Genomic DNA, 121896 nt, shown 5'->3' with positions numbered 1-121896 from the left:
GAGAAATCTTGTCTATGTTGTTTACTCCTATATCCACAGCACTTAGTAACAAGCACGTGGAAGGTAGAATTTCTTGAATTTGCTGAATGAAAGTAGCCCTTTTATCTATCTGTGCCTATAGGCTTGAGACCACCCACCATTCCAAGGTAACTGCTTGCCTAGATGCCCATGCAAACCATTGCATCTCTGTCTCCTTTCCTTTACAACCAAACATCTCAAAAGCAGTCTGCGTTCAAGTTTGAATGTTTTCATGTCGCATTCATTTTTCAGTGAGTTACAGTCTGTCTTTTCTAATACCTTTCTAAAATTGTCTTCCCAAATGCTGCCAATGACTTCTTAATTGTTGAATCCAGTGGATTCTACTCAATTCTAATTCTGTGAGATTTGTTTTCAACTACACTGACCTGTTGCTTCCTTGCCTTTTGAGAAATGTGCCCTTCCTTAGCTTCCAAGATGGCCCACTCTTAAGTCTCTCTCCTACTTTCTTAGACATACACCATTTCATCTTCACTAGTTTCATTTTTTCGGACAATCAAATGTGCACATTCCTTACAAAGTGTCACCTTCCCCCAAAACTCTTATGCATTCCCATAACTCTTATCAATTTTAGGTGACTAATTTTTAATCCTGTTTACTCATCTGATTTCCAAGCTTGCATGTCTGGGTATTTGCAAGTTATTTCACAATGATCTCCTATCTGCAATATAAAACTGTAGAGCTGGTCCAGTTTGAGCCTGTGGTCCAATTCCCATGCACCTCCTTTTCAGCTTCCTATCTCTCTCCATTTGCCTCCTCCCCGATCATCCATACTCAAAGCTGAGAGATGTGTTTGATTTCTTCCTTTTTCACTCTTTGTATCTAATGAAGTTCCTCATGTACTTTAAGTTTTGTCTACTCTAAAATGTCTCTAAAATCTAATTCTCTTCTTTCTAGCCTTCAATTTAGGTCTAGTTTCTCAATTGCTCCTGCTGTTTCACTTACATTACAAACGACTAATTAGAATCGCTATATCCCCACTTAGACACCTTGAATGATTCTCCAGTGCTTACCAATTGAAGTCCAGATGCCACAGATATTGAAGACCCGTCATGGGATTGTTTTAACTTTTCTCTACTGCCTTCTCATTACACCCTAATTTAACCACAGTCTGGCCTTGTTACTCAATTATTGCTCCTGAGCACGAATAAAATGTTTATTTTCATCCTGTTTAGGTATTATTCCCCTACATGAAATATTCTTCTCTTTTTTCTTTCTCACTAATTTCTACCTATTCTCTAAGATTCATCTCAAATGCTTTCTATTCCACAAGACTTTCTTCTAATACTCCACTTTTATTGAGCTTCCACCTGTGCTATATTATTCAACAATTATTTTGTCATATGCACTAGGACATTATACTATTATTTAGTTCTTCTGGGCTGACTTATATCACTGGTTATCTCGTAACATTATTTGTATGGAGATTTGTTTCACACACCTAAAATTTACTCTTTTAACTTTTTAAAGAGGGTTTTGAAGAACCCCCCATGCTGTTTTCCACAGTGGCTGTCCCCATTTACATTCCGCAACAGTGAACAACTGTCTCCTGCTCTCTACATCCTCTCCAGCATTTATTTTCTTTTCTTGATAACAGCTATTTTAGCTGGAGTGAGATTATATCTCATTGTAGTTTTCATTTGCATTTCTCTGATGACTAGTGATATTGAATATTTTTTCATATACCTGTTGCCATTTGTATGTCTTCTTTTGAGAAATGTCATTTTGCCCATTTTTAAATCAGATTTTTTTTTGTATTGAGTTGAGTTCCTTATACATTCTATTAATTAATCCTCTGTTGGTTGAATGGTTAGCAAATACTGTCTCCCATTGTGTAGGTCTCTTTATTTTTTTTATTAATTATTTTCTTTACTATCGAAAGCTTTAAATCAGCAATCTGACTGCTGGGTATATATCCAAAAGAAAGGAACTCAGAATATCGAAAAGAGATCTGCTCTCTCATGTTTATTGCAGCACTATTCATAATAACCAAGAGTTAGTATCAACTCAAGTGTCCATGAACAGATGAATGGATAAACAAAATGGAAAACAGAATATATATATATATATATATATATATATATATATATATATATAGAGAGAGAGAGAGAGAGAGAGAGGGGGAGAGAGAGAGAGAGAGAGAGAGAGAAATATTATTCCACCATAAAAATTAATAAAATCATGTCATTTGCTACAATAGGGATGGAACTGAAGGACTTTATGTTAAATGGAATAACCCATACACAGAAAGACAAATGTAACATGTTCTCACTCATATGAGGAAGCTAAAAAAAGGATCTTATGGAAGTGGTGAATAGAATGGTGGTCAACAGAGATTGGGAAGGGTAGTGAGGAGGGAGAGATAAAGAGGAGCCAGTCAGTGGGTACAAAAATAGAGTCACATAGAAGAAATAAGTGCTAGTGTTCAGGAGCACAATAGAGTGACGAGAACTAACTCATATAGTAACTTTATATTTAGCTTTTTGACTAATTGGGAAACAATTTTTCAAAGCAACTATACTATTTTACATCCCCACCAGCAAAGTATGAGGGCTCTAATTCTCTAAATCCTCACCAATACTTGTTACTTTCTTTTTGATGATAGCCATCTTTGTGAATGTAAGTAGTGTCTCACTGTGGTAGTGATTTGCATTTCCCTAGTTTCTAATCACATTGAACATCTTTCCAGATGCCTGTTGTACACATACATATTGGCCACATGTATATTTTCTTTGGAGAAATATATATGCAAATCCTCTGCCAAATTTTAATTGGATTATCTTTTTATTGTTGATTTGAAAGCTTTCTTATGTATTCTAAATACTAAAGCCTTATCAGACATATGATTTGCAAATATTTCTCCCCTTCTGTGGGTATTTGCATTTTCTTTACAGTATCCTTTGATGCCCAAAAGTTTTAAACAGAAGAAATAAAATTTAAAAATCCTTTTGAGGAGTTAATTCAATAAACAAGGTAGTTGGTGACAGAAGAGATGCAATGAATTAAAGAGGGTATGATTAAAATCTTACAGAAATTGGAGAGGCAATATTGAACATTCTATAGCATTATCTAGGAAGAAGGCATTTTCCATAATAGGTAAAAATGAGAGTTGCTCAGAGAAGGCCTTTGACAAAATTCAACAGCTCTTTATGCTAAAAGCCCTCAATAAGCTAGGTATTAAAGGAACATATCTCAAAATAATAAAAGCTATTTATGACAAACCAACAGCCAATATCATACTGAATGGGCAAAAACTGGAAGCATTCCCCTTGAAATCTGGCACTAGACAAGGATGCCCTCTCTCACCACTCCTATTCAATATAGTAATGGAAGTTCTAGCCAGAGCAATCAGGCAAGAAAAAGAAATAAAGGGTATTGAAATAGGAAAGGAGGAAGTCAATTTGTCTCTATTTGCAGACGACATGATTGTATATCTAGAAGACCCCATCGTCTCAGCCCCAAATCTCCTGAAACTGATAAGCAATTTCAGCAAAGTCTCAGGATACAAAATCAATGTGCAAAAATCACATGCATTCCTATACACCAATAACAGACTTAAAGAGAGCCAAATAAAGAATGAACTGCCATTCACAATTGCCACAAAGGGAATAAAATACCTAGGAATACAACTAACAAAGAATGTAAAGGACTTCTTGAAGGAGAACTACAAACCACTGCTCAACGAAATAAGAGAGGACACAAACAGATGGAGAAACATTCCATGTTCATGGTTAGGAAGAATCAATATCGTGAAAATGGCCATACTGCCCAAAGTAATTTACAGATTCAATGCTATCCCCATCAAGCTACCAATGACCTTCTTCACAGAACTGGAAAAAAGCACCTTAAACTTCATATGGAACCAAAAGAGAACCCGCATAGCCAAGTCAATTCTAAGCAAAAAGAACAAAGCAGGAGGCATCACACTACCGGACTTCAAACTATACTACAAGGCTACAGTAATCAAAACAGCATGGTACTGGTACCAAAACAGAGATATAGACCAATGGAACAGAACAGAGGTCTCGAAGGCAACACAACGTATCTACAACCATCTGATCTTTGACAAACCAGACAAAAACAAGCAATGGGGAAAGGATTCCCTGTTCAATAAATGGTGTTGGGAAAACTTGCTAGCCATGTGCAGAAAGCAGAAACTGGACCCCTTCCTGACAATTTACACTAAAATTAACTCCAGATGGATTAAAGACTTAAACATAAGACCTAACACCATAAAAACCCTAGAAGAAAATCTAGGCAAAACCATTCAGGACATAGGCATAGGCAAGGACTTCATGACCAAAACACCAAAAGCATTGACAACAAAAGCCAAAATAGACAAATGGGACCTAATCAAACTCCACAGCTTCTGCACAGCAAAAGAAACAGTCATTAGAGTGAGTCAGCAACCAACAGAATGGGAAAAAATTTTTGCAGTTTACCCATCTGACAAAGGGCTGATATCCAGAATTTACAAAGAACTAAAACAGATTTACAAGAAAAAAACAAAAAAGCCCATTCAAAAGTGGGCAAAGGATATGAACAGTACTTTACAAAAAAAGACATACATGAGCCCAACAAACATGAAAAAATGCTCATCATCACTGGTCATCAGAGAAATGCAAATCAAAGCTACATTGAGATACCATCTCACACCAGTTAGAGTGGCAATCATTAAAAAATCTGGAGACAACAGATGCTGGAGAGGATGTGGAGAAATAGGAACACTTTTACACTTTTGGTGGGAGTGTAAATTAGTTCAACCTTTGTGGAAGACGGTGTGGCGATTCCTTAAGGACCTAGAAATAGAGATTCCATTTGACCCAGCAATCCCATTACTGGGTATATATCCAAAGGATTATAAATCATTCTACTATAAGGACACGTGCACACGAATATTCATTGCAGCACTGTTTACAATAGCAAAGACCTGGAACCAACCCAAATGCCCATTGATGATAGGCTCGACAGGGAAAATGTGGCACATATACACCATGGAATATTATGCAGCCATCAAAAACAATGAGTTTATGTCCTTTGTAGGGACATGGATGAACCTGGAAGCCATCACTCTCAGCAAACTGACAGAAGAGCAGAAGATCAAACACCGTATGTTCTCACTCATAGGCGGGTGTTGAACAATGAGAACACATGGACACAGGAAGGGGAGCACTACACACTGGGGTCAGTTGGGATGAAATAGGGGAGGGACGGTGGGGGGTGGGGAGTTGGGGAGAGATAGCAAGGGGAGAGATGCCAGATGTAGGTGATGGGGAGGAAGGCAGCAAATCACACTGCCACGTGTGTACCTATGCAACAATTTTGCATGTTCTTCACATGTACCCCAAAACCTAAAATGCAATAAAATAAATAAATGGAAAAAAAATTAGAGTTGCTCCTTTTGATGATCATATACAACTATTCAACAAGCAGAGAATATTTGTGTCTATGTTCAAAGCAATACAGGGAATTAATCATTGAATTCTACATTTCAACCAGCAAGACAGAAAGGAGGACAAAGTAAGGAGACAGAGATGGCAAGAAAGAACAATGCTCTACTATGACTAAGACTCCTCTTCATGAGGCATCTCAATTTAGAACTATGCCTATACTTTAGAGGATTGGAACAGGAGGAACTTGACTTAAATTAATACAAGAATAATATTGGTTTAAAATAAGGAGAAGAAAAACTAATTTTTTAAAATGTACAACATGGGATAGGGATTAGGGTAGAAGCATTACATCCAGTAAATCATTTATTCCTCACCTCAACCCAATGAAGGTGGGTATAATCCCATTTTACAGACGAAGAAATAGAGTTTAAAGAAATGTCACTTCCCAAGGTCACGCAACAGAGGAACTGGAATTCAAACTTCAGCCAATATTCAAACAATAAAATATTTATTGTTTCTCCAATTATCTTAAGTCTAAAAAGGAAATTCTATCTTCCATCTAAAGACATACCATACCATATTAACTCTTTACTTTTTTTCCTACTGTGTAACATCTTTGAAATCTTACAGTATTATAGGTTAAGTGGCAGAATTTTCTTTCTTTGTGTTATATAAAATAATGGCACATCTTAACAGTTATGTGATAGATTCAGTGAACTACTCAGCTATATTACTGACTCTTGATGGAAATTCTGGCAGAGAGATTTAAAGAATAATATTAATAAAATAGTTTAAATTTGAATATTCACTCTCAGATGGAAAGCAGAGTCCTGGAATAGAACATCTCTAAGAGGCAGCTTCTTTGTTTAGCTCTATGTTCTTCACACTTAGATGATGGTGCTTCATTCTGAAATATCCTATTTCCAACCCTTAGCAAACATCATTGTTTACAGATCTTTTTGTTTGCTTTTCTGAAAAACAAAAACATTTTATGACAGTACCCATCAACAGGACCTTCCATTAATAATGCAAAAGCTAAGGTGTGTTTAGGGATATCCAGTAAAATCAGAGAAGGATCAGGAAAGAGCAAACTTGGCCCCCAAGAGGCTAGGCCCAGACTGCACCTCCTTCACCTTTTACTCCAGAAAGCAGAAACTCATGATGGGAAGAGGAAGTGAACAGGATGTCCATCTGATGATGGAGATCAGGGCTTGCCAGTCCTGTGTTCCCCAAACCCCCTCCCCTCTGCTCCCTAATGTGGGGATGGAGGAGCTCCATTTCTTTGCCCTATCCTCTCAACTCCAGGGAACGCGATGAAAGGTGAAGTGACCATTAAATAAAAGACCAGGACTCTCACCCTTTCCAATGGATGGGAGTTTCCAGATCTCAGGAAGAGTCTATGAGTGAGTATGATGGGACCACAATTAGCCAGCAATATTAGCCAAAATTAAATTATCATGCTGCTACTTTTAAACCAAAGATTGATTACTTCTTAGCCTCAGAAACCCGGCAGACCCTCCCATTACAGAGAAAGAATTGCTCAAAGGCAGGTTCAGGATGACCTCTGCAAAGCCTTTCCTCGCCAACCACTTTAAATTCTTGTCTCACAGCCTGATTGGATTTCATAATAACTGTGTATTTCACTGAGTCTGACTCTGTCATTAGGATATAAGCTTCTTGAAGGTAATGATCATTTTTACTCACCTCAGCATCCCCCATCCCTGCTCATTCAATTATCTTTGAATAACTGTATTAGACTTTGTTCTTTAAGAACCTAGTGAAATCATCAACACAATTTCCATTAGCACTACCTCTGTAAAGCACTCAAATTAAAACAAAAGTAAATACCTGCCTTATCTTCTACACAACTTTACTTTCCTTCAAATGATTAGTATATGTGGTGATGGATGTGTTCATTAGCTGGATTTAATCATTCCACAAGATGTACATTTATCAAAACATCATGTTGTACACCATAAATATACAGAAATTTTCAATTTTCAGTATTCCAGAGATCCTCACACTCACTTTAACCTAAGTATTGATGCTTCTTTCTCCACATTGCTAACAAAAAAAATGACATGTTTTGGAGTCCTCCCTATGTATCAAACGTTAATAAATGTGTTCTGTACACATATCTCACTTCAGCTTCACAATAACCCTTCAGCATAGATACTGCTATTTCCCAAATTCAAAGACAAGCTGACTAAAGCACAGAGAGGTTAAGTAATTTGCTTGAAGTCACAACTAGAAAGAAGGAGAACAGACATGTGAACGCAGGGTGTCTGTATGAGATTCTGTCATATTCTCAACCTCCATGGGTTTTACCTTCCCCGTTTGTGTTTTCAGACACTATCTTTAATCCTTACTACATTGGCAACTTCAACATAGGCTGGTTATTGTTGATTTCTTTTGTTTTTACTTTTTATTTTGAAATAATTTTACATTCACATACAACTTGCTAAAATACTACAAGGAGCTCCTAGGTATCCTTCTGCCAGCTTCCCTCACGTGCATATTGGATGTAACCACCGTACAACTGCCGAAACCAGGAAACTGACATTTGTATAACACCACTGACTGAACCTCAGAACTTATTTGGATGTCACTAGTTTTTAAACGCACTATGTTTTGTGTGTGTATATATAGTTTATTCATCACATGTAGAGATTTATTTAACCACCACAATTGGAATTTTGAACAGTTCCTCCATCCCCTAAACACTTGAGACTGTAGAAAGTTTCCATCTAATTAGAAAAGGGTCTGATATCAATACCACTGATTGCTCTGTAGAGTAGGTTTTATGATTAGAGTGCCAGTCCATCTCCACTCCTAATTAAAGTGGAAGCAACATAGGTTTCTATTATAGCTTAATGCAACTAAAAGGCAATCAATACTACACCATCTACGTGGAAGTATGTGAACTACAGATATTGTGGCACTAGTCCTAACCCTCAGATACTCAGTTTATTCATCACATGTAGAGATTTATATAACCACCACCATAAATCCCTTGATTTATGGTGGAAAAAGAAACTCCTTCGTGTTACGCCTTTACAGTCCAACCCCATCCCTAATCCCTGGCAACCACTGGTCTGTTCATTCACATATACTCTGTCATCTTTTTTTTCATATTTATTTATTTTATTGCATTTTAGGTTTTGGGGTACATGTGAAGAACATGCAAAATTGTTGCATAGGAACACACGTGGCAGTGTGATTTGCTGCCTTCCTCCCCATCACCTACATCTGGCATTTCTCCCCTTGCTATCTCTCCCCAGCTCCCCACCCCGCTCCGTCCCTCCCCTATTTCCCCCCAACTGACCCCAGTGTGTAGTGCTCCCCTCCCTGTGTCCATGTGTTCTGTCACCTTAAGAATATTCTGTAGATAGAATCATGGAGTTTGTAATCTTTTGAGGTCAGCTTCTTTTTTCACTTAACACAATGCCCTTGAGATCCTTCAGTTCCTGTATCAATGGTTTATTACTTTTGTTTCTGAGTGGTCCATTTAGTGGGCATAGAGTTGGCTTAGCTACCACCTTTCATTTTCTTCTAGCCTCCTACAGTACTTCTACCAGAATAATCCAGTGATTCCCAAAACTCAGAGGGAGGCCTTCCTTCAACTGGGCATGAATGTTAAAAAGCAGAATTCTGGATCCCATTTGAGGTCCACTGAATCTGAACACCTGAGGGTTAGGACTAGTGCTACAATATCTGTAGCCTACCTACTTCCATGTAGATGGTGTAATATTGATTAATTACTTTTTCATTGCATTAAGCTATAATAGAAACCTAGGTTCCTTCCACTTTAATTAGGAGTGGCAATGAAATGGCACTCTAATCACAAAACTCACCCTTCAAAGGCAATCAGTGGTATTGATATCAGACCCTTTTCTAATTAGCATAAGACATGCCCAAGTTTTAAAAATACGAGTGGCTTATGACATAGTATTATTAGAAATGGATTCTCATCTGTGAAATTAAAGGCATTAATATTTCAGAGACATCGTATATCCTAGCATGAACAAGATATAAGAATCTAGCAATGTCTGCAGCCTTTACCCTTCCACCCTAAATTCATGCCAGATTTTTGAACCACCCATGAACTTGGAAGACTCTGATGACAGGAGTCTATTCTTAGGAAACCTAGCTGATACACCCAACTGAAACTTGCAGGTAGATTAGTAATAGACTACCTACAGGATACAAAATCTAGAATTATAATAAGCATTTTCTACCATATTCACTTATCAGAGCCTGGAATAGTGCCTGGCACAGAGCTGGCCCTCAGTAAGTATCTGGTGAATTTCAAAACGTGCTCTGTTCTTTTATTGCTTTCTAATTTAAATCAGAGTCACAGAACCAATTCATCCCTAACTAGTGAAATTCAAGGTCTTTAGTAGATAAATACTTTCTCTAGATTCAAAATACTTGACTAAAGTGGGCATACTGTAACAAGTATTGTAAGATTCTCAACCACTTGTCATTTTTTAGGCTTGCACAGTGTTAGGGGAGAAGCAGAGAAATGTATTTTCTTGCCTTTCCAAGGTTCTGAGTCAACTTCTTTTTAAATCAGAAAAACAAAAATAAAAGAATAGCTGTTCAATAGAAGCAAGATGTTTTTAAAGCAAAGATTAACCATGAAGGACACCTGGTGGTGAAATCTGTCACCATCGTGTCACAATTCCTCCTCTGAACTGTACCACACGTGTCACTGGAGGCCACTACTGAGGATCAGATACTACATACATATGGAGTTTCAAGCTTTGTGAAAAGTCATGCTGTGGAAGCCCCATGCATTCATGAATGAATGCACTCTGCCTCCATCTCAATCCACTCTTTTTTTTTTCCCCATTTATTTATTTTATTGCATTTTAGGTTTTGGGGTACATGTGAAGAACATGCAAAATTGTTGCATAGGAACACACGTGGCAGTGTGATTTGCTGCCTTCCTCCCCATCACCTACATCTGGCATTTCTCCCCTTGCTATCTCTCCCCAGCTTCCCACCCCCCACCATCCCTCCCCTATTTCTCCCCAACTGACCCCAGTGTGTAGTGCTCCCCTCCCTGCATCTCACTCCACTCTTGCTGATTGACTCAAGTTTACCTAGAGACTCAGTCAGACTCCCAGTCACTGAAGGTGCCCTGTTTAGTAGAAAACTATAGTTTTGACTCAGATACCCCTGGACAGACCATCTACGACTTTCCAACTACCTGATCCTAATCATATTGCTCACCATGCTGCAACTTAGTTTCCTGAGTGTAAAATGGCAGTTAAATTTAATAGGCATTGTTGGAAGAACTAAATAAAGGTTTATGCAAGCCAACAGTATCCATTAAATTGCATGTGATATTATTTCTAAATCAATCCTAACCTGATATTGAATGTACTGCCGTCCTTCACCCACTACTGATTGAGATTTAGAATTTATTTCTATACTTTTTCTAGGACCCCTAAGCATGCTACCTCTCCTCTTCCTGTATTTATTCTGACCCAGTTTACACTACTGGGCTGTGGTTTCTTTACTGACCCTTTCAGCCTGAGTGACCTTGCTCTCACCATTCCCCTTCTCAGAAGACTAGACCTGACTCCCTGTACCTCTAGCTGCAGGATAGAACCTGTCTGGCAAACATGGAGTCATAACAGTTGACAGGTTTGTGTTATTCAAACCATAGACCACAGACCAGTGCTGGAATCAATCCTTCCTTCCTTCTTTCTTTCCTTCCTTCCTTCCTTCCTTCCTTCCTTCCTTCCTTCCTTCCTTCCTTCCTTCCTTCCTTCCTTCCTTCCCTCCTTCCTTCCTTCCTTCCTTCCCTCCCTCCCCGCTCCCTCCCTTCCTCCCTCCCTTCTCCCCTTCTTCCTTTTCTCCCTCCCTCCCTTCCTTCTTTCCTTCTTGCCTTGCTATTTCATGAAGGCGTTAATACAGAAAATGAAAATAAAGCATATACAGCTTCTCAACTTTTTCGCTAAGATCAAGCGTGGAGAGTAGTATGTAGTATCATGTAGTGACTTCCATCTCATTGAACAGGGTATAAACCATTATGCATGTGGCTTATATAACAAGTTGTATGTGGTGTGAGCTTAATATTGGTCATGCTCTATAGGACCACATTACAACATGTAATATGTTAAGTTGGTTTGTCAACTCTAACTCAAGAAAATATATTTAAAAATTGAGAAAATTGAAACATTCTTTTTTTTAATTGTAATGTTCTGGGGTACATGTGCAGATCATGCAGTATTGTTGCATAGGTACATACCTGGCAAGGTGGTTTGCTGCCTTCATCCCCCCATCACCTATATCTGGTATTTTTCCACTCATTATCCCTCCCCACCCTCACCACCCCCACTGTCCCTCCCCTAGCACACCCCTACTGACCAAAGTGTGTGATGCTCCCCTCCCTGTGTCCACGTGTTCTAATTGTTCAACACCCACCTATGAGTGATAACATATGGTGTTTGGTTTTCTGTTCTTGTGTCAGTTTGCTGAGAATGATGGTTTCCAGATTCATCCATGTCCCTATGAATGACACAAACTCAATGTTTTTTATGGCTGCATAGTATTCCATGGTGTATATGTGCCACATTTTCTTTATTCAGTCTACGAATGATGGAAATTTGGGTTGGTTCCAGGTCTTTGCTATTGTAAACAGTGTCACAGTGAACATACGTGTGCATGTGTCTTTATAATAGAAAAATTTATAATTCTTTGGGTATATATCCAGTAATGGTATTGCTGGGTCAAATGGTATTTCTATTTCTAGGTCCTTGAAGAATCATCACACTATCTTCCACAATGGTTGAACTAATTTACACTCCCACCAACAGTGTAAAAATGTTCCTATTTCTCCACATCCTCTCCAGCATCTGTTGTCTCCAGATTTTTTAATGATCACCATTCTAACTGGTGTGAGATGGTATCTCAATGTGGTTTTGATTTGCATTTCTCTGATGACCAGTGATGATGAGAAGGGGAGGAAAGGTGGGGGGCGGGGAGTTGGGGAGAGATAGCAAGGGGAGAGATGCCAGATGTAGGTGATGGGGAGGAAGGCAGCAAATCACACTGCCACGTGTGTACCTACACAACAATCTTGTATGTTCTTCATATGTACCCCAAAACCTAAAATGCAATAAAATAAATTTTTAAAAAAAGACTGCATATGTTTGTTGGCCTCATTGATATCTTCTTTTGTAAAGTGTCTGTTCATATCCTTTGCCCACTTTTGAATGGGTTTGTTTGTTTGTTTCTTGTAAATCTGTTTTAGTTCTTTGTAGATTCTGGATCTTAGCCCTTTGTCAGATGGGTAGATTGCAAAAATTTTTTCCCATTCTGTTGGCTGCCAGTTAGCTCTAATGAGTGTTTCCTCTGCTGTACAGAAGCTCTTAAGTTTAATTAGGTCCCATTTTTCTATTTTGGCTTTTGTTGCCATTGCTTTTGGTGTTTTAATCATGAAGTCCTTGCCTATGCCTATGTCCTGAATGGTTTTGCCTAGGTTTTCTTCTAGGGTTTTTATGGTGTTAGGTCTTATGTTTAGATCTTTAATCCATCTGAAGTTAATTTTAGTGTAAGGTGTCAGGAAGGGGTCCAGTTTCTGCTTTCTGCACATTGCTAGCCAGTTTTCCCAACACCATTTATTAAACAGGGAATTCTTTCCTCATTGCTTGTTTTTCTCAGGTTTGTCAAAGATCAGATGATTGCAGATGTGTGGTATTGATTCTGAGGCCTCTATTCTGTTCCGCTGGTCTATGCCTCTGTTTTGGTACCAGTACCATGCTGTTTTGATTACTGTGGCCTTGTAGTATAGTTTGAAGTCAGGCAGCGTGATGCCTCCAGCTTTGTTCTTTTTGATTAGGATTGTTTTGGCTGTGTGGGCTCTCTTTTGGTTCCATATGAAGTTTGAAGTGTTTTTTTCCAGTTTTGTGAAGAAGGTCATTGGTAGCTAGATGGGGATAGCATTTAATCTATAAATTACTTTGGGCAGTATGGCCATTTTCATGATGTTGATTCTTCCCAACCATGAGCATGGGATGTTTTTCAATCTATTTGTGTCTTCTCTTATTTCATTGAGCAGTGGTTTGTAGTTCTGTTCAACATACGCCAGTCTATAAATGTAATCATCACATAAACAAAACCAAAGATAAAAAACCACGATTATCTCAATAGACGCAGAAAAAACACTTGACAGAGTTCAACAGCCCTTTATGCTAAAAACCCTCAATAAACTAGGTATCGAAGGAACGTATCACAAAATAATAAAAGCTATTTACGACAAACCCACAGCCAATATCATACTGAACGGGCAAAAACTGGAATCATTCCCTTTGAAATCTAGCACAGACAAGATGCCCTCTCTCACCACTCCTATTCAATATAGTATTGGAAGTTCTAGCCAGAGCAATCAGGCAAGAAAAAGAAATAAAGGGTATTCAATTAGGAAAAGAGGAAGCCAAATTGTCTCTATTTGCAGATGACATGACTGTATATTTAGAAGACTCCATCGTCTCAGCCAAATCTCCTGAAACTGATAAGCAACTTCAGCAAAGTCTCAGGATACAAAATCAATGTGAAGAAATCACAAGCATTTCTATAAACCAATAACACACAGAGAGCCAAATCAAAAGTGAACTCCCATTCACAATTGCTACAAAGAGAATAAAATACCTAGGAATACAACTAACAAAGGATGTAAAGGTCCTTTTCAAGAAACATTCTTTATAACCAATTGTTCCATTGGAAAAGCTCTGTTGAAAATACTTGACATAGGTAGTAAACTGTTTGCGTTTCATCAAGACAGGAAGCCAGTTTAATCTCAAATTTTCAAAGATATGCCTATGGCCAGAATCACTTATTTATATGATATCTTTAATAATTTAATGATTATGATAATTCTATGCAAAGAAAAACTGCAACATGTTTTACAATGGCAGGTAAGATTAAAAGGCAAAAACAAACATTAAAAGCTTAGAAAAAAAGTATTTACAGATAGTGATGGTACATAATTTAACAACTACAAGAAAATGGTTGATGTTGTTGATATTCCACATCTGCAACAAGTCGTTACCAATTTCACCTCATAAATTTTTTTTTCCCATTTATTTTATTGCATTTTAGGTTTTGGGGTACATGTGAAGAACATGCAAAATTGTTGCATAGGAACACACGTGGCAGTGTGATTTGCTGCCTTCCTCCCCATCACCTACATCTGGCATTTCTCCCCTTGCTATCTCTCCCCAGCTTCCCACCCCCCACCGTCCCTCCCCTATTTCCCCCCAACTGACCCCAGTGTGTAGTGCTCCCCTCCCTCTGTCCATGTGTTCTCATTGTTCAACACCCGCCTATGAGTGAGAACATGCGGTGTTTGATCTTCTGCTCTTCTGTCAGTTTGCTGAGAATGATGGTTTCCAGGTTCATCCATGTCCCTACAAAGGACCCAAACTCATTGTTTTTGATGGCTGCATATTCCTTCTGAGGGAATATAAAATTCAGAAGTCCAAACATTGAAAATTGATCTTTCTGGAATACATTTTTTCTTTTTTATAAATATATTTTATTGTATTCACTTAAATATACAGCGTGATGTTATGAGATACATATAAATAGCAAAAAGCCTCTGTAGTGAAGCAAATTAACATACCCATCATCTCATGTAGTTACCCAATCTTTTTGTTTTTGTGGCAAGAGAACCAAAATCTACTCATTTCACATGAATCCCATATATATTACAATTGTATTACTTATAGTCCTCCCAGTGTACCTTAGCTCTCTAGACTTGTTCATCCCTCATATCTGCTACTTTGTATCCTCTTATCTACATCTCCCATTTCCTCCAGCAGCTACCCTGCTAACCAACATTTTGTTCTCTATATCTGTATATATGAAATTTTTTAGCAAACATGATATCGAAACAGAAGAACCAAGTCGGAGGACTGACACTACCCAACTTCAAGACTTACTATAAAGCTCCACTAGTGAAGACAGGGTGGCATTGGTGAAAGAATAGACAAACAGGTCAGTAGGTGAAATCAGTGAGATACAGAATGAAAAATATCACATTATCTCAGAATCCATTTTTTTATCAAAAGGAAAAAAATTATAGACAGGATAAATTGTTGGAAGTGACTACTGATGGATTGAATATGTATTTTAAAAATATGTTATCACTTGTTTTAAATAAGAATTTCAAATAAATATTGTGCATTTCTGAAAATATTCCAAAATTTCTTCTGTTCCTGTCAACATACCTCTGTGAGACTGATTTTTCTACTACGGGTACTGTAAAATGAAACATAGAAACAGTTTAGAAATGCATTATCCTCTGCAAGTAGCACTACCATCAATCCAAGTTAGAGTAAACAAATTAATAAGCAAGAAGCAAGTTTATTTAAATAGTGGAAATTTAAAGAGTGATGTGTACAATGTTCATTTCAAATGAGTATTATAAACTTATAAGGCAGGGAATCATTATTTCCTTTGTAATTTTTGTTTAGCTACAGTTTTGGAAGAGCCAAAAGCTATGTGTAATAGTGATTATGTTAGTTGTGGATTATTGTCAGATTTTGTACCTGAGATATAACTTAAATAACTGGAATGTGATAGTACACTTCCAAAAAATAAAATAGCATGCCACTATTAAGAATTATTATTATTTTTATTGATATTAAAAGCTATTTATAGGACATTAAGCTACTTGATTTTACTAAATCACATATGTATAAAATACATACATGTGCATACAAAAGTTTATAAATCAAAATGAAAATACTATTATTAATTATGTCTGTGTAGTGAGATTGAGTGCTTTTACTCTTCTTTTTTTATTATCTGCATTTTCCAATTTTGTTCATCTAATTTAATAGGCATTAAAATGCAATATGATATTGCAATGATAACGTATCAGAAAGCTGGAGAAAATAAATACAAAAGTGTTTGGGAAGGTCAGAATAGGATTCCCCATAAAAATGAGAGAAAGAGTCTTTTGCTTAGCAAGATGGCCGTTTAGGAACAGCTCAGGATTGCAGCTCCCAGTGAAAGCGCAGAGGGTGAGTGGACGCCGCATTTTTATTGCCCACAGACAAGGAAATTCCCGGGCAGAGGTGCTCCATGGTCGCCAGCGCGGCTGTTTCGGCCAGCGCTGCTGTGCCGGCCAGCGCCGGCCGGTGCCGACCAGCGCCGCTGCTCTGCCCCGCGCGGCTGCTTTGTCGGCGCCCCGGAGCCGCGGTTCTCCATACAAAATACACCGGTCCGGGTGCCCTTTTGGCTGGCGATTGGAGCCACGGGAAGTCGCCCATATGCTGGTTCAAAAAGGGGACTGAGCAGAGAACCAGGACAGTAGATTCCAGGGCAAAAAAAAAAAAAGAAAAAAAAAGCGCCGCAAACCTCAGTGCCGCTGTTTAAGCCAGCGCAGTGAGTGGCCGCAGGGGAAAACAAACAGACCCCGGCGCCTCTTCAACAGGCAACTGGAACACCAACTTAAAAAAGGCTCTGAGGCAGGGAGCCAGGCGATCAGACTCGGCTGGCCCCACCCCCACAAAAGAACAGCAACCAGAAACTCTGGATTGAGAATTTCACAGCAAGCGCAGCTGAACCCGGGACAGTCCAGCTCTGTGGGGGAGGGGCGTCCGCCATTACCGAGGCAGCCCGCCGTTGCCAAGGCAACACGCCACAGCAGAGACTCCACCCCAACAGAGGCGGGCCACCATCGCCAAAGCAGTTCTAACTAAACCCATATAAACAGGACTGCAGGGAAGTTCACTCGGCAGCGGTGCGCAGCCCACAGCAGCTCAGCAAAGCTGCTATAGGCCGACAGTGACTAGGCTGCCTCCATGCTGGGCTGGGCAGGTCTGAAGAAAAAAAGAAAAAAAAAAAAAAAGAAGGCAGCAGCATAACGGAAACTCATAAATAAAGCCCTAAATCCCTGGGACAGAGCACCTGGGAACAAAAAGCAGTTTATGAGTTCTGCTGCAGCAGACCTAAAAGTACCTGCCCAGCAGCTCTGAATGAACAACAGAGCTCACAGCTCACCATTTGAGCTCCTATAAAGAAAAGACCGTCTCCTCAAGCAGCTCCCTGACCCCTATATATCCAAAAAGACACCTCATAGAGGAGAGATCAGATTGACACTAGGCGGGTATCCTTCTGGGACAAAGATAGAAGAAGAAGAAAACGGGTAACAACCCTTGCTGTTCAACAGCTGCTGCAGGTGAACCCCAGGCAAGCAGGGCCTGGAGTGAACCTCAGCAGACCTACAGCAGAGGGGCCAGACTGTCAGAAGGAAAACCAAGAAGCAGAAATAACCTCATCATCAACAAACAGAACGTCAATCTGAAAGATTTGAGACCCAATCTGAAAGCCAGCAACTACAAAGTCGACAGGTGGATAAATCCTTAAGGATGGGAAGAAACCGGCGCAAAAAGGATGAAAACACCCAAAACCAGAACACCTCTCCTCCTAAAAGGGATCACAACTCCTCGCCAGCAAGGGAACAAGGTTGGATGGAGAATGAGTGTGATGAAATGACAGAATCAGAATTCAGAAGATGGGTAGTAAGAAACTTCTGTGAACTTAAAGAACATGTTCTAACCAAATGCAAAGAAACTAAGAACCTTGAAAAAAGATTTGACGAAATGCTAACAAGAATGGACAAAATAGAAAGGAATATAAGTGAATTGATGGAGCTGAAAACTGCAACACGAGAACTTCGTGAAGCATGCACAAGTATCAACAGCCGAATTGACCAAGCAGAAGAAAGGATATATAGAGGTCGAAGATCAACTCAATGAAATAAAACGGGAAGGCAAGACTGGAGAAAAAAGGGTAAAAAAGAATGAACAAAGTCTCCAAGAAATGTGGGACTATGTGAAAAGACCTAATCTACGTTTGATAGGCGTACCCGAATGCGACGAAGAGAATGAATCCAAGCTGGAAAATACTCTGCAGGATATTATCCAGGAAAACTTCCCCAACCTAGCAAGGCAGGCAAACATTCAAGTCCAGGAAATACAGAGAACACCACAAAGATATTCGTCAAGAAGAGCAACCCCAAGGCACATAATCGTCAGATTCACCAGGGTCGAAATGAAGGAGAAAATACTAAGGGCAGCCAGAGAGAAAGGTCGGGTTACCCACAAAGGGAAGCCCATCAGACTCACAGCAGATCTCTCAGCAGAAACCCTACAAGCCAGAAGAGAATGGGGGACAATATTCAACATCCTTAAAGAAAAGAACTTTCAACCCAGAATCTCCTATCCAGCCAAACTAAGCTTCATAAGTGAAGGAAAAATAAAATCCTTTGGGAACATGCAAGTACTCAGAGATTTCGTCACCACCAGGCCAGCTCTACAAGAGCTCCTGAAAGAGGCTCTACACATATAAAGGAACAACAAGTACCAGCTCAACTAAAGGGCAAAACACCCAGCTAGCACCAAAATGGCAGTATCAAATTCACACATAACAATATTAACCCTAAATGTAAATGGACTAAATGCCCCAATCAAAAGACACAGACTGACAAATTGGATAAAAAGACAAAACCCATCGGTGTGCTGTATCCAGGAAACCCATCTCACATGCAAGGATACACAAAGGCTCAAAATAAAGGGATGGAGGAAGATTTACCAAGCAAATGGAGAGCAAAAAAAAGCAGGAGTTGCAATTCTCATCTCTGATAAATTAGACTTTAAAGCAACAAAGATCATAAGAGACAAAGAGGGACATTACATAATGGTAAAAGGATCAATGCAACAAGAAGAGCTAACGATCCTAAATATATACGCACCCAATACAGGAGCACCCAGATACATAAGGCAAGTTCTTAATGACTTACAAAGGGACTTAGACTCCCACACAATAATAGTGGGAGACTTTAACACCCCATTGTCAACATTAGACAGATCAACCAGACAGAAAATTAACAAGGATATCCAGGACTTGAACTCAGACCTGGACCAAGCAAACCTAATAGACATTTACAGAACTCTCCACCCAAAATCCACAGAATATACATTCTTCTCAGCACCACATCACACCTACTCTAAAATTGACCACATAATTGGGAGTAAATCACTCCTCAGCAAATGCAAAAGAACGGAAATCGTAACAAACAGTCTCTCAGACCACAGTGCAATCAAGTTAGAACTCAGAATTCAAAAACTAACTCAGAACCGCACAGCTTCATGGAAACTGAACAACTTGCTCTTGAATGTTGACTGGATAAACAATGAAATGAAGGCAGAAATAAAGATGTTCTTCGAAACCAACGAGAATGAAGACACAACATACCAAAATCTCTGGGACACATTTAAAGCAGTCTCTAGAGGAAAATATATAGCAATAAGTGCCCACATGAGAAGCAAGGAGAGATCAAAAATTGACGCCCTATCGTCAAAGCTGAAAGAGCTAGAGGAGCAAGATCAAAAAAACTCAAAGTCTAGCAGAAGACAAGAAATAGCTAAGATCAGAGCAGAACTGAAGGAGATAGAGACACAAAAAACCCTTCAAAAAATCAATAAATCCAGGAGCTGGTTTTTTGAAAAGATCAACAAAATAGACAGACCACTAGCCAGATTAATAAAAAAGAAAAGAGAGAATAACCAAATTGATGCAATAAAAAACGATAAAGGGGATATCACCACAGATTCCACAGAAATTCAAACCATCATCAGAGATTATTACAAACAACTCTATGCACACAAACTAATAAACCTGGAAGAAATGGATAAATTCCTGGACACTTGCCTCCTGCCAAGCCTAAACCAGGAAGAAGCTGAAACCCTGAACAGACCCATAACAAGGTCTGAAGTTGAGGCAGCAATTAAGAGCTTACCACCCAAAAAAAGCCCAGGTCCAGATGGGTTCACAGCTGAATTCTACCAGACATACAAAGAGGAGCTGGTACCATTTCTTCTGAAACTATTCCAAACAATACAAAAAGAGGGAATTCTTCCCAAATCATTTTATGAGACCAACATCATCCTGATTCCAAAACCCGGCAGAGACTCAACAAGAAAAGAAAACTTCAGGCCAATATCCATGATGAACATAGATGCAAAAATCTTCAATAAAATACTGACAAGCCGATTGCAACAGCACATCAAAAAGCTTATCCACCATGATCAAGTAGACTTCATCCCGGGGATGCAAGGCTGGTTCAACATACGCAAGTCTATAAACGTAATTCACCACATAAACAGAACCAAAGACAAAAACCACATGATTATCTCAATTGATGCAGAGAAGGCCTTTGACAAAATTCAACAGCCCTTTATGCTAAAAACACTCAGTAAGCTAGGTATCAATGGAACGTATCTCAAAATAATAAAAGCTATTTATGACAAACCAACAGCCAATATCATACTGAATGGGCAAAAACTGGAAGCATTCCCCTTGAAATGTGGCACCAGACAAGGATGCCCGCTCTCACCACTGCTATTCAATATAGTATTAGAAGTTCTAGCCAGAGCAATCAGGCAAGAAAAAGAAATAAAGGGCATTCAAATAGGAAAGGAGGAAGTCAAATTGTCTCTATTTGCAGACGACATGATTGTATATCTAGAAGACCCCATCGTCTCAGCCCCAAACCTCCTGAAACTGATAAGCAAGTTCAGCAAAGTCTCAGGATACAAAATCAATGTGCAAAAATCACATGCATTCCTATACACCAGTAACAGACTTAAAGAGAGCCAAATCAAGAACAAACTTCCATTCACAATTGCCACAAAGAGAATAAAATACCTAGGAATACAACTAACAAGGAATGTAAAGGACCTCTTCAAGGAGAACTACAAGCCACTGCTCAACGAAATAAGAGAGGACACAAACAGATGGAGAAACATCCCATGTTCATGGTTAGGAAGAATCAATATCGTGAAAATGGCCATACTGCCCAAAGTAATTTACAGATTCAATGCTATCCCCATCAAGCTACCAATGACCTTCTTTGCAGAACTGGAAAAAACCACCTTAAACTTCATATGGAACCAAAAGAGAGCCCGCATAGCCAAGTCAATTCTAAGCAAAAAGAACAAAGCGGGGGGCATCACACTACCAGACTTCAAACTATACTACAAGGCTACAGTAATCAAAACAGCATGGTACTGGTACCAAAACAGAGATACAGACCAATGGAACAGAACAGAGGTCTCAGAGGCAACACAACATATCTACAACCATCTGATCTTTGACAAACCAGTCAAAAACAAGCAATGGGGAAAGGATTCCCTGTTCAATAAATGGTGTTGGGAAAGCTGGCTAGCCATGTGCAGAAAGCAGAAACTGGACCCCTTCCTGACACCTTACACTAAAATTAACTCCAGATGGATTAAAGACTTAAACATAAGACCTAACACCATAAAAACCCTAGAAGAAAATCTAGGCAAAACCATTCAGGACGTAGGTGTAGGCAAGGACTTCATGACCAAAACGCCAAACGCATTGACAACAAAAGCCAAAATAGACAAATGGGACCTAATCAAACTCCACAGCTTCTGCACAGCAAAAGAAACAATCATTAGAGTGAATCGGCAACCAACAGATTGGGAAAAAATTTTTGCAGTTTACCCATCTGACAAAGGGCTGATATCCGTAATTTACAAAGAACTAAAGCAGATTTACAAGAAAAAAACTAACAAGCCCATTCAAAAGTGGGCAAAGGATATGAACAGACACTTCTCAAAAGAAGACATACGTGAGGCCAACAAACATATGAAAAAATGCTCATCATCACTGGTCATCAGAGAAATGCAAATCAAAACTACACTGAGATACCATCTCACGCCGGTTAGAATGGCGATCATTAAAAAATCTGGAGACAACAGATGCTGGAGAGGATGTGGAGAAACAGGAACACTTTTGCACTGTTGGTGGGAGTGTAAATTAGTGCAACCATTGTGGAAGACAGTGTGGCGATTCCTCAAGGACCTAGAAATAGAAATTCCATTTGACCCAGCAATCCCATTACTGGGTATATATCCAAAGGATTACAAATCGTTCTACTATAAGGACACATGTACACGAATGTTCATTGCAGCACTGTTTACAATAGCAAAGACCTGGAACCAACCCGAATGCCCATCGACGATAGACTGGATAGGGAAAATGTGGCACATATACACCATGGAATATTATGCAGCCATCAGAAACGATGAGTTTGGGTCCTTTGTAGGGACATGGATGAACCTGGAAACCATCATTCTCAGCAAACTGACAGAAGAGCAGAAGATCAAACACTGCATGTTCTCACTCATAGGCGGGTGTTGAACAATAAGAACACATGGACACAGGGAGGGGAGCACTACACACTGGGGTCAGTTGGGGGGAAATAGGGGAGGGACGGAGCGGGGTGGGGAGCTGGGGAGAGATAGCAAGGGGAGAAATGCCAGATGTAGGTGATGGGGAGGAAGGCAGCAAATCACACTGCCACGTGTGTTCCTATGCAACAATTTTGCATGTTCTTCACATGTACCCCAAAATGTAAAATGCAATAAAATAAATAAATGGGAAAAAATAAATAAATAAAAAACCTCTTTTGCTTTATAAAAAAAAAAAAAGAGAGAGAGAAAGATGTAAAACAGCATATTATAAAATTTACAAATTCACCTACATCACTTGAGGTGAAAGAGAAACAGCCACAAAAGGACTTTGGAACTACAAAAAGATACAAGACAAATTGATTTGAAGCACGGACATAAAAGCTACCTATAAAATCCAGGTAAATATCCGGTACTGGCAACACAGGTTGGAGCAGAGAAAGAGAAAACACAGAGGTGCCAAAGGAACAAAGTAAGTCCAATGAAAACTCTTTGCCTATCTCTCCCCGAAATCAGTGGGCACAAAGTGGGGCTGATCTACCTGTGTGGGTTCCATTTTCTCAATTGGAGAGATGAAGACAATTTCTCGACTCTATGTTGAGGCCAATTGAAAAATGAGGGAAAATAAAACCATTAATGAAACAAGAAAGAAACAAAACAGGAGAGGAATGAAAAAGTAAGTTGATCGCTATAAAAGAACTAAAAGGGACTGCAAAATGGAAAAAAAAAAAAAAAGAAAGCTAATGCTGGCTGAGAATGGTGGCTCATGCCTGTAATCCTAGCACTGTGGGAGGCCGAGGCAGGAGGATCACCTGAGGTCAGGAGTTCGAGACCAGTCTGGCCAACATGGTGAAACCCTGTCTCCACTAAAAATACAAAAATTAGCCATACATGGTGACAAGCACCTGTAATCCCAGCCACTCAGGAGGCTGAGACAGGAGAATCACGTAAATCTGGGAGGCGGAGGTTGCAGTGAGCCAAGATCGCTTCATTGCACTCCAGCCTGGGCAACAAAAGTGAAACTCCATCTCAAAAAAGTGAAACTCCATCTTAGCATTAGCCACTAATGCTAAGAAAGGTGAACAGTAGGTTCAACTGTATGCCATTCCATGAACATCGACCAAAAAGGACAAAATGGGCACTTGATGATTATTACATGGCTACCACAGGACAACACAGAACACAGAAGAAATACTGGAGGTTTTGTAACACATTTTAATTAAGGTACTTCTTTCTGACAAGAAGACAATTAAAATTAAAATAGGTGGGGAAAAAACACTCATTTTCACCAGGTCAGCATTTTGTGAAAGGTGATATAAGCATATACCTGTGGATGTACTGGGTGATTTTGTGGAAATGATTTGGTTTTATGTTTGGCTTTATGCTATAAAGTACTCTTGAAAATAATAATCATCTTCTCTCTGCTAAAAGTGAAGTTAGCATGAAAACGACGTAAAAAGAAACTGTTAAAAAAGTAAAATTGGCTGGGTGCAGTGGCTCACTCCTGCAATGCCAGCACTTTGGGAGGCCAAGGCGGGTGGATCACGAGGTCAAGAGATCGAGACCATCTGGGCCAACATGGTAAAGCCCCGTCTCTACTAAAAATACAAAAATTAGCCTAGTGTGGTGGCATGTACCTGTAGTCCCAGCTACTCAGAAGGCTGAGGCAGGAGAATTGCTTGAATCCGGGAGGTGAAGGTTGCAGTGAGCTGAGATCACACCACTGCATGCCAGCCTGGGCGACAAAGTGAGACTCTGTCTCAAAAAAGAAGCAGCAGAAGGAGGAGAAAGAGAAGAACAAAGTAAAATTTTTCCCATGTTTATTTGAAATAATCTAATCACAGAGGAAATTGGTGAGGTTTTTTTCTAATTACTTTAGTCTTTGCTTTTTATCTCCTCAGAGCTCCTATATTTTTATGTGTTTCTTGTTCTTAAAAATAATTGCTGTTGTTCTAATTTTTATTTTAAAAAAAGGACAACTGATGGTAAATATCTTATCAACTATTGAGAAAAATCCTACTAAGTTAATAGGTAGAATCAATGAAAAGAATCTATTTATTAGTTTCCCTTCTCATGTATCATTTACAGAATTATCTTCATTTCAATTGAACAATTAAAGAATCTGAACTGGCTCAGTCTTTAATTCTTTTTATAAAACCAGAACTTGACTTAGTAAAAATGTATTCTGAGAGTAGTCATAATAACTATAGACCTAGCCATGAATAATCTGAGCTCTATATGAAATTTATAGCTCTTAGTACAGAAACTAAATTCTAAGTCTAGAAACTGAATAGCAGATATGAAAGGAAAACTGTTGTTAAATAAATGGAAAGTATGGAATTTTCCTCATAAAATTTCTTGAGACAAAAAAAAAAGGCAATGATTGACAGCAAAGGAGAATGTAATGAAATCATATACATGTAGAAACGTGGACAATTGTTTAATTGTGTACTTTTTAAAAGTTCAAAAAAATTCTTGTTCTGGTTAATTACTGTGCTCTGAGTACCCCTCTCCTATTTCCTTGCTTTTGACATTGACCCTGTTCAGTTCCCTTTATAAACTTTTCCTATGGCTACATCTACTGCCTAAAACAAGATAGAATACCTTCGGATCTAATAATAATATAATAACTACTTTTCATTAAGCTCTTGCCTTGTGTCAGGCACTGTTCCAGTTTTGCATAAATTAGGCTAATTTGATCCTTACATTAGCCCCTTTATATTGCATCATCTGTCATTTTACAGTCGAGACATAGGAGCTAACAGGGAAGAAAGTTGCTTAAAGCCCCAGACTTAGTGAAGTAGCAGATTAAGGATTAGAAAAGAGGGCTTGAGCAATATTTGGCCACAGAAACCAGATCCATGGGGTGTATAACCTCACATTCTCAGATGCTATTGAGAGTTACATGGAGTGACTCCAAGAATCACAATTACAGACTTATTTTTCCTTGTTCAAAATAAACTTTTGTGGGCTAAAATGTGTTTCCATTTTGAAAAAACAATCCCTTTGTAATCAGATATTTCAGAATGGTGGTTTCTTCCTTTTTGTTGAGTTTTCAACCATTTTCAGTTGTATCTAGCCTCGGAGAGTAAGGTATGAGTGCAAGTTCTGGATTCAATTCTGGTCATTGCGAAGTAGTGATAATATTAGTAGAGTACCTACCTCATGGGGTTCTGTAAAGGGTACAGAGATAGTGTATCATGCACTTAACACAGCAATAATAATAGAGCCAATCCCTCTAGTTGTAACAGGCACAATTCTGCATACTTTGCAGAGGATAATTCTTTAATACTCAAAGTGACTCTCTAAGAAAGGTAGACTTATAAGCTCTATTTTACAGGCAGAAAACAAAGTCAAAGAGAGGTTAACAAGCTTGTCAAAGACCACAAAGGTGCTGTGAGATTCCAAGTTCATGTTCCTAAACATGGCATTATACAGACCCTACTCTGCCTACTGTAAGTGTTTAATAAATGTTAGCTCTCTAGACAGCTCACCTAAGGCTTGATAAAGAGAAGCCTTACTAACTTAATTACTTACTCATCAATCGCTAAGAAGTTAATCTAGTTTATAAACGCCTTTTCTTTCATGGCATCAGAAGACAGAAGTTTTGTTGTTGGGTAGTTGCAGGAGCAGAGTCAATACCCTGTCATCAAGGCTGGCCTGGAAAACATGCTGCAAGTGTCCAGAGTGATGCTGTATGGATGACTGGGGGCGGGGGGAGGGCTTCTGAGTCAATAGCCAAGAGTCCCATCTTGAAGTCCTAACTCTGTCACACATTTTCTGTGTAACCTTGAGCATGTCACTTAGCTTGATTTAGATTTAATGTCTCATCTGTAGATGAAGGGGAATGAGACAGGATAAATGGACAGAGTATTTCCTACCCTAAAATTGCTGGATTCTACAACCACAGGGTCTGAATATGTCCCTGTTAGATACCAGTGATATATTATGCCAATAGATTATTCATAGTATTCATACTTCATACCAAGAATGAGATATTCATTGCTCTAACTTTCTTGACATTCATTAAGTAAAAGAAAATTATTTGAGATGTCAAAAAAAAAAAAAAAAGGCCGGGCACAGTGGCTCAAAGCCTGTAATCCCAGCACTTTGGGAGGCCGAGGCAGGTGGATCACGAGGTCAAGAGATCCAGACCATCCTGGTCAACATGGTGAAACCCCGTCTCTACTAAAAAACAATACAAAAAATTAGCTGGGCATGGTGGCACGTGCCTGTAATCCCAGCTACTCAGGAGGCTGAGGCAGGAGAATTGCCTGAACCCAGGAGGCGGAGGTTGCGGTGAGCCGAGATCGCGCCATTTCACTCCAGCCTGGGTAACAAGAGTGAAACTTCGTCTCAAAAAAAAAAAAAAAAAAAAAAAGAAAAAAGAAATCTAAGGCCGAAGACAAAATTTTTAAGTGTCATAATTTTTTTCAAAGATTAATACTCATTGTTGTCCATATCCAGTTGTCCTGGCTTATTGCGAACAAAATTTCCCTTAGCCCCATGGGGCCTGAGATGCTCTAAGCTTTCAGAGGGACAGAAATAAATAAAAAATAAATAAGAGTATTTTTCCTAACAAACAGGAGAATCAACTGAAGTGGGCATATATGAACTATCTAGTTTCCCAATTACTGACAAATAATTTTAACCTTGGACTGCCCTCCTTGCCATCCAAGTACTGTATTACTTGGCCTCTGTATTAATTTTCTATTTGTTGATATAACAAACTACCACAAACATAGTGGCTTAAAACAATACAATTTTTTTCTCTGACAGTTCTGTAGGTCAGAAGCCCAATACCAGCTTACTATGACCTGCAGACTCTAGGGAAGACTGTTTCCTTGTTTCATCCAGCTTCTAGAGGCGACCCATATTCCTTGGCTCATGGACGCCTTCCTCCATCTTCACAGTCAACAGCACAGCATCTCTCATATCATATCATAATGATGAGAGATGGTTTTGGGATGAAACTGTTCCACATCAGATCATCAGGCATTAGATTTTCATAGGTTGCATGCAACCCCAGCATGTGCTCTTCACAGTAGGGTTCACACTCCTGTGAGAATCCAATGCCATGCTGATCTGACAGAAGGCAGAGCTCAGGCAGTCATGCTTGCCTGCTGCTCACCTTGCACAGTGTGGCCAGGTTTCCAACAGGTCATGGACAGGCACCAGTCCTTGGCCTGGGGGTTGGGGAGTTTTGAGAACCATGTTTCTATCAGTTGTTATGGCCCACTATCTGCTCACTTGCTCTCTCCATTTGCATAGATAATTGACATTTGACATTTGGTAAGATTTTCTTTAGTTTCTTTTCTGGATAAACGTATCATTTTTGTATGTTTTGTGATACTTAGGACATAAAGATGTCATCCAAGCCAACAAGCCATGCTGGAGTACATGAAACTATACCCAGCCCTTACCCACCAAGCAGCTTTCTGGCTCCTGGATCTCAACAGCCTCTGGGTTCAATCAACTCGGAAAACCAAGCCCAGGATGCTCAGTATGCTCAGCCCTGCTCTACCAGATATCCAGAAACCTCTGCTGGCAGTCAACTGGGTCAAGGAAATACACGAATGATAAATTCAAGTATGGGAATGGCAGTAATAACCTTCAAAGAAGAAGCAAAGGCACTAGGGGTAAGTCTCTTTACTACCAGAATTTTAATTTCACATTTGTAAGGACTTCTTATAAGTTATAGGAGAAAAGATATGATCCAATTGTTAAACAGTTCTGAATGTTATTCTAAAACTATCTCTTTTAGATAGAAATATTTAGTCTGCCTATAGACTTTCCCTTGAGTTCATTTTATTTTAGATCAAGCACAAATCTAACAGGAGACAGAGGAGCCTCCCAGCTGGAGGATTTGGTAATATTGACATGATGGAAGCACCACTACATCTAGCTTGATTTCATTTCTTCAAAAGACTTTTTGGACAATCTCAATCCCATCTCTAGATTTGTTACAAGCCTGGTATTTGCCTAAAGGTGAATTTACATAAAAATGAACACTGATGGCTGCCCCCAAAAAAGGGAACTACAAATGGGTCTACTTCGCCTCTCTCAACAACACTCTTAGAGATGCTATGGCTTAACTGTCACCTCACTTCTACAAAGGGGACTCTGAACTGACTATGTTGTTTCTGTAGGCATCGCAAAAACAAAAATGCCCCACTTGTAAGAAAATTCCACCTGCCTAGGTAGAATTGTTAGTCCCTTTGCTGTGCTTTCCAAATAGCACAATGCCACCAAATTATATTAAGTCTCTCCCTGCACATAGCTCCAACTTCCCTACTGGAGCATTCCGTAAATGGATGCTCACTATGTGCCAGAAACTCTTCTAACCATCTTACTACCTATTTCAAGTTTGGATGTTTTAGGGAAGTAAAAATGAGCATAAGTTCTCCTGCAGCAGACTATTTACCAAGCTGTGGAGGCGGCCCTTCTCATCTTCCTCCTCCCAGATAGAGAAAATCCCCTGCTCCTAACAAGCCAATGAGACAAACTAACACCCCCCCCCACCCCGCATACAGCCAACTCCACACAGGTGCCTGGAATATCACTGAGCACAAAGCAGGTGCAATCTCTGCCCTTACAGCCTAGTGTGGGAAATCAGACTGTACACATAATGAAGAAGTAAAGTACATAGTGTGTTAGAAGGTGGCAAACGATATAGAGAAAATGAAGAAGTGTAAAAGGGCTAACAAGTACCAGGCAGTGAGGAGGCAGCAATTTCAAAGTAGTGAGGACGGGCTTTCCTTAGAACATGACATTTGAGCCAAAACCTGAAGTTAGGAGTGAGCCCTGCAGATATCAGAGAAAGGGAAAACACCCAGTGTAAAAGTCTTTAGATGAAAATGTGTGTGATATATTTAAAGAACAGGGAAGAGGCTAATAAAATAGAACAGAATGAGAGAGGGAGGGAGCAGTTGTCAGGAGGGCAGAGGACTGGCAGAGGCCACACCTGGTGAGGCCTGCAGAGCAGAAGGCTTTGGCTTTGACTGAGTGAATCAGGAGCCACTGAAGCATGCTGCCTGGTACCAGAAATATTTTAAAGTATTTCAAATACTTTAAAAGGATGCGAAGTTTTGCTTTCAAAAGCTCCAGTTGGCAAAGCTACTTCCTCTCTCGGAAGATTGTTATTTCTATGCCATCAGCAGGCCCCAGGCATCACGACAGTGCCAGGGCCACAGGGAGCAGGACATGGCACATCTGTACCAGTCAACTCAGACCTTAAAGTGCTTCTGTGGCCAAAAATGCACACAAATTGAATGTCCAAATGTTAAAGTCTGTCCCATAGGCAATGTTGATCTAGCAAATGGTACCACCAGGGCTGTAGGTAGAGAAACGGGGACCAGTACAAATTCAGATCTAACTGACCCTCGTCAAGATGACAGCAAGGACAAGAATGGAAAGTTTGTGGCCAGATGGCTAAACTGCTGCTCTACAGAAGAGTTGTAGAAACCAAATATGAAGTCTAATGCAGGAGCTATTTAAGTGGGATTAGCTAAAGGAGGCCCATCATCTTTCTGAAGCTATATGCAAAAATACGGTATGTGTGTGTGTGAATGTGCAAGAATAATTTTTAAGGGGGAAAGGTTCATGGTTTTTATCAAAGTCTCAAGAAACTTTTAGCATTGTTTATGAAACTGGGTATTTTTCTAATTTTAATTTATTTGTATTCAGAAGCTATTTATTAAAGAAATAAATACAGCAGTCTTTGTATTTACAGTTTTCCTGGACAGATAAGATGTAAACATGGGGAAAAATAAATTACACATCTGCAGTCAACTTTTGGATCAATCTAGAAATGGGTTTTCCTCAGAAATCTATCTTTATTTACAATGAAGGGAGGTGCAATAAGAGGTATAAAGAGCTGAAAGATGTATACCTTACTTTTAGTAATATATATTTGGTAAGAAGAACGATTGGTAAGAAACTTATTTTGTTCTTGGTAAGAAAATTATGTTGTTCTTTTTTTAAAGGTGCATAAACAATATAAATGAGTGTACAAAATCAAGTAATAAAGTTTGTTTTATGTCATGAGATGCAACAGAAATTTAGAAAAAAAGAAAAAAGATTAATTGGGTGTAATCTCGAAGACTTCATGGAAAAGGCAGAGGAGAGCTGAGCATGAGGGAAGACAGTACTGAATAGCTGAGACTGGCTCAGGAGTCAATGTGTTGCAGGAAATTGCCAGATCTGCCCCTTAGGGATTGTGACCTTGGATACCTGATTTCTTTATGTCTCTGTGACTCAGTCCAGTTATCGGAAGATTACATGAAACAATAAATGTAAAGTGTTCAGAACATGACCAAGCACATAATTCATGTCGGATAAATGATTTTATTGCCACCAATTCCTTTACCCATAACTGAGATGACTCAAGCAGAGAACTGATCCATCTGAAAAAGCAGCTACTGACACCACAGCTAAAGTATTTTTTTTCTAAGAGTCCTTTAGAGGCCCTCAGAGATGCTAATGCATGATTAAGCTGCTGTACTTTCTGAAGAATTCTTCCTGGGCCACCCCAGCAAGTCTCCCCAAATACCTCAAAACACAGCTTTACGCTAAGGGCCTGGCACTCCGGTTATTCTAGCGTATGTCAGAATCTTCCTGGTCCACCTCCTGCTTCAGATGCGTACCTGAATGACAACCATGGGTCTCAGCAAAACTGACAATAAATAAGCAGGAGCAGCGATGACAGTAATGTTTCACACATCTGAAAGTGAAGAAGTAATTTTAAAATGTCTTTTTTCTTTTTTCAGGTAATCCAGATCATGATTGGACTGATGCACCTTGGTTTTGGAATTATTTTGGGTTTAATAAGCTTCCTTTATAAAAGCAATTTAAGTTTTCTTTCTTTGGCTTTTGTTGGTGGATACCCATTCTGGGGTGGCCTTTCTGTGAGTAGTTTGCTGGAACACCTCTCTTTCTTGGTTTACAAAGTATTGATATCTCCAGCCAATTCACAACTCATTTCTCAATAAAGCCCTATAACTGAGGGCTAGAGAATGTCAAAAAAAATTAACAGCTCTGAATGAGCATAACAAATAGGGAATTTATTCCCCATTTTACCTAGGAGCTTATCCCATTCTTAAAAATTTACTCTAATCATGTAATCAGCAAGCCAAAGTTTTGGTTTCCATTATATTTGAGATGGAAATGTATATGTTGTGGGATGAGTGACAAAAAAATAAAAATAAAAATAAAAAGGTGGTTGGAAACATGATTTAAAATATGCAAGTAAGCCAGGCATGGTGGTGCATGCATGTAGTCCAATTTACTTGGGAGGTTGAGGCAGGGGAATTGCTTGAGCTCAAGAAATTGAGGCCAGCCTGGGCAATATAGTGAGACCCTATCTCTAAAAAAATTTTTTTTTTTTTTTGAGAAGAAGTTTCACTCTTGTTACCCAGGCTGGAGTGCAATGGCGCGATCTTGGCTCACCGCAACCTCCGCCTCCTGGGTTCAGGCAATTCTCCTGGCTCAGCCTCCTGAGTAGCTGGGATTACAGGCACGCACCACCATGCCCAGCTAATTTTTTGTATTTTTAGTAGAGACGGGGTTTCACCATGTTGACCAGGATGGTCTCGATCTCTTGACCTCGTGATCCACCCGCCTCAGCCTCCCAAAGTGCTGGGATTACAGGCTTGAGCCACCGCGCCCGGCCTAAAAAAATTTTTTTAATAAAAAAATGCAATTGATGATGAGAAGGAATTGAGCAGTAAGCCTCAGAACAAGGAATGCTTACACATTTCTTCTTAGGCCAGAAACTAAGGAGAACAAAATAAAAAAGAAGTCAAGGACGTATGCCTGAGAGTTACTCCAGAAAATTCAGAAGTGTGAGAGAAAATTTTGAGAAGGAAACTAGATGAACATAAATAGACTAACCTTTCATATAAAGATAAATTCCCAAGCACAACCAATTAACCCATTTCACAAATAAATTTGTTCATTTCCACAGTTCATTATCTCTGGCTCTCTCTCTATATTAGCGCCCAAGGAGCTTTCTCCTTTTCTGGTAAGTTAGACTGTTTCTACTTTTTGGATCCCTTTAAAGATTAGCTTCATATATTGGGGAGGAAAATTGAAAAGTTGGATTTGGGAAATGCAAAAGGGAGCACGTTTCCCCAAAAAAAATCTATTGGTTACCTCATGGTCTGAGTGATGAGGTGGGAGAATGGTCCACACAGTTTGCCACTAAGAAATGGCAGAGCTCAACAACCCGACCCTTGAACACACAAGGCTGAGAAATAGTAAAGATTAGGATTCTTTAAGCTTTAACCTAAATGCTCCCTGGCTCAGTCAGGTCACACTGCATTACAGGAAGTCCAAAGAAGAATCCAGGAGCCAGGAAATACCTACTTGCCACATCAGTCACACCGCCTCTACTGTTTATCTGTCACTTCTCAGCTCTGTCTTGTATTTTTTTTTTCATTTGTGTATCTTTCCTACTCTTTCTCAGATTGGGTGTGTGTTTTACAACAATTCTTTAAATTGCCATTAAATGAGTCTAACTTGTCCCATAAAAATTGTTCATAAAAATGATCAGTAAGATGGGACTTTCAGTTCTCTCAGTCACAGCACCCCACCTATTGCAATTTCCTGGTCTACTATTGAACCAGGAAGAAGAAAGTGATTTACCAAGAACTAGAGTCAACTAGAGCAGAGGTGGTTCCAAGATTATATGTAATCCAGCACAAGAGGAAAGAGCAGGGAAGAAGGAACACAGAATCGTGTAGGTCGTGCTGTTGCAGACAAAACAAGAATAAAATAATGAAATCAAATTGAAATAAGACAAGCCTAATTATGATTAATCCCTCCTGTTGTAGTCCAAAAACAAAATAAAGCATCCTTCCCCTGCATCCTTTACGGATCCTTCCCTCTGAGATTGTCCAAGCATAGAATCCAACCTCTTAGAGGAGACAACCACTGACGCTTACCTAAGACAATTTTTCTAAGAGCTTTGAGAGGCCTTCAGGAGACTCTAAGGCATGCTGCAGCACAAGCACCTTCTAAAGAACTCGACTGTGCCACCCCTAGCAAGTCAGCTGAGGACTTAGTTTCACAATTATTCTTCTGCTTGTCAAAATCCTATTGCAGAAACTGGGGAAAGTTTTGTAGTTGCCCATACACCTCTGCCCACAAAAGCCTAAAGAGCTTCTCCTTCTAAATTCAGGGATTCATATTTAGCCCCTAGAGAGACTTAGGGTTTTCATTAATTCCAGAATTTTTCAGCAAACATGCTGTGTCTAAATACTTCCCCACCTTTGAAATCAGATGCTATCGTACGACCTCATACAATGGCTGTAAGAGTTAAATGAGATCATTTAAATAGTTTAACACAATGTCTGCCACAGAAAAATGCTCATTAGAGATTTGTTTTTTCATTTTTCTCTTAAAGAAAATATGGTTGTTATTGTGCATGAGGCTTTTAGAAAAATACAATAGATGAGAGGCTGCTTTATATGATTTACATTTTTCTACAGCTTTTTAGAAGTACCTTACATCTAGGCTGCATACAGAATAATGTTTATGGTAATTACTAAGAAGAGCAGAAAACAGAATCATTTCAACTTGAAAACTTATTTCGAAATTTTAAAAAATAAGAACCATGAAATTTGATTGATTGTTATTTCACTTAACTTCATTGATCCTATACGTAATTGACTTTTTTCTGCCACCTCCATTAGCTGAGAAGCAGCCTGGGAATGAACATTACTAGTTCTATCTTTGCCTTCATTGGAGTGATTCTGCTGCTGACAGACATGTGCATCAATGGGGGATATTACCAAGATTACTGGGCTGTGGTAAGTATCCCATAATCCACCATCTGCCTGCTCTCTTTTCAGTCCTATAAATTGGGTCTATTTTTTATCTCTTAATACTGTACACCAGCTCTTGTGGAAAATCTTTTTTCTATTCTAGCCACATCCCTAGTCGTATGACCTCTAGGTCTGTAGAATAAAGTGAGAGGGTTACCTCTACAGATAGACCAAGGTTTAACGTACATCCCTTATTGGCCCATCTCACTGTCAATCACATGAACAATGGGAAAGGATTTGGATAGGCCTCTATGGCTTCTAAAATTGTCCAAAAATTATTTTCTCAGCATTTGAAATTCTATATAAATAAGGCAGTCAAGTTATTGGTTTTTTTTTTTAATTTCAGAGTAAAATATGAAGTGAGAGGTAAATGACAGGGATAAGAACATCCAATTTTTACAAAGAAACCCAAGTAATGAAAAGTACATGCCTCTGAATGTGCTCTAAATCACACATTCATTAGCCTTATATAGCCATGCATGGAGACTCTGATCTTAGGAGGAAAGGGTAGCCTGAAGGCAGGGATACGTAAATTAGCATCCATAAGAAATGGAGGAACATGGTATAAAATGAGGTTGGACTGGAAGCTCCATCCTACTTCAACGGCCATGTTAACAGTTTTGGTTTTCATTCTGTGAGCAATGGAAAACCACAAAAGAGTGGTTTTACTGGTTTTGTTTTATTTTGCGTTGGGGTTGGTTTTGCTTTTGCTTTTCAATTTAAATTACCGTGGGCTACATGCATCTTAAGAAAGACACGGAATGACTTCCTTATATATCTAGAAAATATTAACATTAAGACAATTATCGCAATATTTTGAACAAATAACGACAATAACATTTTCCTTATCAGTTCACTCAGTACTGTGTAAGTAATTCTGTTCCACTGGATCTCAGAGTGGCAGGCTTATGAAGCCATCTGCTTCTCAGCTAAAGGATTCTGAAATCCTGACTCCAACCACTGGTATGATCTGACTCACTGCTATCAGATGCCTGTCCCCTAGAACATGTTGTTGGAAGTGTCAATAGTTTGAACTGCTGGCACACTCATTTTCCACCAAGCTCCTTCGTTAAAATCATAGTAGAATTTTACGCAGGGAATTTGAATGATCACTTTTGTGCTTGGAAAGGACAACGCTGCAGTGTAAGGAAAAGCTTATATAAGAAGGTGTATTAGTTTGTTTTCACACTGCTGATAAATACCTGATACTGGGAAGGAAAAGAGGTGTAATGGACTTACGGTTCCACATGGCTGGGGAGGCCTCATAATCATGGCGAAACACAAGAAGGAGCAAGTCATGTCTTACATGAATGGCGAAGGCAAAAAAAGAGCTTGTGCAGGGCAATTCCTGTTTTTTCAAAACCATCAGGTCTCATGAGACCCATTCATTATCACAAAAACAGCACAAGAAAGACCAACCCCCATAATTCAATCATCTCCCACCAGGTCAGGTTTCTCTCACAACACGTGGGAATTATGGGTGCTACAAGAAGAGATTTGGGTGGGGACACAAAGCCAAACCATATCAGGAGGCAAAAATAGATGAGAAAGCTCCTTGGTTAAAAAAAAAAAAAAGAATGAAGCAAGAGTAAAAAGTAAAATTCATCCTCTAAAATACCAAACAAAAGAACAAAAATTATTCAAAAAAAAACACAGCTTTTAAACTGGCATCCAAGTAGAGAAACAAATCACTCTGATGCTACTCAAAGTAGCAGAAAAAAAGCACAGCTTTTAGGTCTGGCTCTTATTTCCTTAGAAACAAAACTGAGGCAAGAAGGAAGGGAAGCTAAAAAATACTGAGAGGTCTCACTAGCACTCTCCAGTCTGTAGCTAAGAAGGCTGGAGTGGACAGCAGTCAATTCTGAGAAAGGATAAAGCAAATCCTGTATTGTACAAGACCATGGGTAGTACCCAAGACCTCAAGAGACAGAAGAAATGGCAACACCTTCCAGTACTCTGCATGGTACTCTGCTACCAGCAAGGAAAGAGCAGAAATACACGGAACAGAATAAACCTCTAGCCATGGAGCAGGCCTCCGTACTAAGCATTTAGCAGATTCTCAGAAGACAGAAAAAAACAAAGTCCATGTTCACTAGCAAGAACTGTGATCAGGGCCAGCTAAGCTCTCTCTCTCCCTGAAACAGCTATATGTTCACATGCAGAAACATGGATATAAAACAACAGCTAGGGCTCAAGTTGTAGATGGAAACAGGAAGACAAATGGGACCCAAATAAACAGAAGCATGAGCAAAGGAAAATTGGCCCACACTGTATCTGGTCAAATAGAAGGCTTGTATAGAGCTCAAGTGAGTTTAACACTTCTATTTAAAATAGAAATAACATGATTCCATTTTTATAAAATGATGCTCCTCTCTCTTGGTTATTCTCTTTTTTCCCGTCTCTCATGGCATCTTTTCAAGCATCCATTCTTCTGCCTTTTCCCAATACACAGAGAGCTAGAAGAATAGTCATCAAACATTAACTGTGGTTGTTTCTAAGCAGTGACATATGGAATGATCAGCTGGTTCTATATTGCTTGAATTTTTTAATGAGTAGAAACATTTTTATTAAAAAACAATGAGGTCATCACAAAGGAAAAAAACTACCTTCTTTCTAATTTCTGAACAAAATAGTCTACTTGCCAAAAGGAAAGACTTCTGGCATTTTAAAGAAATTCCAAAGTAAATTTACATTTTTCTGAAACAAGCATTTGATGATAATGGAAGAATAATCATGGAGCGAGTTGAGTATAAGCAGTAGCACATTTGATGAGTCAATAACTTTTGAAGCCCACATGAGGCCCTCCTGGTTAGCCAGAATTTCACTGTTTACTTATTATTTCAGCTTTCTGGAAAAGGCATTTCAGCCATGCTGATGATCTTCTCCCTCCTGGAGTTCTTCACAGCTTGTGTCACAGCACATTTTGCCTACCAAACAATCACCATCACCAACATGGTGAGTTGGCTCTCTTCTTTGTAAAACTATCTGAAAATGCCCTGAAGAAATACAGACTTGTGTTGGCTAAATCCTAATACGGGCTTACCAGAATGCTCTTTGTCCTTGACTATGATGGTACCAGGGGAAATCGTGTAGGACTGTAGTAACCACATTGTCTATTTTTATTCATTCCTTCCAGTCTGTCCTGGCTGCTCCAACTGTGTATGCAAACAACCCTTTTATACCAGAGTCTTCTTCAGCTCCTCCTAGATACAATGACTACTCAACTTATACCCCTAGATATTAAAAGAAAAAGGGGCATCAGTCTAATTTCATGGGGGAAAACTACTTGCACAAACTTCTTAAGAAGATGTCTTTTATTGTTCACAATGATTTCTAGACTTTAAAGACTGTGTTTGAGATTTGTTTTTAGGTTGGTCGCTGATAGCTCTGTCTCCCCTCTCGCTGTCTTCCTACATTACCACTACTACATGCTGGCAAAGGTGAGGGACCAGAGAGGAATGAAGAATGATTCCGCAGCTCAAAAGTTAGACATTTTTCTGTTCATGTTACTTTTTCCTTAATAAAATGTCATTAGAAACAAAAGCCTTTTTCAGTATGTTTTAAAATTTGATTTTGGTTTTATATTGGTTGTGGAGTAGCAGATCTGACCTATGCTCCAAGAAGATTGATAAACCTTCTTTGATGATGATTTTTCTAGGTGTCCAGTCACTGGAGTTCCCTAATTTATCTCCTCGTCTTTCTGTTCAGAAAGCAAATGTCCAATTGCCCTTGTTGGAGGTTACATTATTTTATACATTAATATCATCAAACATCATGCCTCTTAAATAACTACAAAATGTTGCTACTTACAGAGTATTTTCATGTACATTAAACTCACCTGCAACAGGACAACAGTAAGACAAGGATGCTGCATAGAGGGGTTTTCATTTGAGTTTTGGCTTTTTGTTTTTGAATTGTGGGCACATTTAAAAGCCAATTAGAACAATCAAGGTAAGAGAGAAGGGATGAATGACATTGTAAGTTTTAATAAATCAAAAGTACAGATGGAAAACATCACCTAAGTCATGAGATTTTCACAGATATCCACAGATTTGCAACAATGGTAGTGAGTACATAAGGAGGATCTGATATGATGGCTCACATCATCCCTGTCAAAGTAGTAGTGACATCATGCCAAGGTAGGGGCATAAGTAGAGTCAGAATATTGAACAGAATGGTAACATGGGAAAAGTCGTGGACCTGGAGAATAAAGTGATCAGAGCAACAGGGTTGCCAAGCTGTGTGGAGGGAACATTTGAGGATCTGGTAACAAATTCGGAGTAGGAACAAATTGCTCCAGCAAGGGCTTGCTGCTAGATTGAGGCAAACTATGGGTCCAGGGAAACTATCTGTTTGATTTTATCCATGGTTAAGATTTTGCTAGAGGAGATGACAAAATAGCAGAAGGGCAAGAAAGCTTAGGGCATTGTAAAAAATATTTTTAAAATGATGGATTGTGGAATCCAAACTGGATAAGGAATAATAGTAATAATAATAGCAATAATAAAGAAAAAAGACAGATTGATCAAAAATGGAGAAATCTGCCTTTTCTCCAGGAGCTGCTGTGAGATCAAATGAGATTCTGTTATATGAATACAGTTTGAAAATAGCAAAGTATTGTCCCTTTTTGAAATTGTAATATTATTAAAGAAGCCAGAAGGGAAAAAAATATAGACAAAAAGAGTAGGCAGAGAAATCAAAATAAGGAAAGAGGCTGAATGAGAAAAGAATTTTTGCATCGGGGAAAGCAGATGTATTATATCAGGTGAGAGCCACATATTTCAATGTCATTGGCCTGCCTGGGTCCCAGCTATTCAGCAACTTGGGTGATTAGAAATGCTGTGTTCTTCATCATGAAGCTCAACAGCTCAGCAAAAGTGAAGACATAAATTTCATGATCTGAGGGTCTAGGAAATAAATGGTGCCCCCAAAATGTGTGGGGGGTGGTATATTATATATCTATACATGTAAAATAAACAAATATAAAAGTAACTTACTTTAGGGAACAGAAAAGCATTTCCAGCAAAGTTCATTTTTTAAATAAATTTCTATCAAATATATTCTATTTTTCAATTTGCTTTAGTAATAGTAATAATAACAGCATATATTTAGCCCATTCTTTGCACCACTCACATCCCAAGCACTATTTCAGTGCTCACAATGACCACCTGTGAGGCAGAAACTATTATTAGGATCATTTTCAGATGAAAAAGCTTTGGTAGAGAGGTTAAAAATCTTGCCCTAATATACGTAGCTAGCAAATGGTGAAGCATGGATTTGAACCCAGGCAGTAGGGCTCCGAGATCCAGACAGTTGCCCTAACCATTATTCCCACTATTCTTATGGTCTTGGATAGAATCAGACATTTGTAACTCAAAAACAAACAGAAATGCTTCTTTATAGTAAGCTTGTAATAAATTTGGAAGAAATTGTCTCATTCGCTGATAGGAGAGAGGAGATTTAGTAATATAATAATACAGTTGACCATTAACATGAGTTTGAACCACGTGGCTCCACTTTTATGCATGTTTTTTCAATGCGGGTAAAGTTGTGGAAATGAAGAATAAACTGATCAGAGAAACAGAGGACTGCCAAGCTATACTGACGAATACATTTGAGGGGATGTTAACAAATATATACTATGAACAAATTTCTCCAGCTGGACCTGTGATCTAAGATCCTAGAAGGTAACTGGAATAAAAATATTACATAGCAACATAAAGGCCACATGCTTGCTATTATTTAAAGGCTTTATGGTATTTTCATTCTGGAGAATCTTTTAAAAATGTTTATTTATTCATTCATTTGCTTAAAAAGAAGTATTACACTACTACTTTGTGATTTTAAAAAAACTTCTGCTATTACATAAAATTTAGGCTTTATATATTTTTTTCATGTAAAGTAATATAAAATGAAGTATAGTAGGATTTATCTAAATGTCAGTGAACATATGCTTTTTTCATGCACAAGTAATTAATGCTGGATTTGTATACAAACATTTTGCCTACGAAATATAACTTAAGCTACTTAATTTAGTATTTAGTCTCTTCCCTCCTCAGAAGAACACAAATCATTATTACATCTCTAGGACTCTACGGTGTCTTCTAATTCTAAATTCTAAGGCTTTAGAGAAGGTCGATCATTCACCATGAAATACATGGTCAGAATGATCTTTCAAGAGTCTATAAATGTATCTTAGATAAACATGTGTCATTGATTCATGCCTGGTCAAAACAACATTTCTGAATGCTGTCTTTCCCAGAGCATGTTTGCACTTGTCAGGACCCTTTAATAATCAATTACAATTGTCCCCTTTTCCCACAGAGCAGATGCTGGCCAAACCTACCCTGAATTTGGACAACTGGGGGTAGGGTGCAGAGTCCCTAGGCATCTTTTTGCAGGGGTGATTTGCATCAAGGAAAAGATGCCACAGAAATTTTGAGTTCAGGTATCTGACCCCTCAAGCTGAAAGATCAGAGCCCAGCTGCCAGCCTCACCTCAGTGGGAGAAAGGGCTATGCTCCTCATTTTTGTGCATGGATTATAACCAGGCTCCTCCTCTGTAAGGAAGACTAAAGAAAATGCAAGGCTGTTTGAACACCTCCAAGGCTCTGGTGCTTAGGGAGCCCTGGGAGACAGCACCTGTGGTAAGGCAGCCTTCTTTTGCAGCAAAGCCTGAGAAGACTACAAAGTATCTGAAAAGTGGCTTCCCCCTACACACAGCAACAGCTCAGCTCAGGCTTGCTGGAGAGCAAATGTGAAAATTCTGGGGACTCCCAGAAATACTCTGGAAGTGGGGATTTGAAGAGAACAGGGGTCATTCTTCAACGGACAGGGATGGAAACCAGGCCAATTGGGCCATACAGTTAATATGTCCTGTTAATTCCCACAGGTTGGAGAGGTCTTGGATACCAGTGTTTTCCAAAAGTTGACTGATTTCTTTTTCTCATTTGCATTTAAAAAAACAAGAAAATTTATAATTTATAACTGTTCTCTCTTTTCTCCTAGCTCTCCCCGTCTCCCTCAGTTCCCTGGCTTCACTCTTAAAAACAAATCACTGTTACTAAATTCTGGCAGTTCAGCAGTGCTCAAGGGGCTTCATTCAATCTCTGTCTCCATACACACTTCCCAGGGGTCTCCATTTGGTTTAGACCTCATGCAAAATTTCACTTAATATTTCACAACTCCTTCTATTCTCCCAAGTATTTGGCAACACTTTAGAATATGGTATGGACTTTTAGGCCAAATGTCATTTCATGCATTCAAACAATGCTACAATGTGTACTTAGGAACCTAGATTTACAGGGGAGAAATGAAGTCAAAAAGCAGAGAGTGGAATACACCTAGCCAGAACTGGAGCTGGAAACCATCCCTAGACCTTGTGATTTCTTCAACAACATTCTTTTTGCAATTGACAGTCACAGCACAGAGCTCTTTCTGAAGGAGGCCTGGAGGAAGAAAACATGGCAGGAGGATAGGCTACAGATTCTGGAGCTAGATTTAGACTGCTGGAGTTAGAACCTCAACTCTTAACATTTATAGGCTGCGTGACTCTTAAACTTCGCCAAACCTCAGCATTCTCATCTGTTAAAATGAAAATATCGGTGGTATGTACATCATAGGCATGTGGTGAAGTTTAAATAAAATAAGCAATATAAGGCAATTAACATATTGCCTCAACATAGTAAATGCAAGGGAAAAAGCAAGATAAGTTTAAACTATTAATTAGCATTTTACTACAGAATAGTATACAAGTTCTACAGTAAACATATGAAAACTGAAATCTCTCTCTATATATGTGTGTGTACCTGCATGTTTATACACATATACATATAGATTAGACTTTACATAAATATACAGAGGTATAGATACTGCTTTTCTACAATGAATTCAACTGTTTAGTTTCCTAGGTTTGCATAATTTCCATTTTTCTTTACTAGAACACCCTGGAGTTTACATGGAGGAAACATCTGTTTTCTCTAGTGTATAAATAAATAAAATTCCTCAAAGAAATATGGACAAGTTATTTTATAAGGGCTCACAGCCAACAGGGTCCTTGTAATAATCCCCAACAATGCTTTTAACAACATTATATAGGAATTGTAGTTCCAGCACATTTTCCCTAATGTCTTTTGTATACTGGGAACCAATTCAAGAGAAATTAACAACATGATCCACATGAAGAAATAAGTCACATTGGATGTCAAACCATGACTGATTGATTGCTTCTTCATTGCTGAAGAATACAGTGTTTTTAACAACCAAAGGATAAAAATTAAAATGAATTCTGAATTTCCAAATCCAGTTTACAGGTACTGAGAAAATCAATGGTGCTTTTACTGGTCTGTAATATTACCAAAAGAAATAAGATGTGCCGAGGAACCGGGCCTGTCTCATAGTTTGGCTCACTCTTCTATATTTGCCTGTGTTTATACTGAATACACATTTTGGCCCCGGTCCAAAAAAAAAAAAAAATCAAATCCATGATAATTTCCAGAGACTGTTGGCCAAACCTTAAATGAAGAAACATGTCACTTCTCTCACAAATAATCCATCAATCTTGGCAGCAAGTTACAATGGGGGTCCATCTCATCAGAACTGGCTCTTTCTACTATGGATTCTTAAAAAAAAAATCCATAACCCTGAGGTTGAAGACACAATTCCTCTTTCCACAGCAAAGAGAATGCTTAATATTATCAGAGCCCCCTCTGTTCATAGACAAGAAACTCACAAAATGATAATAATGTTAGAAAATGAAGTGACATATATTACTTAAGAATAAAACTATTACCTTCAATGACATACTGACCAATACAAAATGAGCCTGGGCTTTCTGTTTTTCTTTGATTTGAGGGGACTTTGGAGTCTCAATGTAAAGAAGCTAGCTGTGAGACTAAAAATAAAGTTTCCCAGTTTACAGTTGATTTTTCAGGCTATAAAAGATCTTGGCGGCTTTTAGACACACTCATGATTTAGCTTTTGTAAATAAAGGTGTTAGAAGCACAGAAAATTTCCTTATCAAAGAAAAACCTGTCTTGTTTTCTGCATGTTTTACTCACTGGCTATCATTCACTAAAAATTTACATTCCAAGCTGGATTAATTTTTCCACAATGCCAATCTAAATTTTCCATGAATAAATGAGAAATCACATTGAGGAGCTTTCTCCAGATACTTTAAACGCCTCAGTAAGTACTCATAGCTGCCTAATAGGATGGTCTGTACTCCTCAGCTAACGCACCTCTTCAAAAACACTGTTTTAACTACCGTCTACACCTCAAATAGAAAACTGACACCATATATTACCTAAAAGGTAAACCCACCTCAGCAAGTTGATCAAAAAGTCATTCTGGTGTTTCCTTAAGAATTACTCTCGTCGTTAATTTCCTTCTTTGGTCTCTCATGTTTAAAGAAAAACAAAATGAGCCATTGACTCAGCCACTTCATTCAAAAGTGTACCTTCCAAAGTACACTTGTGGTCAAAAGTTTTCTTTGAAGACAGAAAATGTGAAGGGCTGACTTTTCCTCAGTGATCCTGGTCCCTGTGCAGCAGGTGTGTGTATAAGAAACGCACCAATATGGGCAATCTCAGAATAGAAGTTTGGAGAAACCATTCCCAGAGACACCAAAAGGTAGTTGACCAGTTGTCTGACCACGTGGCCACCAGGCCCCTAGTGAGTCTGCGCACACGCACTCCCTCCGCCCCTGCAGTGCCTGAGTGGGTGCGCAGGCGCAGTAGGAGCACGCCGTTGCCATTGGAGACCATCACCTGCTGAGGAGCCTGAGGGCGGGCTTGGTGCTGGGCTCCGGCCTATCCCTGTGATGGTCGCTCAGCGGGGTCTGGCGACCTGGCGCTGAGCGCGCTGCCAGCTGGCATCTTCCTTTTCATCTAGGCCTAGGTGCTGGCGTGAGAACCCGAACTGGGTGCTGGACAAGCGCCCTCCGAAACTCCTTGGGACCTTCAACAAGTAAAATGCAAGGTAGTGATGTCGCTTTGCTGGAGTGACTTCGTGTCAAAAGCCATAAAGGGGCATGGAGGCTGATCACAGTGCTCCTGTCCCCACAGCCTCCCTTTTCTCTTATCATCTTTCTCCCTCCCTCATCAGAGTCTGGGTCTTAACGACACCCCCCCCCCACCAACTCCACACCCCATTCTTGATTTGATCCAATATTGAGTATCTGGGTTCCGGCCCAAGACTGTCCTTGAACATACTAAAATGAATCCCTTGACTTCTGGGAGCTCCCATTGACTTGGAAGCCAGTCCTGAAAATCGAAAGAATAGGATAGGACTTACGGTCAGAATGTTAGAGAAACATGGAGTGGGGCATCGAACGGGCTCGGAGTCAGAGTAGGAATGGCCAGGATGAGGTTGAGAAGGTGGACAGGGAGCCGTTCACGACAGGCTTTATTTACATGCCCTGCTAAATAATTTAGACTTAATTCTGAAGGTGCCGAGGGGTTGCACCCCTGCTAAATTAGATGCTAAAGACAGAGAATGGTTTCCAGATAGAAGCTTTCTGTGACTATTTCAGAATTTCTACATAAAGCAAGTTTAGGGGATAAGAATGAGTTTGGGAGTAAGGATTAGGGGACTCATCCCTCAGCTGCTTTTGGATTAGTAACTTAAGTGATTTTAAATAAATTAGTGATTTTATTCAGGATCACCCAAAAATAAAAACAAATAAATGATTTATTTATTTATTTTTACAAATAATGGGATGCTTAACTGAGTTTACAATACACAAACACAGACTGATTTAAAAAACGAGAAGAATTCCAACCATCAGTTATTGCAGGAATATGTTGTAGTATTTCTTAGTTAGTTCCTTTCATCAATTAACCTGAGAATTTTAAACATCCCCACTTTCTTTTTCTGACTGGTATTTTTTAGGAATACCAAACCTGGCATGGTTTGGGTAGAGGCCTGATAGAAATTACACTGAGGCCATATATTCTGCTCCCCAAGTCACTTCATGGTGCTTCCACTGTTAACAACTAAAGTGAAAAGAATTTTCTATACAGTCATCCCTCCATATCTGCTGGGCAGATACCAACATCAAAGGGTGCTCTAGTCCCAATTGTAAGGTGGCGTAGGATTTGCATGTAACATGCAAATCGCCTATACTTTAAATCATCTCTAGTTAATATCAAATACAATGCAAATGCTATGTAAATAGTTGCTATACCACATTGACCATTTTATTTGTATTTTTATTGGCACATTCCTTTTAATATTTTGATCCACAGTTGGTTGACTCAGACCAAAAAGAGGGCCAACTTATTAATGAAAGGGCTTATTTTTATTTTTTTGTTTTCTGTAAAGTGGCAAATAATAGCAATGTAGACATGCTGTTCCTTATGATTCTATGTGGATTCTGTAATTTTATGGCTTTTAATCACTTCTAAACACTTTGTTTTTATTTTTCAAAGATAGTGTTTGAATGTATAAAGCTCATTTTAGTTAATAACATTTGTTTTCTCTCTTTTGCTATTACTAATCTGTATTCTTAACTAGCTTTTTCTGTCTCTATACTTTATAGCATTAAGGGACATTGAGAAAACAAATTTTAGAAAAGAAAGGCTTATTGAAATAAGGAAGTCATGAGATTTTAAGACTACAGAGAATGAGAGTTCAATTGGCCAAATTCCCTCCTTTCTGAAAAGATCAAGCCTCAGATTTTAAGATCATGTTAGTCAGGTGGCATGACTCAAGTTATTGACCTATGTAAGCAGGACATACTAGCGATATAGAATTCCAGATCTAAAAATAAATAAAATCCACAAAGGGATATAATTATTAGCCAGGTTTTTAATTTTAATATAAATTTGGAGATGATCTGAACAACTGAGAGATGCAGGAATAACAGGAAAAAAAAAGACCAGGAAATGCATTAACATTGTGGGAGCAACTTTAATAAGTTGTCTGATAGAACAAAAGATTCTTTTCATATGGAAAGAACTGGGTACCAGATATGTGTCAGAAAAAAAAAAAATCACAAGCTCACATACTTGGTGAATTTAAGTTCAAGAACTTGGTTTTGAAAATGCAAATATGGCACTATGAATTGCACTGAATTGATTATGAACTGCAAATGAATTGTTGAAAGTTTTACTGAAAATTCTCTAATAGTATTCCCTAGATATTCTTTATACTTTTTCATCTCTGTTACTGTTTGCTCTGTAAACAGTAGGCACTATTTACTACTCAGAGATCATATCTGTAAAATGCCGATATGTTTTAGTCATAGAGAGAGGCTTTTCAGTTATAGAGGCTGTTATTCAGAACAGGTGGATGAAAGTTGATGCCTCTAATATTAAGGCATAGAAAGAATAATGCTATTGCTTCTGAATTTGGGGAGGTGGTGGCCGAACAACAAGGGAAGAATCAAACTTACATATTTTCTTCTAAGAAAATCGTGTGTATGTGCTTTGTATTGTTTTGTAGAAGTTTGCTAATAAAGATATCACCAAAGGCTAGAGAGAAAATCATCTAGAGGAAATGCTGGCAGTATGGCCTGTGTTTATTCAAAAATCTCTACAGCAGATTCTCTCGTTTTAGGGGTAAGATTACATTTTGACTGACTAAATTGAAGATCATTAACGATTTCTTTTTTTAAAAGGATATCTTGGATCTGAAGGACAGACTCGTTTAAATCAAAAGGGTAAAAGTTTATGTTTTTGAAATGTTGATTGTCTTCTACAAATTTTGAGTGATCTCATGTTCCTTCATAAACAAGTATGTGCTGAGATATAAGCATACAGACTAAACTAGCACACACAGGATAGCAGAGTAATCAAAGTAAGGTTTAAAAGGAAAGAAGAGAGTACTGTACTTACATCTATATAGTAGGATGACTATAAAGTTGTCTCAATTTATAAACATGTGAGGTTACAGTTTAGCTTTCTTAATAAACACCCACGAATTACGTGGATCACACTTTTTCACATCCAAAGGGGAAAAAACTTTTCCACTGATGTCAACTTTTCCTCTGAATTTGAATGTTGTGTAGATCAATTATCTAAGTCTTCTCAACTCTTCAGCAGAGGTTCTTAACCTCTTTGGGGTCACAGACCATTTTGGCATAGAATGAAAGCTCTGAATCTTCTTCCCAGGATTATGTACATGTCACAATCCTTCTCATTTTTTTTATTGGGAGCAGGGGGTAGGGGAGTCTGACCTCCTGATATTCAAATTGGTTCTAGATTAAGAATCATTTTTAAATAAGAAAACCTATCTTTTCCTTCTTCACACACTGGCAATTCTTTATAAATTTTGGCTAATTAGATACGTCATAGTTTTATGTAAAACAATAGCCAATCATATAAAAAGAGATAGTATTTTTCAAGCCCACTTACTTTTTTTTAGCAGTTGGGAAAGTTACATGGAATCACTATTCTTGATACCAGTATGCTTACATAAGACATTTGCCTGATGCCTTCTCTATTCTGGGCACCATATGAGAGGCTGGTGATAAAACAGTAAGAGAAACAAACTCCAGGCCCTGTAGGATTTTGCAGTCTAGTGGGGGATATTTCTCTAGTCAAATCCAAAGAACTTCTGGAAATATTACCATTCTTGCAAATTGAATGCAAGGGGAAACCTTAAATTCTAAACCTATAAAAATGCATGATTGTTACCAAAAAAGAGGCCTTTCCTTTCAAAAAAAATAAACTTCTCTAAAATATGTTTTAAAAATTAGCCAATTGCACATGCATGTTTCATAGATTGCCTGCTTTGCAAAGAGCTGGAACTCTTAAAACATTAAATAGCTTCCTGTTAAAATTTATATGAAAATAAAATTTATGTATCCTCTGTCATTTTTAAAGAGTAATCAAAAATATGATTAAATATATGAAATATGAGTTCACATATAAATTCAGAAATCAATTTACTGGGATTATCATTATATTCTTACAAATTAGAGTTGAGTAATAATTCTCCCCTATTTGTACTCCTTCCCCTGTCCAAGGTGAAAACCAAGTTCAAGCAAGTCCATTTTGGATATTCTCTGTATTACTGTGTTGGATTATGCCTCAATCCAGCGTATTTGTAAAAAAATTCATACCAAGTGCTCCTTGAATGAAAAGATAAATCAAGCCTTTATAAGATTTAAAAAGTTACTCATCTTTAATTAATTACTAGTGTACAAGAAAATGTTGGATTTATGGCTTCCTGCATCCCAGTAGATTAGTAACCATATTTTCTCTGAAGCACCCCCAGTATTCTTCTCTTGCGCCATTATTTGATAGGTAGGGAGAATAGACAGTGATCCAATCAAACTGTTAACTTACAAGAGAATTGGCCAGAGCCACTATTATTGAACAGCCTGTTGCTTTCGGTATGACTGATTCCTATTTGGTAAATCTCAGTCCTTCCTGATTTGGTCCTTCTTTCTGGGATAACCAATCCAGGAAATACATCGTTAAGTATATTGGTGCATTGCTGTTTTACTTTTGTATTTTCAAAGGTGCTAAATGCTTCTTATAGTTAACACTTATTGGAATTGTGTTTTAAATTACATTATTTTGGTACTAATAGCATTCTCTTTTCACAGGCTATCCAGATTATGATTGGTGTCTTTCATGTTTTCATGTGGTACTTCCTATTGGTTTTGTATATGGGACAAATTAAAGGAGTCTTTGGAACATATGAACCTATAACTTACAAAACAGGATGTACTTTATGGGGAACTTTCGTGAGTAGAATACCTATACATTATTTTAATCATACAATAAATAATATTCATGCCAATAGTAGAAGATAGGGAATAGTTTATAAACAAGGTTTTCAGGAGAATTATGTAACTAAATCCCATGTTGATAATTTATTCAAAGTCAGATTCCTTTTTTCAGCAAATATATATTGAGCACCTTTAATTTACAAAGTGCTGTTTCAAGAGATATGGATACAGGAGTACATAATGACAACCATAAGGTAGTTTGTCTCTAGATATGTGAAAGACAAAGAATCTTAACTACAATATCCATTAGAATGATTAACTTGCATGTTTACAATCTTCACTTTAGTCTCCTCATCCAGTGAGTCAATACTCATTTTCTAAATTTTTCTTACTGACACTCTCCTGTGGTTTCTAGATAGTCATTAGGTAGAAGGAAAACCTGGAGAGCATAGCACCCTGGAAGCCAAGTGAAGATTTTGTTAGAAGAAGTGAGGAAGGATCAACTGTATTATATTTTGTTGTTTTGTCAAATAAAATGAGGACTACAAATTGACCATTGGATTTAGCAATATGGAGGTCAGTAGTAAATTTTACAAGTAGTTTTGGTGGAATTGTGAGGCAAGAGCCTGGTAGGAATTGATTTAAGAAAATAATAGGAAAAGCGGAATTACAGACAGCAAATAGACAACTTCCTTAAGGACTTTACTGTAATGTGGCATACAGGAATGTGGTGATAGCTGGGGAAATTTGGCTTAAGAGAGGATTTGCTTACTATTTTTTTGTGAGGTGAAAGAAACAGCATCATCCTTTGTTGAGAGGACTGAACCAAAAGAAAGAAAATTGATGCTATGAGTAAATAGGGGTGGGTATTGGAAACAAGTGTTTGTGTAGGCAAGACATGATGAATTTTGGTGCACAAATAGCTAGGAGCATAGAAAGTTCATCCAGGGCAGTGGTTCTCAGCTAGAGGTGATTTTGCCCCTGAGAACATTTTATAATGTCTGGAGATATTTTGGATTTTCACAGCTGGAGGTGCACATCAGGTGGGCAGGGGCAAAAGATGCTGCTAAATAGCCTGCGACCCTCAGACAGTCCCTCACAACAAAGAATTATCCAGCCTAATTATAAATGGTTTCAAGGTATGAAAACAGGAGGGAAAGGCAGAGAAAGAGAAAGGACAGTTTTCTTTGATAGGATATTGGAAGCTTGTGGAAGTTTTTTGTTTGTTTGTTTGTTTTCCAGTAGCTTCAAATATCTCAGTGACTTAGGAAGCAAGATCATGAACTGAGATTGAGGATGGGCAAGTGGATCAGTTGTTTGAGGAAAAAAGAGAGAATGTGAAATAATCATCAAGGAAAAGTGAGAGAGTGCATGGATTGTGGAGAGATAGTTTTATTTTCATACGGTGTTAAGGACACACTTGAGGTTTAGGAACGGGATATGGGTTGTATGCCTTTCTGAGGCCGTGGTCAGCTGCATGAGTGCAGGCGTGCAGTAGGAGGAAAACAATCAGGATTTTTGTTTAGCAACTATAATAAAACAGGAAAGGTGCAAAGCCGTTGCAAGTGGGTATAAGGGAGTGTTTGTAATGGTTGGCCATGAAATTTAAGTTAGTGATGGAAAGAAGAATTTAACAGAGAGTTGAAGTTCTCAGATTATAGATCCAGGTAGGGTCAAAGGGTTGTTTGAATTTTAATACTAGAGGACATGAGCTAGAAAGATAGCAGGTGGTGACAGGGTGGAATACTTGAAATTAAGATGTGAAAGGTACAACAAGGACAAGAGAATGTCCTTATGGGAGTAAGTGACTAAGATAGTTTGGAGTCAGGGATTGGAGGAGAGAACAAGAACCACAAGCCCAAGATACTAAAAAGATGATATGGTTTGGCTCTGCATCCCCAACCAAATCTCATCTTTTAGCTCCCATAATTCCCATGTGTTATGGGAGAGACCCAGTGGAAGATAATTGAAATCATGGTGGGGGCAAGTCATTCCTGTGCTGTTCTTGTGATAGTGAATAAGTTTCACAAGATATGGTGGTTTTAAAAAATGGGAATTTTTCTGTCCCTGGCCCCTCTCAAATTTCATGTCTTCACATTTCAAAACTGTTCATGCCTTCCCACCATTCAACTTCTATTGGGACTTGTTGGGAAGTTCCACAAATCTTCCCAACAGTTCTCCAAAGTCTTAACTCAACATTAACTCAAAAGTCCACAGTCCAAAGTCTCATCTGAGACAAGGCAAGTTCCCCTCCACCTATGATCCTATAAAATCAAAGACAAGTTAGTTACTTCTTTGATACAATGGGGATACAGGCTTGGATAAATACAGCTGTTCCAAATGGGAGAAATTGGTTGAAACAAAGGCTACAGGCTCCATGAAAATCCAAAATCCAGTGGGGCAGTCAAATCTTAAATTTCAAAAATGATCTCCTTTGATTCCATGTCTCACATCCAGGCCATGCTGATCAAAGAAGTAGGCTCCCATGGCTTTGGGCAGCTCTGCCACTGTGGCTTTGCATGGTGTAGCCCTGCTTCTGGCTTTCACAGGCTGGTGTTGTCTGTGGCTTTTCCAAGCACAGAATGCAAGCTGTCAGAGGATCTACCATTCTGGGGTCTGGAGGTTGGTGGCCCTCTTCTCACAGCTCCACTAGGCGGTACCCCAGTAGGCAGTCAGTGTGGTGTCTCCAACTCCACATTTCACTTCTGCACTGCCCTAGCAGAGGTTCTCCATGAGGGCCCCACTCTTGCAGCAAATTACTGCCTGGGCATCCAGGCACCTCCATACATCCTTTGATATCTAGGCAGAGGTTCCAAACCTCAATTCTTGACTTCTGTGTACCCATAGGCTCAATACCACATGGAAGCTGCCAAGGCTTGGGGCTTGCATTCTCTGAATCCCTGACCCAAGCTCTACATTGACTCATTTCAGCCACAGCTGAAGCACCTGGGATGCAGGGCACCAAGTCCCTAGGCTGCACACAGCACAGGGGCCCTGGGCCTAGCCCACGAAACCACTTTTTCCTCCTAGGACTTGGGACCTGTGATGGGAGGAGCTGCTGTGAAGACCTCTGACATGCCCTGGAGACATTTTCCCCATTGTCTTAAGAACTGACATTGGGCTCCTCATTTCTTATGCAAGTTTCTGCAGCCAGCTTAAATTTCTTCTCAGAAAATGGGTTTTTCTTTTCTATGACATTGTCAGGCTGCATTTTTTTTTAACTTTTATGCTTTGCTTCCCTTATAAAACTGACTGACTTTAACTGCACCCAAGTCACCTCTCAAATGCTTTGCTGCTTAGAAATTTCTTCTGCCAGATACCCTAAATCGTCTCTCTCAAGTTCAAAGTCCACAAATCTCTAGGGCAAAATGTCACCAGTCTCTTTACTGAAGCATAACAAGAGTCACATTTGCTCTAGTTCTCAACAAGTTCCTCATCTCCATCTGAGACCACTTCAGCCTTGATTTTGTTGTTCATATCATTATCAGCATTTTGGCTAAAGCCATTCAAAAGTCTCTAGGGAGTTCCAAACGTTGGCACATTTTCTTGCCTTCTTCTGATTTGTCCAAACTGTTCCAATGTCTGCCTGTTACCCAGTTCCAAAGTCACTTCCACATTTTCTGGTATCTTTTTCAGCAGCAATCCACTCCTGGTACCAATTTAGTGTATTAGTCCATTTTTATGCTGCTGATAAAGACATGCCTGAGACTGGTCAATTTACAATAGAGGTTTATTGTACTTACAGTTTCTTATGACTGGGAAGGCCTCACAACTGTGGCAGAAAGCAAGGAGGAGCAAGTCATATTTTATGTGGATGACAGCAGGCAAAGAGAGAGGACTTGTACAGGGAAACTCCAATTTTTAAAACCCTCAGATCTCATAAGACTTATTCACTATCACAAGAACACCATGGGAAAGACCCACACCCATGATTCAATTATCTTTCACTGAGTCCCACCCACAACACACAGGAATTATGGGAGAGCTACAAGATGAGATTTGGGTGGGGACATGGAGCCAAACCATGTCAAAAGACTGTGTGGGGGGCAGGAGAGGGGGGTGTGTAAATCACCAAAGATTAAGTCATGTTGAAGAGAGAGTCAAAATTTCACCTCATCCCAAAAGACGAATGGCTGAGGGGTCAATAGATTACTTCAACCATGAGGGATAGTGAGTGATAGAACCTGACATGTGGCTCAAAGGTGGAGGAGAAAGAATGGTTGGATAGCAGTAATGAGCAAGGAAACCACTCAAGACATACTTGGAACAGATGTGGGCTTAATAGGAATGAGGGCTGTAGGATACAAAATGGCTGCCCCTTGAGACAACAAGTGATCACTAGAAGAAACAGTGATCTCTAGGAGGTTTCCCACTTTTATACACATACCAGCTTATAAGTGTCAACTGATTGCCTTGGGAAAAAAAATAGTAGAAAAATATTGAATTTTCACACAAAATCCAAATGATACATGGTTCATAAAGAATGCATGGCTCATAAATAACACACTGGTTTACAGGTGATAAATGATAAATCACTCACTGGCTCACAAAGGTCAAAGCACTGCCTTGGGAAAAAATCAGAGAAAAATTGTGGATTTTCAGACAAAATCTAAATAAATGATGCATTTTCCTTAGTGTTTAACCATTTGCATTATAAAAATAGTATATTTAACCCCTAGGATAACTTATCTAAAATTTGAATTAAATATAATTTAAAACTAAACTTCTCACTTAAGCCTAAACTTTGAAAGGCATTTTTTAAAGCACATGGTGATCTATAGATAAACTCATTAGAGAGCACTCTGGTTCAAAATTCACAAGATATTTTCACTTTATATTCTAAGCTAGCTCTTACTTTCACTGTGTACCTCCTTAAAAATCTCAACTTTTGTTGTGGAATGAAGTGCTGAACATATAGATTTAAAATTATCCATGGGCAGTTTGTAAGGTTCAGGTTTGGGCTTCCAATGTATAGTGTATAGTGTGACAAAAATAGCCTTTGACTTGGATCTTTAGTGTCTTATCACTAAAACAAATAAGACAAGGAATATTTTGAGAAAATTGTGCAACCCATCTTCAAACAATATGGCATAGTTTTATACTTCATGGAAGTAGATAGACTTCCTAACATGAAAATACCTCTGTTTTAAAAAACAAAGGCAAAGGCATGAATTTCTGTCATTACCTTAATAATGACTACAATCTCATAAAAGAGACTGCAGGTTTTGTACCATCACGATGTGGAATAGACTCTTGAACCACTTTTTCCATATTTGGATATGTACATAGTAATCATAATTAGTGGCATCATCTCATTAGAAAAGATAGCATTAAAAGCAATAATCAAATGAGATATATATGATGTAGCTCATACACATAAAAGCAAACTTGGTTCCCAGTTCAGGACTACATAGGCTGTCTTTGGCATATTACCACAATGTGAATCTGCACACTGTACCCTAGATGTTTCTGTTATGAGTGACCCTACTGTTACCTTTCACTGTAATACTGCATGATGTAAATTTGTCCTGACCTGTCTACTAAAACTTCTTTATATTTTGCTACTATTAGCATTCTTAAAATAATTGCCTTAGAAGAGAGTTGTTAAAAATACATTCTAAATTGGCAAGCATTATCAATGAGTATTTATGAATATGTTTTTATATCCAGTTTATCATTGCAGGAGCCTTCATAATAAGAGTAACAAAGCATCCAACTCGATCTGGAGTAAGTTAAAATGTTTGAGGTATCTCTAGAAATCACTTGTCACAAAGCTAAATATTAATTTAAATGAAAATATAATATCTAAACAATGAAGGAATCTACCCTATCTGTAAAATAAATGAAGGAATTAAGGGTGAATCTAGAAGAACATAATTTAATGTAGACAAATATACTGTATTAGTTAAAATCATGATGACTTTATATACAGGTTTCTAAACGAATATATAGTTTTTGTTTTGTTTGATATTAAACCTTTTAACATTGTATAAACTTTATAATTAGGAAACTTTTAATAGGACCTAATGACTTTAGATATAGACATTTTACTATTGTAAATCTTCGTTTTCTGAACTATCCTGTTTGGGAAAAGGATTGTATCTTGTAACAAAGTAGGGAATTGTCCAAATTAAAGACTCATGCATGGTTTAAGTAGATCGATATTGGGAAGGTGGACACTTTAGAATCTTAGAGCTAAAACATACGTTAGAAAGTAGCCTTCTCTCATAATTTTACAGATAAAAAACTGATGTCTAAAGATATTGATAGATTTCCTTAGATAATGAAAACCCAGGATTAAAATTTTATCAGCTAAATCCTATTTCTACAGGCAGTCACTTTTTATCTTCTTTTTTTCCTACAGTGCAACCACTTTTGTTCAAATCATATCTTATATGCTTTCTTCCAAATGGCTCACAATATTGAAAAATACAATTTTTTAAATTATACTTTAAGTTCTGGGGTACACGTGAAGAATATGCAGGTTCGTTATATAGGAATATACGTGTCATGGTGGTTTGCTGCATCCATCACCCCATCATCTACATTAGGAATTTCTCCTAATAATATCCCTCTGCTATCCCCCCAGCCCCTGCTATCTCTCCCTTAGCCCCCCACTCCCCAACAGGCCCCAATGTGTGATGTTCCCCTCCCTGTGCCCATGTGTTCTCATTGTTCAACACCCACTTATGAGTGAGAACATGCAGTGTTTGGCTTTCTATTCTTATGTCAGTTTGCTGAGAATGATGGTTTCCAGCTTTATCCATGTCCCCGCAAAGGACATGGACTCATCCTTTTTTATGGCTGCATAGTATTCCATGGTGTATATGTGCCACATTTTCTTTATCTAGTCTATTATTGGTGGGCATTTGGGTTGGTTCCAAGTCTTTGCAACTGTGAACAGTGCCACGATAAACATATGTGTACATGTGTCTTTATAATAGAATGATTTGTATCCTTTGGATGTATGCCCAGTAATGGGATTGCTGGGTCAAATTGAATTTCTATTTCTAGATCCTTGAGGAATCGCCACACTGTCGTCCACAATGGCTGAACTAATTTTCTGAAGTAATTTCCCACCAACATTGTAAAAGTGTTCCAATTTCTCCACATCCTCTCCAGCATCTCGTCTCCTAATTTTTAATGATCGTCATTCTAACTGGCATGAGATGATATCTCCATGTGGTTCTGATTTGCATTTCTCTAATGACCAGTGATGATGAGTTTTCACGTTTGTTGACTGCATAAATGCCCTTTTTTGAAAAGTGTCTGTTCATATTCTTTTCCCACTTTTTGATGGAGTTGTTTTTTTTCTTGTAAATTAAGTACTTTGTAGATTCTGGATATTAGCCCTTTGTCAGATGGGTAGATTGCAATAAACTTTTCCTATTCTGTTGGTTGCTGGTTCACTCTAATGATAGTTTTTTGTTTTTGTTTTTTGCTGTGCAAAGGCTCTTTAGGTTAATTAGATCCCATTTGTCAATTTTGGCTTTTGTTGCCATTGCTTTTAGTGTTTTAGTCACGAAGTCTTTGCCCATGCCTATGTCCTGAATGGTTTTGCCTAGGTTTTCTTCTAGGGTTTTTATGTGTTAGGTCTCATGTTTAAATCTTTAATCCATCTGGAGTTAATTTTTGTATAAGGTGTAAGGAAAGGATCCAGTTTCAGCTTTCGGCATATGGCTAGGCAGTTTTCCCAACACCATTTATTAAATAGGGAATACATTCCCCATTGCTTGTTTTTGTCAGGTTTGTCAAAGATCAGATTGGTTGCAGATGTGTGGCATTATTTCTGAGGCTTAGTTCTGTTCCATTGGTCTATACCTGTGTTTTGGTACCAGTACCACGCTATTTTGATTACTGTAGCCTTATAGTGTAGTTTGAATTCAGGTAGTGTGATGTTTTCAGCTTTATTATTATTATTTTGCTTATGATTGTCCTGGCTATGCAGGCTCTTTTTTAGTTCCATATGAAGTTTAAGGTGTTTTTTTTCTTCCAATTCTGTGAAGAAAGCCAATGGTAGCTTGATGGGGATAGCATTGAATCTATAAATTTCTTTGGGCAGTATAGCCATTTTTCATGATACTAATTCTTCATAACCATGAGCATGGAGTGTTTTTCCATCTGTTTGTGTCCTCTCTTATTTCCTTGAGCAGCAGTTTGTAGTTTTCCTTGAAGAGGCCCTTCACATCCCTTATTAGTTGTATTCCAAGGTATTCTATTCTCTTTGTAGCAATTGTGAATGGGAGTTCACTCATGATTTGGCTTTCTGTTTGTCTGTTATTGGTGTAAAGGAATGCTTGTGATTTTTGCATATTGATTTTGTATCCTGAGACTATGCTGAAGTTGCTTATCAGCTTAAGGAGATTTTGGGCTGAGATGATGAGGTCTTCTAAATATACAATCATGTCATCTGCAAATAGAGACAATTTGATTTCCTCTTTTTCTAATTGAATACCCTTTATTTCTTTCTCTTGCCTGATTGCCCCAGCCAAAACTTCCAATACTATGTTGAATAGGAGTGGTGAGAGAGACCATCATTTTCCTGTGCTAGTTTTCAAAGGGAATGCTTCCAGTTTTTGCCCATTCAGTATGATGTTGGCTGTGGTTTTGTCATAAATAGCCCTTATTATTTTAATATATGTTCCATCGATATCTAGTTTATGAGAGTTTTTAATATAAAGGGCTGTTGAATTTTGTCAAAGTCTTTTTCTGCATCTATTGAGATAATCATGTGGTTTTTGTCTTTGGTTCTGTTTATGTGATGGATTATGTTTATAGATGTGTGCATGTTGAACCAGACTTGCATCCCAGGGATGAAGCTGTCTTGATCATGATGGATATGCTTTTTGATGTTCTATTGGATTTGGTTTGCCAGTATTTTATTGAGGATTTTTGTATCAAAGTTCACCATGGATATTGGCCTCAAAATTTCTTTTTTTAGTTATATCTCTGTCAGGTATTGGTATTAAGATGATGTTGGTCTCATAAAATGAGTTTGGCAGGAGTCCCTCTTTTTGTATTGTTTGGAATAGTTTCAGAAGGAATGGTGCCAGCTCCTCTTTGTACCTCTGGTAGAATTCAGCTATGAGCCCATCTGGTCCTGGACTTTTTTTGGTTGGTAGGCTATTAATTGCTGCCTCAATTTCAGACCTTGTTATTGGTCCATTCAGGGATTTTACTTATTCCTGGTTTAGCCCAGGGAGAATGTAAGTGTCCAGGAATTTATCCATTTCTTCTAGATTTACTGGTTTATTTGCATAGAGGTGTTTGTAGTAATCTCTGATGATAGTTTGTATTTCTGTTGGATTGGTAGTGATATCCCCTTTATCATTTTTTATTGCATCTAGTTGATGCTTCTCTCTTTTCTTCTTTATTATTCTGGCTAGTGGTCTATTTTGTTGATCTTTTCAAAAAACCAGCTCCTGAATTCACTGATTTTTTGAAAGCTTTTTTCTGTCTCTATTTCCTTCAGTTATCCTCTGTTCTTAGTTATTTGTCGTCTTCTGCTAGCTTTTGAATTTGTTTGATCTTGCTACTCCAGTTCTTTTAATCATGACATTAGGATGTCAATTTTAGATCTTTCCTGCTTTCTCTTGTGGCATTTAGTGCTATAAATTTCCCTTTAAACACTGCTTTAAATGTGTCCCAGAGATTCTGGTATGTTGTGTCTTCATTCTCATTGGTCTTGTAGAACATATTTATTTCTGCCTCCATTTATTTATTTATCCAGGAGTCATTCAGGAACAGGTTGTTCAGTTTACCTGTAGTTCTGCAGTTTTGAGTGAGTTCTTAATCCTGAGTTCTAATTTGATAGCACTGTGGTCTGAGAAACTGTTTGTTATCATCTCCATTCTTTTGCATTTGCTGAGGAGTGTTTTACTTCCAATTGTGTGGTCAATTTTAGAATAACTGTGATGTGATGCTGATAAGAACGTATATTCTGTGGATCTAGGGTGTCTGCAGATGTCTATTAGGTCCGCTTATTCCAGATCTGAGTTCAAGTCCTGGATATCCTTGTTAATTTTCTGTTTCGTTTATCTGTCTGATATGGACAGTAGGATGTTAAAGTCTCTCACTGTTATTGTGTGGGAGTCTAAGCCCCTTTGTAGGTCATTAAGAACTTGCTTTCTGTATCTGAGTGCTCCTATCTTGAGTGCATATATATTTAGGATAGTTAGCTCTTGTTGTTGCATGGATCCCTTTACCACTATGTAATGCTCTTGTCTCTTCTGATCTTTGTTGGTTTAAAGTCTGCTTTATCAGAGACTTGGATTGCAACCCCTGCTTTTTTTTTCTTTTTTCTTTTTTCTTTTTTTTTTTTTTTTTTGGCTCTCCATTTTCTTGGTAAATCTTCCCCCGTCCCTTTATTTTGAGTCCATGTGTGTCTTTGCATGTGAGATGGGTTTCCTGAATACAGCACACCAATTGGTCTTGATTCTTTATCCAATTTGCCAGTCTGTGTGTTTTGATTGGGGCTTTTAGCCCATTTACATTTAAGGTTAATATTGTGATATTTGAATTTGATCCTGCCATTTTGATACTAGCTTGTTGTTTTGCCTGTTAGTTGATGTAGTTTCTTCAGTGTTGATGGTCTTTACAATTTGGTATGTTTTCGGAGTGGCTGGTGCTGGTTCTTCTTTTTCATGTTTAGTGCTTCTTTCAGGAGCTTTTGTATGGCAGGCCTAGTGGTGACAAAATCTCTCAGCAGTTGCTTTTTCATAAAGGATTTTATTTCTCCTTCACTTATGAAGCTTAGTTTGGCTGGATATGAAATTCTGGGTTGAAAATTCTTTTCTTTAAGAATATCTAGGCCGGGCGCGGTGGCTCATGCCTGTAATCCCAGCACTTTGGGAGGCCGAGGCGGGTAGATCATGAGGTCAAGAGATCGAGACCATCCTGGTCAACATGGTGAAACCCCGTCTCTACTAAAACTACAAAAAATTAGCTGGGCATGGTGGCGCGTGCCTGTAATCCCAGCTACTCAGAAGGCTGAGGCAGGGGAATTGCCTGAGCCTAGGAGGCGGAGGTTGCGGTGAGCCGAGGTATTTGCACTCCAGCCTGGGTAACAAGAGTGAAACTCTGTCTCAAAAAAAAAAAAAAAAAGAATATCTAATATTGGCCCCCACTCTTTTCTGGCTTAGGGTTCTGCCGAGAGATCCACTGTGAGTCTGGGCTTCCCTTTGTGGGTAACGTGACCTTTCTCCCTGGCTGCCCTTAGTATTTTTTTCTTCATTTCAACCCTGGTGAATCTGATGATTATGTGTCTTAGGGTTGGTCTTCTTGAGAAATATCTTTGTGTTTTCTCTGTGTTTCCTGAATTTGAATGTTGGCCTGCCTTGCTAGGTTGGGGAAGTTCTTCTCAATAATATATTGAAGAGTGTTTTCCAACTTAGTTTCATTCTCCCTGTTACTTTCAGATACACCGATCAAACATAGATTTGGTCTTTTCACATAATCCCATATTTCTTGGAGGCTTTCTTCATTTCTTTTCACTCTCTTTAATCTTGCCTTCTGGCTTTATTTCACTGAGTTGATCTTCAATTTCTGATATCCCTTCTTTCACTTAATTGATTCGGCTTTTGAAACTTGTGTATGCTTCACGAAGTTCTCATGCTCTGTTTTTAAGTTCCACCAAGTCGTTTATGTTCTTCTCTATGCTGGTTATTCTAGTTAGCATTTTTTCAAACCTTTTTTCAAGGTTCTTAGCTTCCTTGCATTGGGTTAGAACATGCTCCTTTAGCTCGGAGAAGTTTGCTTCTGAAGCCTGCTTCTGTCAATTCATCAAACTCATTCTCTATCTAGTCCTGTTCCCTTGCTGGTGAGGAGTTGTGATTCCTTGGAAGAAAAGATGCATTTTAGTTTTTGGAGTTTTCGGCCTTTTTGTGCTGGTTTCTTCCCATCTTCATGGATTTATCTACCTTTGGTCTTTGAAGTTGGTGACCTTTGGATGAGGTCTCTGAGAGAATGTCCTTTCTGTTGATGTTGAAACTATTTCTTTCTGTTTGTTAGTTTTCCTTCTAAGATTCAGGCCCCTCTGCTGCAGGCCTGCTGAAGTTTGCTGGAGGCCCACTCCAGACCATGCTTGCCTGGGAATCACAGGTGCCGGCTTCAGAACAGCAAACATTGCTGACTGTTCCTTTCTCTGGCAGCTTTATTCTAGAAGGGTACCTGCTAGATGCCAGCCAAAGCTCTCCTGTATGAGATGTCTGTCAGCTCCTGCTGGAAGGTGTCTCCCAGTCAGGATACATGAGGTTCAGGGAGCCATTTGAGGAGGCAGTCTGTCCCTTATCAGAGCTCAAGTGCTATGCTGGGAGATCCATTGCCCCGTACAGAGCTGCTGGGCAGAGATGTTTAAGTCTGCTGAAGCTGAACCCACAAATGCCCCTTTTCCCAGGTGTTCTGTCCCAGGAAGGTGGGGCCTTTATTTATAAATTCCTGATGGGCTGCTGCTTTTTTCAGAGATGCCCTGCCCAGCAAGAAGGGAGTCTAGTGACACTGTCTGCCTGCAGTGGCCTTGCTGAGCTGCCGTGGGCTCCACTGAAAAGTATAATATTTTTAGCCTAAATGGAAGATTGATGAATAATGAACTGATGATGTTAATGTTTCCTCTAGATTAACTGGCCTTTATATAAATTAGAAAAATATTTTCTTAATACTTGCTACTTCTAAGACTTAATACTTCTAAGACTTCAGAAACTAGATCAAAGTTCTAACTAGATGACTTTTTTCAGCAATGCAAACTATTACACCAAAATATTTATTCTGAATATATTTACCCTCTGTCTCCTTTTCAGATTATATGTACTTTAATCATAAACGTCTTCTGCATAATGACTACAATCATTGCCATAATTCTAACAATAATTGAGTTGTCTCATTTTAAGTCTGTGTCATATAGGAATTATGGACAAGCGGTAAGTGACCAGTTCTATGGGAACACATTAATTTTTAAATTATTCTTTTTAACGATTTTGAAATCTTAGGAGGTAACATGAGCCTTTTATTCATCCTTATGAAATTCTTTGATTTACTAATGAGCTCTTGATTGAAAATTTTAAATCAAAAAATTCTAGGCTGTGGGTTTTAGTAAATATTAAAAGAACGTTTGAATTCTTGACTTGCTGAATTAACGTAAATAAAAATGTGAAGCCTTCAATGGTAAGTGCCTGTGTATTAGGCACAGAGTCATTTAATGATTCTCTTAATACAAGAAAAGTATAATCCTGGACCATAAAACCATTTTGCAAATAAACAAAAAAACTCTGCTACTGACACATACAGTTCTAATTGTAGACACCTAGTAATTTCTGGCTTAACCTAGAGCTTTTCATATATAGCATATCTTTGCATCTTATGTGAATTTTGCTTTAAGTCCAAAAATGCTAAATGTAAATAAGCCTAGCTTGTTTCCATTTAGTTATCCAGTAAATGTGAAGACTTTTCCTATTAACACAATAGATTTATTTTAATTATATTGGTTTTAAATTCAGAATCATAGAATATAGCACTGCAAAAGACCTTAGCAAAGCTAGTTTAAAAAAACAATCTCACATTTAAAATGAGGACAGATTGGAGTGAAACACCTTGTTTGACCAACAGAACAAAACAAATAGCAATTTCAGTAATGAGTAGAAAAGTCACTGCAGGTGGAGGATAAACTTCCTCCTCCTCCTCTACACACTTCCTCTCCATACTGTGACATGTTATTAAGGGGACCATCAGAGGAAAGAATCCAAACCTGGAGAACAAAACCCTGGAGGACAGTGAGAAATAATAGAAAAATGCAATAATACTCCAAAATATATTATGTGTAATGAGTGATTATTTTAACAAACATAGATTTTTCCTGTAAATTATAAGAAAATTGTCCAGTTGCCCTGGACATTCAATTTAGAAATCTTTAGTTCTAATTTTGGGGGTAGAGAATAGGGAAGGAGGACTTAAGTTATTAAGTGCATAATTGTTTCAAGTTATATATCACCAATCATCTTATTCATGAACTTTCAATCATGAGTTTAATATGGCATAATTGCCAAGGATTGCCTTTTGCAGTCAGTGTTACAAATAACTGTAGTCTATATTTACCTGAATAATGATCAGTTTTACAATCTCTCAAAATCACAAGTTTCAGCACAAGTTTGCTGTATTAGTTACACAAAATGAACTTGTATATTAGAATTATATCTCTAAGCCACCAACTATTTCTAGTGGCATTATAGAATTATATACTTACACTTGCTAAGAGAGCCAACATTTTACAGGACTTTTGCATGCCAATTTTTCTAACATGAACAAGGGTCTTGTTTATGTTACAAACTTACCAAGTTACCTGTGTTCCCAGGCAGGGTCAGAAAAGTGCATGCATCTGAAATATGTTCCTCATATAGCAAAATGGTTACTAGTATAAACTCCAGAATCAGAGTGCACTTATTTAAATACTGACCTCAGTACTCCCTGTGTGTAAACCCTTGGAAATTTTTTTTAACTTCCCTGTTTCCAAGTTTTATTTTATGTAAAATGAAGAAAATGCCTATTAGTTAAGTGCTCTGTTCTTTCTTCCAAACTCCCAGTCTGTTGTTTTAAAGGCTAGTTTGACTTTTCTATTTGGCTATGCTTCTATCACTATCGTATCAAACTCAACATATATAAAATGGAAATTATTTACCTCCTCAAAAGTACTATACTGCAAGGCTTCCTTGTTTCAATCTCCCACACACAAAACCTTGACATAATACCTCATCTTTCTACTATCTTTATAATTATCAAATATTGTTTATTCTTTAAGTATTTATTAATTAGGGTTATCTTGGCTTTAATTAACAGGAAATTCCACCCAAGTTAAGACAAAAAGGGTCACTTACTGACTTAAGCTTGGTCCAGAAGCTAGCTTACAGTTTACATCATCTGCCAGGGTGCCAGGGACTCATTCTCTCTCTCTCTCCCCCTCTCTCTCTCTCTCTCTCCCTCTCTGTGTGTGTGTGTGTGCACGCACGTGCACGCGTTCGTGTCTCCTCAGTTGTTTTCATATTTGAGCTGTTCTGGCTGACCTTTTGCCACTTTCAGTCAGGGAGAGAGTTTTAAAATAGCACTCTCATATAAATTAAGGAATTCGGGGCCGAGCTCATTGGCTCTCGCCTGTAATCCCAGCACTTTGGGAGGCTAAGGCAGGTAAATCACTTAAGGTCAGGAGTCCAAGGCCAGCCTGGCCAACGTGGTGAAACACCATCTTCACTAAATATACAAAAGTTAGCCAGGCATGGTGGCAGACACCTGTAATCCCAGCTACTTGGGAGGCTGAGGCATGAGAATTGTTTGAACACAGGAGGCAGAGGTTGTAGTGAGCCAAGATTGTGCCACTGTACTCTAGCCTGAGTGATAGAGTGAGACTTGTTCTCAAAAAAAATTTAAATTAAAAAATAAAAAAATAATAATGAATAAGGGCAAAATGACTCTTCACAGTCTTGTCATCTAAGAGGCCAGAAGTACTTTCTAGCTAAAATGTTATGATTGTTATGGTTGTGCATTTCTGCCAACAAAATTAAATCAAAATTATTTACCTTGGTATTTCATACCTTCTACATCTTTTCCTTATCATCCTGTTTATATCATATATAAATGAACACTATGTTTCAGTTAAAACATGTTTTACCATTTTCTCAAAACATTATATTGCCTACATTCAGTTTTGTTCTCACATTAAAAACCATAGGTTATTCTGATATATATTTTAGCTTTATTATTGGTTCTATTTTATGTCTCAATTTTTAAATTATTTTGTGACACTTTTAATTTATGCTATTAAACTTCTTCTGAAACAAGATAGGTTAGAAAGAAGCAAATAAAAATTTAAAGTTGCCTAGAATGTTGCTTACTCCCTTCGTTTTTCTCAGTCCTACTCTTATTTCAAATGTCTTACCATTTTATGAAGCCTTCTCAGAGACTAACAGCTTAGAGTGAAACTCCTGTTCTCTATAATAATTGAGCAAGTTTTTATCCATTTTATATGGTACCTTATATTATCTTTCTGTCTCTTCTACTTCATTATAAACTCTGAGAAATCAGGAAGTTTTTATGTGTCATTGCATTCCTATCATCTAATTCTTACCACCAGATAGTTTCTTGAATATAAAAGATATTAAATAAATACAATAAAGAAAGAGGAGGAAGAGTTAGAGAAGAAATTGAAGGGGATGTCATTATTTCTAGATCTGGGTATCATTCTTGTCTTTCCACAGCCAGCACAAAACCCACATTTTCAGGATAAGCACTGATATTATTCACATAACTAACCAATCGGATTTGCAGTTGAAAATATTTGTTTTATTTATCCCAGCAACCACAGTCATCTCTGCTTCCAAGTTAAATGTTCTTTGAACTCGTTTTCAATTTACTAATCATTTTAAATGATATTAGAGCAATATCTATGTGAGAGTTCTATTACCACATATGTAAATTTGAGAAGGGTTGTCATTAATAATAGCTGTTTTAAGAGAAAAGGATTGCTTGATAAATCTGTTGGTGGCCACCTTATCATTAGAGGCAGGAGAGTCAAATCTTAGTAACTGAAGAGCTTAGTGAGCTGTGCCAACGACTCTGTAAAAGCTGTCAGAAGTGAGACAAGAATGCTAAACAATGGAGATCAAGTACAGAAGCCACAGATGCTGAATTGAGGAACTGAAAGCTAGAGAAAGTATAGCAGAGGGCAGAGGAGTAGAAATGCCTAAGGAAATCAAATGGTGAAGGGTTTATCTGTTCTTATTTTCCTTCCTGTTTTTGTCTCTCATACCAGTAACTCCTTCCATGATCATGATTGCACTCACTAAAGATAATAACATAAGATTTCTCCCTGTTTTTTGGTTATAGAAACTTGGGAGGGAAGTATCACGTATTTTACTGTTCTTCTACCCTTTGGAATTTTCTATTGCACTTGCATACTCAATATGTAGCTGTTGCAATTTGGTAAGTATTTACCCACTCTCTGGCAAATCAAAAGATGTTGATTTCTGGTAAGCACACTCTATGAGGAAATGAAATGTATTGATACAAAATGTTTAGAACTAGTAAAAATTGAATGTGTGGTATTTCCTTTATTTTTTATTTTTGTTTTATAAATAGAAAACATAAAATTATACAAGTAATACATAAAACTAAATTTAAAAGTAAAAAGCATATAGAGTAAAAAGTGATTGTTTCCTTAATATAATCCACATCATAGCCACACATCCAATTCTATACAAAAAAAGACCAATACACACACATTTTCTTTTTTACTAATTGTATGTATTATATTCACATTGTTTTGTCACATGTATTTTTACAATAATTAGAAATATCTTTCCATTACAAAACATATCTAAATAATGCCTTTTATTACCTTCATTGTTTTTCTTAGCATTAAACATTCCCTAACTACTGCATATGTAGCTTTGTTTCCAATTTTTTCTAGTGTATAAACAATGATGCAGTGAACATATGAATATAAATATTTTTGCATACAGGACCACTGTTTCTTTAGGTGGTTGATTCCTAGAAATGTAATTCCCATATCAAGTTTAACAACATCCCCAAATACTATAACAACTCACAAAAGTTTATGAGAATGATTATTTTCTCACAAGCTTAAAAGACTATATATCTTACCTTCATTCACTCATTCTTGAATATTTATGGAAAGCATGCTATTTGCTAGGCATTGTAATAGGCACTAAGGATGCAATGATTAACAAAACAATGTTCTTTCCATTAAGGAACTTGCATTCCATTGTGGGAGAAAGGCAATCAACAAACACATAAAAATATAAAATAATGTCAAGAGGTAAAAAAATATTATGGAGTACAATAAAGCAAAGTACGGAGATAAGGCAAGATTATTTTACTTAGAATGGTCAGGGAAGACTCCTGCAATCAACAACAAATTGAAATACAGAAACAACTATAAGACTATATGGTAAAAGTATTTTTAAAGAGAGGGAATGAGTTGCATTTCCAGAATGGCTGATTGAAGACATGGCAACTCTCCCTAAAAATGAAATTATAAAACTAAACAATATTATCAATAAACAACCTTCTAAAGATTAAGGAAGTTGGCCAAGCATACAAGAAATTGACAAGTGTTTATTTATGAAAATCTACTGGGCCTCAGAACAGTGGATGTCTGTTGCATGTTTGGGACTTTCCTGTTCTTCCGACCTGTAATGGTTAGGCTTTGTGCCCCCACCCAAATCTCATCTTGAACTGAAATCCCCAGTGTTGAAGGAGGATCCTGGTGGGAGAAATTGAATCATGTGGGCAGTCTTCCCCATGATATTCTCATGGTAGTGAATGAGTTCTCATGAGATCTGATGGTTTTATAAGTGCTTAACAAGTTCCTCATTCACTCTTCTTTCTCCTGCTGCCATGTGAAAAAAGTCCTTGCTTCTCCATTGCCTCCTGTCATGATTGTAAGTTTCCTGAGTCCTCCCCAGCCATGTGGAACTGTGAGTCAGTTAAACTACTTTCCTTAAAAATTACCCAATCTTAGGAAGTTCGTTGTAGCAGTGTGAAATGGACTAATACACCACCACCCTCAGATTCTGTTACACAGAAGTTTACATTGGTGGGTCAGACTGTGAGCCGCAGCAGCCTCACTGCTTGAGATAACTAGTTTTATCTGGAGCAGAGCTCAGAAAGTTCTATGACCAAGAGGGTTATTAAAACAACAGTAATCCCTGTGGCAAACAAGCAGATAAGGCCAATGTCACTACTAGCCCGACTAAGATCACAATACTTTGGGGCAAAAAATGTACTGCAACCAACTAGAAACTTAAGAGAGAAATTCGGAGAACAGGACAGTCACAGTGGACCTTGATAACGTCCTACTTTTCCCCTGTGGTCTGGAAGAATATAAATATGTGCAAAGCTATACACATACTAAGGAGACTGAAGAAGGTCCTAGCGAGCACTTGGTTGAACAAGAGGCCTTGCAAAAATAAAGTAAAAGCTGGGCAGCCTAAACTTTGAATATACTGCTCAAGCTACACTGATTCATTGAGAAAGGGTGGAAGTCTTACTGGCCTAATGTATCTAATACTTTCCTAGAGTTTTTATAACAAAGCACCACAGATTGTGTGGCTTAAACAACAAATTTATTTTTCTCACAATTTTAGAGGCTTGAAGTTCAAGATTAAGCTGTTGGCAGGGTTAGTTTATTCTGAGGCCTTTATCCTTGGCTTTCACTTGGCTGTCTTCTCCCCGTGTCTTCACATGGTCTTCTCTCTTTATGTGTCTGTGTCCTAGCCTCTTCTAAGCACACCAATCATATTCTATTGGAGCTCATTCTAATTACCTCATTATAACTTCAATGATACTTAAAAGACCCTATCTCTAAATACAGTCACATTCTAAGTTACTGAGAGTTAGGATTTCTAGTATTCCAAGATACTGGTGGTTAGCAATAACCACCACTCCTGGAAAATGAGGCAATCAAAATCCAAAATTGCTACCATATATTTTCTAAAATATCCAGTTTTCAACAACAAAAAATATGCAAATAATAGGAAATAGTTACCCTTACAGTTCAAAACAACACTTAATAGATATAGTGTCTTGGAGCAAGGGAAGGACAAATGTTAAACTTAACAAAGAAAGACTTCAAAAATAAGTAAAGTAAATATGTTTGAAGAATTATAGGATGACAACAATGATTCATCAAATAAAACCCAATAAAAGAGAGACTTTTTTTTTTTAAAGTGGAAATTCTAGAGTTTAAAAATACAAGAACTGAAATGAAAAATCCACGAGAGGAACTCAAGAGCAGATATGACCTGACAAAAGACAAAATAAAGAGACATAAAGATAGCAAAAAAGATACTACCCAGTCCGAAGAACAGGAAAAAACAAAAAAGAAGAAAACTGAACAGAGCCTCCAAATCCTTTCAGATACCATTCAAATGTATAATGAGAGTCCTATAAAAATGGGAAGAATTGTAAAAATTAAAGAAATAATGGCCCTAAATTCCCCTAATTTCATGGAAAATATTCAATATATCCAAAAAGCTCAATGATATGCAAGTAAAATAAACACAAAGATCCAATCCTAGACATCTCCATGTCAAACTGATAAAAAAAATCTTGAAAGCAGCAGAAAAAAAAAATGACACTTCATACATTAGGGAACCACAGTAATATTAACAGCTGGGTTCTCATCCAAAACAATGCAGGCTAGAAGGTAGTGGAGTCGGATATTAAAGTGCAGGGGGTAAAAACAGTAAGGCAGGAATTCTTTATCCTTTAAAACTAACCCTCAAAAATAAAGGTGAAATAGGGACATTCACAGATGGATAATGTGTTGCTAGCAGAAATTTCTTATGAGAAACACTAAAGGAAGTTCTTTAGACTGAAAGGAAGTGACATTAGATGAAACTTAAATGCACATGAATAAATAAAAAAGTACCAGTAAAAGCAATTATGTAGATGGTTATGAAAATCAGTGTAAATACGTCTTTTGTGTTTTCTTTACTGATTTAAAAGACAGTTGCATTAATTGCACTGGGCTCACCCAAGTTATCCAAGATGATCACCTTAATTTAAGGTCGTGTTATTAGTAACATTAATCCATCTATCACAACTACTCAGCTCCACCTTTTAGCTTGAAAGTATTCATAGACAATACATAAATGAATGGATATGGCTTGTTCCCGCAAAACTTTATTTAGAAAATAGGCAGTGGGCTAGATTTTGTCCATGTATCATACTAACCCTTCTTCAATACACAGCTTCTCCTTTTTTCTTTTAAATTTTAACAGATAAGATTATAAAAGCAATAATTATAACACCACGTTAGTAGTTATATGATATGTATAGATAGAATATATGACAATAATAGCACAAAGAAAAGGAAAGAGAATTTGTTATATGGGAATAAAGTTGCTGTATTTTATTGGAATTGAATCAGCATTCATTTGAAGTAGATTGTGATAAATTAAGGTGCTTATTTAGTGATTAAGAAAGCTAAAAAATATTATACCTTAAAAATCGACAAGGGAGTTAACATAAATACAGTATATTTAATTTAAAAGAAAAAGAAAGAACACAAAGGCAGTCTTGGTGGCTAACACCAGTATTCCCAGCATTTTGGGAGGCCACGTCAGGAGGACCATTTGAGCCCAGGAATTCAAGACCAGCCTGGGCAACATGATGAGACTTTGTCTCTACAAAAAAAATAAAAATAAAAACATTAGCCAGGCATAGTGGCACATGCCTGTGATCCCAGCTACTTGGGAGGCTGAGGCGGGAGAAGAACCCAGGAGGTCAAGGCTGCAATAAAAGCCATGTTCATGCCACTGCACCCCAGCCTAGGTGACAGAGCAAAACCCAATCAAAAAAAAGAAAGAAGAAAGAAAGACAAAGAAAAGAAAAGGAAAATAAAACACATGAGACCTGTATAAAACAAATAACAAAATGTCAGACATAAATCTATTCCTTGTAATAATAACATTAAAATAAATTAAAATGACAATGAGATATTTTAAAGTAGCTACTAGGATGACTGAATTTCAAAATATTGATAATGCCAACTAATACCAAAGATTATGGATAAAATAAATATCTCTCATACTCCTAGTTGAAATATAAGTTACTGCAACAACTTTTAAAACCTTTTGGGCATTACCTACTAAATATTAAGATGTGTATACCCTATGATCAGTAATTTAAGTCCTTGGTATATAACCTACAGAAATGTTTGAGCATATGCATTAAGATAAACTTAAGTTGAGGTGTACTACTCTAGCTAAATTTGACATGGTAATTAGAAGGAACTATACTTGCACTTAACAACACAGATGGATCTTATGAATAAAATGTAGAGTATAAAAACTCAAAAGAATTCACACTTTTAAAAATTCCATTCATATGCAGTTTGAAACCAGGCAAAACTAAAGCTAAACTATAGTGTTTGGGGATGCAAGCTTAGTTGATGAAACTAGGGAAAAAAATGACAGGATTGATGACCTTATCTAAAAGTCAAAATGACCATTACCTTGAAGGGAAGGAATAGGTAGTAGTTGAGAAATGCCATGAGAGGATAGGGTGCAGGCATCTATTAAGATTTATGCTCAAGAAGACTGTGGATATTTTTATTATAAAACTCTGGAGTTATACAAAAAGTTACAAGTAGGTTGAAGGCTGGGCATGGTGGCTCACATCCGTAATCCCAACACTTTGGGGATCACTTGAGGCCAGGAGTTCAAGACCAGGTTGGCCAACACGGTGAAACTCCATCTCCACTAAAAATACAAAAAAATTATCAAGGCATGGTAGCACAGGCCTGTAATCCCAACTACTCGGGTGGCTGAGGCATGAGAATTGCTTGAGCCTGAACCTGAGTCTGAGAGGCAGTTGCAGTGAGCTGAGATCATGCCACTGTACTCCAGTGTCTTGGAAAAAAGGAAAGGAAAGGAAAGGGAAAGGGAAAGGAGGGAGAGGGAAAGGGGAAGGGAGGAAAGGAAAGGGGAAAGGAAAGGAAAGAAAAGGAAAGGAAAGGAAAGGAAAGAGGGAGGGAGGGAGGGAGGGGAGGGGAGGGAGGGGAGGAGAAAGGAAAGGAAAGGAAAAAGGGGAGGAAAGAATAAAGGTATAGGACGGAAATTGGATACTTTAAGATTTTACTCTATAAATATCAATATTGCCTGTATTTTTTAAGAAAAATATCTGTTACTTGTATAAAATTAAGAAACATCATATGATTTGTAAGAGGTTAATTTTTTTCCAGTTTCAAAGACATGAAGATGATGCTACATCTCTTCCTCAGGAAGCTGAGAGCACTTTTTGAAAAATCTAGAAATGTAAGAATTTTGCTGTTGCTGATGCCTGATGTGGGTCCTAATGATATCTCTGTATACCAAAGCAGTTATGAAGCCTATAGACTTTGTGCAAAATAAAATACAAATAAGGTGAATTTTTCTCCTCAGTATTCAAGAAATTTCTCTGCTCATGTTTTTCTAGGCTGCAAGGGGAAAGCTTTTCCCTATTTAAATATGAGATTATTATAGGATGAATTTGTTATCTAGGTATTCTGAATAGCTGTCAGCTCCCCATAATAGAGCTTTTGTAAGAGACTGTAAAAAAGATTCATTATTATCTCTAGAGTGCAGGCTATAAAGACTTGGGCCATGATGCTATATAATTTACCGGAAAACTTCAAATACTTGATGTCCATACAAGTAAAAAGCACATTTTACAATCCGGTTCTTCTACATTAACTAGCTTCTACTTTAACAAAGTATGAATCAAAACGCCTCTAATTCATATTTTCTTCATTGTGCTTTGACTTCTTTTCTCCTTAAAGTTACTTTCTGCCCTGAACTTATTTGCTGTCTTTCCTATCTTTCTTTCCCCTGGCTTCTTTCTTATCATTGTTTGGATCATCTGTTCAACTGCTTCTCAAAGCAAACAGACTGCCTTTCCAAATCAGGAGAATTTTCTAGAAATCTGTTCTGAATTCAATTCACTCTCTCTTCTAATATAGAACACTACCTCAGAAAGATGTTGCACTGTTTGTTACCTAACAGTGTAAAGTAAAGTTACTTGAGTCTAAGAATATCAGTGCTTAGCTCATTTTTTTCAGAGTTTCTACTGTATACCAATGAATAGTATATTAAACTCTGGAGTATCAACAATTAATAAGGTACCTGATGGCTAGGAGACTTTATTTTAAGGGAGGAAACAAACAGCTAGCAAGTTAAGACTCTGTATGACACATAAATTAACAGAGTATAAAAAACTAGAAATAAGCCGGGCGCAGTGGCTCATGCCTGTAATCTTGGTACTTTGGGAGGCAGAGGTAGGCAGATCACAAGGTCAGGAGTTTGAGACCAGCCTGAACAACATGGTGAAACCTCGGAAATTAGCTGGACATAGTGGCATCCACCTGTAATCCCAGCTACTCAGGAGGCTGAGGCAGGAAAATTGCTTGAACCTGGGAGTCAGAGGTTGCGGTGAGCCGAAATCATGCAATTGCACTCCAGCCTGAGCAACAGAGTGAGAGTCTGTCCTCAAAAAAAAAAAAAAAAAAAAAAGTAGAAATAAGACAGAAGAAATAATAATCCTTGAGATGTGAAATAAGAGGAATAAAGCTGTAGGAAAGACCCCTGAGCAGAGAATTAGTAGTTTACCAAGCAGAAAGTTAGGAAGACATTTTGAATAGAAGAGTTTAGCTTATTAGAAATGTGGGAGAGATCATAGCTAAAATAAATATATTAAAACATAATGACATGGTGAAACTCCATCTCTACTAAAAATACAAAAATACAGCTGGGCACGGTCCGGGTATGGTAGTGGATGCCTGTAATCTTGAGAGGCTGAGGTGGGAGAATCACTTGAATCCTAGCTTTGAGACAGAGGTTGCAGTGAGCCGAGATGGCACCATTGCACTCTAGCCTGGGCAACGAGAGTGAAACTCTGTCTCCAAAAAAAAAAAAGGGGGGGCAGAATTGAGTAAAATGATAAATTCTATTAGGATAAGTTGACTTTGAGATAACTATAGAACATCAAAGTAGAGATGTCAATTAAGCAGTTTGGAAATACATATATGGAGACAGAGGAAAGATCAGTTATAAATTGATTGATTTTGATGGTAATTAAAAACATTGAGAGATTATGTCACCACGATGGCAGGCTAGAAAAATCCTACTCATATCTCCCATAACAATGACAATTCTGCACCTATTCAAAGTCAAAAGTCTCTCTGCAGAAGCCTTGGGATTCAGGTAAGAGTTCGTCAAATCCCAATGGAGCCCAAGATCCAGGAGAGTCATTTTTAGAGTGCAGACCAACACCCAAGTGGCTGATTTGCCAAGATTGCTTGTAGATTCAAGCCCATTAATGTACTAGTCCTCAAAGGGGCTTGTTTACAGCCTCACATGACTTTGAACCTACAACCAAAACCATCTATCAAGGGTTCCAGAAGGAATCATGCACGCCAGTGCCTTGGTGGAAAGACTTGTCTGCCTGCTGACATTGATCTTGGCAGTGAACCTGAAAAGTACACTGTGGCTCTGCTTTAGCCTTCCTTAGCTGAGGTCCCAGCTCAGAGCTACTCGCACAAGGACCCCAGAGGGAGATTCACTCATCTATTGTAGCCTGGAAGTCCTCTATGATGGGCTTGCCAACCTCCATCCCATAGCAGATCCCAAGGGGATCCACTCTCAGCTCCAGTGCCTCTCACTGCAGTTGAGAAACTATCCCATCTGTGCTGAGATCTGCTGGGAAATGACTTCCTGTCTGGGCCAATAAGAGGGGCTCTCCAGCCTCCATCCTACAGGAGATTTCAAGGAAGCCCAGTCTCAGCTCCATTCCCTCCTTCTGCAGTCAAGGAAGTATCCCATTTTTACAGGGTCCTCCTGGGAGACATGTGCCCTCTGAGCCAACAAGACTGGGCTTTATAACCTTTATCCCACAGTAGATCATGAGGGGGTCCCAATCTCAGCTCTGGCCCCTCTCATGGCAGTTGAGGAACTATCCTATCTGTACAGGAACCTGCTGGCTGGCATGCACCCCTCTATGCTGAGAATGGGCTCCTCATACTGTATCTCACTAAAAATCCTAAGTGGGGGGCCTGATTTTAGCTCAAAACCCTCCTGTTATAGTCAGACAGCTATACCAACATGCCAGCCTCTGTTTCACGGCAGGTATTGAGGGGGGCCAATTTTAGCTCTGGCCCTTCCTGCTGCCGTCAAGAAACTAGCCCACTTGTGGAGGAATCTGCTGGATGATACATGTTTATCCGAACTTACATGGGCCCACTAGCCTAATTCTCACAGAAGGTCCCAAAAGGGTCCAGTCTCAACTCTAGCTACTCTTGCTGCACTTGGGGACACAGCCTACCTATACAGAGACCTGCTAGGAGATGTGCCTATTTGGGCCACTGGGACAGTCATTCAGCATTTTCATACAACCACAGTACCCTTCCTGAGTCTTCCCCAAGTCCATCTGGGCCAGAAAGCTGTGTCAACCTTGGAAGTCTTCATGAGGTTCACAACAAGCCTGGGTTTAGGGTGTCTTATAATGCTGAAATAGCTGCAGTGGTCACAGGCTCTAGGAAAACAACAGTAAGTCAGCTTAGAGTCCCTGGAAATCCCTCTAAAGGACAGGGACAAACTAATCCAGTCAAACATTCAAAGGTAAAAGACAAAGAGAGGATTTGAAAAGCAGCAAAAGAAACAAAAACAAAATGTAAGAGAGATCCAATACACGTGGCAGCAGCAGACTTCTCACCAGAAATTTTACAGGCCAGGAGGGAGTAGAACAATACAGCCAGAGTACTAAAGAAAATGCCAAGCAAGAACATTGTACCCAACAAAACTATCCTTCAGAAATAAAGGAGAAAGAAAAAGCTTTAACAGAGAAACAAAAGCTGAGGAAATATATTGTTACTAGACCTGTCCAACAAGAAGTGATAATGGAAGTTCTTCAAACCCAAAGAATAACATGCTAAGGTGATTGTAAAACCAATATTGTGATTGTAGTGTTTAAACCATTTATATCTTTAGTAAGAAGACTAAAAGGCAAAACTATTAAAAATAAGAATATTTTAAACTATTAAAAATATTTTTGAATTAAACATTATTAAAAATATTATTATAAAGAAAAATGTGACTTCAAAAATTCGAAATGTGGGAGGAGAAGGGAGTTAATGTGTACCGGGTTTATCTTTTCTTTGCGTGCAATCAGTTCAATTGATTCAGTTTTAAACAACTTGCTATAGCTATAAGATGTCTCACATAAGCATCCCGTGAACCACAGAGTAAAAACCTATAATTGACGTGCTAAAAATAAAAAGCAATCAGTTAAAACATACTACCAGATAAAACCACTTACACACTAAGAAAAGCAGTAAGAAAGGAAGAGAAAAGCTACACAACTATAAAACAAGTAACAAAATGACAGTAGTAAGGCCTTATTTATCAATAATAACACTGTTATTGAGTAAATCAAATTCTCCAATTAATAAACATAGAAGGGCTGAATGAATTAAAAACAGAACCCAACTATATGCTGCATACAAGAAATTCACTTCACTTATAAAGACACATACAGATTGAAAATGAAGGGATGGAAAAAGATATCCCATGGAAATGGAAACCAAACATGAACAGGAGTAGCTATGCTTAGATCATATAAAATAGACTTTAAGTCAAAAATTATGCAAAAAGGCAAAAAGGCCGTTGTGTAAGGATAAAGGGGTCACTTCAACAAAAGGAGATGACAATAGTAAATATGTATGCACCCAACACCAGAGCACCCAAATATATCAACAAATATTAATAGTTTTGAAGTGAGAGATATACTACAATGTAATAATAGTAAGGGACTTCAACAACACACTTTTGGAAGTGGACAGATTATCCAGGCAGAAAATCAACAAAGAAATATTGTAGTTAAACTATACATGAATTGGATCTAACAGACATTTACAGAACAATTCCTTGAACTGCTTCAGAATACACATTCTTCTCATTAGCAAATGGAATAATCTCTGGGATAGACCATATGTTAGCCACAAAATAAATCTCAACAAATTTAAAAAAGTAAAAATTGTATCAGGTATCTTTTCTGACCACAATGGAGTAAAACTAGAAATCAAAAACAAGAGGAACCTGGGAAACTGTACAAATATATGAAAATTGAAAAATATACCCTCAAACAACCAATGGGCCAAGGAAGAAATTAAGAAGGAATTTTAAATTTTTTTTGAAACAAACGAAAATGGAAAAAACACACCAAAATCTATGGAATACAGAAAAAGTGTACTAAGAAGTTTATACTAATAAATAGCTATATTAAACAAACTTCAAATAAGCAACCTAACAGTGCACCTCAAGGAACTATGAAAGCAAGAGTATATCACCCTGAAATGAGTAGAAGGAAAGACATTTTTAAGAGATCAGAGCAGAAATAAGTGAAATTGAGACCAAAAAACAATACAAAAGATCAACAAAATGAAAAGTTGAATTCTGAAAATGTAACACAAAATTGACAAATATTTAGTTAGAATAAAAAAGTCCCAAATCAAAAAAATTGGAGAAGAAAAAGAAAACATTACAACTGAAACCCCAAGGAAATACAAAGGATCATTAGCAACTATTATGAGCAACTATGTGACATTAACTTGGATAACCTAGAAGAAATGGATAAATTTCTGGACACATACAACCTACGAAGATCGAACTATGAAGAAACAGAAAATCTGAACATACCAATAATGAGTAAAAAATAAAAGTAGTTATAAAGAGTCTTTAATCAAAGAAAAGCCCAGGATCTGACAGATTCACTGCTAAATTCTACCAAATGTTTGAAGAAGAACTAATATCAACTCCACTCAAACTATTTCAAAAAATTAAAGAGGAGAAAATACTACTGGAATAATTTATAAGGCTAGCATTACTGTGATTTTAAAACCAAACAAGAACACAACAAAAACTACAGGCCAATATCCCTAAAGAACATAGATGCAAAAATCCTCAACAAAATACTAGCAATCTGAACAACATACTAAGAGAGATTATTTATTATGATCTATTGGAATTCAACCTAGAGATGCAAGAATGGTTCAACATGTGCAAATCAGTAAATGTGATAAATCATATCAATAGAATAAAGGACAAAAACTATATGATCATTTCAATAGAGGCTGAAAAAACATTCAATAAAATTCAACATCCCTTCATGATAAAAACTCTCAACAAATTGGTATAGAAGGAACATATCTGAACATGATAAAGTCTATATATGACAAGCCCACAGCTAATGTCATACTGAACAACAACAACAAAAAAACTGAAAGCCTTCCCAATAAGATCTGTAACAAGACAAGGACGCCCACTGTCACCACTTATATTCAACACAGTACTGGAATTGCTAGCCAGAGCAATTAGGCAAGAGAAAGAAATGAAGGGCACCAAAATTGGAAAGGAAGAATTCAAATTATCTTTTTTTCCAGATAACATGATCCTACATTTAGAAAAATGTAAATACTCCACAAAAAAATTCACAGCACTGATAAATGAATGTAGTAAAGTTGCAGGATATAAAATAGACACACACAAAAATTAATAGTGTTTCTACATGCAAACAGCAATCAATCAAAAAAATAAATTAAGAAATCAATCTCATTTACAACAGCTACAGATAAAAAACTAGAAATAAATTTAACCAAAGACGTCAAAGATCTCTACAAGAGAAACTATAAAACCAACAAAATAAATGTAAGAGAACACAAAAGATATAAAGATATAATCATGGATTGAAAGTATTAATATTGTTAAAATATTTATACTACCCAAAGAAATCTACAGATTCAATGTAATCCCTATCAAAATACCAATGACATTTTTCACATACACAGAAAAAAAATACAAAAATTAATATGAAACTACAAAATACCCGGAAAAGCTAAAGTAATCCTGCACAAAAAGGACAAAGCTGGAGGCATCACACTACATGTTTTAAGTTCTACTACAAAAGTATAGTAACTAAAACAGCATTGTACTGGCATAAAAATGGATACATAGATCAATGGAACAAAATAATGAGTTCAGAAATAAATCCACACACAGCCAACTCATTTTCAACCAGGATGCCAAGAATATGCAATGGGAAGAGGACATTCTCTTTAATAAATAATGCTCAGGAAAATGAATATCCATTTGCAGATGAATAAAACTAGAACCCCCTTCACTATATACAAAAAAAGTCAACTCAAAATACATTAATTATTTAAATATAATGCCCAAACTCTGAAACTAGTAGATGAAAACTGGAAAAACACTACAGGACCTTGATCTGGCAAAGTTTTTGGGGGTAAGATTTCAAAAGCAACAGATAAAGCAAAAATAGACAAATAAGTTTACATCAAACTAAAAAGCCTCTGCACAGCACAAGAAACAATCCCAACCTGCACAATGGGAGAAAATATTCATAAACTCTTCATCCACACAGGGGATTAATAACCAGAATATATAAGGAACTTAAGCAACTCAATAGCAGAAAACCCAACTAATCCAATTTAAAAATGGTCAAAAGATCTAAATAGACATTTCTCCAGAGAAGACATACAAATACTCAACAAGCATATTTTTAAAATGCTCAACATTACTAATAATCAGGGAAATGAATGTCAAAATCACAATGAGGTATCATCTCACCCTAGTTAGAATGGCTATTAAGAAAAAGACAAAAAATAACAATTGTGAATGCAGAGAAAGGGGAATGCCTGTACCTCATTGAAAAGAATGTGAAATAATACAGCCATTATGGAAAACGTTATGAAGTTTCCTCAAAAAACTAAAAATAGAATTACCATATGATCCAGCAATCCCACTGCTTGGTATATAACCAAAAGAAATGTATGAAATAAATATCTATACACTCACCTTTGTTGCAGCGCTTTTCATAATAGTGAAGATAGGAAATTAACCTAAGCATCCATTAATGGATAAATGAATTTTAAAATATGGTATGCATACAAAATGGAATATTATTCAACCATTAAAAAAGAGTGAAATTTTATCACTTGCAACAACACAGATAGAACTGAAGGTCATTATGTTAAGGGAAATAAGCCAAGCACAGAAAAACAAATACTGCATGTTCTCACTCATATGTGGGAGCTAAAAAAGCTTATCTAATTGATGTAGAGAGTAGAATGGTGGTTAGCAGAGGCTGGGAAAAGAAGAGAGGAGGGAAAAATGAAGAGAGTTGTATTAATAGGTAAAAAATACAATTAGAAGGAATAAATTCTGGTATTTGATAATACAGCAGTGAAGTTACAGTAAACAATAGTTTACTATGTATTTCAAAATAGAAGAGAAGAAATGTAATGTTCCTAACATAAAAGATAAATTATTGACATATGACCATCCCAATTACCCTGATTTTATTACATACTGTATACATGCATCAAAATGTTCACATGTACCTCAAAAATATGTACAAATATGATATATTATTTTTAAATGTTTTTAAATGTTTTAACTTTAAAATATGGATATAAAAAGGTGTCAATTTCCAGCAATTAAGGACTAGCTTCCTGCAACCAAAGCCTTCTACAAAGAGCAACAAAAGGAAGCCAATTTTTTAAAACATCATGTGTTTGAAGGCTGGAGATCTGGGATTTAAGGAGACATGCTTCCAGAGTGGAACCAAGAGATAACCCAGGCTTTTGGCACAACTTTTTGCCCAGAGGCATTTTCTGAATCACAAACATCAAATTAGAGGTTAAGAAGTGGAAAACAGCTTTCATTACTCTCAAAAGATTGTAAAGAGTAACAATAAACACCCAGAACTTTCTCAAAAGGGCTATATCCTAGCAATAAAGTTGTACAAAAATAGGCTATACCTCTAATAGAATGATACTCAGACTCAAATCGGCTCAATCACATCATATTAAAGTGAGCTTCAGCAAAACTAACATTCTACCAAAAACAAAAATAAATCACTTCAGGAGGAACATATCATCCAGAGCATCAAGTTATCACTACAAATTTTCATACATACTGTCTGAAATTCTATTTAAGTAAAACAAGAAATGACTGAGTAATGTCATCAAGATGACAGAGTAGGAGATACCAGCCTGCATCTGCACTGATCCGCCCCACCACAAACTCACATACACACACAAAACATGTAGATGGCTATCCACAAACCACAATCACCCTGAGAAGGCTCAAGGGACCAACAAAAGATCTGCAGCAAAATAATAGGGCAAAAAACTGGAGAATATTCACACAGAAAGGATTGCTGATGAGATCAGCATGTCTGTGATGACTAGAGATGGCTAGGAACAAAAATGAAAGGCAGAGACTATTAGTATCAGCCATGTGCAGGAACCACCATCATCCCCAGTGGCCTGCTCCACTGACAACAGTGGCATCTTTTACCACAGAGACAACCAACAATCATTCCTTTAGAGGAACCTCAGAGACAAAGATGCAGCTGTACACCACTTTCCCCTCCAAAAGCAGCCTCTGCTGAGCCCATAAATGAATGCAACCACTACCCTTCCCAACCCCCAACCCTTGAGTAGCAGCCACCCTGCAAGTGCCCACACTCCGGACTTGGGGTCTAGGGCTGCACTGCCCATGCCCACATATCAGACACCAAAGCCATTGCCATAGCAATCTAGTTCACATTCCAGACCCTGAAGCCAAGGTCTCTTCAAGGGTGACCATATTCCAGGAAGCAGCCACCATAGAGAACTGTGTACTTGAGCCCTGTATCTCTGCACATGTCTCTGTTCAGCTTTACACTTCCTTCACAAGCACCTGTGCATTGCATACTGTTACCAACATGGCAGCAAGGGTGCCAGTGCCCAAGCCACCAATGCCAATATGTGGTGGATTCATCGACCCTCCACAAGTACCAGTGCTTCAGGCTTCATCTCTATGGCCACGCCACAGGTACCACTCAGCGGACATCAGCGCCAATGCTACTTGGACTTGCAAGCAAGATCCAGTGTCAAGAGAAATTCCATCCCTACATCAGGATCAAGAAGACCTTAGCAGCTACTCCTACCATAAACCCCAACAACTCACACTGCTGTACAAACATCCACACTGTTGCATGCTGAGGATCCACGTAATCTCTGTCACTAGCAAACTCAGATGACAGAGCTGCAAAGAGACTGCACAGCTCAGTGATGCCAGAACTGCTGCTGCATCCCACCCAGCAAACACTCTTACACCTCCTTGTTACCCACAGGAAAAGGTGTTTATACATAAAAACTAGTCTGTAAAGTCTAGTATAGACTAGACTGCTATAGGTGACTGCTCCACAAATGCACAGAAATCAACATAAGGCAGTAAGGAACATAAAGAACTAAGGAGATATACTACCAAAATAACACAATTAGTCTCCCAGTAGCTGACCCCCCAAAAATTAAGATATACGAACTGCCTCACAGACCATTTAAAATAATTGCTTTAAAAGCTTAGCAAATTTCAAGAAAATACAGATAAACAATTCAATGAAATAAAGAAAATAATAAATGACCAAATGGATACACTTAACAGAGAGATTAAAATTATTTTAAAACAACAATTATTTTTGGAGCTGAAAAAAAAAAACAATAAATGAAGTGAAAAATGCAATAGACCCAGTAAAGGGATTGCTGGATCAAAATAGCCATTCTGAGTGGCATGAGATGCTAACTCCTTGTCATTTGGCTTGCATTTCTCTAATGATCAGTGAAGTTGAGATTTCATATGTTTGTTGGCCACATTAAGGTCTTTTTTTTTTTTTTTTTAGAATTGTCTGTTCATGTCCTTTGTCCAGTTTTTAATGGGATTGTCTGTTTTTTTTTCCTATAAATTTAAGTTTATGGTAGACTCTAGATATTAGACCCTTGTCAGATTGTTAGACTGCAAAAATTTTCTCCCATTCCATAGTTGTCTGTTCACTCTGATGATAGTTTATTTTGCTGTGCAGAAGCTCTTTAGTTCAATTAGGTCTCTTTTGTCAATTTTGGCTTTTGTTGCAATTGCTTTTGGCATTTTCATCATAAAATTTTTGTACTTGCCTATGTCCTGAATGGTATTGCCTAGAATCTCTTTTAGGGTCTTTACAGCTTTGGATTTTACATTTAAGTCTTTAATCCATCTTGAGTTAATTTTTGTATAACGTGTAAAGAAGGGGTCCAGTTTCAATTTTCTGCATGTGGCTGAGCAGTTCTTCTAGCTCCATTTGTTAAACAGGGAATCTTTTCTCCATTGCTTGTTTTTGTTATATTTGTTGAAGATCAGGTGGTTGTAGGGGTGTAGTCTTATTTCTGAAGTTCTCTATTCTGTTCCATTGGTCTATGTGTCTGTTTTTGTACCAGCATCATGCTGTTTTGGTTACTGTAGCCTTGTAGTACAGTTTGAAGTCAGGTAGCATGATGCGTTCTTTTTGTTCAGGATTGACTTGGCTATACAGGCTCTTTTTGGGTTCCATATAAATTTTAAAATAGTTTTTTTTCTATTTGTGCGAAGAATGTTAATGGTAATTTAACTGAAATAGCACTGAATCTATAAATTACTTTGGGTAGTATGGCCATTTTCACAGTATTGATTCATCCTATCCATAAGCATGTGATGTCTTTTCATTAGTTTGTGTCCTCTCTAATTTCCTTGAGCAGTAGTTTGTAGCTCTCCTTTAAGACATTCTTCACTTCCCTTGTTCTCTGTATCTCTAGATATTTTATTCTCCTTGTAGCAATTGTGAATAGGAGTTCATTTATGACTTGACTCTCTGCTTGTCTATTGTTGGTGTGTAGGAATGCTAGTAATTTTTCATGCTGATTTTGTATCCTGAGACTTTGCTGAAATTGCTTATCAGCTTAAGAAGCTTTTGGGCTGAGACAATGGAGTTTTCCAGATACAGGATCATGCCATCTGTAAATAAAGATAATTTGACTTCCTCCCTTCCTATCTGAACACTCTTTGTTTCTTTCTCTTGCCTAATTGCCCTAGCCAGAACTTCCAATACCATACTGAACAGGAGTGGAGAGAGGTCATTCTTGTCTTGTACTGGTTTCCAAAGGGAATGCTTCCAGCTTTTGTCCATTCCGTATGATATTAGCAGTGAGTCTGTCATATATGGCTCTTATTATTTTGAGGTATGTTCCTTCAATACCTGGTTTATTGAGAGTTTTTAAACTGAAGAAATGTTGAATTTTATCAAAGGTCTTTTCTGCATCTATTGAGATAATCATGTGGTTCTTGTCTTTAGGTCTATTTATGTGATGAATTACATTTATTGATTTGCATATGTTGAACCAAACTTGCATTCCAGGGATGAAGCCAATTTGATCATGGTGGATAATCTTTTGCTGTGCTGTTGCTAGATCCCTTTACTGGCTATATACCCAAAGGAATAGAAATCATTCTGTTATAAAGATACATGCACATGTATGTTCACTGCAGCACTATTCACAATAGCAAAGACATGCAATCAATCCAAATACCCATCAGCGATAGACTTGATAAAGAAAATGTGGGAAATAGACACCATCGAATACTATGCAACCATAAAAAGGAAGGAGATCACGTCCTTTGCAGGGACATGGATGGTGTTGGAAGTCATTAACCTGAGTGAACTAACACAGAAACAGAAAACCAAACACCACGTGTTGTCACTTGTAAGTGGGAGCTGAACAATGAGAACATATGGACACATTGCAGGGAACAATGTGCACTTTTTTTAATAGACATCACACACACGATACACATATAACTACACAGACAGGCAGAAGAAAAGCCAGCAGCCATAAGATTTTTCATTTGCCAATATCCTAATTGGATTATTGGTCTCTGGGTGGAGCCCTTTAAGAGACGGTTAGGAAAACATGCAGCTGCCAGGGTCTAATAAACAGGCATGACTGGGGGGAAAAAACAGATTTTGAGATGAGAGATCCATCCACTTTTAATTCCTGGGGTTCCGTGACAAAAACTGAATTCTTCCCAAAATACGGTCAGTAGCACCTCGCTGTTTTTCCCAAGACCAATAACCCCAGGAGTTACCTTAGAGCCTCTCATGTGTGTATCGAGTGGCAAGACAAAATGGAGAAAAAGAATTAAGACAACTGAGAACAAAACCTTTTAACAGCAAAACAAGATCCAAGAAAAGAAAAACATAAAGCCCTTTTTAAATATACCTATAACTTGGACATCCACTTTTAATTGAGTGCTCTTGAATACTCATTTACCATTGCAAAAATCCTAAGCCTTTAACAATAATGCTAAATCTACTCTGCCTGTGCCCTATAAATGGAACAGCATATGAATGACACCTGGATAACAGCACATCTTTTTACAGCATATTTACTAAATATTTTGAGCTCAGTGTTGAAATCTAGCGTACCAAAAAAAATCCTTTAAAAATATTATTGCTCATTGACAATATACCTACTCACCCTAGAGTTCTAATAGAGATATACAAGGATATAGATAGTTCTTTCATGCCTTTTAACACAATATCTATTCTTCAGCCAATGGATCAAGGAGCAATTTTGACTTTCAAGTTTTATTATTTAAGACATACATTTTTTAGGACTACAGTTATCATAGTGATTCTTCTTATGGACCTGGGCAAAGTGAATCCAGGAAAACCTTCTGGAAAGAATTCACCATTGTAGATGCCATTAAGAACATTTGTGATTCATGGGAAGAGGTCAAAATATCAACATTAAGAGATATTTAAAAGAAATGGACAGCAATCCTCATGGATGACTTTGAGAGGTTTAAGACTTCAGTATAGGAAAGCAACTATAGATGTGATGGAGATAACAAGCAAACTAGAAGTGGAGCCTGAATGTGACAGAATTGCTGCAAAGAAACCGCTTTCTTTGATCATTCATGAGAAGTAACTCCTTGAGTTTGTGGTTTCTTGAGATGAAAACTACTCCTGGTGCAGATTCTATGAATACTGTTGAAATGACAACAAAAGATTTAGAATACTACACATAGTCGATAAAGCAGTGGCAGTTGAGGAGGACTGACTTCAATTTTGAAACAATTTTAACTGTGAGTAAAGTGCCATCAAACAGCATCACATGCTACAGAGAAATCTTTTATGAAAGGAAGAGTCAATAAACATGACAAACTTCATTGTCTTATTTTAAGAAATTGCCACAGCCATCCCAACCTTTAGAGACCACCTCCCTGATAAGTCAGCAGCCATCAACATCAAGGCAAGACCCTCTACCAGCAAAAGATTGTGACTCATTGGTGTCTCAAACGATCATTAGCATTTTTAGGAATACAGTAAAATTAGAATAAAAATAATATAAAATTACTTTATTTAGCAATAAAGTAAAATTTTAATTATGTCCAGTTTTAGATACAATGCTGTTGTATACTTAATAGGCTACAGTCTAATTGTCTAATAACTTTTTTTCTGAGATGGAATCTCACTCTGTCACCCAGGCTGGAGTAAGGTGGCACAATCTTAGGTTATTGCAACATCCACCTCCTGGTTCAAGCAATTCTCCTGCCTCAGCCTCCCTAGTAGCTGAGACTATAGGAGCACACCTCCACCCCAGCTAGTTTTTTTCTATTTTTAGTAGAGACGGGTTTCACCATGTTGGCCAGGCTGGTCTCAAACTCCTGACCTCAGGTGACCTGCCCACCTTGGCCTCCAAAAGTGCTGGGGTTACAGGTGTAAGCTATTGCCATTACGCCCACAGGGTGAATAATGTGAATCACAGGGTGATTCACATTATTGCAATATTTGCTTTACTGTGGTGACCTAGAACTAAACCCACAATATCTCCAAAGTGTGTTTGTATTTATGTATATATAATATTGAAAGAATTCAAAGACCTAAGATAGGCATTTTCATCATAAAATTTTTGCACTTGCCTGTATTTAGGACAAGTCATGTTAATAATTAGACTGCTCAAATTTTAAAGATTTCAATTCTTCCCGTGATAAATTAGAGGTGATCATAAACTCTCTGACACTCCTTGACTATAGAAAAAGTCAAGTCTATGTCCCTTTCTCTTGAATCTAAGTGGACTTTGAACATTTTGACAAATAGAATATAGGAGAAATGACACTGACTTTCTGGGCCCAGGATTTAAAAGGACAACAGCCTCCATTCTCTATATCTTAGAGCACTCTTTCTGGGAGCCCTGAGCTGCTATATAAGAAGTCCAGCTACACTGAGACTTCCCTGCTGGAGAAGCCACCTGCAGGGGCTTTCATCAGAGTATCAGCTTAGCCAGCCTTACTTGCCAGTATATCAGGCATGAGTGAAGTCCTCTCAGACCCTTCAGACCAACCTATCCATCAAGTGAATATCACTAAAGTTAACCAGCTGAGAGAATACATGGACACATAGAGGGTAACGACAGACACTGGGGCCTATCCAAGGGTGAAGGGTAGGAGTAGAGAGAGGATCAGGAAAAAATAATGAGTATCAGGTTTAATATCTGCATGATGAAATAATCTGTAAAACAAACCCCCATGACACAAGTTTACCTATATAACAAACCTGCACATGAACTTAAAATGTTTTTTTTTTAAAATAGCTGATTCTAAATTTATGTAGAAATTAAGTGATACAAGAATGTTCAAGTTTATGCTGAAGAAGAATAAAGTTGGAGAACTCATGCTACTAAATATCAAGACTTATTCTAAAGCTACTGTTTCTTGAGACACTTTCTCTTTGGGGGAGCCCTGAGCTGCCACATAAGAAGTATAACTACACTGAGACTGCAGAACTGGAGAAGCCACTTGCAGAGCCTGTCGTCAGTCATAGCAATTAAGAGTTATTTTTAATAACGGTCCCAGTTATCAAGACAGTGCATGTGTAAAATATGCCAACAAAACAGAATAGAGTTCAAAAATAGATGCACACATTTTTTAAATGATTTATAAAAGAACAGTTCAGAGCCATATAAAATATAGTTTTCAATAAATTGTCTTACACTGGAATAAAATTTACTTATAACTTTCAATAAATTCATAAAATAAGTCAGTTCCAGGTAGATTATAGGCCTAATTTTTGAAGATAATGCAATCAACAAAATATTAGCAAGTCAAACCTAACAGCTATTTACAAAAAAAAAAAAAGAATTATTTAAAATTACCAAGTGAGATTTATCCCAGAAATGCAAGGGTGGTTCAACATAAGAAAATCAATCAATGTAATTTATCACATTAATAAAACAAAGGGGAAAAAGCAATATGATTATCTCAATTGTTGCAGGAAGTTCATATGGCAAAATTCAGCACCTTGCATGATAAAAACTCAGAAAACTAGGAATAGAGGAAAAATTTTTGAACACTATAAAAGGTATTTATGAACAAATACAGATAACATGATTATCTATGGTAAAAGAATGAAAGATTTATCTCTGAGATCAGGAACAAAACAAGGATGCCCTCTTCCACCTCTGCTATTTGACATTGTACTGGAAGTTCTAGCTAGAGCAATTAGACAAGCCTCCAATCCCTCCACAAAGATTTCTTCCCTTTTTTACTTTAGGTGCTAATCTTAAATTTGTATGGCTGCATACGTGGTCAGGAAAGAATTCAAAAAGATGCACTCCAAAACAACATTCAGTATTCACTTACACGGAGAAACAGCCAACAGCTCACTCTGCTGAAAAGTATTTTTAGTTCTGATACACCAAGCACTATGTGACATATTTTTAAGTTTAAATTGCATATAATATATAGAGTCTATAAATAATATCAACTGACAAGGATATTAATAATTCATAAAATCATCATGTTATTATGGGTGCATTTTCTCTTTTATAAACTTCCTGATATATAAAATACATGTACATAATAATTATTTATATTATCTCATGCATTTTATTTTCAGGCTATGGAAAGCTATTTTATCTATATTTAGCAATTTGAATTAAACACAGAGCCTCACTGGGCATAAACTATTATCTCTAAAGAGTTTTCATAGGAAGCTGAAAAAGTCTGCAGTGACTATGCACTTCAGTTTTGGTTTTTGGGTTTTGGTTGCTGTTGTTGGTTGGTTTTTTTGTCTGGGATTTGGCAAGTCATCACCAGGCACAGGATTAAGGGCACACTGAAATCTGTGGCCTCTATATTTTATAATTTATAGTACCCCAAAACGCTCACCTTAATTGTACAGAAAAACAACGTAAAGAACAGGGAAGATCAATATTTTGCTCAAACACGCAACTATCAAATAAAAGGGGGAGTTAAAGACCAGAGCCCAGGCTTGCTGATTAGTACCCTTCCCTCTAGACCTTGTGGGGATTAAAGGTAAAAAGACTTGCCAATACTAACCTATAAGAAAAGTGATAAAGAGGGCATTTGCTTGATAACGAAGTCTCTGCAGAGGCAGCCAGAGAATCGGCCTGAGGCTGGAGTCAGGCGCAGCGAGTGTGATGCTAACATGGGCAGGAAAGGGTTCGTGTGTGTCAGATCCCATGCCACGCCTCCACTCTCACTCCTGTCCTGAGAGCCAGCAGGCTCTGAAGAGTTTCCAGGCCCCCAGAGCGCCTGCGTCCACGCAGGTGTCCACGCGCAGTCCCCTGGCAGCCGCTCGTGACCATAACCGCAGCGTTGGAACCTCGTGTCACCACCGAGGAAGCATCGCCCACCGCCCACCGGGCAAGGGCTGCCTCGGGAACTCTGAAGCCAGAAGACCCGGAACTAAGGGCACCAACTGCAGGATCACGCCCCTCTGGCCTTGTGATCGAGTCACTGCAGGGCACCATCCGGTGTGGACCGTAAGTTCCTCTTGCTCGAGTTTCAATTTTGTACCTGTTTCTCTTGCTTGCTCTCCAATACAGTGCCCCCGGGGGTTTTTTTGGCGCTGAGGAAACAGACTTGGAAAGAGTACATGATATGAACAAGGTCACATAAGGTAAGATTTGAACTCAAGGCTGGTAAGATTTGCCCTCAAGTTTGACACTTTTCACTGTATCTTTCCATTTCAAGCTCAAGGGGCCATCTCAAAGGCAATTTAAACCTTAAGAGTTCATGGTTTATATAAGTCGAAGGAAAAGTTTATAAATGAAAAATGTAAAGACAAGAGCTTAGACTTTGACAATCTCCCCTTGGAGATTGGGGAGACTTCCAAAACCACATGAGAAAAGTTATAAGACAAAGAGATTTTTCTTTTTTTTCTTTTTTTTTTTTTTTTTTGAGACAGAGTCTTACTCTGTGGCCCAGGCTGGAGTGCAGTGGCACGATCTTGGCTCACAGCAACCTCTGCCTCCCGGCTTCAAGCAATTTCCCTCCCTCAGCCTTCTGAGTAGCTGGGACTACAGGCACCTACCACTACGCCTGGCTAATTTTTGTATTTTTGGTAGAGACAGGGTTTCACCACGTTGGCCAGTATGGTCTCAATCTCTTGACCTCGTGATCCATCTGCCTCAGCCTCCCAAAGTGCTGGGATTACAGGCCTGAGCCACCACACGGAGCAGATAAAGCAATTTAAAAAAATTGGTTGCAAGAAACAGAAACTATCTTGTACTAGTTTTAGCAAAATTAAGATATATTTGTTGGCTGGGCGCAGTAGCTCACGCCTGTAATCCAAGCACTTTGGGAGGCAGAGGTGGGTGGATCATGAGATCAAGAGATTGAGACCATCCTGGTCAACGTGGTGAAACCCCATCTCTACTCAAAATACAAAAATTATCTGGGCATGGTGGCGCACACCTGTAGTCCCAGCTACTTGGGAGGCTGAGGCAGGAGAATTGCTTGAACTCAGGAGGTGGAGGTTGCGGTGAGCCGAGATCATGCCATTGCACTCCAGCCTGGGTAACGAGAGCGAGACTCTGTCTCAAAAAAAAAAAAAAAAAGATATATTTGTTATAATATATGAACAGGTATTTTACATAGTATGAGGGACAGAAATCAGCCAGGTTTCCAAAAGAAATTGGAACTAGAAAATGGAAAGCCATCATAATCTTGGGAAGTTCTGTTCCTCCATCTCTGCTTTTCTCTGGGTGTCTTCTCTATCCTCTCACTCTCATGAGAAGAGCATGACAATGCCACTGCTCCTAAATCTTTACATGTTCTCAACAAAAGACCAGCCTGAACAATCTTGGAAAGAGTAAATCATGAACTCACCTCGATTTAGATGTTTAACTTTGACCCAATCAGCTAGGATAAAAGAATAATTCTCATGGATATTAAATATGGATGCTAGGGAGAATAACAAAGGTTATATACAACTCTAATGAAAGCTGCCTGAGCTGTAGTTTTCTTATCTATTGAACACCCTCCCTGTATTTTTATTGGTTCCTAACTTATGAAGCCCACCTTTTCAAAATATAACATATCACTTCATTTTCCAGCCTCCCCTGCATCTGGTGGAGGGATGTGACATGGGTTCTTCCAGTCAGGTACCCCTGAACCAGACTTTAATTTCAAGGAAAACAACGAGTAAGAGAATAAACCATGGCAACCAAAAGTCCAATTTTTTGACCCCGTAAATGTGGGGATGTGAGTAATTTCCAGAGTGATTGATGTTATTGGGGCAGTCACCATATTCTATTTACTACAGTCTAATTTAAGGTTTGTAAGTGAACAAACAATTTGAGAGGTAACTAATGGATTTGTCAAGATAGTAATATTGGTGGTTTCATGGAAAAACCTCTCAGGGGACACAAAGTAGTGAAAAATAAGCAGCTGTAGGTTGGATTTCCCTCTAAAGTTTTAAGTTTCTTACCTCCAAAAAAATGATTAACATAAATTTGCTTTCCTATTTCCCTACAGGAAAAGGAACACATTTATTCTTCATTCCTTTATTGTATCTTAGTGAAAAATGCCACGAAATCGTCTGTGGATAAGAGAGGAAACAAGAATGTTGGGGGTAAGAACTAAATGCCACTTGAGTGGATAAATGATTATAGTGTTGTAATTTCTAAATATAAAAGGGAAGAGACTGTAACCACCTCTACAAATATGATGAACTCCTCAAATGGAGGAATGTTAATACAAGTTTCCTGAAATGGTTATGTAGCATCTGCATGTTCCATATTCAGCCTGAACATGTAAGCTATTTATCAGGCTCATGTTAAACAAAGCAGAAATTATGAATTTATCAGCTACATGTAAATGACCCAACATCTAAACCCACTCATGCTCTCAGAAAACCCTGACTCTGGAAATGGGCAAAGAGATATCTTTTTGGCATCTATAAATTATTTCAAGTTAAGCTGATGACATGGTTCTAAATTGGATGAGCAGATTGTGGAAACTACATTCAGGAGAAGCTGCAGATCATACAGCTTTATGGACAATGGTCACAATAGCACTATGTTTTCAAGATTACCCCCGAAACACACAACCCTTTTCTCAGTCAACTTCATCAAATATAGCAGTTATTCACCCACATTGCTGGATGATTTTGCATTATCCACCTATATTGTTGGATGATAGAACCAGATTAGGATTTAACCAGCAGGATTAAAATTTGGTTCAGGATAATCCCCAACATCACAAGTCTATCATTACTTCCACTTATTTAAGATCTGCCTTATCCTCTGCCAGAATTATATGAAGATCCTTACACAAAACAAACAATGAACCCAATATTTTCTCTCCTCATTTTCAAGGTTATGATGTTAAAAATGTGGATTCCTACCCCCTTACCCACTTATCTGGTCTTGGTATTGGGAAATAATTAGTTGAAATGTATTTGAGAATAAAAAATGTGTTATTAACCATATTATTGTCTTTCTAATGAGATCTACTGTTATTTAAGAAGACACAGAGCTCTGATTTTAGTTCATGCATTATGACATTCCAGCTGCCAGTTGTAGACAAGATGGAGTAAATACATTTCTCCCTGTTCCTACCACTAATTTTATATCCAAGACTTTGGATAAATACAAGAAGATCCTGAAAAGTACAGATAAAGAAGAATAAAATTTAGGGACCTTTGAACCTAAGGAATGATATGGTAGTGAGTTTCTTGGCTTTTCTTTTTATTTCATATATCTCAAACTGGGTGCCCAGGTGAGATACGCCTACTAATGTTTTGAAGTCTGCAATTTCAAAACATAAAATAAAATACCTAGGAATAAATTTAACCAAGAAGGTGAAAGGAAAACTATAAGTAAAACTACAGAAGACTGATAAAAGAAATTGAAGAGGACACAAACAAACAGAAAGACATCCCATGCTCATGGATTGGAAAAATGACCACACTAACCAAAGAAATCTACAATTTCAATGTATTCCAAATCCAAATACCAACATCATTTTTCATAGAAATAGAAAAAAGAATTGTAAAATTTGTATGGAACCAAAAAAGTTTCCAAATAATCAAAGCAATTCAAAATATCTAGAAGAGAGGGATTTGAGACACATAGAAATATTCTAAATGCCCTGACTTGACCATTACACATTTTATAAATGTAGCAAAATATTACATGTACCCCACAAACATGTATAAACATTATACCAATAAAGAATAAAATAAAATTTAAAAATAAAAATTTGATTGATATAAAGAAAAACAAGTATATGTAAGAACACAATACCAGTAAGATATAATTAATGTTTATAAAATATCTAACATCAGAATATATACTCTGTTTTCTTTTTTTTTACTTTTAGGTTCAGGGGTATGTGTGTGGGTTTCTTATATAGTAAATTTTGTGTTTTGAAGGTTTGTTATAAAGATTATTTAATCACCCAGGTAATAAGCATAGTACCTAATGGGTAGTTTTTCGATCCTCACCCTGTTTCAAACTTCTACCATCAAGTAGGTCCTGACATTTGTTGTTCCCTTCTTGTGTTCATGTGTGCTGGACATTTAGCTCCCACTTATAAGTGACAACATGTAGTATTTAGTATTCTTTCATGTGTTAGTTCACTTAGGATAATGGCCTCCAACTCTATTCATGATGCTGCAAAAGACATGATTTCATTCATTTTTATGGCTACATAGCATTCCATAGTGTATATGTACCACATTTTCTTTGCCTAGTCTACTGTTGATGAGCATTTAGGTTGATTCTCTGTCTTTGCTCTTAAGAATACACATTTATTCCTAGGTTTTTTTATTTTATGTTTTGAAATTGCAAGCTTCAAAACATTAGTAAGTATATCTCACCTGGGCACCCAGTTTGAGATATATAAAATCAAAAGAAAACCCAGGAAACTTAAAAAATGCCCATGGAACATTAACCAAAAAAAAAACTGTATTTTGGGTCATAAAACAAGCCTTGAAATATTTAAAAGAATATCTATAAAGATAGAGTATGAGGGTTATCTTTATGGTGACATAATAGTTCTGTATCTTGATTATAGTTGTGATTATGCAAATATGGTTAGGTGCCAAAATGACACACAACTGTACACACACACCATACCAAGTTGATTCCTAATTTTGATATTGTCATACAGTTATGTAAGATATAACCATTCTGAGAATCTGGATTCAGGACGAAAGGATTTGTCCATACTTGCTTTGAAAATTACTTAAAAATAAAGTGTTTTTTTTTTAAATTCCTCATCCTTCACTAAACTCAGACTTCAGAGAAAGTCATCATGTCCCATGCCAAGCAAGGAGATGAAATGTGCACAGCGTGTCAGTCAGTGGAAAAAGTCCTATCCATTCCAATTTCCCTTTGCTTCCTGCCACGGCCTGCCTAAAATACCTCTAAATGCATAGTTCTGTGTTGCGTAGGGGTTAATCTGTAAGTGAGAATAGTATTTTCGTTAATTAGCCACTTCTTGGTTCTTCCCAGAATCACACACCAAAACAGAAGCTCATTTCAAACTTCAAGTAGAGGTGTCCAGTGTTTTAAGAAAATCCGTGAGAAAAATATGTCAAGAATCCCCAGGCATTGTGAAAATATGGTTGCAGTAAGGCAAAAGATGCTAAGTTAGGAACCCCAGTTCTGCTCCTTCAGCTTTTTGAAACTTAACCCCTGTGCTTACCTGGAGGTGTAGGGAGGAAGGGTCAGAATGGTGGCTCATTCAGCTGTGGCAGAAAAAAGCACCCCTGAGAAATATCTATCTGAAAACTAACGGAAAGGCCTTACAGTGATATATCAGAGGGCTCTTCATACAACTTAGAATTGTCCTCCTCCTATGTCTGAGAAACTGTCATAGCTGGCCTATAACTTCGGTGGGTACAAATTATCCGAGACCTCCACATCAGGTGATAGCCCCTTTGAAAAGTGACAGAAAACCAAGATCCCGAACGTTCACTATCCCTTTATTCTTATTTGTAAGGGACCCAGGACTATGATACAAATCAGTTATAGATGCTATGGAGGTGGGAAGAACAAAAGGGACAAAAGTCCGAAAAGCAGGTTTGGTAAGATAAGAGAAATCTAGGTAAGATCAGAAATACCAAGTCTAGTTGCCTGTAGGACATAAGATTGTTGACCTAGGTCAGTAATTCTTGACCATACAGGTCAAGGATTGTTGACACACAGGGACTGATGACTCTCAAAAGAGATCAATTCTTCTGGACTCCAGGACTAATGCTATATAGTCTCTTGAATGAATCAGAGAAACAGACTCCTAGCACAATGTTAGATATTTACATAGTCATCATATCTACAAACTGCTCTGAAATAATAATAAATTCTCCTTATCTGAGTTGAATGTTGAGAAATTTAAAATTCTGTTAGGTCATCACCTTCCATCTTCACCTTGGCTTTTTCTTGATGTATATTCCTTTCAAAGGTTGCACTAAAACAGTAATTCATGATAGTGTTATTTTCTTCCAGGCCATGCAAATAATGACTGGCATACTTCTTCACTGCCTGGGACTGCTCTGGACATATTTGTTATTCACACAAATTGTTGCATTTGGAGCCACATATGTTCCTCTTGCACTACTAACAGGATACCCATTTTGGTCATCCTTGCTTGTAAGTAAATAATCAAATTTCTTATTGTTATTCACTAATTTATTTACTACATTTAACGACTGTTTGTCGGTCAAGCAGTGTGCTGGAGACTGAACGCTGAAAATGTACAATCTCTGTTCTCAAGGAACTCATTTTATCTGGTTGAAAATAACATACCAATATGAAAAATCTTAGATTCAAAAACTAAATAATATCAGTGATATCACTTAATAATAAAAATCTATTTTGTTAAAAGGCTACCTTGTACATTCTACTTGAATATGGAAAAAAATGGTAAGATGCACAAAGGACATATTAGGAAAACAGAAAATAGTTAGTGACTATTCAACTGCCCAAATGCTATTTATTTTGCCAGTGGGGCAAGTAAAAAATAAGAGAGCATAATTGCAGCAGAAATAGTGGGATATATACAATTTGTGTAGGGAAAGAAAAATAAAATCTACCTGTTGTATTCACAAAGTATTCGGTAAAATTGAACAGAGATTTTGAAATTGAATTTTATTGCATCTGAAGGTATGATGAGTGATGTGCCATTGTCTTTAAAGATTATCATAAAGAAGCATATTATGATGGTTGATGTGCCATGTTTCCCACAGAATCCTGAGTCCTAAATTAAAGACCAGTGAAGCATAATTCAACCACCATGAGATCATGGCAAGAGTATGAAAATATCACATTTGAAGTCTGATCACTCAACTAGTACTTACTGAGTATCATTATGTGCCAGGCACTGTTTCAGGTGCCTGAGATATATTAGCAAACTAAGCAAAGATCCCAGTTCTTATGGAGCTTTTATTCAAGCATAGTGTGGTATGTTAGAGGATGATAAGGCTATAGAAGAAAAAGAGTAGGCTAAGGGGGACTGGAATTTTTGGGAAAGTGACAAAGTATCTATTATCTATTATCGTCTAAAATTCAATGGTCAAGGTAGGGCTCATTGAAAAAGTGACTCTACACTGACCTATTGTTATATAATACATCACCAAAAACCCAGAGGCATACAATTACAAGCATTTATTTTTCTACTTGTGCAGACTTGGCAGAGATTCAGCTGTGCTTGGCCTGGTTTCAAGCTATAGGACAGATCCAGATCCACTCCATATGTATCTTACTGCCTTTCGACTAGTGGCTACTAGAGACATACTGTGCTCACATTGAAGGGCAGGAACACAAGAGGACAATCCTAATAACACAAGACCATTTCAAGCCTTGGCTTGGGTCATGTTTGTTAAAATCCCAGCTTAAACAAATAAAATCATCAAATCCTACATTAAAGAGCAGGGAAGCATAATCCAACCACCATGAAATCAAGGCAAAAGTACGAAAATATATTATTGTTACCTAAAAGTAAAAAATTGTGACCAACAGTTCAAACTACCATAGTAGCATTTGAGCAAAAACTTGAAAAAGTAATGCTTTTGACCACAAAGATATGTGGGGAAAGGTCTCAGGAGAGAAAACAGTCAGAATGAAGTCTAGTCCGGATGAAGTCTTTGGTTGAAGGGTTCCTAGAAAAATGTAGTCAGTATTTCTGGAATAGAGTGAGCAAGAGCAATAGTAGTTAAAAAAATAGAAAAAATAATGGGGTGCCTGATAATATAGGGCTATGTAAGCCATTGTAAAGATTTTAGCTTTTACTGTGATTAAAATTGTAGTTATTATAGCGTTTCATAAACAGAGTTAAATAACCTGGCTTAGGTTTTAAAAGAATCATTTTGGTTGCTGTGTTGAAAAGAGAATAAAGGGGTCCAAATAGACTTTTTAGAAAGCTACTTCAAAAGTCCAGGTGATGGAATACTATATAGCCATAAAAACGATGAGTTCATGTCCTTTGCAGGGACATGGATAAAGCTGGAAACCATCATTCTTAGCAAACTGATACAAGAACAGAAAACCAAACACCGCATGTTCTCACTCATCAGTGGATGTTGAATAATGAGAACACATGGACACATGGAGGGGAACATCACACACTGGGTCCTGTCAGTGGGTAGGGGGCGAGGGGAGGTATAGCAGAGGGTGGAGGATAGGGGACAGATAGCATTAGGAGAAATACCTAAGGTAGATGACAGGTGATGGATGCAGCAAACCACCATGGCACATGTATGCCTATATAACAAACCTGCATGTTCTGCACATGTACCCCAGAACTTAAAGTATAAAATAAAAGTCCAGGTGAGACTCAAACAAAGTTATTCATAGTGAAGGTGGTAAAAGTAGTGATTTAGGCATATGTTGAGGTAGAGCCAATTGAATATATAGATGGATTAGGTGTGGAGTGTGAAAGAAGTTAAAGATGATGGCAGGGTTTTTGTTTAAGCTCATAGAAGGAATGACTTGAAATCAACTGATACAGGGAAGACTGTGTACAGAACTGGTTTTCAGAGGAAGACGATGAGTTTGTTTTGACAATGTTGAGTTGGAAATATTTATTTAATATTCAATCGGAGATGTCAAGTAGCCTGCTGGTCATGGAATGCAGAGTTCAGAAGACAGCATTAGAATAAGAGATACAGAATTCCAAAAAGGACAAGAACTCACCAACTAAGTTATCTGCTGCCTTCAAGAGACTCATCCAACACAGAAGGACTCACATAAACTTAAGGTAAAGGGGTAGAAAAAGATATTCCATGCAAATGGATGCCAAAAGCTAGCAGGAGTAACTATTCCTATATGAAGCAAAACAAATTTTAAATGGACAGCAGTTTAAAAAGACAAAGAAAAACCTTACATAATAATAAAAGGCCTTGTCCAACAGGAAAATATCACAGTCCTAAAAATATATGCACCTAACACCGGCGATCCCAAATTTACAGAACAATTACTACTAGATCTAAGAAATGAGATAGCAACAAAATAATAGTGGGGGACACTGACAGCACTAGACAGGTCATCAAGACAGAAAGTCAGCGAAAGAACAATGGATTTAAACTTTACTCTGAAACAAATGGGCTTACAGATATTTACAGAACAATTCTACTCAACAACTGCGGAATATGCATTCTATTCATTAGTGCATGGAACTTTCTCCAAGATAGACCATATGATAGGACACAAAACAAGTCTGAATAAATTTAGGAAAATTGAAATAATGTGAAGTACTTTCTCAGGCCACAGTGGAATAAAATCAGAAATCAATTCAAAAGGAACCTTCAAAACCATGAAAATACATGGAAATTAAATAACCTGTCCCTGAATGATCATGGGGTTAACAATGAAATCACGATAGAAATTTAAAAATTCTTTGAACTGAGTGATAATAGTGACACAACCTATCAGAACTTCTGGGATACAGGAAAGGCAGTGCTGAGGAAAAAGTTTACACCCTTACATGCCTACATCAAAAAGCCTGAAAGAGCACAAATAGACGATTTAAGGTCACACCTCAAGGAATTAGAGAAACAAGAACAAAACAAATACAAACCCAGCAGAAGAAAAGAAATAACCAAGATTAGAGTAGAACTAAATGAAATTGGGAGGAAAAGCAATACAAAAGATAAATGAAACAAAAAAAACGGCTTTTTGAAAAGTACACAAAATTGATAGACCATTAGCAAGATTAACCAAGAAATGAGAGACAATCCAAATAAGCTTAATTAGAAATGAAATGGGAGATATTACAACTGATACCACAGAAATACAAAAGACAATTCGAGGCTACTATGAACACCTTGTGCACATAAACTAGAAAGCCTAGAGCAGATGGAAAAATTCCCGGAAATTTACAGCCCTCCTAGATTAAACCAGGAAGATATAGAATCACTGAACATATCAATAACAAGCAGTGAGATTAAAAAGGTAATAAAAAATTGCTAACAAAAAAACCATCCAGGACCAGATGGATTCACAGCAGAATTCTCTCAGACCTTCAAAGAAGAACTGGTACCAATCCTGTTGAAACTGCTCCAAAAGATAAAGAGGGAATCCTCCCTAAATCATTCTATGGGTGAAAGTCTCATTGCCAGGAAGAACCACAACTGTAGCAGCTCTGCTCCCACCTCAGGCCTGCAACACAGGAAAGCACAATTCCAGTGCTTACTGCTGAGGCACTTTCCACAATTCTAGCTGCGGAGCCTCCTAACCCACTCCAGGGCAAGAACTCCAATCTCTGGCCCAAGACTATGATCCTTGCGTGGCCATGCTGCAGGCTCACCATAGAATGACTGACTTTGTACACACTCAGATTAAAAATGATGTCCTGTGATGGGGCCTGGGTTTTGGAAAATGTCTGCAGCTTTTCCCAGCGTCTTCCCCTTTCTGTATCTCCAAGCTTCTCCCTAAATTAGCTCCAGAGCTTGGGAGAAACAAAATGCTCACCCTCAGCCTGGGTTGCTTAGATTTCCAGTGGAAAGATGAGTCGCAGGAGGCGGCTTTCTGCTTCTCTCACACACTGGGACTTCACTCACTTTTATCAGCCAGACACCATCACAGGGACTGTTTGCCCATGCCCTTTTCCCTAGGATCTGGGTGTCCTTAACAACACCAGTGAGTTTCTATTTTCCTTCTTGAATTAAAGCTCACAGAATTGATCATTATGCACTGTTTTCTTATTTCCAAGTGGCTAAAGTATGCTAAAAGCCCCTAATTTGCCACAAAAAAATGTTGAAACATTATATGTAACTATTACAACAACATCACAATAACACAATGTAACCAAATATCCTAATTTTACCAATGGAAAAAGCAAAACTAAGTTATAGGTTAAATAATTTTTCCTGAGTCACAGAGAAAGCAAAGAACAAAGAACTCAAACACAGGTCCTTCTTACTTCGAAATTCTATTTAGTATTGACATGTTAGTTTCCAGATTTTTCTGGGAAAAGAACATCCCTCTCCCATACTACTAACTGACCTGTTCATTTCTTAATGCTGTGGAAAGTTTTATGTATTTGTAAATGTTGCACCAGTGAGGAAAATAAATTTCTGATACACCATAATTGCCATCTTTCTAACAGGTGTCACGAAATAATGGAAGATCTCAGAACAAGCTACTTATGGAAGACATTATGTAATTCTTATATTTAAATATGTAAACTGAATAACATTTTATGAATGATATTTTCTATTAATAAAATATTTAAGCATTACATTAAAAGTATTTTCATATGAAGTCACTGAGATATAACATTGCACAGTAGTAAATTCATTAATTGGGTGCATTTTCTTATAATTCACATATGGGCTTAATGAGTTGTGATTGACAAAAACTAAGGAAACATCGATACTCCTTTTTCCACAAAGTCACTTCAGAATGCCCTGAGATTCTATTTCCAATACATATATTATATTAGTAACCAGAAACTTTATGGCTTTCTCCCATCTCCACAAATGTAAAAAATCCTGGAATTATATCCTGGATGATTTTCTCAATGGTCTCATATTGTTTATGTTAAAACATTCCAGAATTCTCTTACTTTTTAAGTTTATACATAAGCATAATGATTGGAAATTAATAAACGTGATCTTTGTTTCCAGTTTATCTTCTCAGGAATCTTTGCAGTATTGTTAGAAAAGAGACGTTCACCATTCTTGGTAAGTCAGAATGCTTATAACAGTTCTAGAGTTTTATTTGCAAAAAGAAGGAAAGTCAGTGAGTAGGCAGCATTGTCTCTGTGTCACTAGAAGCCTACATATAATTGAAGAATAGATTTTTAAAATATAACAAATGTAAGTTTCCATTGCATTTTCAAATAAAAACAGAATACGTGCTAGTTACTGAAGTCACTGGGTTTTTTTGTTTTTTATTATACTTTAAGTTCTGGGGTACATGTGCATATTGTGTAGGATTGTGACATAGGTATACACATGCCATGGTGGTTTGCTGCATCCGTCACCCCGTCATCTACATTAGGCATTTCTCCTAATGTTATCCCTCCCCAATCCTCCCATCCCCTGCTATCCCTCCCCTACTCTTCCCACCCACCAACAGGCCCTGGTGTGTGATGTTCCCCTCCCTGTGTCCATGTGTTCTCATTGTTCAACACCCACTTATGAGTGACAACATGTGGTGTTTGGTTTTCTGTTCTTGTGTCAGTTTGCTGAGAATAATGGTTTCCAGGTTCATCCATGTCCCTGCAAAGGACATGAACTCATCCTTTTTATAGCTGCATAGTATTCCATGGTATATATGTGCCACATTTTCTTTATCCATTCTATCACCGATGGGCATTTGGGTTGGTTCCAAGTCTTTGCTATTGTAAACAGTGCTGCAATGAGCATACGTGTGCATGTGTCTTTATAATAGAATGATTTATAATCCTTTGGATATATACCCAGTAATGGGATTGCTGGGTCAAATGGTATTTCTATTTCTAGATCCTAGAAGAATCACCACACTGTCTTCCACAATGGTTGAACTAATTTACACTCCCACCAACAGTGTAAAAGTGTTCCTATTTCTCCACATCCTCTCCAGCATCTGTTGTCTCTAGATTTTTTAATGATTGCCATTCTAACTGGCATGAGATGGTATCTCAATGTGGTTTTGATTTGCATTTCTCTAATAACCAGTGATGATGAGTTTTTTTTCATATGTTTTTTGGCTGCATAAATGTCTTTTGAGAAGTATCTATTCATATCCTTTTCCCACTTTTTGATGGGGTTGTTTTTTTTCTTGGAAATTTAAGTTCTTTGTAGATTCTGGATATTAGCCCTTTGTCAGATAGGTAGATTGCAAAAATTTTCTCCTGTTTTGTTGGTTGCTGGTTCACTCTAATGATAGTTTCTTTTGCTGTACAGAAGTTCTTAAGTTTAATTAGATCTCATTTGTCTATTTTGGCTTTTGTTGCCAATGCTTTTGGTGTTTTAGTCATGAAGGCCTTGCCTATGCCTATGTCCTGAATGGTTTTGCCTAGGTTTTCTTCTAGGGTTTTTATGGTGTTAGGTCTTATGTTTAAGTCTTTATCCATCTGGAGTTAATTTTAGTGTAAGGTGTCAGGAAGGGGTCCAGTTTCTGCTTTCTGCACATGGCTAGCCCGTTTTCCCATTACCATTTATTAAACAGGAAATCCTTTCCCCATTGCTTGTTTTTGTCAGGTTTGTCAAAGATCAGATGGTTGTAGATGTGTGGCATTACTTCTGAGGCCTCTGTTCTGTTCCATTGGTCTATATCTCTCTTTTGGTACCAGTACCATGCTGTTTTGATTACTGTAGCCTTGTAGTGTAGTTTGAAGTCAGGTTGGGTGATGTCTTCAGGTTTGTTTGTTGTTTTTTTTTGTCACTATTATATTTCATTAGTTATAAAAATAACTTGGGATGTAAGAAGTTAATCAAGAAGTTAAATTGCTACATGATAAATCATTTAATGCAAATGAAAATTCAATGAAGACATAAATATAGCTATCTTAAAATGACCTAGTTTCTGTTATTACCTTCTTCTTTCTTGCTTCTTTCTTCACATGTCTAAGAACTTTTCATTGTATGGGGGCTACTGCGTATGAGGTGTTTAAAAGAGTCTGGATTATGTTGATTCCCTTTAGTGAGTATTGCATTTTATATTGATAGGTAGTGAGGTAAAAGAATAAGAAATTAGAATAATTATGTATGTAAATGCTAAGAGATTGACTTCTGGAATGGCAGATTAAGAACACCATGAAATCTTTCTTTAGCAAAAACAGAAAAAGCACTGACAAAACAACCAAAATTAATGATTTTATAGCATTGGAAATTAATCAAAGCCACAGCTAAAACAGAAAAGTATCTGAGATAAACTTCAGAAAGACGGAGAGACCTATAATGTTGTAATTTGAGGCTATTTCAATCCCCTCTCCCTTCAAGCTCATTGGCAGAGTATGTATTAAAAGCCAGAAGTATAGCAACCAGCTGAGATTATTGACATCATGTGATGTTCTATTAAAAGTGCTATCATCTGAGCACTGTTGATACTTTGTCTGAAATTGCACCTCTGTTCCCAGGATATTTTGGCTATTTTTTGGACAAAGATTTCAGCTCAGTGAAAACAAAGTCTTACCACTGGATGGCTTAAACAGTATCGATCTGCTAGCAAAAGCACAGCTGAATAAAACTATGACTTCAGGTAAATAAGAGATTGGTCAGAAATTTAAAAGAAAATCCTGAATATCTAGATAATCATAAGGAGCTTTGAAAAGCTCTGACATGTTATTGGAGCTTTAAAGTCCCTCACAAATATGGAAAGCTATGTGCATGCCCAGGAGACAGCTGAAAGAAGAAAGGCCCACCACTCATTTACCTCTGGCTGACTCTGAGGCTCTAGGCAAAGAAGAAGTGAAAGCTAAGGCTGTCTTATAAACTAACTGAAGTTTTAAGCACGTATTCTCATACACACTATCCTTGGCAAAGGATTATCAACCAATATTAAATTACACTGAGTCAGGGGTGGCTCCCAGGAAGCAGACAACCCATGGGCTTGACATTGAGGGAATAAAATATTTACAGAATTAATCCTGGAAACTTAACAAAGAAGAAGGAATAAGAAAAACACAACAAAAAAAGCAAAAATAGCAAACCCTGAAGGTGGGGAAGCAATTAAATAACAAATATGCTGTAATATATTATGTGAAATGTCAATTTTTCTAAAAACTATAAAACATGAAACTGAAACATATTTTACGTACACAGGAGGAAAAAAGTAACCAACAGAAAAATATTCCTGTGAGAGTTAAAATTTGTTACTTACTACTCAAAGACTTTAAATTAGATCTTTTAAGTATTGTCAGAGAACTAAAAAAAATTGTTTAAAGAATTAAAAGAAAGCATGAAAGTGATATCTTACCAAATACAGAATATCAAGTAAGAGATAGAAATTATAGATTTTTAAAAATTAATATGCTAATTGAAATTCCCATGGAAGTCACTTTAAAACATAACTGAAAATATACACAATAAGAAATAAGGCCATCTCCAGTGATGCCAGGCACAAGTTCAGTTCAAACCATCCTAGACTCCAGACTAGTCCTACGGACCCAGACTCCACACCTGCCCCAGCACCAGGCCAACCCCAGGCTGCAGGCCAGTCTCTGTAGCTCAGGTCTCCAGAGGACCCAGGGCCTAGGCCTGTTCCAGCAGACCCAAGGTCCAGGCCCACCCCAGTGGACTCTGTTGCCAAAATGAGCCACATGGACTGAGGCAACAAGACCACCCCTACAGACCCAAGCTCAATTTCAATTCCCATGGACTCAGAACCCAGACTCATTCCTACAGACTTGGTTTAGACTTGCACCAGTACCAGGCCAGCCCCATGAACTCAGACTGCAAGCCCATGTCAGTGGTCCCAGGTGCCAGGCCCATTGCAACATGTGAATGACCCCTAAAGACACACGTTCAAGATTCATACCAGTGTCAGGTTGGCTCTTGTAGACTCAGGCTTCAGGCTGGCCCCCATGGATACAGGATCCAGGCCCATCCCTACAATCCAATCAACAAGTCCACCCTGGTAGATCAAGGCTACAGGTATAACCCCACAGAACCAGGATTCAGGGCCACTTACCTGCTAACCCGGTGTCAGGCCAGCTTGCCTGAGGACTCCAGTAGCAAGCCAGCCATACCAGATGTCCTTCCCAGAATCTTTGAATGAACTAATTAATGAAAGTGAGGCAGGACTCCACCCAGCTGAACCCATGAATAGAAAGGGCACACTGCCTAACTCTCTGGGACACCCAGAGCCATGAGCCACCCCACCTGGCCCAGTGGCAGCTGTTGCATCTGCTGAGCCCTCCTGAAGGACATGTGCTTCCCTTGACCACAGAAGGCAAGCCTGTTTCCAGGCATCCTTGGTACCCAGTTACCTGGTGATGCCCCAGTTCCTGACAGGGCTGTGCCAGCCTCTGTTCTGCCATAGGCATGTGCTGGCCCCATCTGGGTGGGTGAGGAAGGCGGCCCTTGGCTACCTTCTTGCTCAGAAGCCACTTGTTTCCCCTCTTAGCCCCAGGTCCACATGCCTGAGAAGCTGCTCTGAAACTGTCCTGGCCCTACTCCCCTCTAAACCTGTGACTCTGGGAAAGGCTCATCATTCCAAATGGACAGAACCTGCTTCTGCTTTCACCTTGAAACTAGAAATTGAGGCTTCAATTTGCTGTTGCATCACCTGCAACTGGGAGAGACAGTGTGGGGGCGGGGAGGTTGGGGAGGGATAAAACTGGGAGAAATGCCTGATGTAGGTGATGGGGGGATAGAGACAGCAAACCACCATGGCATGTGTGTACCTATGCAACAATTCTGCAGGATCTGCACATGTACCCCAGAACTTAAAGTACAATGAAAAAATAAAAAAACCAGATGTAACAGAGGTGTTGGAATTATCACACTGTGATTTAGAAAAGCTATGATTAATACGCTAAGAAATCTAATGGAAAAAAGTGGGCAACATGCAAGAACAGATAGGAAATGTAAGCAGAGAAATAGAAATTCTAAAAAATAATAAAAAGGAAATGCTAGAAGTAAAAAACATAGCAGAAATGAAGAATGCCTTTGACGTGCTCATTAGTAACCTGGACATGTCTGAGGAAAGAATTAGCGAGTTTAAGGATCAGTAAACAGAAGCATCCAAAACTGAAGAGTAGAGGGAAAAAAACTGAAAACAAAAGCAGGACAAAAAATCCAAGAACTGTGAGCTAAAGACAAAAGAAGTAATATGTGCATAATGGGAATGCAAAAAAAAAAAGAACAAGAAGGAACAGAAGAAATGTTTATGGCAATAATGACTAAGAATTTCATAGAATTAATATCAGACCAAACTACAGAAACTTACAGGACACTAAGCAGAGTAACTGCCAAAAATATACACTTAGGAAAATTATATTTAAATAGCAGAAAATCAAAGTTAAAAACTCTTGAAAGAAGTTGTATTAGTTTGTTCTTGCACTACCATATAGAAATACCTGACAGGGGTATTTATAAAGAAAGTGGTTTAACTGGCTCACAGTTCCACAGGCTGTATAGGAATCAGGACAGCATCTGCTTGGCTTCTAGGGAGGCCTCAGGGAACTTAAAATCATGGCAGAAGGTGAAAGGAAAGCAGGCATATCTTACATGGTAGGAGCACGACCAATGTGGGGGAAGGTGCCACATACTTTTAAACAATCAGATCTCATGGTAACTCACTCACTATCATGAGAACAGAGGGGTAAATCTACCCTTATGATCTAATCACCTCTCACCAGGCCCCACCTCCAACATGAGAGATTGCAATTCAGCATGAGATTTAGACAGTGACACAGATCCAAACTATATCAGAAGCCAAAAATAAATAAAAAATAAAATACCTATAGAGGGTCAAGGATAATAATTACATAGGATTCCTTCTTACATGCCATGCAACTAATAAGAATGGAGTTAAATAAAGTATTCATAGAAATGCCAACCTAGAATTCTGCACTCTATGAAATTATACTTCAGAAGTGAAGGAGAAATAAAGGCTTTCTCAGACAAGCAAATCTGTAGAAATTTGTTGAGAGTAAACCTGCCTTTCAAGAAATGTTAAACTTTTTCAGGAGCCAAAAAATTGATATTCATCAGACTCAGAACTTAATAAAGAAAAAAAAGATAATTAGAGAAAGAAAAAGTGAAGATAAAAAACTAAAATTTATTTTTTCTTATATTTAACAGTTTGTCAAAAATGATGATAGCAGTAATGTATTCAATGATAATACCCTATGATCAGGTGTAATGAAAGACAGCAATGATACAAAAGATGAGAGGAAGGAATTAGGACTGCTTGTTAATGTAAGATACTTGCACTATCTGTCAAGTAGCATATTGTTATTTGACAAATAGAGTTGGATTAGTTGTAAATGTGTATTGAAAACACTGTGGTAACTAAGAAGTTTTTTAAAAATATTTAATTTGCTAATAAGAGAAAATGGAATCACATAAAATGTTCATTTAAGCCAAAAAAAAAGATAGAAAAACAGCATAATCTGAAAAAAAAAAACAGGCAAGAACAAAGGAAATGAATAGAAAACAGTAATAAATATATGACAGATGTTAATCCATCTCTATCAATAATCACCATAAACATCAGTGATCTAAATGTACCTATCAAAAGACAAAGATTTTTGAAGAATGGAACAAAAAAAATATTCAATGATATGTTGTCTACAAGAAGCCTGCTCTAAATATAAAGACACATATAGATTGAAAGTAAAAGGATGGAAAAAGATATTACATACTAACACAAATTGAAAGGAAGTGGGAGTAACTATATTAACTTCAAACAGAGCAGACTTCAGAGCAAGGAAAATTATCAGGAATAAAGAAAGGCATTACATAATGATAAAGGGGTCAATTCTCCAAGATGACACAACAATCTTTAGTGTGTATGTGACCAACAACTAAATAATAAAATACATGAGGCAACAGCTGATAGAGCTACAAAGAGACATATATGGAGCCACTATTAGAGTTGAAGACTTTAACACCTGTAAGTAATAAATACATCTGCAAGCAGGAAATTATGTACAGAATTGAATTCAACAGCACCATCAAACATCAGGATATAATTGACATCAATAGAATACTCATACAATAAAATAATACATTTTTCTCAAGGACACTTATAACATCTCCTAAGATAGACCATGTTCTGAGTTATAAAATACATGCTAACTAATTTTTAAAATAACTATTATACAATTTATGCTCTCAGATTACACTATGATGAAAATAGAAATCAATACCAGAAAGATGTCTGTAAAATAACAAAATACTTGGAGATTAAACAACATATTGCTAAACGACAAACTGATCAAAGAAGAAATTGCAATGAAATTTTAAAATATTTTGAAATAAAAGAAAATGAAAATACAACTTACCAAAATTTGTTGAAGGTAATAAAAGCAATGCTTAGCAGGAAATGTATAGCATTGGGTAAATATAGTAGAAAGGAAAAAATATCTAACCATCTAAAGCTTTCACTTTAGAAAAGAAGAAAAAGGAAAGCCAATATTAAATCCAAAGTAGCTGAAGAAAATAAATAATAAAAATTAGGGTGGAAGTCAAAGAAAATAAAATAGAAAATCAGTAGAGAAAAATCAATAAAACCAGAATCTGGTTATTTCAAATATCAATAAAATCAATAAAGCTACATTTCCTTACTAGACATAACAGAGAGAAGACACAAATGACTAATATCAGAAACAAAAAAGAAGGCATCACTACAGATACCATGGACATTAAAAGGATAATAGGATAATAAAAGAATATTATGAAGAATCTTATATCCACGAATTTGGTAGCCCAAAATGCATCAATTCTTTGGCCAAACTCACAATCTGCCAAACTCACAGAAGAAGAACTAGACAATCTTAAAAGCCTACATCTTATTAGAGAAATTGAACCAATGGTTACTACCTCCCAAAAACAGATGGCCCAGATGGACTCACTGGTGAATTCTCCCATTTAAGAAAGAAATTGTAGCAATTTCCTACAATATCTTTCAGAAAACAGAAGCAGAATGAATGCTTACTAACTTATTCTTGAAGCCAGGATTACCCAAATAGCAAAAGCAGACAAAGATATTACAATAAAACTGCACACCGATCTCTGTCAAAAATATAGATGTAGAAATCCTCAACAAAATATTAGCAAACTGAATTCTTCAATCTATCAAAAGAATTATACACCACAAGCAACTAGGGTTTACTCTAAGTATGCCAGGTTTGTTCAATATTTAATAATTAATGTAAGCTGCTGCATGAACAGGTTAAAGAAGAAAAATTGGAAAATGACACTATCAAGATGGCAAGATAGGAGTTTCTTGGCTCCAGTCCTCCTCATATAAAGCCCAGCTAGCATCTCTCCACAGACAAGTATATCTTCAGGAACATCTCAGAACTTGGAAGTGATGTAAAGACACTCTCCTGGACCATCAAACTGCAAAAAGCCACATTAGAAAGGTTAAAGAAATGGTCTCCTTTTGACCATGTCACCTCTCCACAATAATGGCATAGCACCACACAGAAAGGGTTCCCTTAGGCCCAAGATTTCTACAAGAGAATAAAAAGGGAATCCATGGTGGAAATCCAGCTTCCTCAGCATTCTTGGGATGCTTTGCAGGAAGCCCACTTCTGTCTTGCCAAATGGGGAACATTGGAAGTATCCACAGGGGTACACTATGTGGGGTCAGCTAGAAAAAGAAGGGTGGGGCCCACAGCAACCAGTACATGAATCTTGGCTACAGCTCTGTATTCTGGTCAGCAGAGGCATTTGACCAGAGAGATCAGCCAAAAGCATGTCTCTGCAGAAAGCACAGTTGAGAGATTTGCCAGGCTCGTCTTTGTCTAGCTTTGACACTCAGCATCAGAGCTCTGTATTAGGCTGTCTCAGGCTGAGAAGCAAGTCTGCTTCTGGGCATTACTACAGATGGTAGCTTCTGGCCCTGCTCAACCTGATTAGCTAAGCAGTAACCTGGCCTCAGAGATCTGCATAAGGATTTATCAGACTGGATGGCAAGCCAATATATGTACATATCTATGCAGCGGAGCATCTGGCTCTGCTTGACACTAGCAGTTGAACAGAGGCCCCATCAATCTTCAGAGGCTAGCCTGAGGTTCTGTCCAGACCCAGGCAGAGAGGGAATCCTATGACTACACATATCTGTTGATTATAGCCTCTGACCCTGACCATTTCAAATAACATTTTCATAATTGAATTTATAGAAGGAAAAGGGAGAAAGGAATAGCAAGCATATTTAAGAAAATTATGGCTGAAAACTTTCAAATTGAGAAAGATGGCAACATGCATATACAAGAAGCTTAGAAGTCTTCAGTCAAATTAAACCCAAAGAAGGGTTAACCAAGGCATATCATGTTCAAACTATCAAAAATCAAAGACAAAGAATTCTGAAAGCAGCAAGAGATAAGAAACATACCACATTCAAAGGGGTTCCAATACAGCTATCAGCAGACTTCTCAACAGATATCATGCAGGCCAGGAAAGAGTGGAATAATATATTTAAAGTGCTTTAAAAAAACAAGCAAACAAAAAAACCTGTCAACCAAGAATATTTTACCTTGCAAAGCTATTTTAAGGAAATAAGGGAAAATTTTAAGCTTTCCCCAGCAACAACAACAACAACAAGAAGCTAAGGGAACTCATCAGCACTACACCTGCCATACAGGAATCATAAAAGGGAGCTATTTAAGCTGAAACAAAAAAACACACACACAAATTAATAACATAAAACATATAAAAGTATACAACTTGGTGATATGAATAATACAAAATCATATTTAAAATATTCTAGTACTGTAATGGTACTACATAAAGCAATTTTATCTCTAATATATGAGTGTTAAAAGACAAAACTATTAAAACAACTATAATTACAATAAATTAAGGGATACAAATTATGAAAGATAAATAACATCCAAATAACATTATGTTATTTGACATCCAAATAACAAATAGGGGGAAAAGTAAAGTGTAGACATTTTGTATGGAAAGCTAAGTTGTTATCTGCCTTAAAAGTCTGGTATAACTACAAAATATTTTATTTATGCCTCATGGTAACTACAATACAAAAACTTAAAATAGTTGCACAAAACATAAAAACTAAGGAATCAAATCTTACCACCACAGAAAATCATCAAATCACAAAAGACAGTAAGAGAAGATGAAAAAAACAAAGGAAAAAAAAAAAAAAAAGAAACCACAAAACAGCAATAAGAGTCCTAATATGTTAATAATTACCTGGAATGTAAATTGATTAAATTCTCCAGTAAAAACATAACTAAATGGTCTGCAAAACATTGTCTTTCTTTAAGGGAGATTTGTTCCAAAACAATAAATTAGTTGAGATCATTATACAACATACAATAGCAATTTAGATAAACATATCCTTTATCCAGTGAAATTGGTTTCATAATTCAGTAGTTTAAGCTTTCGTACTTATTATCTAATTCATATTAGATAGAAGGAAATATATACCTTTTTAAATTTAACTTTCACTTTAAGTTCAGGGCTACATGTGCAGGTTTGTATATAGGTAAACCTTGTCATGGGGGTTTGTTTTACAGATTATTTCGTCACCGAGGTATTAAACCTAGTACCTATTTTTTTTTCTCATCCTCTCCCTTCTCCCACCCTCTCCCTCCAATAGGCCCCAGTATATTGTTTCCCTATATGTGTTCCTATGTTCTCGTCATTTAGCTCCCATTTATAAGTGAGAACATGCCGTACTTGGTTTTCTGATCCTGCATTGGTTTGCCAAGGATAATGGCCTCCAGCTTCTTCCATGTTCCTGCAAAGAAAATGGTCTTGTCTTTTTTATGGCTGCATAGCATTCTGTGGTGTATATGTACCACATTTTATTGGTCTGTTCTACTAGTGATGGGCATTTAGGTGGATTCCATGTCTTTGCTATTGTGAATCATGCTGCAATGAACATAAACGTGCCTGTGTCTTTATGACAGAATGATTTATATTCCTTTGGATAAATTCTCAGTAATGGTACTGCTGGGTTGAATTGTAGTACTGTTTTTATGTCTTTGAGGAATCACCACACTGTCTTCCACACTGGTTGAAGTAATAATTTACACTCCCATCCATAGTATAAGATGATATCCCATTGTAGTTTTGATTTGCATTTCTCTAGTGATCAGTGATATTGAGCTTTCTGTCATATGCTGGTTGGCCACATGTTTGTCTTATGAAAATGCCTGGTCCTATCTTTTGAATGGTTTTTAATGGAGTTGTTTGGTTTTCTCCTTTGTGAATTTTTGTTCCTTATAGATGCTGGATATTACACCTTTGTCAGATGCATAATTTACAAAAATTTTATCCTATTCTGGAGGTTGTCTGTTCACTCTGTTGATGGTTTCCTTTTGCTGTGCAGAAGCTCCTTGGTTTATTAGATCCCATTTTTCAATTTTTGTTTTTGTTGCAATTGCTTTTGGTGTATTTGTCAGGAAATCTTTGCCTGTTTCTATAACCAAAATGGTATTGTCTAGTTTGTACAGGATGTGTGTGTGTGTGTGTGTGTGTGTATACACACAATTTATATATATATATATATATATATACACACACACAATTTATATATATATATATATATACACACACAATTTATATATATATATAAATTCAAATGTAGATAAGAAAATAAATATAATAAATAAGGATCTTCTTAATATCATACCACCTCTCTGATCCTATACATGGACAAAGTGCAATTATATGGCAACATTATATGTATGAATGCAGTTCTCCACCATCTTCAAAATAAAATCCTAAACGTCAAGCTAGATAGCACGTGTCTTTCCAACAATATTTTCTACAGCTCTCCTTCCACTCCAAAATGAACCATAAACTGACTCCTGAAATATTAGCTCTCTAATATTCTGAAACTATATGGTACTATGAATTTGCCTACATTGTTAACAAATTTTTACATTCTATTCACATTTAACAGGCACTTGTTTGTCTTCCTCAATAGTCTGAAAATTCCTTGAGCACAAAGACCATTTCTTTTCTGCCTTGTTATCAGAGCACAGACTGCAGAGTATAGAATACACATTCAATAAATTGTCAGTGAAGAAATAAACTTGTTTATTATATCAAAAGTTTTATCATCTCCAAAATTGTTTCTTTCTATTGGGGTCTGACAAATCTGCGGTTCTGTCAGTCTTTGTAATGATCCTACTATACTGAAAAGATCAAAATTTATATAAAACTTTTACTTAAAAAAGAAAACTTTAATATACTTGTCAATGATGCATATGGATAATTTCCAATGACCAAATGATTCTTTTTCTCTATTGCAGGCGTCTTATGCTTTAGTAGCAAACATCGTAAGTGCCTGTATTTCAGTAATTGGTCTGCTTTTACTATCACATGAATTTATAATATATAATATAAATGTAGAAAAACCTATTTGGCCACATGTAAGTACCAGATTTCTGTGAGAATTTTATCACAATTTTAGAATTATATGTTAAATATTTACTAAGTGATCAGAGCACTTAAGTACAATGCAAGTCATGGAGGTGACCCTCACTGTTAGTTTACTTCATGGCATATGCATCTATTAAAAATGTGAATCAAACTACAGGTTTTATTTCTAAACCTAAGACCACCCAAAACCTCAAGTAAACAAATAAAAGGTACTATAAATATTAATAGATGCATTTTGAGTGACTAAGCATTATCTTCAATTCTGGACTCACCTGATGGCCATGATAATTTTATGATGGGCAGCTCAGTTCACTCCAGGTACCTGCATCTCTGAGGTCAGTTCTTCCAGGCCTTAAAAGATCAAGTTTGTTATAACAAGACTTGATCTTCCAAGAAGGAACTGGCATATTTACGTACCTGTGATGCCCAGGGGCTTATGTTCAGTGTCAGGGCTGTGGTTTCTGTACACATATGTAATGTTAAATGACAGTGTACTCAGTTCTATATTGTTCATTGACTATGTGGACATTTTTGCACTGCCTGCTTTGAGTCTGTCAGTCTTTCAGCAGGTCAGTGGGAATCTGTGTGTGTTCATATTTGTATTTCAATATCTGTGTATATCTATGTTTCCATTCACGTGGAACTGTGGACATATGTGCATTTATTTACATACATTTGTTGGTTTAGAGAGAAGGGGCTAGGAGACCAAGATGGAAGTCAGTGCTAAGCAAGTTGTGTAGAAATTGAAGCCGTAAGGACCAAAGTCTTCTCTAGGATTTCTGTCCTCCTCTATCCCATCTGCCCAGGGCTTGACAAAGGGCAAAACGGTAGGGACTTTGACCAATACTTAGAAATCAACTTTTCTAAATTGAGCCCATTGGATATTGCCTGTATTTAAGTTCCTAACTAATTAAGTAAACTCTCCTTACTTCAACATCCAAAACTCTTGGTTAATTATCTAGTTGCAAAAAATATGCCAATTTGCGTTTTGCTGGGTTTTTCTTACTTCTGTGTAGCTTTGAAAGTGATTTTACAGTGAGCACAACTGCCAACCTCCTTAGGGAATGATTTATATCTCTGATTCAATAAAGAAATGAGTTTAGAAATTTTAAATTACTTGCTCAGAGTCACATGGCTAGTCACAGATCATTTTTTCTAATGCAGAATGGTTTTAAGTTCTAAATTATCTTACCCCACAAAATTGAGCTTTTACAAAAGTCAATTCAGTAGCCATCATTTTACTGCAGCATTTTCCTGCTGCAGAGAATGCTAATATTTTATGACACATACCCTGATGGATACCTTAAAGTGATATCTTAAATAAATAGAAACATAAAGATACTGCTTAAGATTATATTTGTATAACGAGAATGGATCATTTTATTGGATTGATCTGTAATTATGATGTTAACTTTTTCATTTTTCTAATTTATCTCTTAAATCATCAATATTCATATTAGTAGGAAATCCAGGATCTTCCTCCTGAAGGCCCTTCCCCATTTACCCTCTCAAGTTATTCAAAACCACCGGGATCCAAAGATTCAATATTGACTCCAAACCCTTAGTTAACAGAATCATGGAGCATCTCATCAGTCTATCAGTGTGCCCTTAGTTTCCACTTTCGTGGATCAGTTACTATTAAATGATGTCATTATTGACCACTGATTTGAGTAGCCCATGGTGACCTTGTCATAAAAGTGCATTGAGTACTGAAGAGTCTTGGGCTTTCAATATTACAGATTCTGTATTCTTATTTCCAATCCAACTATACTGTGAGGATATGGGTCTATTGCACACAGAGGCATAATCCCAGGAAGAAATCCCTACCCCCAGGACATATAAACCCTTGTGTTGAGTTCAGGTTACAAGTCCAAATATTCTCTTCTTTCACTATTTCTCTTTAGTGTCCTTTTCTATCAACAGGGCAGATTTGTATACATTTCTCTATTAAATAAGTTGCATAACACTAAACATCAAGAGTGTCACAATTCAATCTTCTCCAGAGATTTATTGGCCTCGGTGAAAATTTCCTTATCTTATCCATAACAATAAACAGGAAAACACAATCGATGATTCTCATCATCCATTTGGCAGAAGTAGATTAGTTTATCATCATCCTCAATAATTATCATTTACAATTATGATTTTAAAATATTTAAAATTCTGTTTTGAGGGTGGACAATATGGTGGGTGGCTTTTCTCTTCTATTTTTCTTCTTCAATTTTATGATATCTTTGTTAGTTTTCAATTACCAACATAGAAAGATCTCTAAGGAATGTACATTTTCTTTTTGGATATTTTTGGATACAGAAAAGTGGTGAACTCCTTTCGGAATATCTGTTTATATTAACCATCTTGGAGTTGTCTGTGGCAAGTATAGTCATCAAATGGGCATCCCAAGCAAAAAACACAGGAAGATAAAGATGCAGTGAGTATCCCATCTCTCCCTTAAGTAAATCAGAAGATGTTGGCTTCTGTTATGAATGCTATTTGAACAACTAAGGTTTTTATATGAATTAAGTGTAAATAATGCCATCACTAAGCTGTGATTGTAGGTTGCTGAAACCACTTGGCACTAACTATCATGCACTTATATGGGTCTCTCCATAATTGAGTAAATATTTTCTCTATTATAAAAGTGTTTTTCATTACAGGATAGTTTTATGTCCACACCCTATGAGAGAAAAAGGTAGAAGACGTGTGATTTTCTGGCTTAGGTTTGTTTAATTCAGCATATATTAACCTGGAAACAAAAAGCTTTGTAGATGTTGTTACCAGGCACAGGGATATGGGACCACTGAAGCCTGAAGCCTTTAATTCTCAAAATTTGGGAGGACAAGTTGAATATTTAAGTGTAGAACTTTAGTGTCTTCAGAAACCAAGATATGGGAGTAACGGAAAGTTTGAAAAAAAATTATTAAAACCTTTTTCAATAAAGCTATTTTCCTACTTTCTCCACATCTACTACTTCATGTCTAAAGGAAAACTTAACCTCCATTTGACCTCAATCAGAGAACTTCAGTGAAAGATATGCCCACCCTTTTTCCCCAGTACCCACTCAGCAGTCCAAGACTTATCATGAGATCATAAAAAACAACTGAGAAGGAGACCTAAGTTAACACAAAGAAGAAAGTGAGTTGCCCATACATCCTAGACCACATGTGTAGAAACGTTTAGGAAATTTAAGCTTTCCCCCTATTTTACCGCTTTCTAATCTCATATATTTGACCCTTTGACCTGCCTTCTTACCTAGGTCTTAATCTCTTTAGGCTGCTATCCTTTCCCTTGACTTTTCCAACTGTACCTCTATAGTTTTTGTATAGGCAACACCATATATACCTAGAGCTTGGTATATGTATACCACCTATAAATTTATAATAATCCAAATGTTGAATCTCTATCCTAGACCTTTCTACTGAGCTCTAGGCTCATATTGCCAACTTATCCCTAGAGAATTTGATTCAAATGATTCCAAAGCACCTCAAATAAAACATATCTAAAACTTAACTAATCATCTCACTCACAAAGTCATTACCTTATCTTTTCCATTTAAGAGTACCACTATCTACCTGACTGCCCTGGCCAGGGAGCTGAAAAATACTCTCAAATGGAAACAACCTGACAATCCTTTTTATATGATCCCCTAAATGTATTCCAGTGCTGTCCTCTGTTTCTACATCCCCCGTAATGAAAGTTTAAACAGGCAACACTTACCACAGGAAAACCTGATGTTCTAACACAACATTCATTTCTGTAACAATTTAGCCCAATCTACTTTCTTGACTTCATTTCCTACCACTCACTTCCACAAATGCTGTGCTCCAGCCTCACCAATTTATTTACCATTCCGTAAATATACCTTGCTAAGTTTATCATCTTAATTTATAAATAGCTTTGTTTAAGGGATCTCCATTTTGAATTAACCTGATAAAATGAATTAGGAGAGAGAGGAATTTATCATATAGATTTCTTTCCTTGCATTTCCCACTTCTCTTGACCCTCAGAGGCTGTATCTTCATTTGTGCTGCAAAAGTCATTTCCCTTTAAAAACATGTGAATTAGCTGTCATTCCAGATGAATTCGGGTATTGAAAACCTGTTGTCTGGAACACTGATTGCCTTTCAATACATTTTCTTTAGTAAGATATTAAAATGGGGAACTGAAGTTCCATCTAAAGGCGTTCAAACTCATAATCTCAAAAAAAGTATGGCTCTCCTTAAAAGTAAAGTAAACACAAACAACACACACACACACACACACACACACACACGCGCGCGTTATTCTGAATTCTTCTCTGAAAAAAGTGAAAAGAAAACAAACGTGGATTGGGTGTATAAGAACATATAGATTTCTACTCAAACTAAAGAGAATTTAAACTGACAGGTATTCAATGCTATATTTAATAATGCAATCAAGTTTGAGTAGAAAACAATATGTCCTTTATGATCAATCGCTGTTTTGGGGACTGTCTTTTCATGTAGCATTGTCTTTGGATTTCATCTATAGAAACAAAAAAGAAGGGAGGATGGAAACCAGAGAAAAATGAAGAGAGGACAAAGAAAGAAACTAAAAAGTATCAAAAGCACATGGTTTGATTTAAAAATCTCACCTGGTGGGGTGGTTCACACCCATAATTCCAGCACTTTGAGAGGCTAAAGCAGGGGAAATGCTTGAACTCAGGATTTTGAGACCAGTCTGGGCAACACAATGAGACTCCAACTCTACAAAAATAAAATAAAATAAAAAACACAAAGTTAAAAAAATTACCCAGGAGTGGTGGTGCATACCTGGAGTCGTATAGCTACTGAGGAGGCTGAGGTGGAAGGATGGCTTGAGCCCAGGAGTTCAGGGTTACAGTGAGCGATGATAGTGCCACTGCATTCCAGGCTGGGTGACAGAGAGAGACCTCGTCTCTAAAAAAATACATAAAATCAACATCTCAATGATGAGAATATTTCTGTTAGAATTAGTTCCAAAATGCTACCCCAAATCTTATAGTTCTTTATTTTAGAGTGTATTAATGATCAATTTACTGATATCTAACTTACTTCAGGTTCATGGCCAAAGGAGATCCTTTCTCTACATATTAAAGAAACCATCATGAGCTCAGTCAAGGAAGAAAGTTAAGTGGTGAATGAAGAACTTTATTCTGTTCAAGAGGCTTCTTAGAAATGTAATTTCATTAAATCCATCTCTGTATTCTATTTCATTAATAAAAATTAAAATTGATGAATATGATTATTTTCGTCTATATGGAGAACTAAGCATGAATTTATCTCAGTTTGAATATGGTCAGCCTGAGTTAAGGGATTCTTTCATACAAGAGAAATTCTGTGAATGGGCACATGTTTCTAGAGTAGAATCTATACCTAAAATTGATAATGTTGTAATAAATGGTGACTTGAGAAAATTATTTCATTGTGAGAAGGGGACTTCACATAAATGATAAATAATCCCATCGTTTGTGAAGGCTTCTTTGTTGATTAGCTCTAAATACTACTTCTATACTTCTAATAATACTTCTTTTAATTATTTCTTTTTCACGGGATAGTATTAAAATATACATAGCTTACCTAAAATGAAGAAGGTATATTACAGCTAACCATGTCTTTATGTTATTGAGACTGTATGAATTAATGGCTACTGGATTTAGTTTTTCTAGAAAGTCCAGCTCCCAAACGTTACATATTTTTGCCTATAATTTTACACTGTGGCTTATCACACTTAAACTTCAAGTAAATTATCTTGTTAGAAATGTTTTGTTGGCCGGGCACGGTGGCTCACACCTGTAATCCCAGCACTTTGGGAAGCTGAGGCAGGCGGATCACAAGGTCAGGAGATCGAGACCATCCTGGCCAACATGGTGAAACCCCGTCTCTACTAAAAATACAAAAATTAGCTGGGCGTGGTGGCGCACGCCTGTAATCCCAGCTACTCGGGAGGCTGAGGCAGGAGAATTGCTTGAACCCAGGAGGCGGAGGTTGCAGTGAGCCAAGATTGCACCACTGCACTCCAGTCTGGTGCCTGGCGACGGAGCAAGACTCTGTCTCAAAAAAAAAAAAAAAAAAGAAAGAAATGTTTTGTTGTGTCTATAAGGATGCTTCCTATTTTTTAAATTTTCTTTGATCTCCATACCCCAGTCCCCCTTCTTTCCCTCTGTTAGCAATTGTTCTACTTTACAAAACATGAACATTTTATTTGTAAGTATACCCCAGAACTACGTGGCATTCTATTGCAGGCATGTATTTGGAATCCATGAAGATCATACATACCCACAAACTTTACTCCTTTCAACAGTATGTTTTAAAGATCTATCCATATTGTTATCAGTACCTCTATCAGTTGATTTTAGATGCTGCCTAAAAGTCTGTGTCATGCATCCAGCACATTTACACACTCGCTGCCCCAGGAATGGGCAACTGGGTTGCCCCCATCTTGCCTCCTTAAGTAATTTTGGGGGATATAAATTCAGGATTAGAGTATCTGTGTAATTTACATATATGCCATTTGTTTATGACGTGCAAAAATTTCCACCATTTAAAACAGTCTTCTGTTGCAAGTCCTTTAGGTTGTGTACTTTTTCTTCACTCTGGTTGTACACTTTTGGTATCTTAGGAATTCACAAATTCTGGTTCACCAAGAGAGTTGCTTCCTATTTTTCAATATGGCAATGGAATTTTTTATAGAGGTGCTCCTTGAAATTCAAGTTTATATGAGGAATAAGTAGCATCTGTTCAGTCTACCTTCATGAACTCGGAACCTCAACTGTGAAAGAGACTTGCATACATGTATGGGTTGAGAAGAAATATAAATCAGGTAGTAATATTTGAATACACCGGGGAGAAAGAGATAATTGATGAAATAGGATTTATAAGCCCTTCGAAGGAAATGAGATTAGTAGCTCAGGGACAGATTATACTTTAAAACAGAGGGAAGATAACTAATTCTTATCAAGTAAGAACATAGTGAATAATTAGTTTTCATGCAAATGTTCTTTATCCATTCATCCATGTGGGAGGGATAAGAAAGAACATGAGAGCCTTTGCCATTCTTTTGAAAAAAAGTGACAAGGAAGTTAATTAGGAGTGAGGGGTGGCAATTAATAAAGTATTTGTTTGAATTAAGAGTTGCCAGGAATCAGAGGCAGAAATGGCCAAATTATACTCAATGAATTAATTAGACACACAGATGAAGACACTGGTCTTTTGGATGACATATTGTTGGGTGTCTATCCATGCCATTGTGAGAATGTCCCTAAAATATCCTACACAGAGAAAGCGGCATTACAAGGTAGGAAACTTGCATTTGTGGGTTTTAATAGCAGGATAATTAGTTGGATCTGTGGGATCCAGGCTGAATAGGGAAGGACATGATGCAAGAAAATTTGAAAGAAATGAAAGATCAGGGGACCAATAATCTGAAAAGGAGCTACTAACACATAAGATGCCTTTGTGCAAACTAGACAAAAGTACCCCATTCAAAAGGACAGGTTGCTCAATAGCACTTCCTCTGGGAAAATGAAATAGAAGACAAGTCCCCTCTGAACAGTACAATTAGAAATTGAGGCCCCTTCCTCCTAGCTGATCAACCCAGCACCAAGGGAGTCTGCCTTGCAAGTGGAGACCAGGTGCAATTGCAGCCCCAATCTCTGACCCCGTTGACATACATCCTTGAACAAAGTCCCAACTTCAGAGTCTGATCGACTTTAACAGGGAGAATAGCTCGAGATAGGGAGGCATGCATGACATGTCAGATCTGAAGGGTATTTGTTTTTGATCACAGAGCAGGGTATTATAACTGGGATACTGGAAAGAATGAGCTGCAAATGTAAATATAGGGTAGCTCTTCCATTCATTCATACATTCATCATAAACTATTTTTGGACGATCTACTTTGCACCAGGCATAATTCTTGCTTCTGGGAATAGATGTAAACAAAAGAGACAAGGTACTGCCTTCAGGGAGCTTATATTCTAGGGAAAGGAAGTCAGTGACACTATATGGATCACGCACTGGTCAACAAAGCAAATACATAAAAATTTAATAGGCCAATCTCCCCCTCTCCCATAAAAAGAAAGAGAAAGAATCATAGTCACCTTTGGAGGATGTTCATTATTTCAAAATTTAATAAGTAAAGAGATGAAGCATACATCTTGCTTTTCATTTTTATAAGTTTCATTGAGATATAATTCACATATTATAAAATTTACCTATTTAAAGCGTATAGTTTAGAGGCTTTTAGTATATTCAAGAGTTGTGCAAATAACAGCACCTAATTTTGAACCCAGACCCATTAGGAGTCATTCTAATTCTTCACCCATTTACCTCAGTATCAGCAAACCATTGGTCCACTTTCTGTCTGTGCGGATTTGCCTACTGGGGCTATTTTATATAAATGCCTTTTGGGACTGGCTTCTTTCACTTACCATAATGCTTGCAA

General features: G+C 37.5%; 3 protein-coding genes across 5 annotated transcripts; all 3 read left to right on the top strand.

Moving 5' to 3' along the window:
* Window positions 1–23099: 23099 nt before the first annotated feature.
* MS4A12 (membrane spanning 4-domains A12) lies at window positions 23100–38103 on the top strand. 3 transcript variants are annotated; one of them, XM_032283281.1, is made up of 7 exons: window positions 23100–23207; window positions 28093–28374; window positions 31504–31641; window positions 32700–32756; window positions 34429–34545; window positions 37405–37515; window positions 37697–38103. In XM_032283281.1, the coding sequence occupies exons 2-7, from the start codon at window positions 28102–28104 to the stop codon at window positions 37802–37804; spliced, it is 804 nt and encodes a 267-aa protein (XP_032139172.1). In that variant the 5' UTR covers window positions 23100–23207; window positions 28093–28101; the 3' UTR covers window positions 37805–38103. The 3 variants fall into 3 exon arrangements, with proteins under 3 accessions (XP_032139172.1, XP_032139174.1, XP_032139173.1); XM_032283283.1 differs by lacking the exon at window positions 31504–31641; XM_032283282.1 differs by lacking the exon at window positions 32700–32756.
* An 8639-nt stretch (window positions 38104–46742) lies between these two features.
* Window positions 46743–72176, top strand: MS4A13 (membrane spanning 4-domains A13). The gene is made up of 6 exons (XM_032283280.1): window positions 46743–47119; window positions 49114–49254; window positions 54910–54966; window positions 62034–62153; window positions 66103–66198; window positions 71987–72176. Exons 1-6 carry the CDS (start codon window positions 47069–47071, stop codon window positions 72044–72046), a joined length of 525 nt encoding a protein of 174 aa, XP_032139171.1. The 5' UTR covers window positions 46743–47068; the 3' UTR covers window positions 72047–72176.
* Window positions 72177–91518: 19342 nt separating this feature from the next.
* Window positions 91519–115807, top strand: LOC116554384 (membrane-spanning 4-domains subfamily A member 5-like). The gene is made up of 5 exons (XM_032282365.1): window positions 91519–91566; window positions 95447–95590; window positions 101065–101121; window positions 113328–113451; window positions 115773–115807. The coding sequence occupies exons 1-5, from the start codon at window positions 91519–91521 to the stop codon at window positions 115805–115807; spliced, it is 408 nt and encodes a 135-aa protein (XP_032138256.1).
* Window positions 115808–121896: the final 6089 nt, after the last annotated feature.

This window comes from Sapajus apella, unplaced genomic scaffold, assembly GCF_009761245.1.
Source record: "Sapajus apella isolate SASKATOON/1434 unplaced genomic scaffold, GSC_monkey_1.0 scaffold14, whole genome shotgun sequence".
In the NCBI taxonomy this organism is placed as follows: domain Eukaryota; kingdom Metazoa; phylum Chordata; class Mammalia; order Primates; family Cebidae; genus Sapajus; species Sapajus apella.
This window is presented reverse-complemented; position numbering and strand designations above follow the sequence as displayed.

Excerpts from the sequence above, each read along its gene's own strand:
- MS4A12 (XM_032283281.1), top strand. The coding sequence starts at position 28,102 with ATGTCATCCAAGCCAACAAGCCATGCTGGAGTACATGAAACTATACCC. Across the intron at positions 31,642-32,699 it reads CATTCTGGGGTGGCCTTTCT|TTCATTATCTCTGGCTCTCT; the intron begins GTGAGTAGTTTG and ends TCATTTCCACAG. Across the intron at positions 34,546-37,404 it reads ACCAAGATTACTGGGCTGTG|CTTTCTGGAAAAGGCATTTC; the intron begins GTAAGTATCCCA and ends TTATTATTTCAG.
- MS4A13 (XM_032283280.1), top strand. The coding sequence starts at position 47,069 with ATGGCCTGTGTTTATTCAAAAATCTCTACAGCAGATTCTCTCGTTTTA. Across the intron at positions 47,120-49,113 it reads CAGATTCTCTCGTTTTAGGG|GCTATCCAGATTATGATTGG; the intron begins GTAAGATTACAT and ends CTCTTTTCACAG. Across the intron at positions 54,967-62,033 it reads AGCATCCAACTCGATCTGGA|ATTATATGTACTTTAATCAT; the intron begins GTAAGTTAAAAT and ends TCTCCTTTTCAG.
- LOC116554384 (XM_032282365.1), top strand. The coding sequence starts at position 91,519 with ATGCCACGAAATCGTCTGTGGATAAGAGAGGAAACAAGAATGTTGGGG. Across the intron at positions 91,567-95,446 it reads AGGAAACAAGAATGTTGGGG|GCCATGCAAATAATGACTGG; the intron begins GTAAGAACTAAA and ends ATTTTCTTCCAG. Across the intron at positions 101,122-113,327 it reads AGAGACGTTCACCATTCTTG|GCGTCTTATGCTTTAGTAGC; the intron begins GTAAGTCAGAAT and ends TCTCTATTGCAG.